Raw genomic sequence first — 144,179 nt, forward strand, 5'->3', positions numbered from 1 at the left:
GTTAAACAGAAAAAAAAAATAAAGCGAATATATGTCAATAAGGTAGAATGGTCTTGTCCTGGGGTTCCACACACAAATGGCCAATATTTAAAACAGACACGACAGTTTTACAAGATTATTATTATATATTTATATATGTGTGCCCTAGAAGGAACTTCTGCTATGCTTTAACTTGTCATCATTATGTTTTATTTTCAATTTTATATGATGAAGTTTTCAAAGTTCTTGTGGTTATTGTAAATATTTTATGCCTATAAGAATAGTTACTAACGTGATCTTGACTAAGTAGGTCCCGTTTCCACTTTTAAAAGAACATTTTCAGATTTTTGGACAGTCATGATTGTGGTTTACATCCTTGTAGTTCTAGCTTCGTCAGCAGAAAAGCAGGTTTGTATTCCTCCGCGATCGATCTTTACATTACCGTTCCGTACCTCAAGGAAGACGCACATACTCTTAGATAAATTCCTTTCTAGAAATGCCATGAGTTTATTTTCTGAAATAAGGTACAATACCTTCATTTCTATTTATTAGAGTTAATACGGTAAGAAATTAGTAAAATGATGGGATCTTTAGCAAATAAAATTGTACAGGTTTATGACATATTGTTTTCTTATATGCTAATATAAGCATTTTTCAAATAAGGTTATGAATATGGAAATAATTACTCAAGTTCTTTACTGTAATCTCTTTTTTTACTTTGCGATTTTAGTTATTTATGTAACATCATACATGTCGTCACGAGATAACTGCTGAAAGTAAAACTGAGCCGCGCCATGGGAAAACCAACATAGTGGCTTTGCGACCAGCATGAATCCAGACCAGCCTGCGCATCCGCGCAGTCTGGTCAGGATCCATGCTGTTCGCAAACGGTTTCTGTAATTGCATTAGGCTTTGAAAGCGAACAGCATTGATCCTGACCAGACTGCGCGGATGCGCAGGCTGGTTTGGATCCATGCTGGTCGCAAAGCCACAATGTTGGTTTTCTCATGGCACGGCTCAGCTGTCGTATATATTCTGTTTCATTGATCATTATCATAATAACAAACGTCCAAATATTTTAAATATCCGTATAATGTAGAAATCATTTATTATAGGTACAAATATAGAGATGAATTCTATTTATACCACCGCATAAAATATTTGATATGTTATTTTATTATCAGGAGGAATGGTTGACCTATTGTATCATTTTCAAAATCGTTTTATTCTTTTTATGCAAGCAGACAGTGTAAAAATGGCCAATATGGTTCATGTAATAGACTTATTGTACATTTTAACAAAGAAATAGATTCATTTATTTATTTCTAAGTGAGATGTTCCATGTCTAAACTCGGCCACAAACACGTGGTGTCGACTTGCTGAACAACCTCTGGTTTCTAACACCAGCTTTTGACCATACGCTGATACAATGATGCCTGCCAGCCCCAAAACTCTACATTTATGACTTGATTAATCGTCAGCAGCTCGACAGGATTGGCCCCTTTTATACATTTCTGATGAAATTTTGTATCAGCTACACGTACATCATATGAGCCGTGCCATGGGAAAACCAACATAGTGGGTATGCGACCAGCATGGATCCAGACCAGCCTGCGCATCCGCGCAGTCTGGTCAGGATCCATGCTGTTCGCTATCAGTTTCTCCAATTCCAATAGGCTTTAAAAGCGAACAGCATGGATCCTGACCAGACTGCGCGGATGCGCAGGCTGGTCTGGATCCATGCTGGTCGCATACCCACTATGTTGGTTTTCTCATGGCACGGCTCATATGACAACTTTCTTAACATTCCTCATTTTCAATTATAAGGTTGGAAAAATGTCCCTTTTGCACTTTGATGATGGCAAATTTTACATGGGTCGTAGTAATTATTACGATACAGGCTATTTCATCATTTCATGTGCACAGTTATTGATAGTGTCACAGTAACATTTTAACAGCGGTATTCATGAAGTGCCAAGATTGACAGGCTAAGATTGTATTGCCCATTAAAGACGCTTAAACTGTCATATTTATGTAAACTCCTCAAAGTTATTCGTCTGAAGATTAAATAAACTTCACCAGTTTATAAATCTATTGTTAATTAATTATGTTAAATGGATTTTACAAAACTGTCGTACGCGTTATGAGAACATATTTTTTCAATAGATTAACAGGACTGGGACAAGATGTTTGGACTATTTCTAAATATTATTCGAACGATTTGATAATAACAAACGTTACTTAAAGTGACAAGATCAACAAATTTAAATCTGAAGAAATCGGTTTACCGCATTATGGCTTTTTGTATGGCTTGGTATTAAAGTATTTGGTATGTTTTTCTCCGGACGATGCACACTGAATTTTAGTTATTCCGAATATTCATCGGTTAACTGGTTTTAGTTCAGTTTTAAGTGAAGTTGAAATACAAATTAAGCATCAAAGCCGTACAAAATTGTTATGAAAGAATAAACTGAATTCTGTCCATAAATCCATAATCTGCCCATTTCTTTTTGCCTTTTAAGTGTCTTAATTACTACATGGCATTAGAAATACATTTTAGTGTTTTATTCGTGAGGTCAGCAAACTTATATTATACTATAGACCAGTCAGTAGCACAAACTATAGACCGTCTACTTATATAAGGAGTTTTGTAATAATTGTATTATTACTACCCACAAATGTTAACATTTCAGCGTGTACAATGATAACTGAAAACGGATATGAACAAAAATGGACAAAAACGTCAAATTTATATCTTTTATTTTAAAAAAAAACATAACTGTAAATAGTATTTAGTGAAGTAGAATAAATATATCATTAAAACTTCGACGAAGTAAGTATAATAAATAGCACATAATACTAACATTTTATACATTACACCCAACCCACACTTAACAAACTTTATATTCAACCCCTGCAATAATAATGACTAAAAATACAGGAATGAACGCTGGACAAAAACAAATAGTGTATAGACACCATCATACATATTTAGATGTTTAATATAAAAAGTGCCACGTTGTTTCCATATAATTGTAACCATTAAAAACTGTAATGTTTTACATAGCGTCACCAAGTACTTAAATTGTTACCTCCAACAGATCTGTTAATACTGGAGTATGGTTTACGTTACATATTCTTTAAGATGCATGCACAGTGCCATATTTACAGTCATATAAACCAGCAATTATACTTTTAAAAGGTTTAAAAGGTCATCCCGGCAGCGACAGTTTCATCAAGACCCGAATAAGAAACCTTTTGGAGCTCCGGACACGACACTCACTAACTCGGAAATACAACTATACGTCCGCTGGTGTCGAAAACCCCGTATGTTCATTTTCGTAACTTTTCATGACAGAATTAAGACTTTTTTTCAGTGCAAAGAAATCAAAAGATTCAAGCTATTTCTTGCACACGTGTTAAGATGAAATAGTATTATCGATTACACTTTTCACATACATCAGATTAAATTTCTAGTTTTTTTTTTAATTATGGCACATATACGAGATGACATAGCCGTAAAAAGTTGCAATTGACGAGAAATATACTTGATGTACGACTGTTTTGAATTAAAAATTGAAGTGACCTTTTAGAAAACTTTGATGTAACAATATTTCAGTAACTACGACGAAAATTGGTTTATTTTTGGGAAATAATTCTTTTCGACTTTAATACCATTTTCTCTCTGTTTTTTTTTTTTTTTTTTTTTTTTTTGGGTGATCTGATTTCTGCCGAAAACTAGAAAGATATTCTAGGTTTTAGAAGTACAAACAAAAATGGTCCAGGGAATTTATACGAATTTGTCACATGACAGTTTTGCAGCTTTCTGATTGGATAGAATATATAGTATCCACAGAGCATGCGGCATTATAACTACATTCTGATTGGCTGAAAACGGCTTATTCGCAAAAATAAATATACGGGGTTTTCCATGCCTGATATACTATAATATTGAAAATGTGCATAAATAACGTGCAAAAGACTGATATTCTAAATGTGTCGTGTAGAGCTGGGTCTAACCTGACCCAGTGCAGTAATAAAACCATAGATACCTGTTCTTGGGCCATGTCTCTTCCTGGTATATATCAATGACTTACCAGATTCCGTCAAATGTAACGCAAGAATGTTTGCAGATGACACCATAATATACCTTACCATCAACTCCATTTCAGATAGTATATCTCTGCAACAAGACCTGATTAGCTTAGAAACCTGGGAGAAGACATGGTCCATGGAGTTCAACCCGGACAAGTGTGAAGTCCTTAGAATTTTTAGAAAGAAAAATCCTGTAGTCTACCCCTACAAACTTCACAACATAGAGTTAAAAACTTGTGAGGCAGCTAAATACTTAGGCATAACCATTTCCAAAGATCTAAACTGGTCCAAACACATTGACAGTATCACTTCCAAAGCAACTTCCACTCTTCGCTTCATACAACGAAATGTCAAAACTGATAATAAAAAGGTCAAAATTGCTGCCTATAACACCTATGTCCGCCCTCAACTTGAATACTGTTCAAGCGTCTGGCATCCTTGGCAAAAAACCCTCACTAGCAAAGTCGAAAATGTCCAAAGGTCAGCTGCTAGGTACGTCATGTATGACTACAGTTACACCAGTAGTGTTACACAAATGCTGAAAACCTTAGAATGGAATACACTCCAATATAGAAGGTTACACAATTCATTAGTAATGTTTTATAAAATAAGGACCCAGACAGTTGCAGTCGACCAATCTCATCTTATTCCAACTAGAAACCTAAATTACTTAATCCCCATGTCTCACACTCAGTACTTTTCTAACTCCTACTTCCCTAGGACCATCCGACTCTGGAACTCCCTACCAACTCATGTTAAATCTAGCCCCAGTCTCAGTATCTTTAGAGACAGGCTGGCGGTGGTCAGTATGTAATTCTGTTGCCTCTGTCCCATTTTAACTGTAGCATACTGTCTTTTTTAGCTTTTATTCTTTTAACATTGTAACATATCAGTTCTATAACAACTGTTTCTCTGACAGCGCCGCCCAGTGATAGTCGGAAATCGACGGTTGGGTGAAAGATGTAGATGTAGATGTAAAAGCAAGATATGACCTTAAAGTTAAAAAATTCATAATACAAAAATGGATTCTGCAAGTGATATAAAAGTATAGCTCAAGAAGTATTTTATAAACATCTCAAAACACAAGTATAGTCATTCATCATTATTTTTAAATGCAACATCGTTTTTAGAGGTCTACAGTTTATGCTGTCTTGTCCATCTCACTTGCAAGGAGTCAGCAATGTTCGTTAGAAACAACGTTAACCCGTACATTTCATCACGAAACAAGTACTTGTCTGTGCGCATGTGCATGCGCATGACCATAGTCTGTATTGATCATTGAATCACGTGACACAGTCGAAACAGGAAATAAGTCTGATGTTGCTTTTTCCTCACCATGTTGGGTTTCGAGATGACGTCTCATGTCGACCTTCCGTTGGAACGCCCGGCCACAAGTTTTACACGTGAAGGGTTTAAAACCAGAGTGTTTGCGGCAGTGAGTTATTAGATTTGAACTCTGGCTAAATGCCTTCCCACAATGGCTGCATTTGTACGGCTTTTCACCTGGAAATATAAAATAAACGACTTATTTAAACGCGAATGTCACAAAAATTCGCATGTAGTATTTTTGTCAAATCGTGACATTTCAGTTGAAGATACTTTTATGTTTCATTCATTGTCATTTCTGGTACTGTCAAAATCTTACTAAATATTGCCATAAAAAGAGTAATTTTCTATACAACAATAGATCTTTTTTGTTTAAAACAATGAAGCTGGCCACTGACATGCTTTCCTTTTCCTGTCAGAGAGATTCCGCAGATCGAATACAGAAAAAAAAAGCACAGAAATACTTGACGGTCAGGAACAAGTAAATTTGACAAATGAATAACAGCCAGTCGAAATTTGTACAAATCACAATGCTTTCGCCTTTCTGGTTTTTATCAAGAATCCCCCTAATAGAAATCAGTGTTGAGAAACCAAGGGTCTTTTAACTAATAACACAAATACGGAAGTAGTTTACACTGTTAAGGGATTTTCTATCATTACTAATTCCGTCTAAATCAAATATCAGACACGACGTAAATTTGTTCTGGGAATGATCCGTCGTGTATTTCTATCAATAAGCATAAGAAATTCAATTTGTCCATCGCAGTCCCCACCGATAATCGTACTGATGCTAGATTCACCATTGTCAAATAAAATGGCACTCCCGATTTCTCCCAAAAGGCCATGACAAATAATTATAAACCTTAAAAGCCTAATTGTGTTACATGTTGACTCGTGCAAACTTCACTTTGGTTTTATAAACATCCCCAAAGCGGCACGATTTCATTACTTCTACCGGAGCTAAACGCGTTGGATTTATGTAAATTTACACAGTTTGGAATCATTTCTATTCCGTTCAGATTGCCGAATGAGCTGATATAGATTCATGAGAGTGCCGGGGTGAGAAAACAATTTACTTTTCGTTCAATCACAATGATTGAATTTCTTCAAATCTGAGTCCTCGGTGAATTGTCTATGGGGTTGTGTTTGATTTTTGGCGGGTTTTCGGAATTGTTAACGACAGTTGTACCTAATCTGTCAACATAATGCTTTCTGTGTTTGCTTTATAGAAATAATTTCAAACTCAGCTCTGTTGTGCATAAAATGGAAAATATTAAACAAGATTTTTTTACATTGTTTTTCTCTGTTAAGTACGTAAATCTTCTTATTCTCCTACTTGAAAGTCGACGTGCCTGGCAATAGGTCCTTTTTATTTTGATTCATTTAGGGATGAAAATGGCGCTTCTGTCCTTGTATAAAAATTGCACTGTCTCTAAATATACACTGAATGATTACTTAAGTTGTCAAGGTGGTTTGGAAAACTTATTCAAATGCCTATGAACAAACTGTTTACCTCGGAAATGTATGTTAGGAGACGAGATTTAACCCTTGACATGTATTAATTTGTATATTTTGATTATTAACTTATTTAAGCTAGCTTTTTCAGTACCATATACTACATCTTTCCGACACTTAAACATATAAAAGTCTGAAAAGTGCATTTTAGTAGGAAGATTTCCTAGTCTTGATTAAATGTGTTTAGGGAGAACTGTTTTGATATGGAAAGGTGAACTGTAATTAACAATTCATGAGGCCTGGTTACTAACTGGACAACATAGTTATCACCAACGGAACGAATAACGACCAAGAGTCAGAAGATCAAACGTTTTTTTAAATGTCAAAAAATAACACAGCTTGTTCTCGTAAATTTTAAAACAGGGAACGAAGATTGAATTTTGTTCATTACTGCAGAAGGGTTCACCGTGATTACGAAGTTTCTCCTAGATTTTCCAATTCCCTCAACGCGAAACTAATTGAAAGTTAGTTCCATACTTTCGCTGCAATCTTTGAATTCTTGCATTTCTGCACATTTAAACTACCATAAAGCGTCTAAATCAGATTTCCGAGATTAATTACCACCGGTAACTATATTAGTAGGAAGTGACGTATTCCGTTTTATTTACACCTACCACGTGCGCTAATTTGGCTGAAAATGGAATTAAAACGCGCACCTTGGCATGATGATGCGAACTTTTCACAATTAGGCGCCATAACTGGGGAAGAAGATTGACTATTAGTGCAAACCGTTTATTAATGAATCAGTAATTGAGTTAGAAAACAGCCCAAGTCTTGGAGACAGCTAACCTTTAAATCACAGAGGCATGGCTATATTTTGCTCCCTGCAGAAGCGACGCATTGTGACGTTTTTGTGGTTTCCAGGGTAATTTAAATGGACAATTTTCTGGGACGGTCTTGAATAATGAAATTCACAGCCATTTGTAGAAGTAATGTCTTTGACCGTTTCTTTATTATTAGACTTAATTGTGAAATTTTGCCCGAAACTCGGGGACATGTGCCGAGAATTATCACATAATGTTGTACTTACTAGTAATATACGTCTGGTCAGTTTATCAGAATTATACTTGTATTGTTCGACTGATCTAATTTTAAACCAGCAAGAAAAGAGGAGATTCGAATGCACGTTAAAAGAGTTTAACCATGGCTGAGGTCTATGAGGCCGAAAATATAGAGTCTTCTGTTGACAAGTCATTACAAATGGTTATAAGCAAATGCCAACAACTTTGTAATAATATAATCACACTACGATTTATTTTAATCTATACTTTAGTCATCATCATTTACTTTAGTCATCATCATTTTAGCATCATTATCTTATCTTCATCCATCATCATCGGCGTCATCATTATCATCACCACCAACGACGTGGTTGGTATCATCATCATAATCTATCATCACCATCATCAACAACGTTATAAATATATTGTAATAAATTAAGGTAATTGGCCCGTCATAACATTCGGCACGTAATCGTCGTAAGCTTATTCGTTATTCTCCGTTATTCTACGGAAACACATGCATTTCGACCGAAGAATGCCGAGACGGCTCATGTAGATACGTTATTGCACGGAAATTACCGAGTTTATCACATGTTTGACGTCGCGGGAGTTTATCACATGTTTGTGAAATAAAGCCATTACATAAAATTGATAATACACAAATGTAAAAGCTAACATGTGATAAAAAGGATATTATATTTGTGACTTTCCACATTGAATTTAATAAACTCGCTGATTAAAACTGATAAGTGGTCGGGAGAGTCTCGCATTTTATTATTTTTTCAACTCATTTAATACTCAATATGAAAAGACACTCATGTAATATCCTCTGTGTTATTACGGAGTCAGTTACCTTAATGTAAGTATGTGGCTGTTGAAGTTAGGAATGCATAAGATTTGAAACCATAAACCTACCTGTATGTATATATGTGTGTTTCTTCATGTCAGATTTCTGGTGGAACCTTTTTCCGCAGTAAGGACAGGGGTAAGGTCGGGTATCGCTGTGGATAAGTAGATGGGTGGACAGCGTGGAGGAACGCTTGAATGATTTACCACACTGCTGACACTGTAAATACAGTGAAACAATACATCATACTACATAAAATCTTAACAAAACAGCAATATTTCACAAGATTTAAGATCAGCCGAAACGATTATATATAAAAACATATTTGTCTTTTTACAGCATTTCTGAGATGCAGACCGGTACATTAAATTTCCTTTTCATCGACATTGTATTTTAATTCAAAAATAAGAAGATGAAAAACAAAGAGGACGAATGGTAAAGACAAAGAAAATATAAATAGGTTCATCATTATCCTTATTTTGACTGAAACCCAGTAAAAGATACATAACTTTTAAAATTTAACTTTCCTTAGAATAAAAAAGAAATGACAAAAATACCTGAAAACTTTTCTCCTGTGTGTGTACTGCCCGGTGTTGCGTGAGGCTAACTGAATGGCCGAATGTTTTGTTACACACGTCACATGCATATGGGCGCCGACCGCTGTGTGACCGTCGCACGTGCACTTCTAACCCGTGCGGTGTACTAAACTGCTTCATACATTTCACACACTCGTATGTTCCCTTCTCGTACGTTCCATATTCAGACAGTGGGTGTGTAAGTTGGGATTCTAGACCATGATTTTCATAATTCATATTGAATCCGACTTGGTTTATACCCATATTTAGACTGAAATTAGCAAGTCCTTTTGCGCACATGTATGGGTACATTCTTGGGTCCGTCCAAAGGTTCGGCATGTTTGTTCGTGCCATAGCAAATAAATTAAAGGGATTTCTATAGATCCCTTGTAGTAAGTTATAACGATAAATTTCAGCGAGGCACATCTTTGGATCCTGCATGCCAGTGCTTGCTTTAGGTTTTGATGCATCATCTACGAATAGAAAATATATTTCAAGTAAATAATAATATACTAGTTGTCAGAAGTACTTGCATTGCAATTTTCATATCAAATTATTAGCTACACAATGATTTTCACATTTACGCTTTGGTCCTGTATTCCAGAGTTCCTAGTGAATTTTATTCAGTCAGAATATGTAGTTTAGCGCATTTGTATGCTATATATTGAATGGAGTAAGATTGAAAATTAACTGCTTATATCGTACACGAAGTTCCTTAATTTATGAAGCGGAAATAGGTGGAATTAGATCTCAATATCAAGTGAGCGGTACATTATCCATGAATGCAAATTATGAAAATTTATGCCTAAAGAACCTGGCCGTAAATGTTGAAAATTATATACACGTTGTTGTTGTTGTTGTTTTTTTTTTTTTTTTTTTTTTGGGGGGGGGGGGGGGGGGGGTGGGTTGGGTTTTTTTTAAATTTGCCTTTTTAGTTTATTTTTGTTTAGCAATTCTTGTTTATTGATAAAATAACGTAACACCATTCCAAAGGTTAGGGATGGTTGATGGCAATAGACTATCTATAACAAATATTGCTATTAAATGACTTGGTAACTGCTTTGCTAAAAGGAGACTTTTCTAAAAATCTAACTAGTGTCAAACTTTCTCCGTCTAAAAATTTAATATTAATTAAAATGCATGTAAGAGTGTATATGTAATGCCTAATATACCAAACAGTTAAGGTATCAAGTACATATTTTTTTAAATCAAATTATACGGTTTATAAGTTTATATTCAAAACACATATTATTGTTAAACCTTACGCAATAATATATATTTAAGGATTTTTTAAAGTTTTTAATTAGTATGAAACCAGAAACACATTAGAGTTTCCCGCCACGCGGTATCTCTGGGTTCCCCTAGTTATGAGCCAAAATCGTTGACACCGAAGAAAAGCGATATGTCAGGAGATATTGTTTACAAATTCGCACAGAAGAAAAACCTTGTATAAATTATATCAGCCTTAGCGTAGTGAAAATAAATTAGTAGAATGGTGTTTTTCAGTTGCGACTAGTTTTCTCACGACGGTAATTTTTATTACCTATGTTTATCTTGTCCTGTTCTTCCTCATTTTCTTCAAGTTCTTTCTTCTCAACTTCATCTTTAACACTCAGCCACGGTCTGAATGGCCTAATTTTTCCTACTTCTCTGTTATGGGGTATGCTTTCCTTCTCCATTTCCGGTGATGGGGATGAGGATGACCTTGAACTTCCGGGACTCGCATGGGCGGCCAGTGAATTTCGCGGTGTTATTGGCGACGTCAGTATAGGTGATGTTGAGGGTGTGACGCGGTGAGGGATAGTCAGGTTCATGGCTGTCTCAAACTCTGTCAAAATAAAGAAAAAGAAGGTTTAACAAGAGATATTTGTATGTAATCCTTTAGTTTTACTACTTCCCGATGTATGATAGAGGTATATATCACACATAAGAACTTAAACACAATATATCTAATACTAAGTAGGTTGGCACTCTAATGACTTTCATGTTAATATAAACAAACAGACAGACACCCGAATAGACATATATATCTTAATATGGAAGGGAGCAAGTTAAAAGAATCAAATGTTGCTATCCATGTTGCTAACACATCTTTGTATTTGTGTAAACATGTTCCTAATGGAGAAGAATCCATAGCTTTTGTAAACTTGTTTTCTTATCTACTCATATATAAAATGCATGTATATTGTTAAAAGTGTAGTTTCCGAGATAAATACTATTTAAACCAAAAGAATATAAAAAAATACGTTGTTTCAAAATATTTTGAATCTTTTCATTAAAAAAAAATATTTTTAAGCAAGCATTGCTTGCAGAAAATGTGTCACAGGGTTTTTCCAAATGGTTAATTAGTTAATAAAAATTATATTGTTTTGAATATTATAATGGTTTGAATGTTAAATGGTGATCCTATTGGTCCTCCTCCACCGCCAAAAACTGGAAAAGTCGCTTTAAACATGAATTGTGTCGTCCAACAAAAATTTAGATGTTTCCTTTCAGAAAATGTAACATAGCCATGGAAAATGCAATGAAAATTTTATATAATTGTTTTAAGAATCAGTTTTACAAAGTTTTTTATATTTGTTTATTTACAGTGGAATTAATAACCGCACCAACACCAGCTCATTTAGCAACTCTAAATCAGTTTAATAAACTTTTATCCCCCTCCCCCTACGAGTCTAGAAATTAACTACTGTTTGACATTAAATGACACTTCAACTGGAAGAACCTCACCATGTAGTATATTGAACATGTCGCTAAAATAAATAATTTACTCACTTTCTTACTAAATACAAATTCATTTTCAGCTGTTTTCTTATGCAAATAGTTTCGAGAAATAATATTTCTAGCTATTTCAAACAAAAAATTTATATGTAAATATTATAATATGAATATATCTGTGTTCGCAATTTATTTAATGCAAGTGTTCATGTGATATGATTATTTTATGTTTCTTATGACTAACGTCTTCGTCATGTATACATGCCATAGCATCATACTTCAGGCATTATAAAGAGACAATCTTTTCAGCAAAATACTAAAGTAATGGTAGGAAACATTAACAGTTAATTCGATACAATTATAGTTATACTATTAATAACCAGAAATGGTACCCGCTGTGAAAATCTAGCGTTATATATAAAAAACAAAACCATACCAAAACACTTGTTTTTTTTTTGTGTTTGTTTTGTTTTTTTTTTCTTCAAAACGAGAGTTATACCTAAAAGAAACTTTATAAGCTGATGTAAAAATAACACATTTTGTTGCGTCAGTGAAATCTTACTGTAACTACGATATTAATACTGAATAGATACGTTTACCTTTATTTTTCGGCGCAACTACCGAGAAAGCACTGTTATGTTCCAGAGAGGGTTCCAATTCCATTTTGATTTCACAGTTTTTCACCAAAAACGATTTTGGTATAGCATGAAAAGTCGCACACTAAGAGCTTTTTTTAAGTTTACTTTCAATACGAGATGATTTTATTGTTTAACTTCGTATCCTATTTATTTATTGTCACAATTACTTTACAAACTGTTCTTCGCCGGCTTTTTCAAACATATTATTTTAACAGGAACAATACGTTGCAGTAAGTATTAGCACAATAAAAGAATTAGTCTTGAATTTTAAATAAAAATCACGCTTGCAAACGCAATGCCACGGTAGCGCATGCGTATATAGAAGAAAATCTACAAGTGACATGTGCCCAGATTATCAATCTTTGCCACGGAAGTTCACTATTGGACGAAATCGGTGTGTCTGATTATCTGTAGCTCCGCCCCATTACAGTTATCGATATCTCTAGCAATACTTTTAGGACTGCAAAAGAAATTATAATACTTTTAAGGGTTAACGAAATGTTTTATTTAAATTTTCGTATACGCTTAGTTAGGATTTTAACAGAACAGTTTCATCATTTTAACTGAAATTTCACTTTTGTATCATCCAAATTAGAATATCGTTGTAGATACACGGAAAACGTAAAAAAAAGCTTTTATTTTTGTCTGTATTCTACTGACACAAACTGAATGGCAAGTGAACTTTTCAGTAAAATTTCAATCAAAAGAAGTCAGTGATTTCGAAAATACAAGAACTTATGCCTTATTTGTAGAATAATCAATCTTAATTATAGCGATATTTAAAGCTAGTTTTCAATGTTCATCTTGTTACCATGCAATAAAAGGCTTTGAAACAATTTAAATTCAAATCAGTTAAAAACCAGAAACCATCTGTTCATAAAAGATTTAAGGACAGCAATATCCCCAATTTCTGTTTAATTAATCTCAAGCCGTCTAAAACCCGATAATCTGTTGAAAATTATTTGAAAGAATCGTCAACAAAGTTGATTTAATCATTTGCCGTAATTTCAGTGAAGTTCACCTCTATTTCACTAATCAGATCAATTAGATTAATTAAATCACTAGAGTCAATCACTCTTAACACTCAAACACGCTCCAGATGTACCCATAATGCACCGGGGTTAAGTTTGATTACAAAATCGCCATTGGCTGCCGAATTCCCGGGAGGATGGTACTCCCATATTGATAGGAACCAGGTACAAGCGTGAATAATGGCTTGTCTTTTTTTCTGTGTTTCCCGACATTTTTGTATTCGGTGTCGCCACATTATTCAATCTGGTTGCATTGATTTAAAAGTGCCGTTAACGGCTAAGAATGGTCGCTGAAATCGCGTAATGTACGAACACATGAAGCTAGATGAGGTAAGAAATTAAATGAAACAAAATCCGTGATAATATGAATATAATTATCATATTGTTCATCGGACAGTGTTGAAGAGACCGTTTAACAGAAACAGCGAAGATTTCGAATGTATGAGGTCATCATCCGGGTGTGTTGAGGATATCGAGTAACATCACCGCTATTCTCATTTATACTATGTCCGGCATAACAGTTTGTTGTTTTTCCGGAAAACCGGACTCAAAAGCGGCGTTACAATCGAATTGAAAGAACTGAGAATTAGTAATGAAACGCAAAATAACATTTATACATTATGATATAAAATATCGCACATATATAATTCTGTAAGTGTAATGGCAATATCCCGAAGTTTACAAGTGTCTATTCACCTACTGCGAAACAAAGTGAGTATTTGATCGCTGACTGATGCTAAAGTACAGCAAGAACATTTTAAGACATCTTATCAAACGCTGATTTCTCACGAACCTGATTTAGGGACCATGTTCCATATTAGATGTTGGACTTTTACTAAAACGGCACGAACAGTGCCTAGATAAGACATGAACTGTGACAGCAACTATACCAATGCCAACAACATTCCATTTTCGGCGACGGAGTGCCGTTAAAATACTGTAAAAAGTAAAAAATTCGTCTAACTGAATAATTTATTTTGGAACGTTTTTGAATAAATTTTGTTTTCCAAGCACAGACCTAACAAAGTTTGGTAAAAAATGTCTGATTTAATTATACCGATTGAACATGGCCAGATACAAAGCCTCTCTCTCAAGGGACCATAACTCTGAATTAAACTCGACCTTAGAGGAACCTTCATTATAATACAGTAGATATTACCATTCACTAAGGCACAAGTCTCGGGTCTGGTTTATATAACTAAAGTTTCACATCTACCAGTGCGAGTTCTCCATTTGTACTCGAAAGAGTCTTATGCAAATTTAATGTTTTTGGAAAGAGCTGCGGGGTTTACATAAAACAATATGTAATACTAAATTGTTGATGAGCAAAAAATAACGATGTATTCAGTCACGACATCTGGACGCTCCTAATTTTTGTTTCTGTCAATGATTTTGTGTGTTTTATAGACGCTCAAAAGCTCTACAGAGCTTATGTTCATTGTTTCACAAAGCGACGATAAATAAAATAACCGCTTCGTTAGCCTAGTGTCGTAAGGCGTCCGGTTCGAGTGCGGGAGATCGTGGGGTGCGGTTTGAGTGCGGGAGATCGTGGGGTCCGGTTCGAGTGCGGGAGATCGTGGGTTCGCTCTCTTGCCGCGTTATAAGAAAGACGTAAAATGGTATTGGTAGCTTCCTCGTTAGGCGCTCAGCATTAAGAGGATAGTGCTGGGACTAGTCATCCCGGTGACTGGTTTGGGTATTATGTCACGTGTCTACGCCGTGATTGGGCATTGTGCTCACTGTTACAAGTACACACTGTCGTTTATATGACAGAAAAATTGTACGCACACACACACACACACACACACATGGTAAATAAAGTTTACTTTTACCTTTACTGTACGTACCAGGGTATGTCATCACAACGATAAATGGAAAAAGTTCGTACATGAAATGCATACATAAAACACTATTAAAGTGATATAGATAAAACGTAAGAATTATACCAGTACCTAGTAAAGAAAATGTATTAGTATATAGACCTGTGTGTAGTTTTCAGACAATTATTTTGTGATAAATATATTCATTTTATCAAGTATTGCCTGCCGAGATAGAAACAACTCATTGTTGTCAAAAGAAAATGAACTGAATATGTCTGTAAATTCATTTGTCCGGCTATTATGATTGCATTTATGCCCGTACCTCTGTGGCAGAGCCAGATCGCTGATTGCTGATCACTTGTCTCTCAACGTTGTTTATTCGAAACCCCACTATATAGATGTAGCATTCTGTCATGCAGCTTGGTTGGGTTGTCGGTGGTTCTACCAAGGTACTCAACTATGTCTGGGATAACGCCTGTAGTGGGGAATCTAGGGTCTGTCTTCACCATTAAAGCTGGAAAGTCACCATATGACCTAAAATGTGTCGATATAACATAGAACCCAACGAAGTATTTCCATTAATTTTAGTACCGTGACGACCGTCGGCACAATATGGCTTCCTTCGTGGGTAAATCCTCTAGTAGAACCTGGGTGAACACTGTGTATGGCTTCCTTCGTGGGTAAATCCTCTAGTAGAACCTGGGTGAACACTGTGTATGGCTTCCTTCGTGGGTAAATCCTCTAGTAGAACCTGGGTGAACACTGTGTATGGTAGACAGTGTACCCATAGGGAGTTGTCATTTACTAGAGAAAAACTATTATACGTTTGTTAGAAATCCAGAAACACGATTATGTAAATTTACCGCCGTTTAATAATTACGTTAATGTTAAGATAGATCAGATAGACAAAATGCATATTTTCTCTTTACAAAACGTAGTACTAGTATATGTGTCACGTATGTGTTAGTAATAGTTACTGTTCAGTTAGTGTGTCAGAATATTCAAGCTGTTTTAACTGTGCATGCGTACTTTATACTTTATAGCAGAAACGTCTCCAACATTTTTTTTTTCTCTTGGAATTTCGCAGTTATTGAAACGGGTTCCTTACTGAGGGTGGAGTAGGGATGCACCTATTATTTGAGTATTTGGCAAAGGGGAATAAAATTCCTAATGTAAAGTCAATTTAATGGGACTGAAACTGCGCAATTTGAATAAAAAATCAGAGGGAAGGACACATATAACGGTCCCTTTTAAGTAAGAAAAAAAACTTGGAAAATATGTTACTGATGCAAAATTCGTAATTCGGGGTGTATGAAAACTTGCTCCACAACACGACAACTACTGTTGTCTGGGCGTATTTTATAGAAATTCATTTCAATGTCTACGACACTAGTCATCAGTGACTGCATTCCTTCATCTCTCTAAATTATAATTTGTATTAATTCTACATTTCTTCAGCCTACAGAAGTGTGAAGGACCTAGCAGTTCAACGACCCTATCATATCAATAATTTATATAGAAATGTCTTGATCTGGAAATCGTAGAAATGGATTTAAACACGGCAACGAATTATTTAATAGTTATCGATGCTGCTGCTTCTGTTACCGCTGCTGCTACTAATGATGATGATGATGATGATATCGACGACGACAGCAACAACAACAACAACAAAGGTAATAATATATAGATAATAATGATAATGCGAATATATTCATCTAAACATATTCAAGGTCATTTCTCCCCTGTAAGATGGTCCAACTTATCGTGACGACTTAAGTTTCTGATTACTACTATAGTTAAAAAGGAAACATGTGATATTTTATTAAAGTCATAATAAAGATTTTATGTGAGATAGTATCTTTTTATTCCCTATAAAAGACAAATACAAAAGGTAATAGTCAGCAACAATAAAGAGCACAATGCAGACAGGACCCACGACGGTAAAAGTGTCATACTGATGCTTTATAGACCTCAAGGGGAATAGCAACAGTGTCAGAACTCTTTTCATATTAAAATTTACAGGTTAGTTAGCTTCCATGTATAGTGAAAAAAGGATTCAACTTGAAAATTCTGCCTGTACAGTAAACATTTTATTCACTTATTGAATAGCCGGTCAATAATCAAAACTATTGCCCGAGCACCGAAACACAGAGTTTTGACTCAGTTGACCGGTAAGTCATTCAATTGTTCTTATTTAGCCTACATGGTGTTAGAAATATATTTTCACAGACTTTTTTCTCCAAATTTTGTCTTCAGCCAAGTGAAATAGGGTCGAATATAGACCGGTCATATAGCACAAACTATGAACCGGCAAACTGAATGAGCAACTGTGTAATAAGATGTATTATTTCAGGACTCATTCTATAAATCATATATACCGGTTAATTTGTTTGTGCCATGTGACCGGTTTATGTTATATTATATGAAACACGTTTACTTGGCTAACAAGTAAAAAATTTGAAAAAATAAAAAAACGGTGAAAATCAAGTTCTGATGTCATGTAATAAAACGATTATTGAATGGCTTGCCGTTTCACAAGACATTCAGTAAATGTATTCTATAGTTACGTCTGTTGTATGAATATCAACAAGAAACCAACATAATGAAATAAATTTGAAATCGAAACAGCTCATAAACTGGCGACACAGATCGTGATTGCTAATTATGGATATGGACATAAATGGCTGTAAATAGCGGCGTACATCACTCAGTTTGGAATAAGTGGACACATAAGTACCAGAAGCTCAACTCTTCAGACATTAAAGGAAACAATGGTAGTAAGGTCACGTGACAACACTTGAAATCCCGCGAGAGTATGACATCTGGCGCGTGCCCTGTACCGTTACAGACAATACAAAAGTGGACAGCGGAGATAAATTATTTGACAATTTTGATAAAAATAACATCTTTAACAATTGTTACAAAATTTTTCGTGTGGCTTTATGTAGATTAAGTGCAATACTTTTCACATGAAAGATTCATTTATCAGTGTTTATTGTCTCTTTAAGTAAAGATTATATATCTCTCAACAAGATTTGAGAAAATTTGCTATCTCAACAGACTGATGCAATAAAACTAAAATCGCAGGTGACTGAATAAACGTCATTGAAAAATGATAAACAATACAATGTGGTATTTTTCCTTTTGTTTGTAAGTGCCAACAGCACACGAAAATACAGATAACTTGGATGGAAATAATGCGATTTAACCTTCCTTATCACGAGATGGTCATGTGTCAAAATAAGAAAGGTGATGATTTTGTAAGGGTTTAATTTATTGGAGTATTGTTTTAAGACCTAAAAGAAATCATCGTGTTTAAGATTTAAAAAGATATATATAAAAATTAAAAAAAAAAACATCCAAAACAACAATATAACAGTATCAAGATGAGTCCGGTTCTTTATGTATCTATAATTAAGAAATAATGTATAGAAAAACCGTGTTTTAACGTTATTGATACACGAAAAGATGTTATACGTCCGCTGAATAGCGGAATAATTTCACAAGAGCACAGCCCGGGTGAATTATTCTGCCGACGTATAACCAAATTTGAGTGTATTATTTTAAGTAAAACACGATTTTCTATACATTATTTCAATTCTCTAATATGCCCTTTATCTCAAACAGTAGAAAAAAACATAGTAGCGCTCTTTCTTGGTCGCAACAAAAACATTGACGTTATCGCACGTTAACGTGACGTCATTGTGACGTCATTTAAGCGGAAGCGTGTTTTAACAGAAACAAGCATATTAGAATAGAAAATTGAAACCATCTTTCAAAAACCGACGTAGATGAATTTATAACAGATAAAATAAAACAATCTGCATTCTTATATCATCAACTTGTTTATGTTGAGCGCGTGCGCTTCTTGTCACCACTTGAAACCTGCCGTTCCACATTCTTTAAAGAACATAATAATTGAAGCCACTCTAATAAAAATCTTAAATCTTGAGAAAACCTGAACTTTCACCAATCTAATCTAATAAAATATTTACAGGAAAATTAAATAAATCCTTCAAATAATGTCCGAAGACGACAAGCAGTGTTTATCTGTCCTGGTCATATTTTATAGACTGGACAATTGTGTATTGAAAAGTTGTTTGGACAGCAACCCATGTTTTTGCATAAACTTAACTACAAGTTGAAGAACATTTTTCTTTGCGACAAAATCGGGCTTAAATCAAAAGAATTACTTTTTATGAAGTTGTCGATCTTCTTTTTATGATTAAGGATTTACCGTCATAAATTAAGCACCCCGGCAAGACACTAAATACTTAAGCTATTGTCATCTGATCACTTAGAAAAACACAGCGATAAATTGACATTTTAAAATGTTAAGAGAGTAAGTATTGTTTTAAGAAAATATTTGTAGGGAAAATATACCCTATATCTGACCTGTGTTAATATAGGATCAACTGTTATCTGTCTGAAAGATAACACATTTAGTAGAATGTATTTAAAATATGTATAATAATTATTATAAGCCTTGAAAATAAATACGTTTGCTCAAATGATTCCATCTTATAGTTTTTATATCTAGATTAATTTCAAATTCAATAAAAGGCATTATGCTATAATCTACGTACACCCTTTGTATAAGAGAGCAACTCCACTCCCAACACCCCCCCCCCCCCCCAACACCCCCCCCCTCCCCCCAACACCCACCCAACTGCTGTAAGTATCATGTGCTAAGGCTTATTTGCCCACTATACCTTCATGATGACATATTTGTCATAAAAGAAATGTCTTTGAACTATCCCTATGCATTCAGCCTATATTTGAACACTATCTGTTCCAAGATATGTATTTTTTTATATCTGTATGTGACAGTAATAATTCATAGTCTTTTGGTCAAGTTCATTAATTTTATATCATTTTTCATTTGGAATTTATAGAGCGCCCCAGCATCTGGGTGTTTAGGATTCCAAGGCTATTGGGGCCGCGTATGGAGACATTGGCATCCACTTCTTGAGTCAATAAATTGACTTTTTAGTCATAAGATTAAAGACACTTCAATCTTCGTATACTTGCTACTTTTATGGAAAAACAACACTCATTGGATACTTGTCCATAAAATATTTAAAACATTTGTATATAGAATTATTTGAAGTTTGCTCATTCATTTGTTAGAAAACTGAATATCTTGTATTGTCTTAAATCAACGACTTCAGTCCCTGTAATAAATCTACTGTCACTCATTTTCGAATTATATGACAAGTGTTTGTAAATCAATGTACTGACGACAACAGAGCAGTGTTCAAATTTCGAAATTCTGGTGCTTTAACTTAGTGTAATTATATACATGTGTTTTCACAGTTCGTCATGTATGACCAATACAGTACTTGGACTTTCTCTTTTTGTTCCATTTAGGGTATAAACATTTGACCTTATTTTTCGATGATTTCGTATAAGGTCTTCCTAAGCTACCTGTTGTTTAATATAAATCTGCTGTAGGATAGCTAGTCTTGTATTTTTATTTTCGACAAGACTTGGCATCCATATTGTAGTACAAAATAGAATGTACTATGTATTTTATGTATTTATATAACTAATGCGGTGTTGTTGTGTTTCTTTCTTTCTTGTTTTTTCTTTTTTGTTGTTGTTGTTGTTTTTTTATTTGGTTGTTGTTGTTTTCGTTTCTGTCTAAATTGCTTTCAAATGTGTTATATAATAAAGACGTAAAATGATTGAGAAACTACTTTCCTGTAATTGATGAACCATTCTCGTTACTATCCTGCTTTCTAGTAAACAATAAACGCAAAGAGGAAAGGAAAATATCCTAAAATCGATGGAAGGTCAATATATTTGAAATGCATTCTTCTATTATTTGGTAACTTTTTGCTTCTTTTTACCGGCCTTCTCCAGGTACATACTTACCTCATCTAATAGGGTATGATTTAAAACGCAATGTCAGTTTTGCTAGTTCTCCTATGTTACATGTGTCATTATATATTTCTTTTGTACACTGTCCGTATTTGTGCCTATGTATTTCATTATGGGCTTTTAGCCTATTTGATTTCAAATAAAAATGTCTGTCTGTCTGACTGTCAGTATGCGTGCGTGCGTGTGTGTATGCGTATGATGCCATGACGGGTGGCTGACATTATGAAATGAACAAATAAACACTACATTCGTCAATATTTTAATTCAAAGAATAAAAAACAAGTACATTTTTTTACTTTTGATTTATATAAAGTTAATATATCATACTATAGTTTTATAATACATTAATATGGTATAAGTGTTCACATATCCCCCAACCCGACCCTCAAAAAAAAAAAAAACGAACATTAATATATGAAATAAATCAAAGTTTCACATTTTTATAATAGTACAAAAGTTTGTTAAAGTAAACAATGTGAATCTAGTCTACAAACAGTGGAGTTATATTTTCACAGTGATAAGATTAAAAGTTTCAAGTCTGTGAGCAATACTTTATGTATTACATATTATGTAATACGTATGGCATAAATTTAGCATACCGCTGCCTAGAATACTGTCAATATAACACTAGCGTAAATTTGGTAAGTCATAATGAGGAAAGCACTAAAAATTGCCAGCAAAATGTAAAATGAGGATAATAATATAATTAAACACGATTGGACATAACAACAAGTATAAAGTACTATATGAAAAGTAAACAAACATTACTAAATAAACGGGGTTATCAAAGGAACCATCTAAAGAATGACATAATAATTAACGTGGTATAGTTTATAGATATACAATTTTGATTGTGATATAAGAATGCGGAACGCATGGTGGCTTACTGTTTCAGTACAAATACTTACACGTCTATATAAGTGGTAAGACATACTTGTTGATCAATAACCTTCAATCCCTAGTTTCTAGGATTGACACCTAAACATCTGACAGAAATCTTTTTCGTCGCATTTGACGGTTTCAGTCAAACAAGCGGAGTATATTACCGTAGACGCTGCTCCTTCCAATTACATGAAAATGAATTTAGACACATGCCCCGGCTGGCCATCTTCAAGAGTAGATTAGTTTTTACACCAGACCAAGACTTTTTCTCACCTTCAATTTTAAAGATCACTTCCGCTGTAATGTCGTCTGGTGATTATCTCTGACGTGCTCATACATTTTGGCGTTAGGACGTCTGCCAGCCATTGGTAATAAATAAAGCACTATTTAGGGACTTCTGTAGACAACAAAACTCGCATATATGACAGATAATCAAAGTTGCGCCGGAATTGGATTCCCATGTTTAGAGACACTCGCACTCGCTTTAACACAAGAACTGACGCTGTGCGGATAATTTCTAGGAAAAGTAAGGTATTGGGTGGGAAATGGGAGAAGAAACACGTTTCTATATTAGGCTTGGCTTATTATGATAATGATGACATATTTGACTTTGTATCCGCGTAAGACTGTATTGAATTTAATTTGCATGCGTATTTTAACATTCCCGAAATGTTTGTGCAGTTGTTTTCTATTTTATTTTGATGTTGTTGTCTCGAGTGTTTGACTTGTTTCTTAATATTCAAATATCAGATGTCAGCATTATTCATTTATTTACCATTTGGCCGAATTCATCGAGATTTTGGCATAAGCAGTTAAAGTAGATTCACACTGTTCAATATACATGTAGTCTGTCCTTGTGTAACAGGTAACATCTACTATCTGCACTTAAAGTCAGGTCTAATGAAAACCTATTTTTGTTTGTTTGTTTGTTTGTTTGTTTTGGGCTTAACGCCGTTTTTCAACAGTATTTCAGTTACGTAACGGCGGGCAGTTAACCTAACCAGTGTTCCTGGATTCTGTACCAGTATAAACCTGTTCTCCGCAAGTAACTGCCCCACATGAATCAGAGGTGAGGACGAATGATTTCAGACACAATGTCTTTTATCAAATCGTCATAGAGGACATGTGCCTCGCCCAAGACTCAAACTCACGACCCCGCGATCCGTAGATCTGCACTCTCCCTATTGAGCTAAGCGGGTGGGCACCTATTTTTGTACAAATGTCATTAAATAACCTAAGAACAAAGCTTAATCGATCCGCTGTCATGCAGTGATCTAAAACATAACATATGTGTTCTCTTTGTATATTAGTGTTTTGTCTTCCTGTGTCAGACATAGGTCAGTTAACTTAAATTTGTCATAGATAAAATACTGAACAAAACAGCCAACCCATCTTTTGCTATTTTGAAAATCTCTTTAATATTTTCGAAAGTAGTTTTTTTTTTTTTAAAGTAAGCGCACACTTAGATCGATATGGTATTAAAATCAAAATTAAAATCGAATCACGCAAAAAGATAATTTTATTCATTGTAGTATTGAAAAGTCACAAACAACACATTTTAGTTGTGCTTTAAGGAAAGAAGCCACTATAGGTGTAGATGTTGAATTTTTGATCTTTTTACTGGCAAAAGTTAAGTTTAAATCGTTATTTTTCGATAGAGCACGACAACGCTGTTATTTTGATTTTATTACCAGTTCCTGCTCTCATAACATTTTTCGATAGTTTGTAAATTCTAAACATCGAAGTGGGGGGGGGGGGGGGGGGGGGGTTTGGTTATCAGAATGGTTTGTGCCGTAGAATGAGTAAATTTATATGATGAAACAGTGATTTCATTACAATTTTGACATGTTATCAACAACATTTTGGTGTTAGAGTGAGCTGAATTCCAAACAGTACTTTCAGTAATTTTAAGATAACATAATAAATGGCCGGTTATCTGTTTTGTTCAGTATGGTTCGGGTTAGAGTTAGTGTTACATCTCTCATATCTGTGTCAACTGCAGCGAAAAGGTGCCGGATTGAGAATATTTACTACAGTTGCACAAAAACGGAATGTGCTATTTCAGAGCTTATAAACCATTGCTTTGTTATAGGCAATTATTGGTTTCGGGCATTTCTAGTCTTAGCGACACCACCATTGTCTTCTGCACGTCCATCACCATCAGTATACAGTAGAAAAAAAAAGAACAAAATTATGAAATCGAATGGCAGCAAGGGAACCATACGACTTACACACGTGATGAGACTTGAACATATATAAAACGTCTAAAGTGATCAGGTTCAAAGTACAAAACCAGAGTTTTCTTTCACAGTTTTATCCGATTTTACAATTCGAGAAAATGGTTTCAAAACTACATTCGAGGTACACCCTGCGAAATACACAATCCTACCAATAAATTTGCAATGGGACTCCAAAACGAAGTTATTGATTTTTTTTCAACCTGAATATTCGATGGTATTATTAAAGAAAAATCATCGAAACCAAGAACTGAGGAACGGCGATTTTTTAACGAACAACACACACAAAGAATTTTAGTGCGTCAATCTGCTAATTTGTCCGATTTTTAGACCATCAGTTTATTTTAGATCCTATGGCAAAATGGTGAAAGTGACTATATTAAGCCTTTGCCCATCATTAGGAATGCTTCCATTATCACTCCTTATAGTTTAAGGTTAGACAAACTTTGCAGTCATGATAAAAGTGTCTAGAAGCCAAACCAATGTTTGGAGTTTCTTTGTATATATCTGAAGTTAAAATGCTGGGTGATCAGTCGCCTTCAAAACAACAGAAATTATTTCAGCCCTTGCTTTCTCTAAGGAACCAAGAAATTCCATTAAGCAATTCGACGCTTTCGCACAGATTGATGGAATCCTTACAAAGTAAAGCCTTTAAAATTCTTATAACTAATATGAATAACGCCATCAAAGCAAGCTCGGCTGAACAATAAAATTTAGGCTTGTAAAAGGGTGTAATTGTTTGCATTAACATAAATTTAAAAGTCATTTTTGATTTTCTTTTCAAAACGTATCTTTAAAAGAACAAGGAATACTTATAAAATTGTTTGGAAGCTGGCCTTTTAGCATTTCTAAATTGATTATATAATTTTGTATAATTAGATCAACCAATGACCCCGTGTTTTTCTCTAACCCGAAATGGCGAGATCTCCCGCCAAAAGTTTTGAAATCCATTATGCTTGAATCTCTTCGTACGTTACCGTTAAGCTCGTTTCTCTGACAAGGCCTCCGGGCCTGCTCTTCGAGCCCGCTTCTCTTATAGGGCCTCCAGGCCTGCTCTTAGAGCTCGCTTCTCTTATAGGGCCTCCGGGCCTGCTCTTCGAGTCCGCTTCTCTAATAGGGCCTCCGGGCCTGCTCTTCGAGCCCGCTTCTCTAATAGGGCCTCCGGGCCTGCTCTTCGAGCTCGCTTCTCTAATAGGGCCTCCGGGCCTGCTCTTGGAACTCGTTTCTCTAATAGGGCCTCCGGGCCTGCTCTTAGAGCTCGCTTCTCTAATAGGGCTTACGGGCCTGCTCTTGGAGCTCGCTTCTCTAATAGGGCCTCTGGGCCTGCTCTTGGAGCTCGTTTCTCTAATAGGGCCTCCGGGCCTGCTCTTCGAGCCCGCTTCTCTGACAAGGCCTTCGGGCCTGCTCTTGGACCTCGTTTCTCTAATAGGTCATCCGGGCCTGCTCTTGGAGCTCGTTTCTCTAATAGGGCCTCCGGGCCTGCTCTTCGAGATCGCTTCTCTAATAGGGCCTCCCGGCCTGCTCTTCGAGCTCGCTTCTCTAATGGGGCCTCCGGGCCTGCTCTTAGAGCTCGCTTCTCTAATAGGGCCTCCGGGCCTGCTCTTCCAGCTAGCTTCTCTAATAGGGCCTCCGGGCCTGCTCTTCGAGCTCGCTTCTCTAATAGGGCCTCCGGGCCTGCTCTTCGAGCTCGCTTCTCTAATAGGGCCTCCGGGCCTGCTCTTCGAGCCCGGTTCTCTAATAGGGCCTCCGGGCCTGCTCTTCAAGCTCGCTTCTCTAATAGGGCCTCCGGGACTGTTCTTCGAGCTCGCTTCTCTAATAGGACCTCCGGACCTTCTCTTCAAGCTCGCTTCTCTTATAGGGCCTCCGAGCCTGCTCTTCGAGCTTGCTTCTTTAATAGGGCCTCCGGACCTGCTCTTCAAGTTCGCTTCTCTATTAGGGTCTCCGGGCCTGCTCTTCGAGCCCGCTTCTCTGACAGGGCCTCCAGGCCTGCTCTTCAAGCTCGCTTCTCTCACAGGGCCTCCGGGCCTGCTCTTCGAGCTCGCTTCTCTTATAGGGTCTCCGGGCCTGCTCTTCAAGCTCGCTTCTCTTATAGGGCCTCCGGGCCTGCTCTTCGAGCTTGCTTCTCTAATAGGGCCTCTGGGCCTGCTCATCGAGCTTGCTTCTTTAATAGGGCATCCGGGCCTGCTCTTCGAGTTCGCTTCTCTCACAGGGCCTCCGGGCCTGCTCTTCAAGTTCGCTTCTCTATTAGGGCATCCGGACCTGCTCTTCGAGCCCGCTTCTCTGACAGGGCCTCCAGGCCTGCTCTTCAAGCTCGCTTCTCTATTAGGGCCTTCGGGCCTGCTCTTCGAGCTCGCTTCTCTTATAGGGCCTCCGGGCCTGCTCTTCAAGCTCGCTTCTCTTATAGGGCCTCCGGGCCTGCTCTTCGAGCTCGCTTCTCTAATAGGGCATCTGGGCATGCTTTTCGAGCTTGCTTCTTTAATAGGGCCTCCGGGCCTGCTCTTCGAGCTCGCTTCTCTTATACGGCCTCCGGGCCTGCTCTTCAAGCTCGCTTCTCTTATAGGGCCTCCCGGCCTGCTCTTGGAGCTCGCTTCTCTAATACGGCCTCCAGGCCTTCTCCTCAAGCTCGCTTCTCTAATAGGGCCTCTGAGCCTATTCTGTGAGCTCGCTTCTCTGACAGGACCTCCGGGCCTGCTCTTCAAGCTCGCTTCTCTAATAGGGTATCCGGGCCTTCTCTTCGAGCTCGCTTCTCTGACAGAGCCCCCGGGCCTGCTCTTCGAGCTCGCTATTGATTTCTGAAAATCAAACGGGACATTTATGTAAAAAAAAAAACTATTTTCTTTTAACATCTATCCAGCAGCCATTCTAAGAAAAGCGTCCCGTGTGTGGGTGCTTCATATTTACCTGGTAAAAATAAAGTAATCTTCTGCGCCTGGGGTGGGGGTACTGTATACTCGTAAACCATAAATCATATACTAGTAATTAAAATATTCTGCTAAAGATGTCGCACAAATGAGTATGGCGGCTTTCTATAATCCGATGATACGTACGTTCAATATTTTATCGAAATAATCTTTCTTTGAAAGGACACTGAGACTAATTAATGTTATGTTCTGTTCTGTTCTTTTCTCATAAAGCATTGTACTGTGGTAATTATATCCAACAAACAGTGTAGGTGATTTTGAGAGTGTTCAACACCAATCACTATTTGAAGTAAAAATGTCAGACAAATACACCCAGCGAGTTTAAAGGAATAATTGAATTAAATGTATACTATCAGAACGATTCAAGTCTGGAATGGCCCTGATTTCATTTTAAGCATGCCATAGTGTGTCAATAAACATACCAATGATCGTATTATCACACTGGTCGTATGTTAGGCCTATTTTTATGTCTATCTCCTGATTCATGCACTAGCAGAAACACCAGAAAAACTAAGCCAAGATCATAGTAAATGCGGACCAGTGGGTTAATTACAACATGATCTGGTTAATATTGATATTAAATATTGAAATGAAATCGTGCTTTTATTGCATGTTTCCATTGCTTTAAGCAAATAGGGAGAAATGTAAGAGAGCAGACCACGGTTTTCAGAAAATTCAATTCATTAGTTGAAGTAATGATTACAAATTGCACCCCATCGCTTGTTCGTGCAGCTTCTCATAATGCTGTAAGGCTATAGTAACAAAGACTTATGAACACGTCAAACAACAAATCAACTTAGCTGCCTCACAATGTTTTATTTCAAACAGAACCACGTATTTGCCATTACATCGTGTCTTTGAGATTTATGACCCCCGTCCGTGAAGCTTTTCCTATGTTGGAATTGTCCCCCTTGGGGAACCAAAATCGCAGGAAATTTTTATTCGCCGACAGAAACGGATTGGGAACTAAGTTTACGAGTTTCTATGTGCGATTTCGCTTGATTATGACAATTGGCAAAGGAATCAATCGACAGGAACAGTTCTGGGTAGATCTGCGTTTGTATGGAAGCTCTCCAGTTTCGGAGGATTTATTGGTCCGATTTAAATGTACCCCAAGGGAAGAAAAGGTGATAAAGAAAACATAAAAACCGAAAGAATGGGAAGATACGGCCAAAATGTGTTATATATCAATTCCAAACATTATTCGTATAGTCAGTATGTTTGGTGAAATGTTATATTAGCCTGGCATGATAATTTATAAGCTCCCGGGCAGCAATAAAGGGACACATTTTCGGTTAATGCACTGGATCGCACCCAAAAAACACAGACTGTTAAACTCCATCACGCAGGATCACGATATGGCTATATCATATTGTTACTGCTAGACATTTTAAAAGGCAAAAGGTAGAGAGAATAATGAACCCCAGACACGTAGGATCACACTTGCCACAACTTTGTCATATTTATAATATATATATCTTGCTTGTAACTATTTTAATAACTATAAAATAACACCGGAGTTGCTTTTGTATACACAGTAATTGGACAACATTATTTTCAGGCTAAACTTAAAAAATAATAGAAATGTCACTGTAAACGTTCCGTTCTATTTTATACCAGCGAAGTATAATACTGTGAAATCATCTATTTTCAAATTATAATAAAATCACATTAAGTTTATAATCATACAACGAGTAAGTAAGCCAAGTATACCCCTTTATTGCATTCTGTCAGAATTATGACCGCTTTTCTACTCAGAAAATTTTAGTTTTTTTTTTTAGTTTTAGTTTCATATGAAAGCTTTTAATGACAACAACATAACATTTAAAAACAAGAATTACATGTGTATATGAGTATAAACTATGAACTATTTGTCAGATAATAAGTGTTGAAGCATCTGTAAATATTATTTTGTTATAGCAGTCGTCAAGGAGGGCAATGTTAAAAAGTGTTTTGTTTGTATTATTTGTGTAACTGAAGTACTTCACAGCAATTTAAGATCAATAGATATATGACCTAGCTACTTCCCGTTGTGGAAGTTATGTTTCCTATTCGGGAATTATTGAAATTAAGAAATTACGACGTTAAATAAAGCTCTTATTAGGATACTAAAAAATTGAACGGTAAAAAAATATGATATACATGGGTTTGTCACGTGTACAATGGTGCACTATATTTAATGATACCATGCATATTGTTATGCACCGGACCTTTTGAATGAAACAAGTAAAAAAAAGGACGATTTTCCTGAACGGGAAACAACTACTATATTTAGTACAGCAAGAGGTTGACTTCCCGAACGGGAAGTTTCCCCTACTGATGATCGCTGGGATTATATTTCGTGGACTGATGCGGTCGTTATCTTTTAAAATAGATCAATGAAATCAAATGAGCAATAAAAACAAATTTTTATGCAAGATTATTATAAATGATCTTCAGAAAAATGCCAAATATTGGCAAAATAACTTTTACACTGGTCAAGCAAAAGTAGATGTAGGAGTTGAAGGAAATTTGCTCTTCATTTATGTCAATTAATTTCTGAGAAAATATTGAAGGATACTGACTGAAAGTTGTCCGGCTACTTGTTCCTAACTGATATAAGTAATAGAAATTTAAAGATGTTTTTCATTGGATTGATAGGGTTGATCAGTGAAACTACCCCATTGTCGGATTGGCAATAAAAAGTGTAGACATCACACCAAAATGGGTCGGACCTCCTATTCTAAGTGTGGAGAAATGAGCGTAATGATCATATTGCCTTCCGTTTTTTTCTTTCTTTCTTTCTTTCTTCTTCTTTTTTTTGACCAACTGGAAGGTTAGATCGGTTAGTAGACAACAAAAGAACTACTACCAGTTACAAAATAACGATTGTAACATGGCAGTTTGCCGGTCAGTTAAACAAAGAAGGAAGTCAGACGTTGTATATTCTGCAGTAAACAACGGTTGACGATAATCGATCATTTACGTTAATTTGGTTGTATACTGTAAATGAATGAGACTGAAATAAACAACAACAAAAAACCAGTCAATGCCTTGATCATTTTAGGATAAAGTTTAAATAGAACTAGATTGATTACAAAATGGTTTATATTCAAACGCCTATCCGTCTGAAATAGAAATGGTTTATTTCAATACGCAACTTGTTGCACTTAAAGTTTGCAATGCTTTTGCTTGTTTTCCGATAAAAGTTTAATGTGTAATATCATAAAGTAAAACTAACTATAACTTGAATAATTCCCTTTTTCTTTGTGACAAGCGGCACCTGGATTAGTTCCACATTTCGGAATGCATAATACTTTGTTAAAACAAAATGCCAGACATTCTGAGACGTTACAGCTGCACTGTATATAAATGTTAAGCCATGCTGACTGAATGTGATTGAACGTACTGAATAATTTATAATTGTGAAAAAATATATGTCTGCGTTAGTCTTTTGGTGCCGGTTGACAAGGTTCAATAAAGCACGATTTTATGTTTATTCTTAAACCATTATGGTGGCTTATTTAGGACATTTCGATCTGTCGCACTGGTGTACACGCGGCTTATATGGTAAATTTCATTTTGTTGTCCCGGCGCGCACGCAAATGCAAGATAACGAAACTTTGACATTAATTTATGTTGTGTTGTCTCGGCGCGCCAGCCCGACAGAACGAAACTGCAAATGCGTCAAAACGAAACATTTAACGTGACATAACATATTATTCTATTCCATGTTGTCGCGTGCGTTATTGGAGAGTTTGGGTGCCTGTCCAAACGAAGTAAATTGTTAGGGCACGTGCGCCATAACAACACACTGAAATTTCGTTCTTAAAATTTTCGGCCTGCATACTCCAAGAGTTCCAACGATTTTTTTAAAGATAGAGAGATCATCGTATTTTCGAGACTCCTTCTGCAGGACAACATTTAACAAACATATTGGTAACTTGTCATTCGGCATTGGTAACTTGTCATTCGGCATTGGTAACTTGTCATTCGGCAGTGGCAACATTTCATTCGGCATTGGTAACTTATCATTCGGCAGTGTTAACTTGTCATTCGGCAGTGATAACTTTTCATTCGGCATTGGAAACTTGTCATTCGGCATTGGTAACTTGTCATTCAGCATTGGTAACTTGTCATTCAGCATTGGTAACTTGTCATTCGGCATTGGTAACTTTCATTCGGCATTGGTAAGTTGTCATTCAGCATTAATAACTTGTCATTCGGCAGTAGCAAGTTGTCATTCGGCATTGGTAACTTGTCATTCGGCAGTGATAAATTGTCATTCGGCAGTGGTAACTTGTCACTCGACAGTGGTAAATTGTCTTTCGGCCTTGGTAACTTGTCATTCGGCATTGGTAACTTGTCATTTGTCAGAAGGATTTGTACTTCTGATATATTGAAAACATTATACATAAGCACAGATAGTGCTTGACTCCCTTTTCATGCTACCATTGCTATAATTATATTTGAATTGCTGTAAATAATAGGATTTGGGTCATTTATGGACGATTTGGGTTAATTACAGTGATAGCTGGATCCCAGCTTCACACATTATGTTGTATACAATAGTTAAAGGGAACCAACTATTTGTTAAAGCAAGTACCCGTTGTGAAATACTATGTACAGATTTGGACCAATCAGAAACAAGTTCTATAAATAGCACCAATCAAAGCTAACATCTGCTAAGGTATAAATGGGTAGATAGATGCCAGGGAGATCATTCTGTATCCAACGATAGAAGAAGACACATCGAGGATTCAACTAATGATTTATCCCAGTACCTTGATAAGGAAGTTATTACAACTACACTGTCAGGGCGGATAAATTATTAAAAAGAAGACGTTTGAAGTTCATAGACTAAAGAAGTGTTGCAGGATTTCACCATGGTTTAGAGCTATAGGGCCAGCGCATAGGAGTAGTTGAATGCTGAGACGACAGCAAATATAGGCTGAGCATCGGAAAGCTGAGACAGAGACCCAGAGTTTTGTAATCTACTGAGATAGTAGGAGAGTTCCAGCTTATAGACGGGGTTCAGCGTTGTTGCCGAAGTACAGCCAAGGCATCGGGATTATATCTATATGATAGTTAAATGCCACATGTGAAAGCATTTTAGCGCTGAACATCCAGGAGTCAGGGCAAACATATAGAGTTGCGGCTTTGATTAAGAGGACATAAGCTGAGCATCTAGCGATAGGACTAGTACGTTGTTGTTCAAAGACATTGTCTGACGGGAACTGCGACAAAAAGACCAGTCAAGTATAGTATCTCTAGCCTGTAGGAGATGGAGGGGATTTTGAGTTGAAGGTTGATTGGAATCATTTACGAATCATGGTACACGAATCATCTAGGCAATGTAGCTAGAGGAAAATTTATACATGAGATATTTGGTCTCACCAGCTATACGTTTTAACAAATGACATTCTGTATCGTTTGTCAGCTAGTCTAAGACATAGTCACTTTGGCGATTGGACCCATTTCATTTTTCAAGATACTAAAGGCGTAGGCACTTCCCTGAGTCATATAACTCGTATCCTGACATCATTCGGCATTGGTAACTTGTCATTCGGCAGTGATAACTTTCATTCGGCATTGGTAACTTGTCATTCGGCATTGGTAACCTGTCATTCGGCAGTGATGACTTTTCATTCGGCAGTGGTAACTTGTCATTCGGCATTGGTAACTTGTCATTCGGCATTGGTAACTTTTCATTCGGAATTAGTAACTTGCCATTCGGCATTGGTAACTTGTCATCCGGTAGAGGTAACTTGCAATTCGGTAGTGATAACTTTTCATTCGGCATTGGTTACTTGTCATTCGGCATTGGTAACTTGTCATTAGGCAGTGGTAACGTCATTCGGCATTGGTAACTTTTCATTCGGAATTGGTAACTTGTCATTCGGCAGTGGTTACTTGTCATTCGGCAGTGGTAACTTGCCATTCGGCAGTAGTAACTCTTCATTCGGCATTGGTTACTGGTCATTCGGCATTGGTAACTTGCCATTCGGCCATGGTAAATTGTCATTCGGCATTGGTAACTTGCCATTCGGCAATGGTAACTTGTCCTTCGGCAGTGGTAACTTTTCATTCGGCAGTGGTAACTTTTCATTCGGCATTGGTTACTTGTCATTCGGCATTGGTAACTTGCCATTCGGTCATGGTAACTTGTCATTCGGCATTGGTAACTTGCCATTCGGCAGTGGTAACTTTTCATTCGGCATTGGTAACCTGTCATTCGGCAGTGGTAACTTTTCATTCGGTAGTGGTTACTTGTCATTCAGTGACGGAAATTTGTCATTCGCAGTGCAATATTGTCATTCGACAGTGGTTACTTTTCATTCGGCATTGGTAACTTGTCACTCGGCAGTGGTAACTTGTCATTCGGCATTGGTAGCTTTTCGTTCGGCAGTGGTAAATTTTCATTCGGCAGTGTTAACTTGTCATTCGGCAATGGTAGCTTGTCATTCGGCATTGGTAACTTGTCATTCGGCAGTGGTAACTTTTCATTCGGCAGCGGTAACTTGTCATTCGGCATTGGTAACTTTTCATTCGGCAGTGGTAACTTGTCATTCGGCAGGGGTAACTTTTCATTCGGCATTGGTAACTTGTCATTCGGCAGTGGTAAGTTTTTTTTCGGCAGTGGTAACTTGTCATTCAGTGACGGAAATTTGTCATTCGCTGTGCTATCTTGTAATTCGGCAGTGGTTACCTGTCATTCTGCAGTTATTCTAAATTTACTAAGGTAGCTCACTCGTTACTTGCTTAACGTTAAGATACCGCGTAACGTGTAACTTTAGAAAACAACTCAGTAATGCTGCTTATTCTATTTTCACCATAAGACGTTTAATAGGCATGTATGCGTTGAAAACTTACTCGTTACCTATTTAAGTACCATGTTTCTACTTTGTAGAGGACAGAAAAATATTTACACTAATGTTCAGCATATAGCGAAAACTCAGTAACCTGGTATTATTGACAAACAATATCTGCCAATATCGTAATAATGGAAGAAAGCTATCTTGCCTTATGTAGAATGCTTACAAAAAGGCAAAACGATTATATCATAGACGTGCAATCACGCACTGTTCTTGGAATTAACATGTCAGGATAAAATCTAGTTATTGTCTTTTGTCTATGCAAAACAGAATCCTGTTACCGTAAACGTTACAGAACTTCAATAAAACAGAATATAGTCATAAAGTGTTAAGCATATGAAAATTTCAACATGTGATTTTGTTTGTGTAGAACAATTTTGGTTTACAATAATTTTAAACACACGAAAAGCTCTTGAATCAACAATAAAGTTTTATATACAATAAAGTCTATATAACAGAAATATATCGTTGAAATTAGAAATATACGTGCAAAAAGTGGGAACTGTGTTAAGGTTTCGATGGAGGCCTTGAGAAACAAAAATCAAACAACACCAAATCATAGAAAGAAAGAGTTGTTTGACATGAAAATTGACAACATGTAAAACATGTATATTACTTTACGAAACAAGTGTCAGTATACTGATATAAACATTGAATTCCGGAAAAGGGCTGCCTAAAGGGGCTCCACTTCCGGACAGTTAAACGCCTTTAAAAACTCACCATTTTCAAAGAACTGTTACACATGTTTGTTTTGATGCATTTGCAATAGCGTGCGAGTGGTGAAATTTCACGTAACAAGGTGGAACATAGTTTTCAGCAATTGTTTATCTTTTTTTCTTTACAAATGGCATTCATTTTCAAAGGGAGACAACATTTTCTCAAAGATTACTTAAAATAATCGGAAAAAGTTGTTTCCCTTTGAAAATGAATGCCATTTGTACTTAAAATAATCGGGAACAGTTGTCTCCCTTTGAAAATGAATGCCATTTGTAAAGAAATAAAGATAAACAATTGCTGAAAACTGTGTTCCACCTTGTTATGCGAAATTTCACCACTCGCACGCTATTGCAAATGCATCAAAACGAACATGTGTAACTGTTCTTTGAAAATGGTGAGTTTTTAAAGGTGTTTAACTGTCCGGATGTGGAGCCCCTTTAGGCAGCCCTTTTCCGGAATTCAATGTTTATATCAGTATACTGACACTTGTTTCGTAAACTAATATACATGTTTTATATGCTGTTCAATTTTCATGTCAAACAACTCTTTCTTTCTATGATTTGGTGTTGTTTGATTTTTGTTTCTCAAGGCCTCCATCGAAACCTTAATCTGAGAACAATAGTAGAACATTAGTTTGGCGATATACGATGTATTGCGTGTAGATTCGTCGTAAAATCAAACATTAGTTAGCAATTTTCTTTGAACATTACACATTTGAACACAGATATTTGGGTTCATGACTCTCCTCTCCTCTGCCCCTGTCAAATGTTTGCCAATATTTTTAGCATAATAAGATGTACTGATCATAGGTAAAAATCATAAGACTGGTTTTGTTACAATTTAGGTATATTTTAATGTTTTCAAAATACACTTTTTTACCTGTTTTATGATTGTCACCTGTCCTCAGTACGTGTTATAGTGCTAAAAATATTGTCTAACAGTTAGCAAGGGTAGAGGAGGGGATCCTGACCCCAAGTTTCTATGCATGTGGCTATTGTTCACAGCGACATGCACGCTACTCAGTGATGAATACTTACAATGTGAACACTATCAACTAAGCAATGATCAACAAACATTCACAGTGCCTTGAACATTTGCAGCTGAGCAATGTTCAACAAGCATTCACAGTGCCTTGAGCACTCGCAGCTGAGCAATGTTCAACAAGCATTCACAGTGCCTTGAACACTCGCAGCTTAGCAATGTTCAACAAGCACTCACAGTGCCTTGAACACTCGCAGCTGAACAATGTTCAACAAGCAACCACAGCGCCTTGAACACTCGCAGCTGAGCAATGTTCAACAAGCAGCTGCAATGTTCAACAAGCATTCACAGTGCCTTGAGCACCCGCAGCTGAGCAATGTTCAACAAGCAGCTGCAATGTTCAACAAGCATTCACAGTGCCTTGAACACTCGCAGCTGAGCAATGTTCAACAAGCATTCACAGTGCCTTGAGTACCCGCAGCTGAGCAATGTTCAACAAGCAGCTGCAATGTTCAACAACCACTCACAGTGCCTTGAACACTCGCAGCTGAACAATGTTCAACAAGCACCCACAGTGCCTTGAACACTCGCAGCTGAGCAATGTTCAACAAGTATTCACAGTGCCTTGAACACTTGTTTGATAAGAATGGAACACTATCAGATGAGCAGTGTTCATTAAGTAGTATTCGTGGTACCACGAGCACTGTATCACGAGCAATGTTGTGAGCACTACCACGTCACGAACGATGTTGTGAACACTACCACGTCACGAACGATGTTGTGAACACTACCACGTCACGAACGATGTTGTGAACACTATTTCACGAGCAATGTAATGAACACTACCACGTCACGAACGATGTTGTGGACACTACCACGTCACGAACGATGTTGTGAACATTACCACGTCACGAATGATGTTGTGAACACTACCACTTCACGAGCAGTGTAATGAACTCACGAACGATGTGGCGAACACTACCACGTCAAAATCGATGTTCCGATCACTACCACGTCACGAACGATGTTGTGAACACTACCAGGTCACGAACGATGTTGTGAACACTACTTCACCAGCAGTGTAATGAACTCACGAACGATATTGTGAACACTACTTCACGAGCAATGTAATGAACACTACCACGTCACGAACGATGTTGTGAACACTACCACGTCACAAACGATGTTGTGAACACTACTTCACGAGAAATGTAATGAACACTACCACGTCACGAACGATGTTGTAAACACTACCACATCACGGAAGATGTTGTGAACACTACCACGTCACGAACGATGCTGTGAATACTACTTCACGAGCAATATAATGAACTCACGAACGATGTTGTGAACACTACTTCACGAGAAATGTAATGAACTCACGAACGATGTTGTGAACACTACTTCACGAGAAATGTAATGAACACTACCACGTCACGAACGATGTTGTGGACACTACCACGACACGAACGATGTTGTGAACACTACCACGTCACGAACGATGTTGTGAACACTACCACGTCACGAACGATGTTATGAACACTACTTCACGAGCAGTGTAATGAACTCACGAACGATGTTGTGAACACTACTTCACGAGCAATGTAATGAACACTGCCACGTCAGGAATGATGTGTGAACACTACCACGTCACGAACGATGTTGTGAACACTACTTCACGAGCAATGTTATGAACACTACCACGTCACGAACGATGTTGTAAACACTACCACGACACGAACGATGTTGTGATCACTACCACGTTACGAACGATGTTATGAACACTACTTCAAGGGCAGTGTAATGAATTCACGAACGATGTTGTGAACACTACTTCACGAGCAATATAATTAACACTACCATGTCACGAACGATGTTGTGAACACTACTTCACGGGCAATGTAATGAACACTACCACGTCACGAACGATGTTGTGAACACTACTTGACGAGCAAAGTAATGAACACTACCACATCACGGACGATGTTGTGAACACTACCACGTCACGAACGATGTTGTGAACACTGCTTCACGAGCAATGTAATGAACACTACCACCTCACGAACGATGTTGTGAACACTACCACGTCACGAACGATGTTGTGAACACTGCTTCACGAGCAATGTAATGAACACTACCACCTCACGAACGATGTTGTGAACACTACTTCATGAGCAGTGTAATGAACTCACGAACGATGTTGTGAACACTACCACGTCACAAACGATATTGTGAACACTACCACGTCACGAACGATGTTGTGAGCACTACCACGTCACGAACGATGTTGTGAACACTTCTTCACGAGCAATGTAATGAACACTACCACGTTACGGGCAATGTTGTGAATGCTATTCAGTGATCAATGGTCCAAGAGTAGTTCTTAGAATTATGAAGTTTTTACACTACACATTTTTGAATGGTCTGTGAAAATTCTCTGCCCAGCACACTACCCACACTGCTAACAATGCATTTCTCACCACTGGGAAGTCCCCTTCTCTAACGAAAAGAGGTGATATTTTTGCCGACCTACCACATACCTTCAAGGATTGGTTAACAGTGAGTCTGGGAATACTTTGTTAGTATCTTTCTTACTTTAAGCAGGAAAGTGCGTCAATTTGTTTTCAGTTTTTGACATAAAACAAAAGTGTATACAGTGAAATAATTTATGTTACTGGAGGGCTTACTGTCAGAATAATTTGTATTCTCGGTATTAATAGACTCTTGATCTTCTGTCATAGTCGGTACATTTGGAGGAAACATTGAGTTTGCTTTTACCCTCACGGCAACAGAAACTTGATGTCTGGGCATATTCAGAAGTCTGTCTGTGATATCCATCTCAGACAGTGTCTGTTGTGATCACCACACAGTCCTGTAGCTTATTATTGCAGCTATCCAACGATTCTGAGTGATAGATCCGTCATTAGGCATATTGGTATTCAAATGCTGTGCACGATAGGATATATAAGCTATGTTGTATACAGGCTCAACATTATTGGCGAAATGTCGCCTCCGTGGCCGAGTGGTTAAGGTCGCTGACTTCAAATCACTTGCCCCTCATCGATGTGGGTTCGAGCCTCACTCGGGGGGTTGATTTCTTCATGTGAGGAAGCCATCCAGCTGGCTTACGGAAGGTCGGTGGTTCTACCCAGGTGCCCGCTTGTGATGAAATAATGCACGGAGGGGCACCACGGGTCTTTCTCCACCATTAAAGCTGGAAAGTCGCCATATGACCTATCATGTGTCGGTGCGACGTTAAATCAAAAAAAAAAAAAAAAAAAAAGGAAAGAAAGGTCGTGGACATACCTTCTTAGTAGTTGAATGCTACAAGAGGTAGCATATATGAACTCAGCATCAATGAGTAAGGGTAAATAATTATATAAATTGCAGCTTTAATTAAGAAGAATTAGCCTCAATATCCAATCCAATCCAGCCTACAGGAGGTCAAGCTGAACATTATTTATTACTTGTTAATGATTTAATAATTTAAATACTTGAGTGTTTTGCCTGAGCCCTAAAATGATTAAGGTCACAATATCAATCAATTGAAAGTCATTGGTATACCAACCCTGATAGTCTTCAACTCCAACTCAATAATCTATTTGAATATTCACGCAAATGGGGGTTGACAATAAATGTAAATAAAACTGAAATTTGTATATTTGAAAAGAGAAGATCTAGAAATAATTATACATGGTTTAAAAAATGGAGAACATAATAGTTGACTCTTTTTGCTATTTTTGTGTGAAATCTACTTACACATGTACTATGTTAAATACTGTGAAAACTCTAAATGACCAGACTCTCAAAGCTTGTAATAACCAGCTGTCTGTATTTAATCGAATAAAGATGGACATTAAAATAAAATTGTCTTTGTTCGATTCTCTTGTAACTCCAATAATTCTACATGGGTCAGAAGTACGGGGGTTCATCTCACGTTCTGTAAAGGAATAAGGTCAGTAATTCGGTCGAAAATGTGCTTCCGTGGTGTAGTCGAAAGAAGTCCATAATAAATAGATCCTAATTTTCCCATTTTTCGCGCAAATTCGTGTAGAACGAGTGCTTTAATCACCATTTTTCACTACTAGAATACATTCTGCATGAAATGAGACGGTTTTCATGTTCATACACCCCACCTGGCATGTTTTGCAGAACGAAACCGAAAGTAGGTGTTTATTGCGCGGACGAGAGCAAATATGCGCCATTTTTAGGGTAGCAGACCACAACTGACTAGCATTTCACTAGGAACTACATAACCCCCTATTTTCTTTTCATTTTTTCGTTAGTTTGTGATAGAACTTTCATGAAAAATAGGTGTAGGAAAATGTGATGTTCTCTAAAGATACGTAAAGGCGATCTGAAATTGTCGTTTTTTATATGAAACAAAGAAGGATTTGAATTACTGACCTTTAACCTATAAGAGCTGATATAAGACTTTTCTCGAAACACATCGCAATTAGACTTAGTAGTCATAGATCGGTTGTGTATGATATAAAAGGGTGTTTTCAATGCAAAATAATAGTGAAATTTGAAAATTTTTGAATTTTGACCATATTTTGAGTAGATGCGCCTATTTCAGCAGCGATTTCGGGGATTAAAAGCCAATATTTTGTCTCCAGAATGTCAGAAAAGGCACAAAATGCATCCTTCTGGGTCTTATTCATGACGGAATGAATGTTATTTCAGAATCCCGGTGAAAAATAATGCAAACACGTGAAACTTTTACCAAAATATACAATAAAAGGACCATAGGGCCAAAATTTAGCCCAGTAAATGGGTAGGGGGTGGCTTCTATTAAATGTCTATATTTCTCTAAATTCTCGAAATTTCACAATGAAACTTGGCAATATGTTTGGTATTACATCTTTCTTGAAAATAGAAATGAAAATGGTGTGAAATTTTATAAGAAACATTTCTTATAAAATTATTCTAGGGTTTCGTCATCAGACTTCCAATGCTGCTGTTCTTGGCGAACTTGGCGTTTCCCTCTTTCTGTTATTTGTAAAGAGCGAGCTCTAAAATATTGGTTAAATATAATGAAAACTCCTAAAACCCCCAGTCACTTGTATGTAAATATTTTATAGAGCAGTGTGATTTGTTGAATAACAAATATTGAATCTACTTGGGCGTCAGCTGTTAAAAGACAACTGGATGTTCTAGGATATGGTTATTTGTGGAATAATCTAATGATAGTAATGATATGCCAATGTTAAAACAAAGATTACGTGATCAGTATGTACAAGACTGGAATGATGTGATAAAAAATTAATCCAAATTGTTTTATTATAGAAAGTTTAAGACGGTGTACAAATATGAACAGTATTTAGATGTAGTAGGTAATGATCTACAGAGAAAAGAAATGTCTCGTTTTAGGCTTTGTTCACATTATCTTGAAATCGAAGAGTTTCTGGAGTTGATAGAAACTTACGTGTTTGTAAACTTTGTACACAAAATGTAGAATCAGAATTTCATTTTCTTTAAACTTTCGTCAAAAGTATGGTATTGATCATTCATTTGCATGTTATACAGTGTGTAAATAAATTTACTAAGATATTATCTTCAAGCAATAATAAAATTATTAGAAATAAAGCCAAATATGCATATTACGTTATGCAATTCAGAAAGGAATAACTTACAAATATTGCTGTTTCGTAATAACATAGATATATTAAGAACTGATATTAGTTTTAAATGTATATTTTGTGATATTTTGGCCATCTTTTTTATATTTGTAAATGGCAAAAGGTATATTGTATTTGCCGACATGCCAATAAATCTGAAACTGAAACTTGTATACGAATCATTAAGGGTAGGTAACAGGTAGTTTACAGTCATATGATAGTTTGTCAGGAAGTCTAAGACATAGTCACCTTAGAGATTGGAACCATGTCATTATTCAGGCTATATTAATAAAATTTAATACCAAAAAAGTTCAACTTCTCATACATTTTCTGTTCAAAAGTTGAAACCTACGAATTCATACCCTGGCGAAATAGTCGTTTTGACCAAAACCACGATTTTTAGCCCAAAGAATCTATCTAAGATTTATTTTTATTTAAATGCACGAAACAATACCATCCTTCCGAGTGAAAAACTGAATAACAGTTCGATATATTTAAAATATATGTAAATCTTTGCACATCCACAACTGTCTTGCTTATAATGAGATACTTCTACCACTGTGCATTGAAAGTGATAATTCGGGATTCATAATGAACAGGCAATAAACTATGTTTCAGCAATATTGATCTTTCATCTCGACAAATTAGGTTAAAGAAAAAATGAGAAATTGATATTTTTCATCAATTTAAAAAGCTTAATGTTTGCATGGGCATTTCTTTACAAGATCTGACAGAACTTACAACCTGTTGCAATTAGCTTACACGAAAATCTCATTACAAGTCGAACTTAAAAATGAAAAGTATAATTAAGAGTAATAGAAGTATTGATTTTAAAAATTCAAAAACTAAAGACTTTTGACGGGGTTACAGATTTATTCCAAATGATGTAGCCCTCCACCCCACCACCCCCACCCCCATACGCACACCCATACAGTTCCCCCTGATAAATTAAACAAAGACAGACACAATCCCTCCTTTGATTTTGTATCCAGTTATACCCAAATAGGGATCAATTGATTCTGTGTTCAAATTGATAATTATCGTCTTAAAATTGTTATTTTTCATTCCTATTGATTCTTTAAATCTTAAAGGTTTTATTTAACAATATCAAATTAAAGTGGTGGGGATGGTGACCGCAGCGGTTAGATTTAACAGGGAGGGGACAGGTAGCGGGGAGAGGGGTTCTACACCCCACTCTTTATCTGATGTTATGCCAGGATTTATTTTGTTTAGTATCATAATTATTCTGTTAATTGAAGGTTAATGATTTCTGCGCATGGTACATTTTCGATTATATTAAGAATATGAAAATGATCCAGAATATAAACATTAGAGATATATTAGGTATTTTCCTTAAGTAAATAAATTCCAGTTATAATCTAAGTCCTTGATTTGATCCAGATCTTACTAATTTAGATTTTTATTTCTGTATGAACATCGTTTGAAAAGAAAACTTCCATCGATTTGAAGTCCTTAACCTATGGCATTGATGACCGAAGGGCATTAGTAAGTAAGTCACATCAAAGATATCTTATATGCTTCAGTAACTTTTATGATCCGGTCTAATAAGGTGACATTCTCGAAATTACAAACAAGTTCAATGTTATGGTCTTGATCACACCAAGGTGACCTATGTTTTGTCATCTCAAGTGCATAATACAAAGGTAACAAATTCCCGTATATAACTTAAAACAGCAACTTAAGTGGCAAAGAGCCGCGCCCCATAAGAATCGGAGACAGAAATGTACAGCAGCTATTTGAATAGCCTGGGAAGCCGTTGATAATAATTGTGCTTTGACAGAAGAAATCATACCTAATATTTGTGCATTAAAGATATCACTTAATTTGCGCTAATTAGTGTTAATTGGCATTCATCGAGTTTCTGATATTATTGTCAATTTGCAGGTAGAAAAAAATGTTAGAAATTGTCAGACTGGATTCCCAGGCTACTATCTGAAGAAAAAAACTCTTTACAGATAAAATGAAAGAAAGACTGACATTTTCAAAATTAAAGTAAGGAACAAGTTTTATGACTGGATCTAGGCTTGGGAATGCCTTGTTCTTTTCTGACGAAAATAGGAATAAAGCCGGCTTCTCGGGCATTATTAAGAACATATCTATCATTCATCAAGGCATTCTGTACAACAAATGTGTGATCAAAATCTTCTTTATTGTGGCAAAACAATTCGTAATATAATGACGATTTTATGTAGGTTCGCTTACTGTTAAGCAGTGTTTCTGTCACACGTAAAGAGCGCATGCGCATTAAAATAAAAGCATCCGGTAAAACATCAGGACAACCATTTGCGTTGTAAATCCGTCTACAGTTGAAATGATTTCCAATGAAACTTTAAACATATGATCATGATGACAAAAAGATGTGCATACATTTCTTTTCTGGGATAAACAGAGGTGCGGTCCACCGGGAGATTTCTTTACATATTTAATTTATTGTAAATGGCAAAGTCGTTTGGGTTAGGCCTACCCCGCTCCCATCTCTGATCGCTCTCCATATTAAAAACATGGTTACATTATTTGATTTCGTCGTCATTTATTTTACATCCTCTGACTTAGTTTTGCTAGGGTGGGCAGAGATGAAGGCACCCAGTTCGTTTTAAAAGGTTTTGAATATGTAAATCACAATCAAGTGTACGTGTCACACGGTGTGACATATTTTTATCCGGAACACCTATACTCTCATCCCCAAGTTTGTATCGCAAACTTCGTCTTCAGATTTGCATAATTATATTCTATTTATTCTTCGTAGACATGACAATTATGAAATGTAAATGTGAGAGACATATTCTATTGGGATGAAAAAGGTTGACGGGGGCGGGGAGGGGGTGGGGGTGTGGAGGAGGAGAGTTTTCCAGACTGAATGTCTTGTTTCCCCTGACAAAGCGGCATTCAGGGGATTATCAATCACATTTGCGACATTATTATGTTTACTTGAAAGAAGAACAGAACAAAACATAACTCTGTTCTTTTTAGTTTCAGTGTTTTTTCATAACGAAAGCTTGCCTTTTGCAATCTATTTAATACATATATTCGAAAATAGTGTCAATATTTTTAAACCTAATATAACCAGCTACTGTACATGCAATTCTTATGTAAAGTACAATGTGTTGTTTGTATCTTTTATGATGAAAGTTTATGTAATGGTTCCTAGATGAGACTGAAGCCAAAAAAAAAATCCTGTGAATAAGTGTTTTATATTTTAAAGTCCTTGTACCGGTCATAATTATAATTTTGATAAAAGTTATTCTAAATGAAAAATGTGTATGCACTTATTCTGTCCTCCACTCATTGAAAAGTTGAATTTCAGTTGTACTTTTTACTTTTTCGCCATGCTGATGAAAAAAGATTGTTATATATTGATACAGTAATGATTTTCAAATTATTTTACATCAGGTTTGTTCATACAAAATGTCTTGTTTAAGAATGGGGATTTTGGAAAGTTACTAAATTAATAAAATTTTATTCAGCATTGTTCCATTAACCTTCACCCTGCAAAATTGCTAAAATGGACTGGTCCATCATTCAGTTTGGACAATACCATTTATTATTCGAATGTTCACTGAAAATTTACTGACTGAATAGCGAACAGTGCAGAGCATGATCAGACTGGACGGATATGCAGACTGATCTTGGTCTGCACTGGTCGCAAAGGCAGAATCACTTGCCGCCAGCAGGCTAAAGGTTAATTTTGAAAAGGCATTTCGAGAAACTAGTAACTGCATTTTTGCAAGAAAATGATTTTTTCCTGATTTGGAATGTATGTATTTTGCGCGTCTTTAGTTAAAATACCGACTGCAACACTCATTTCAATATATTTATTTAGAAAACTCCACATCTTATAGTTTGCATTTATATTCCAGGACAAAATCTATCAGTTTAATTATTGTTTCTATATCCAGAACTTTTCTTACTGGAGTTTCGGTGCCCCAAATTGTGTGTATAGTACATGGACAGCTTTAACCTGGTGTTTCTGAGGTTTGGATAGTGTGGCATAAACTCTACACCAGGGTACCAAAAGACTTCCTGCCTGAACTTTGTTGTGTTTGTTTAAAAGAGATCAGTATCTTTTTTATTGAATATGGCGAGTACGTTTGACAAGAGACAGAAATACTCGAGAGAATTTGTTGTTAACAAGACGTTCGCAAAGAAAGAGTTTATACCGAATATTCTCGGGCTGATAAATTTTGCATTCCTTTTCACAATTTGGATCTATATCGTATGAAATATTCTATTTGATATTATGCGTTTTTAAAGACATTGTTCAAAAATTAGAACTTGCAAGTTTGTTATCCGAATCACTCCAGGAAATTTCTAAACTGATTCTCAACTGGCATATAATACCGTTTAATACTTCAGCTTCATCGAAAATTCTCATATCTGAAATCTTCTATTTAATTACGGCAAGATCATAAAACTATGATGAGCAGTTTTGACAGTTAATTACAACCGCAACATAAACTACGCAGCATGGATAATGTTGCGTTTGTGTCTATTATTCTGAAAGCGCCAATGTAATAATATTCATATTTCTGCCACCTTGCTTCCTGGTATGATCGTGACATTCGAGTACGACATACAGATTTAACGGGTCATTTGAGAGTCAAAAGCCGTGGAACTATAATTACACTAAATTGGCAATTTTCTAAAACGAAGTACAATCGTATTCTATCGGGATTCGAAAAGCGGCGAAATCTCTCCCGCGCGCTAAAGTCTCGCGTATTGTTTCTCGTACGCGTTAACTTAAAGATCGTAAGCGTGCAAACGGGAAATGAATTTTAAAATGCTTAATTATTTGAAACAATCTTTAACACTTCGAGCTATCAAATGATAGGCTGTTGTGGTTCTTAAATCACCCTGATTTACAGAATATGAGGAAATCTGTCATGTATGAATCTTAAAGTTCACGCGACGTACCATGGAGAAGTGGATTTTGCGTGATGGTAAAACATTTCATAAAATGTTTCACACCGCGCAATAATATCTGGGAGTAACACATTTTTTACAACATTAGCTGATAGTTCTAGTAATTCATAAAATATTTTCGACTTAATACCTCCAGTTGTATGATATTCGCCAACTTGGGGAGGTAGAATTCTGCATGTGGGGAAGCCGAGTAAAGGAGGGTCGGTGGTGCCCGCCCGTGCCTGAAGGGCACCTAACAAGAATCTTTCACTGATCTTAGGTGCAGATGAGAATACATTTGTATCTGGTTTGTGGGAAACTGTTTAGTCGGTGAGAAGGTTCTAGTTCTTGCATACCGTGTTATACAAATAATAAATGAAATAAAGAATAAATTACTTTTTGCAGGATTATTTTCTCACAGACGCAAATTTAAACGAAGCGCAGGAAGTATACGTCCGTAAACAGAATGACGTCATGGCGTGCGTCTGAAATAAGAGTTTCGACCGAGTTGAATTACGGTAGTGTAACGTTATGTATTACTCTTATAATAAATGTTTTAAATCGAGAACTTTACTAAAAGTCATCAAGCTATTTGATTTCACCTTCCGATGATTTACATAAAAAGTAATACATGAATCTTCTTCATAAATGTTGTTCGCAGTGACGTCATTTACAGTTTGAGTCATCAAGGCTTACATCCCAGAACGTAAGACAGAGTTTTAACATTGGCGAAACACCGGAAACTTTAGTCCTGTGTGAAAGTCTTCATCTTTAATCAAAAGCTGCAACAATCGACATATACATAAATTATGTAGGAGTAACACTAAACAAAACATAAAAATACATTTCCTATTTAAATATACATAATGGCTGATTCAGAAGTATTGCAACTGGAACATAAAAATAGATATATAATGAAAGGAAAACAATAATTAATATTAAAGTACCTTGCTCTGCTTGGTCTGGAAATATCATGAAACTATATCTGTGATTGTTTAGATATCAAACATGATAACAGCGGATGATGCAGCATTTTTCTTGAGCAGCAAGGAATAGTAAATTTTAACCCGCAATTTCACTAAAGTTTTAACAGTGTAATTTCGTCTAATTTGGGGCTATACTAATTGATACTGATATTAATTGGTGGCTGGATTTGTTCGATTGTGTTGCTATCTTTCATTTATAAAACTTACGTTATTAGCATGCGGTAACTTCGCGTCGTGTTCTGTGTATGGAAAAAACTTCAATTGACAGCAATAGTTTCCAGTTAATCAGAATTGAATTAGTTTGTATCTTGATGACTCTCTTTTTATGATGATAAATAATTTTGCCATGCACGCAGTGACATCATATCAGATAGATAAAAATTATGGCCGACACAATGCTGACTGCTCATTTAGTTATGTTAACACTTCTACTGCGTGTGCATTTGATTAAAAAACAAAGCAGTCGAGCTCATATTTTATGTTCTCGGTATGTTAGCTGTGACACTGTAAAATTGCAAGATTGTAATCAGAAGGAACAGCTAATCAAACAATATGTTATGCAGCTTGCGACAGGAAACTTGAAAGAATATTTCTTGAAGCTATAATTAGCAATATTGAAGACATCCTATAGAGAACGGATACCTTTAGGTTGAATAAAAAACGTAAATAAAATGATATTACGCATGAAGTTCAGACATCCCAATCACGATATATTCCACGGTTTGAAATATTATGTTCGTAGCTGGAATAATGCAATTTGCTCATCTGTCGGTTTCGTTTCTAATCTGTTGTGCGAAGAAACCAGAAACATCCCAAAGAGACTCCATTAATTAATTCTGATTGGTGGCAAACATTACACGGAGGTCCCGCGGGACTTTGCGATGTTTCAGTGATCTAATATGGCTGCTCTTTATGTTTGTCACTTGTTTATGGTTTCAGAAACATATTATTGGATCAAAAAAGCAGGTGAAACGAGAGTAATTAAATAAAGTGGTCTTTCTATAGACCAGTTTCGTGACTACTGATTTCAAATCTCATACAATTCTATTAAGCATGGGTATTGTGCGATTTTTACGACGTGACGAGTTACAGACCAACTTTAATGGCAAAAAGGTGAATCAGTTAGAAAGGGATGCTTTCTAGATTTAATTAATATCCAATTAATGACAGCGCTAAGTCAAGTGAATGCATAATAGGCAGTACGGATTTAAGCAACTGGATCTGGCTGTCACATGCAATAATTACCTTGGAGACTAGCGTTCTCTTGTAAGGTATTTTGCAGCCGATTTGCGTCTGGCGAAGCAAATTAGTCAAACACATTGGCGTACTATTTTAGCTGTGAAGAAATGAAATGTTTTACTGCAGTAATCTACATCATTTTTATGGACAATTTCCTATAAGTTTAACTGTGTGTGAACTAATATCCACTTCATACAGATAGCCAAAAATAAGAAGTAAAGGTAAGAAAGAATACGCTTATACCGACGCAATAGATGGAGACAGTTCATACCTTTTGTACAAATACATTTTTCATATAGCTAATAAGACTGGTGATAATGTTGGTAAACCACTGTTTCGTTTTTGAATGTCAGAGACAACTTATTACAAAATTACAATGAAAAGAATATATATTCCGTATGTTATAATGCATGACTGTATTAAAATGAACTGAAAGACATGAGAAATTAGTTTGTTTTACTTTTTTTCCATTCAGATTTGTAAAGCGTTTGTCATGGGGTACCAAAAATTGCCTTAATTGTAAAGCTTTATATAAAGGGTCCTTTAGAGCGAATTCCTCCGGATTCGATTCCCAACTCGGACATGTTTTTTCTATAAACTAACATTTAAAAAAAAAAATGTTTAGAAACAAATATTCTTGTTCTAACATTCATAACATGACAAAACTTCAGTTTGAAAAAAAAATAAAGATCTCTTTTTTTGCCAAAATCTAGAGTGCGGTCCTTTAAATGTAATTGATGTTTCAGCGCAGGAGTGTTTACACGTTTATTCAGATCAGTCATGTTTTAAAGATAATGTAAATTTAAGCTATTACACTCCCATCCTTGTGAAGGTTATTGCGCTTACTCATATTACGTAACTATTATTTTGTACATACAGTCATTATTTGCTAACTTAGAGAGCATGTGTCGTCGGTTGGCCAATACTGTCACGTTGTAAGTGTAGACATTTTCCAGTATACATCAGAGATGGTTTTTGTAGTCAGTGTTGCAGGCCTTTCACATGCTATCTGTTACGCAGTCTGTTGACTGTATCGAGTGATACCGTTCGAGATCCTTTTTTCCAAAGAAAAGAACGGTGGATCTTCTTTGGTAAACAAGCGGTTTTCTATACACCTTTTCATGTTTTTGCGGATAGTAGTCAGTGTTGTTTTGGTTTTTTCAGTTCTTCTTGGATGGGTCTGTTGAATTTTCCGTCACCATGGTAATTCTGCCCTAGGATATATATCCGTTTTACTCATTAGAAAACAAGAATAATTATTATCATAAAGAAGTTCTTTTATGTATATTGGATATATTCTTAAAACATAAAATGTTTCTATAGAATCAACTTCAAAATAGTTTTGTTGCCGTTACTTTTGTCGGTTATTTGTCAAATGGTAAGTTCCATAAAAATATCAAATGGTCATCGTTTACTAATATATTTTGTCTTTTTGGTATTTATTTCAAATGTAGAAAATCCATATTAAATGTATTAAACTTACCAGAAATATAAATTGATTTTGGTACACATTCACTGAACTGTGCGTTTTAGGTGAGAAATGCACGATTGAAATGGGTTATTGCATTTTCCCGTCCATGCCCGTGGTTCTTATAGTATACCTAGGGCACGGGGAGGAATTGTTACACGAAGGATGGAGTTCTTCTGATAACCTGTCATGTTTTCTTCTGATAACTGTTACGGAGTTTCTGGAAAACGTTACAGAGTTCTTCTGATGTCTGAATGACGAGCCAAGGAATCGGTGGATAAAATGGTAATTATTTATCTTTAAATAGAGAGAATGGGGTGTAAAACTAAAGTTTGATGATCAAGGTTGCCTGATGTATTGTGCTATGCGTCAGAAAAAACTGTTTAGTCTAATAATCAATGCCACTTCTTTGTAATGAAGACATTTTGAGTAAAATATCGAAATCGTTTGCTTTTTCATACATATTATTCTTCGTATTCACGTTCTTCATCCTCACCACATGCAATAGAATAATTTTAGCGCAAAGTTGCAAACATAAACCATTTTCTAACAATTTTATGCCCGATTTTTTAAATGTTACGGAATTCAGGTGATAATTAACTCTGAAGATGTCACAGAGTTCTTATGATAACTTTTATTACTGCGAGGGTGTTTCTTGAGCTATGTTAAGATACTTTTTAGCTAATTTAATTATTTACAAAGGTGTTAATGATGTTCTAACGTAATATATTCATCCAATGCACAATATTGTGGTTATATAATGTACGGTATGAGTCTTTTGTAAAGTTTAAAACTATGTGCAGTATAATGACATATATAGTAAAATACGAATAGACAACAAATGCAGTAAATTGTATTTTTTCGTTCTATCAATGGATGTGCCAATGTTCGTGAACAACGGTTTATTGGTTTCCGTTTTGATTGATCACTGAATTGAAATCAAATCCGTTCATCTATTTGCTGCATTTGCAGAGGCTGTCTTTTTCTGAAGTGGTTTTTCGGATTAATATGTATGACTGCTGTTGTCATCGCATGCAATTCAATTGCTTGTCTAGTTATGCATATTCATATTATGACCTTTACGTTGAGTTAAAATGTGGTAGGTTGAAATGGCCAATATGCTAGGTAAAGCTTTAGATAATTGTCCTTTGTTTCAGGATGCGACAGTCAGATATAAATACTGTCACAAAAGAATCCTGACGTCTGAAGCAGTTGCTCATGTTGTAAATATTCATCCTGAAAGGAAAGTCGCAATTACAACATTGAGGCCATGTAGCAAATTTAAAACAACTGTTTATGCACATTCTTGGTTGGTGTATTTATTCTTTTTAATTTGTGTACAGGACTTTATGTAGTATCTTTCGTCAACACTTGTATCAAACCATCTTTTTGTGAGATGTGAAACCAAAATGTGTAGTCCTGTTTGGCGCCATATAACCTATACTGTGTTGGTGCGCCGTAAAACCCAAATAAATAAATAAACATTTTTCATCACAGGATATTTTTTATTCGTCCTATCCAATGTCTTCCCCCAAGTAAATCAAACGTCCGTGTTTTAAGTTTGCCACAGTCATACATATTAGTCCGATAAACCACTTCAGAAAAAGACAGCATCTGCAAATGCAGCTAATAGATGAACGGATTTGATTTCAATTCAGTGATCAATCAAAATGGAAACCAATAAACCGTTGTTCACAAACATTGGCACATCCATTGATAGAACGAAAAAATACAATTTACTACATTTGTTGTCTGTTCATATTTTACTATATATGTCATTATACTGCACATAGTTTTAAACTTTACAAAAGACTCATACCGTACATTATATAACCACAATATTGTGCATTGGATGAATATATTACGTTAGAACATCATTAACACCTTTGTAAATAATTAAATTAGCTAAAAAGTATCTTAACATAGCTCATGAAACACCCTGGCAGTAATAAAAGTTATCATAAGAACTCTGTGACATCTTCAGAGTTATCACCTGAATTCCGTAACATTTAAAAAGTCGGGCATAAAATTGTTAGAAAGTGGTTTATGTTTGCAACTTTGCGCTAAAAGTATTCTATTGCTTGTGGTGAGGATGAAGAACGTGAATACGAAGAATAATATGTATGAATAAGCAAACGATTTCAATATTTTACTAAAAATTTCCTCATTTCAAAGAAGTGGCACTGATTATTAGACTAAACAGTTTTTTCTGACGCATAGCACAAGACATCAGGCAACCTTGATCATCAAACTTTAGTTTTACACCTCATTCTGTCTATTTAAAGATAAATAATTACCATTTTATCCACCGATTCCTTGGCTCGTCATTCAGACATCAGAAGAACTCTGTAACGATTTCCAGGAACTCCGTAACAGTTATCAGAAGAAAACATGACAGGTTATCAGAAGAACTCCATCCTTCGTGTGACACTTCCTCCCCCGTGAGGGTAGGGTATAACATGTATAGTGGCATTTTCTTTCTGGTCTGGTGCTAGTGGTAAGTGTTGGCAATTTTTATGTAATTATAGCTCGTTAAACAACATAGCCTCAATACCAGTCATCAGTACCTTTTCAGTAGTGAGAAAGTAAAAAAAAACGTTTCATTTGATTTCACCATTAAAACATTTTTGCTTTTTCTCGGAAGCTACAAAATTAGTACTCACAGGATAAGACCATACTACTTGTAAGAGTTACCGCTCATTGTTTTAAAACTGTAAACTAGTCTCTAATTTTACATGTCTGTTGATTGATATTGCATTTTCAGTGATCAATTATTATAAAGGGGAAAAACATAAAGTTCGGTTATTGCATTAAAGGAACATTTTTCTACCGCATTTTGAAGGGTAGAATTTTCAAATGATCTCTCTTATGTATGTAAAAACGTTCGGGTGATGTACTGCCTACACAATTTAATGTGTTACTATCGAAACTAAATCTTTGCTAAAGTAACTTTATTAGTTAATAGTTAAATGATTGTTTAGATTTTATATTCACATTGCTGGGATACGACGAATGCTAGAAATATACAATTAACTTTAATGATAAAAACATTTTGCCGATTTTACTGTTTTAGGCGTCACAGTATCACAGAGAAGATTTAGTACAGTAATTATGTCAATATTACCTATTACGCAGTCAGCTTGTCAGGATACGTTAAAGACAATCGTGCATTGGAAGGTTTAATGATATTCTTTTGATATCTTTAAAAAGTTTAAAAGCTTTGAAAATGCGAGGTTACCAACTAGAAATTTTGCTCTGCATAAAATGTTTCATTAAAAAGTCAAGTTTATCACATACCTTCCTTATTCAATATAGTATTTTTTTATCTTGATATTCCAAAATCTACTTACGTTACACAGTCATCACAGACTTTATATTGCTATCAGCAGCAATGTTTTCATGAATTCTTACAAAAATGCAAAAAGAAAAAGAAAAGAAGAAGTGATAAATTGTACATGTATTAAACTTTTTACATGATCGAGCATAGTCTATAAAGTGCTGTTGTAGTATTAAAATGCTAGTTATCATCAATAAGACTAATGAATTAATCATCTAACGAACTGGTAAAAGAAGAATTGTGATATAAGAAATATATAAAGTAAACAAATAGCAATATCCATAAGTAATCTAATGTGTGACCTATATGAATATTCCTGGTGGTTCAAAAATGATCTAGATTGTTAATCAAAGATCAAATGTGGTAACACTGTTGAAGGATGTGAATGCATCCAATATTAACATGTCTTCCATTTTTTGTTTAGATCACGCATATTTTCCTTTCAGCAAACACTTTTTTTATCAATTTCATGACGGTTGTGACATTTTTCAACAAGATACAGGCAACTTTTTTTTGTTGAATTACTGTTATACCTGTTTATTGTGTGCCACAATGCCATTTCTAAATTTAAATATAATAACATTCAAAGCAAAGATACTGTACTATCAATTACGTAGTTTTCTTCTTGCAAAAAAGTATTATATTCCGCACTGTTTTCGCGTTTGATAAATATATGTGTATACAATGGCTGACAGTTAGTATTTTTCAACAAGGCAATGATGTTTCAATAAAACAAATAAAAGCTAAGCAGAATACAGCTTGAATTTAATGATAGAAATCTGGCTTCAATCTGGTTGAAAATCCTTCCATGCAACTTGTCAGTAATTTGATTTGGTACGAAAGGAAATGAGAACGAACAAGTCCCATGGTACGAATTGTCTGACACGCGCGGCCTCCGAGTTTGAGTTAAATCAATCAACAAAATATCTTGTGCTAATTCTAGTGATTCTGTCGTATGTAATTTATTACATTATGAGGGCTGGTAGGAAACAATGTTTGTTTTATAATCACCAAAGGTATAGATAAAGACAACATGCAAGCAACAAAAACACTGGATGGTATTTCCAGGGAGTATTACGATGTCGGTATATCGAAACTTCTAGCGAACAACAAGCATACTGTTCCTTAAAAGGATCTTAAAAAATTAAAATTTAAAATTTCTGTATAGTCGGCAAATATTATATTTGTAACACAATTACCAAACCTAGAATATAGCTATAGAGTTAGTTAGGTATCTTCTGTGATCTACTGAGGTTTGATATGTAAATACGTTCAGTCATGGGATATTTGCAGTTTTGCTAACTATTCTGGTGTACTCCGGATAGAGAACACTTTTAAAAACACCAATTCAATAGCATTTCATATCTTGTACATTTATTTAAGATTGTCAGACTTATAATTCAAATTAACGGTACTACATTTAGCTTACTAAATACTGATTCACGATGGGCTGAAACTTCACCATAAGACAGAGCTGATGGCATCATTCTTATTGAATCTAGATCGTTACTGGAATATAACATGTACAGAATTTGTTTCGTTTTCAGTTCCAGAGTGTTTTTATTCTCACAAATATACATACCCAGACTTGGACAGTTGTTAGGAAGTGAATTAGAATCCGTTTTTAAAATTAATAAGCAATATATGATGAGTGAACGTTTTGGCCGTCGTGAAAGGTTCACATATTACTGCCTAATCCAGTCAAGTGGCTCATTCTCTCATATGATGTGGTAAACCTACAGATTTCATTCAAGATACAAGTCTCTAGCTCCGCGGGAATAATATTCATGGAACTTTCAACTTTTCCATCGTCAGGCTCAAGCGTCCTTACACGGATTACCAATAAAATCTTAGAAACGACATCTGAGGCAACTCTGGGCATTCAGCCATACGTTTCTTCCGCTGTTAAGACTTTTATTTAGCTAATAACTCTGTCATACATAAAATGTGTAGTAAATGTTACAGAGGAACTGTCGATATACCAGGATATGTCATATTTCTGTTGTATCCTATTAAAAATGTGCCTCTTGCACCTAAACTTTGGACAGAACCTGAAACAGACGCCTTTCTATGTGCATATTTTGTCACAAAGGCCTAATAATATAATAGTATTTAATTACTGTTTTTCATAGTAAACATGAGGGAAATTTGGATTTTTTTTCAAAACTTTTATGACTTACATTTGGTAATTGAATTTTTGCAGACTGAAACAAATATTATCATTCATTCTTCTGTTTGCCGTTTTCAACTAGTTGTTACAATTTTATTGTGCAATAATATGTTATATTAATCAACTTGAATAGAAGTTTATTAGGATAACGTAATGACATTTGGCTTAGCTGGCAATGATAAAATTCAATTTTCTTCACAGCTATCTAACTGAATATGAAATTTGGCAAGTAACCCCAGACTGACAGATAAACAGAAACTTTGCCATCCATATTTCCTATTTCAAAGGAATATGTTTTCAAACAGATGTTAGAATATTAAGTTAATACATTGGCTCAAGAAAACAAATAGTATTTTAATTACAGTTTCTTTTATTTCGCCATTTCCAATTAACTCGGTTACACCACAAAGTGGTAAACTAATATGTTTAGTACCAAAATGCGTACGACACACTGAACACTAGAACAACACAACCAAAATGCGTACGACACACTGAATACTGGAGCAACACTACCAAAATGCGCACGACACACTGAATACTGGAACAACACTACCAAAATGCGCACGACACACTGAATACTAGAACAACATTACCAAAATGCGCACGGCACACTGAATACTGGAACAACACTACCAAAATGCGCACGACACACTGAATACTAGAACAACACTACCAAAATGCGCACGCCACACTGAATACTGGAACAACACTACCAAAATGCGCACGACACACTGAATACTGGAACAACACTACCAAAATGCGCACGACACACTGAATACTAGAACAACACTACCAAAATGCGCAAAATGCGTACGACACACTGAATACTAGAACAACACTACCAAAACTTTGAATTTTCTTGAAAAAAAATGTAGCTTCTACATAATGAAAAAAAATATGAACCCAAAATGAAATCACTGAAAAATTTCTGGTTCCAGGTCAGATTTAAAAGGAAAAAACAAACATTTCTATTACTTTGAAAGCCATATTCTTAACTTTTGATATGCTTTTAGATTTGATATTTTATTATTTCAATGTTAGTATGTCATTACAATGTCATTACATAACACTCGTTCTTCTATAATAAGGAAGAACAGCATTTTTCATCAATGTTTAAAGAAGAAAAATGCTAGATTAATTGAAAGTTTCTAAGCTGTAAGGTGTAGTGTGAACAGTAACCTATACTGTATACATAGTCATAAAAGCAGGGAGATGGGGGAGGGGAGCACCACTTTTTCAGTGCATATATATTTCATCTTTATTGATATGAATAAAGATATGATAATTTTATGCTAAAAGCTCATTAGAATTCGGCATTGACTTTTGAAACAATCCTCTTACTACAAAGATCTAGCACCCTTATAAAAATTCGTATTCAAAAATATATTTAAACCGCCATATTTTCATCGTTGAAATCCTCTTAGAATTCAGGACTTGGCATGCACAAATTTCAAATACAAACTATTCTTCTGGTAAAAAAGTACGCAAACAACTTGATGAAAGACATTTTTATTCTTTTAAAACTAGGCAGATTGCAGGATTTAGCGTTTAAAATGCCAATATTTTGCAGGATGTGGTTCCCACAATCTCCCCTACCCTGGGCCCTAATATTGAAAAATCTCCTAAACCCTGGTAAACTGTGTAAACACTATCTGATTCAGGGGTTCAACCAACGTATATTTTGGAAAGCCCAAGGCAATTTAAAGGAAATTGCCTGCTCGCTATGCTCATACAGCCAGTGTCAGTGCTTTTATATTACGCTGAAGTCCCTACAAGCCCAATTTCACGAAAAAGAAACTTGAGAAATTACTTAGGTATGTCTGTTAGTTTAAAATAGTGCTATTGCTAAAGTTATTGGTATATAAGGTTCTGATATAGATGAAAAAGTCAACATTGAAGAGGCATAAAGGGCAAAAACAAGCATTTAAAATAGCAGACTTAGCTAAGCAATTATTTAAGTTTTTTTGTGAAATTGAGGCCTGGCAGGAAACCCACTGTCTCTTAGTTATACAAGATATTTTGCTTCTTCTGCCTTTCCCTATCCACCAGACTGCTGGTGCCTTGCATTAAGTCTAAAAAGTTATGACCTTTGTTTTACATAAAAACAATCATTAAAAAATATAGATGAACTTAATTAGACAGTTTTGCTTGAATTTACATCAGATAAGCCACACATGTGTGTTTATGGTAGGTATTACCTTATAGGTTCTAATGCCTGGGCCTGCGTATGAATTTCCGGGGCATTATTTATCATATTAAAATTACAGAAGGGGATATATTAATATCTCCAAATGTACATCAAAATGCAACAGAGCTACATGAACAATTATTTTTTCCAGGGGAGCATTCCCTAGAACCCGTCTAACATATCCATCAACATCTACTTACGGCCAGTCAAGCCGTTTATGACTCATTTATCTTTTATATATCAATCATATATATATGCACATAAATAGCAGATTATTTTAACCATTTTGCTTATAGAAGTATATGATTATATAGGAACAATAATTTGAGTCAAACTGCTTCTTATTTAAAAAAAAAATAATAATAAAGGAGACTTGCATTTTAGCTATTTCATGTGTATATGGACTTATTAAAGCGGCATGCCTCCAGATCGTTCGTTTTTTTTTATATTTTTTTTAGATATCTTGAAATAATTGCTATATTTCTTAAGAAGGCTTTAAAACTTAATTACTGACAAACTTTATGTTACGGAAACACATGAGAATTTGCTGTTTTTACTACTTTTTACGATGAAAATCAAAAAGAGTTTGTCACGCTTTTACTCCAGGTAAACTGTCTCAATTATAAATATTTATATTTTGAAGTTATTGTTCAGTACTTCAGCTATAGCGCTATTGGTTACGACGACGGGAAAATGTCTTTATTGCCGCGGCGGTCCGGGGTTCGATTCCCGACGCGGTCATCATTTTTTCTTGATTTGGAATTTTTAACAAATTTTAGAAACAAAAATTCATATTCTAATGTTCATAATATGGCCAAAACTTCAATTTGAAAGAAAGATTATTTTAGCCAAATCTGGAGGCATGCTGCTTTAAAATAAATAACTCAATACAAATCATATTTCTTTATCGTGCTTACTAGTTTTTAAATAACAAAAACGTTTTGAAAAAAAGATTATCTTTGGTTTACCCTGAAAAAATATTCTGACTGTCATAGATAGTGAAATAAAAGTTGTGACTCCCACTAACCCTACCCACCCCCACCCCTAGATGTTCAAATGGCCGACTCCTTAGTTTAAACAAATTTCATTTTAATATATATACACATAAATACATTTCCGTTACAACAATATTATAAATGTTATATATCAACATGATTAAGAAGTAAGTCAAAAGACTCTCCCCTTTTAAACAAAACAAAACATAATATAATATATTAACAACACATTTTTTTAGATTTTTTATACATACATGAAATTATGTATTATATTTTCGGAGAAAATGATTGAGACAAACAAAAACCGAATTCGTACATAACCTAGTATAAAACTGTTAGTTGAGTTAAAAGGATTGGACTGATATTAAAGGTTTAACTAAAGATTAATGGATAATATCAAAATCAAATACTTCGAAGACCCCCAATATTATATGTTTACAGAATATATAATTTGATCAGTAAGATAATAAGAACATTGGTGCTAAGAAAAGAACTAAGAGTGGAAGTAAAAGTTTATTATGGCCGTTGTATTGTTAGAGATGTTAGAGATGCAGCTTGAACTATGTTCGGTTTGGCGAACCACAGGATTGTATTTGTTCAAACCGTATCGTGTTAGATATGAATCCATGCACAGCTTTGAATATGTTGGCATTTGTGTCATCGCTAAGATCGGTTCCCGAAGAGCAATGTTGGCAGAGTAGCTGTTGGATTTGCTGAAGTTGGCGCATGAACTGTAGTCCTTTAGTCAGAAAGATGACAGTTGAAGAAGTGACATGAATCTTCAACATCACTGCACTGACAGAAGGGATCCTCAATAATGTTTTCTGAAAAATGATGTTCCTTGATAACACTACAGTGGGTTATGAGTCGTGTGTGAGAGATTTTACTCATTTGAGTACTATGTATTTGACACATGTTGTGTCATCTGCTATAATCTTTCCAGTACAGTCTCTGCTTGTGGTAGGCCTGCTTCTGGCTGTGTTGCTATGCTCAATGCATCCATAGCCACGACATTCTGCGGGCGAAAATGCGACGGAATATCTCGTCATATTTGCGCATTTGGTGCCCTAGTCATTAAAAAAAACCAGAAAACCCGACACAATTTCCCGAAGTCTATTTTTTGTTAAAATCTGTTATTTTTCCTTGGTTTCTGAAAATTTCATCCACTTGTCACGAATTTTATCAGTAAAAAAATACCAATACGGGCAAAATGTTTTTTCAAATGAACTTAAGACACGTAAATTCCAGCTCGTGAACTACGTTATGTTATCACTTGACGTACAAAATATGCATTTATTTGAAATAAATGACCAATACACAGTGTATTGTTTTATTACTTTTATTGAACTTTATTACAAATTATTTTAACGAAACACATTTTGTCAGAGAAACATTTATTTTGAAGAGCTGTATTTTTGACAAAGATCTTCTATCTAAATATTCTTATTTTTCATATTGTATTTTGAAACAACCTTTTGAATGATGTAGATCATGTCTTTATATTAACCAGTATACTTATTTAGTATCATATTCTACATTGTTTAAAAAATGAACCATGTAACATTTTACATATACATGTATAAACTGCAGCACAGGTATGAAAATGTCACAAGGTATATGGTAACGTAGTTCACAAAAAATAAATATTTCCAGAGAATCAATATGCTGTTGAAGTGTTGCTTTGTTTCCCTCATGGCTTTTCATAGAATTGATTTTATCTAAGTCCAAATACTTGTAGACCGTTTTCACGAAGACAAGCTATAATTCTGATATAAATAAGTTTTAAACAGTTCTTATTTATCAGTTTCTTAGAAAATATAGCTCATTGCTGTGCAGTTTATCATTTGACTACTTGCAATAGATTAATCTCAATTTATAATGCATTCAAAGTAAAAGTTTTGATGATTGATAACTAGATAATACTATAATCCCAGCACACAAGCTTATACGGGGCCCATATGGGCTATATCCGGGCAAATGTGCCATACGGGTCCTATATGGGACCCATATTGTAAGTATTTGCCGACATCGGACCCATATGGACCCATATAAATGTATCATCGATGTGACATACCAATGTATTCATTCTGAGTTTATAAATTGTGACACTATTATAGAAATTCGTTTTTGTATGTTTTCTTCGAATGTTTGTAGTTTTCGTTGGTCTCAAAAGAAACATGTTTCCCATATGGGCTATATCTGGGCAAATGTACCATACGGGTCCTATATGGGACCCATATTGTAAGTATTTGCCCACATCGGACCCATATGGGACCCATATACAATGTCTCAGTGAAGTCATATATTAACGTCTTGATTTCAAGTTAATAAGTGTTGTCACTAGTATAAACAATTTCTTTGGTCTCAAAAAATATGTTTCACAGAAGGCCATATGGGTCCCATATTTCCTTTCATGAATGTTCGGACATTGTTTATATTTATATTTATGTTTTTATTAGTCCCCTACTGTTTGAAAACCAGTTTCGCGGACTATAGGAATGCGCTTTTCCGTCATTCCGTCCGTCCGTCCGCAATTTCGTGTCCGGTCCATAACTCTGTCATCCATGAAGGGATTTTAATATTACTTGGCATAAATGTTCCCCATGATAAGATGACGTGTCGTGCGCAAAACTCGGACCCTCTAGCTTAAAGGTCAAGGTCACAATTGGAGGTCAAAGGTCAACAGGGCTTTTTTCCTGTCCGGTCCATAACTCTCCCATCCATGAAGGGATTTTAATATTGCTTGGCACAAATGTTCCCCATGATAAGACGACGTGTCATGCGCAAAACCCGGACCCCTAGCTCAAAGGTCAAGGACATAATTGGAGGTTAATAGTCAACAGGGCTTTTTTCCTGTTCGGTCCATAACTCTCCCATCCATGAAGGGATTTTAATATTACTTGACAAATGTTCCCCATGATGAGACAATGTGTCATGCACAAAACCTGGACCCCTAGCTTAAAGGTCAAGGTCACAATTGGAGCTCAAAAGTCAACAGGGCTTTTTTCCTGTTCGGTCCATAACTCTGCCATCTATAAAGGGATTTTAATATTGCTTGGCACAAATGTACCTCATAATAAGACGATGTGTCATGCACAACTTTCAGACCCCTAGCTCAAAGGTCAAGGTCACACTTAACAGTCAAATGTTAACATAGCATGAACAGGGTCTGTTTCGTGTCCGGTCCATAACTCTGACATTCATTAAGGGATTTTAATATTATTTGGCACAAGTGTTCCCCATGATGAGACGACGTGTCATGCGCAAATCCCAGACCCTTAGCTCGCTCAAAGGTCAAGGTCACAATTGGAGGTCAAAGGTCAATAAGGTTTTTTTCCTGTCCGATCCAGAACTCTGTCATCTATCAAGGGATTACAATATTACTTGGCATAAATGTTCCCCATGATGAGATGACATGTCATGCGCAACACCCAGTACTCTAGCTTAAAAGTCAAGGTCACACTTTGAGATCAAAGGTCAATAGGATTTTTTCCTGTCCAGTCTATAACCTTGTCATGCAAAACAGGATTTAGATATAGTTGGCACAAATATTCCCCTGGACGAGACAACATGCCATGTGCAAAACCCAGGCCCAAGGTCTAATGTTAAGGTCACACTTAGAGACCAAAGGTCAGACACAAGAATGACTTCTTTTTCATGCATGGAGGGATTTTGATATAACTTGGCATAAATGTTCATCAACATAAGGCGGATTGTCATGTGCAAGAACCAGGTCCCTAGGTGTAGGGTCAAGGTCATATTTAGAGGTCAAAGGTCAAATTCAAGAATGACTTTGTCCGGAGCATTTCTTCTTCATGCATTGGGGGATTTTGATGTAACTTGGAACAAATGTTCACCACCATAAGGCACCCTTGTTTTTAGAATTACGTCCCTTTGTTTTACTATAAATAGATTTTATTGTAGAGAAAAATCGAGACCACTTTTCTGTGGTACAACATGCATGTTACATCCAATTTTTAGGTGTATTTTGACCTATCTCTACCTGGTTAAGAGTTTCTTGTGGACTTATATTATATAGTTTTTTTTAATATTAATTTCCCTTTGTTCGTACTATAAATAACTTATATGATAACTTTTTTTATAATCGGCCAAAACAATTCAATATGAAAAATATATGCACATTTTAATCCAAGTTTGTTGTTGTAACATATTGTATATATAGTACAATATTGTTTATACATCATTGACAGATATCAATTCATTATGTTATACTGCAGTAGAGAAATTTAGGTGCCTTCCAGTAGGGGACTTTGTATTGCATGGCAATACTTCATTCACTTGTTTATATATTTTTTATATGTGCAAGAGTATTGTAATGATTTGACAATCATATGTTAACTTGTTATTGCACTGAACTTAACAAAAAAAAGGAACTTTAAAAAAAAAAAATGAAATCTCGCAAGATTATTTGAATCGGGCGCAATTTTGAATAGCATAACGTCCAATGGCAACATAGTTGTGGTTGTTGAAAGATATATCATTTCAGCAAGAACCTTTCGCAGTTCTAAACAGGTAACAGTTTTAATCATTATAAATAGCTAAATAAAGTGTTTTTGTTTAAATTGTAGGAAACAATTTTGATAAATACACTGAAAAATTGTTTTTTATGCGTTTTCACGACCCTTGTGGACAAGCCTATATGGGACTCTTATGAGCTATATATGGGCTTAGTATGGACAAATGTACCACGTATGTCCAAAGTCTAAAAATGCATTTCATTATACTTTCATGACATGTTAATAACTCTTTCTTGTTCTGTATAAATCTATCTCTCAGATGCGTACTTGGTCATCTTTCAAATCTTGTAGATTTGTCATTTATTTTCTTAAATACATGTAAATGCTTGCAAGTATATCATGATATTTGGCAAATAATCATAATTGTTATGGGCATGTGCTCAGACTGACATTACTTTTTCTACTTTACAGAATGCCTTTACAAAGAATATGTGATGAAGTGTCTTGGAGGTGCAACAGATCAAGAGAATAAAACCGTCCATAATGATACGGAAGCAACAACATGGGCAGCTACAATGTTATGGAACCTACCATTATCGATAGCCCATAAGGGACTCATAAGTAACCCAGTTCCAAACACCACAAGGAACTCATATAGATAGCCCATTATTTATTATGTATGTTATGTATATATGTAGAAATGAAAATAATATGCAATTAAATATGATTAAACTAAACTAACAAATTTTGGATCGACCTGAGCATGTGAAGTGGATGTCTGCTGCACTTGTGGATTTAGTGGTTCCATATTGCCTCGGGCTGTGTTATTCACCTCGGCATATGTCCTATCAGTACTATTATTTCAGGCATTATCAGTCATGACAGCACTTTCAGCCTCCACACACATCTTCTGGAACGAATTTGAAAGTAGGCCATCCAGTTCTCTCTCAACACGCATAAGAACGAAGTCTATTACCTTGTCACGGATCGATTTAACCTGTATCAGAGATATGCGCACTATTAAAATACTACCACTTGGCTGTGAGTTGCAGTTCTTGCCAGTTTCCATTACTTCTATTCGTTGAAATAATGTTTTTAATGTATGTTGAGGTTCACCATTTCTTGATTCAAACTTTTTGATATGTGATTCTAGCTTTACTGTCTCACGACTTTTTCATCCGCTTTCTTTTCACGAAGTTTTACCTCTTCTTCACTCTTATGCAGTTTCTGTTCACGTTCACGGAATTCCTGTAACTTACTTTCACAATCACAAGATGCTATCTCGGTGGAATTTAAAGCATTGATTAATATTTTTATCCGTATCTTTATTCAGTGGTGTACCATCAGGAAGTTCTGACTTAACAACGGTTTCCTCAGGGTTTATATTTAGCTGTTTATCGGATCTCTTCTATTTTTAATGAAGATTATATCCTATCTGTAACCCTCCATGTTGGAAGATGACGGAGTTCACAGGTTTGTATGATTTGTTTTACCTCTTCTGTATAATTGCAAGATCCAAATCAATAAGACAGTTTGCTATTTCCTGATGTTCTGAACAATTCAAGGCTGCTGAATCACAAACAGTTTGGCTAGGCGAAATAATGCCATTCCTAAAGTTTTCAATTTTCTTGATGAAAAAGTCACTTAAAACTTCTGCGCAAGTTCCTTTAGTTGAGGATGACAGTATCATGACTGTCTTCTAGTAGATTTTTGGTTATCTTGGCCAAACCTTTGTTGTCAGTGTGTCACAAATTGACATACGGGCCTTATTTTATCGGTAGTGTAAATGCAGGTATTGCATCATCTTTTTGTAAATTTTTGAGTTATTGAGGTAAATGTCAGATTTCACGCATAAAATACCTCTAATGTTTTTCTGTATTTCATAACTTAAATTTCCATGTAAATTTCATTAAATTCGGTTCAGTAATAAGAAAGTTGATATTTTATAAACTTCAGTAATTTATGTTTTTATTCCCAAAACCATTATAATGGGCCTCAAATTGTCAATTTCAATCCGCGCCAAAGTAGTCAGATTTCCCGGCTATATCGTGAATCCCGTGAAAATAAAATAGTCAAGAGTTCACGCATAGGCCGTGAATCCCATGAAATGTAGTATTTGGCGGGACATTACCCTTTAGGTCAGAGACCACCAATTGTTTTCCCATAGACTTACATTGTAACATTATGGCGTGTACGGCCTTCCATACATCGAAACATGTATATCTAATTACAAGTTTTTCAAGAACAATCTTAGTTCTACCGAAATATCGGACGAAAAACATATGAATAGTGATACTTTATTTAAGTAATTTTCGTGTGAATGAGATGACCCCCTGTTTACATCATTGACATGGCGGGAGAAATTCGTTTGATAAATCTTTTTTTCAATACACATAAAATGTAGCAAATTTTGTCAAAATGTATAATAAAATACTGTAAATGCAGTGAAAAAATATCAATTTTGAAAAAATAATCACTTCCTGGGTTGGTTTACATGACTGACCAATCAGAACGCACTGACGTTACCTTATTCCCAGGTATACATTTACCTCATTCCCAGTAAGTTCCCTGTACTTTTTGAAATTGGTGGTCTCTGACCTATAGATGAATGTTTCGTATCACATTTTCCAATTTTACAGTGATATTGTGAAACATGATCCAATACCAAATGTCTTACAAAGTTTCATCAAGAAATGAACAGTTTTAAGAAAGATATGGACAGTTTACTGAGGTCACCCCCTGTCGATTTATATGACTCGGTCCCTGTCGTCGTGAGATTGCAATTTTTTGTGAAAATTTCAATTGTCTGCTTTTGATTTGACTTGGAAGCTGAAATACGATTCATTCCGTAAAAAATAGAAATAAGGTCTAATAATTTTGATCATTCTCTAACATTACAGAGATAAAAATGATCCTTTTTGTCCAAAAAGCCCAGATAAAAATGGGCACACCTGTTAAAAAAAGAGGCCAAAATTTAAAAAAAAATCAAATTTCACGCGTATTTTTGCACGAAAACGTCTTTCTACATCATTTACAACAGATTTGTGGCCATTTATATTACCTGTGATGACCATGTTTTAGCTCTAATATAGGTCAGAGACCACCAATTGTTTTCCCATAGACTTACATTGTAACATTATGGCGTGTTCGGCCTTCCATACATCGAAACATGTATATCTAATTACAAGTTTTTCAAGAACTATCTTAGTTCTACCAAAATATCGGACGAAAAACATATGAATAGTGATACTTTATTTAAGTAATTTTCGTGTGAATGAGATGACCCCCTGTTTACATCACTGACATGGCGGGAGAAATTCGTTTGATAAAACTTTTTTTCAATACACATGAATGTAGCAAATTTTGTCAAAATGTATAATAAAATACTGTAAATGCAGTGAAAAAATATCAATTTTGAAAAAATAATCACTTCCTGGATTGGTTTACATGACTGACCAATCAGAACGCACAGACGTTACCTTATTCCCAGGTATACACTTACCTCATTCCCAGTAAGTTCCCTGTACTTTTTGGAATTGGTTGTCTCTGACCTTTAAATAGACTGGACTAAATGTGCCTTGCGCACACCACTGGCACCAGATCAGAAAGAAAATGCCTCCGTACGTATTATACCCTACCCCTAGGTATTCTATAAGAACCATGGTCGTGAACGGGAAAATATACTTACCCATTTCAATCGCGTATTTCATACCTAAAACACGCAGTTCAGTAAATGTGTACTATTGATATTAAACAAGCGATAATTTATCTTCCATCGTGCACTAGTCACATTGTCTCAATACTCCATATTGCAGAGATGCTCCATATATTTTATGCATAAGTCAACTTTACAGAAAAAACTTGCGTGAACTCCCCTAATGAACATCCGGTCTAGAGGTCACAGCAGTGTGCACATGTTAAACGAAATGTAAACAAACAAAAACAGAATGCAATATATTCACAGATTTACGATAAGACTCGAAATGATGAATGAAATTCATCTTGTATATGATTTTGAATTTGAGATCATACATTGGTATACATCTATTCTGTTTATTTAATTCATTTTGCACATTTATGCTGCATATAAACATTTTAGCGTTCACGTGTAGTAAAATGACGACTGACATTCATTTCCACATCAGCCAATCAGAGTGTGTCTGTAATCTAGAACGGAACTTCACCAGGGAAGTTCAAGCAAGTTTTTTGTGTACCTTTGAAAAAACTATAAACTACACGTTGTTTTTCTAAGATAAGAAGTATTGAAGAAATGTGACCGGTACACAACGGAAGATAAATTACCGCTTGTTTAATATCAATAGTACACATTTACTGAACTGCGTGTTTTAGGTATGAAATACGCGATTGAAATGGGTTAGTATATTTTCCCGTTCACGACCATGGTTCTTATAGAATACCTAGTCATGCTGCAAATATGGCCAAATAAGTAGCTTAAAACTGGTAGTAGGTGGTCTATGAATGTGCACATCAACTTCTGCATACCAAAATATTCGTTAGAATATGTAGTTTTCAGAACTGCCTGATGCCAGTTTCTAGTCACTGGGCAAAGTCCTAAAATTCAAGATGGCCGCCAACATGGCCGCTGATACATGAAAAAGATACCCAATGCATAAAATTGCAAAATAAAAGCATTTAACTGTTGTAAATTAATTTGAAGTTATTATAAAAATGTGAAAGTTATAAATCTGCAAAATTATATGCATTTATCGATATGAAATACAACTGTTTGACACATTTTATACCAATTTTATATGGACTAAAATGTGATGACTACTATTTTCTTGAACGTACGGTCAATATACTTTGTTTGTATTCCTCTATTTACTGTTGTTCCTTACACAATGCACTCCCATGTTAAATAAGTGATAATAAATTGTAATAACATTATTATTTTGTTAAAGGATTCATTCAAATTATTGATAACATATATATTTAAGAGGGTGGGGTAATTCAATATAGAATATATCTAATAACAGGTAAAATAAAAAATAAATTGATAATCATCTTCAGTTATGTATACATCCTACTATAGTTTCATTATCAAAACAATGTATAAACTACGAAATATATATTTAAATGAAACGTACCAAGTTTTTGTAAAAAATGGCCGCCAAGATGGCTGCCGCAATGTTTTTGCTATGACTTATATTTTATACCGGCAGCAACACCTTTGAAGACTCTGCTATAGCTTGTTGATTTCGTTGCGTTATAACAGTCGTACATTACGTTGATTATTTAATTGCAATGTGATTTATAGAGTAAACTGCAATATTGTTTTTGATATTTATAAAATAAACGAAACAGAACATAGGTATATACATCCATACCAGATATAAGTTATAAATGCAAATATTTAATAAATGGATCTTTGCCCTACATCAAATACACAGTGAATAAACACTGCTTAATTGAATTACCTAGATCAAGGGAAACTTTCCCTTACACCAAAGTTACCAGGAAATAACGAAATTGTCCGCTCTTCTATTGGAAATACAGGGCCCGAGTATTTTTGGCTGTTTGGGTCAAAACACCCGTTGTGCACGTTCCAATAATGTCTGCCACTGTCTGGGCAGTCATGCTCAACAAATGTTGGCTGCCTAATCTGGAAACACCATGGGACAAACTGACCAACAAATGTGGGCTGCCAAATCTGAAAACCCCATGGGACAAAATGCCCACCAATGTGGGCTGCCAAATCGGAAAACCCCATGGACAAAATGCCCAACAAATGTGGACTGCCAAATCTGAAAACCCCGTGGGACAAAATGCCCAACAAATGTGGGCTGCCAAATCTGAAAACCCCGTGGGACAAAATGCCCAACAAATGTGGACTGCCAAATCTGAAAACCCCGTGGGACAAAATGCCCAACAAATGTGGGCTGCCAAATCTGAAAACCCCCATAGGACAAAATAATGAGCATTCGACTCCAGCATTAAGAAACTATCGGAGATTTATTATTTCCAGTCGGTGACCTGGTGAATACTCAAAATGGGCTGGACATTCCCTGCCAACCATGTGGTAAATGCAGGGAAATAGATCCTTGAGAACATACACTATACAAAATGGAAACCTCCCTGGCTTAATATCTTACATCATATAAAATTTACAAGGGCAATCTCCCGTTTGTTAAACATCCTAAACTGACCAATCATAAAATAGGCAATTCATGTACATTATATACAATTACAAGTGTAACCTCCCCTGTTTCACCTACATCATGTAAAATTTACAAGAGTACTCCCCTGTGTAATTCAAAATATAAATATAAAAACTAAGACTCCCACCTTGATCATCACGGAGGACATTCTACCTTATTTGAAATATTGCTTACTCTTGAAAAGCGACCCTCTGGTCAGTCGGAGAATCACTCTGCTCCTTCAGTTCAGGGCAATCTCTTCTCAGGTGATCTCCCTGACAATTAAAGCATCTCCCTGGAGATCTGGGCAAAGTACGATTCTTCAGCCAATGATTTCCCCCATAATTAAAGCAGCCTCCCCCATTCCGACTAGGACTACCTGATCTACCCGGACTGTTTTCCCGATACTTATTTCTTCCGGGCCTATACGGAGAGGGAGACAATGATTGATCAACCTTGGTGGTAAGCTCAGAAATAGCTTTAAACAAATCTGTCTGCTGCTTAGTAGCGTTTTCGTGGAATTTAAGTTGGCTTTTGCTAGCGGTCTCTGGACTTAAATCATACTGTTTAGTAACTCTGAGAGGGTATGTTGCGTTGGGGTTGGAGCGACTTTAGAACTAATAGTCGGACTTGAACTATCTGCGTCTGTACTGGAGGCAAGCTTCTCTGAACGTCTGGGAATTGACTCCCTAGTAGCCTTAATATTTGGACATTCCTTATGCGGAGACAGATTGCTCTGTAATGCATTATGGCACTGTTGAAATTCCTTAGCATGTTCTAAGCACGAGCGTATTTTAGTTTGAGATGGATCACATGTTCAGCTGCACTTACGTCCCGCATTCCATAACAAAAACAGGTTACAGCCTGTGATTCTGTCAATGCCTGGTCAATGGATGGAAATGCCTCAGTAGCCAATTCTAACACCCTATCTGACCAGTCGTAAAAGCTCTCATCCGGGCATTGTGTAGCAGACTAAAGCTGGACTAGATATCTTTCAGTGGGGCGGGGTGGGGGTGGTTAAAGCCTCAAAAATCCGTTCCAATTCTATAATTAGTTCTGTATAGGAGATGTTAGGCCTACGTGTGATTGAGTTTGAGAAGAACTCCCCCGCCTTCCCGGAAAGGTTCAATTCTATATGAAATTTGCTCTGTTCTTCTCCCACTTATTATAACGTGCATATGTTTCAAACTTATGACGGAAGGTTCGCCAACTTGAGGTGCCATCATATGGTGGCAGTTTTGGCAGCTTAAAGTCTCTTCTTGGAATTTTCTTTTGGTCTTGCAGAAAGTTGTGCGAGGGCAACCCCATTTTGGTTCATAAACCGCACACTCGAGCTATTATAGTCTTGCAAACTAGAATTAATGGGGAGCACGTAAAGCGCCTGCTGTTGAGTCCCCAATAGCCGATTGGGGGCCCAGGTTTCATGGTTCAAGATGGAACCATTGGTTGGTAAATTGACTGGAGCCACAGCACTGACTTGATGTTCATAAGGCGTTGTATCTCTTGAATCCGAATATAACAGACCAGAACCTCCCCAAGGGTACATGATCTGAGCCGCAATCGACTCATTTACCCTAGGTAAGATCTGTGCCCTTGTGGCAGGCACTTGGAACGGTGCCCTAGCATGTATATTTGCATAAGCTGGTTGCGGATCATGGGAGTAGCCACGGCATCAGGTGGCATTGAAGCAGCCATAGTGTATGGTGTCGAGGCCACTAAAGATATATTGGCGGGCATTTGCGCGAAGGACGCAGTCGTATGGTAAGATGGCAGTGCAGCAACTGTAGTATTTGGGATTGAGGGAAGACCGGACCAAGCTATACTGGTTGGAATGGATTGAACCCCAGCGAAACCCATTCCGGGTGCCAGGGGTTAACACAAATGACCACCCCTGGGTTGCGCTACGTGAGAAGGAGCTTGTATATTTGTACTAAGTGTGCCACTCATACAGTAGGGTGTTTGTGCAACAACATGGTCACTAGCTCCATGTGGAAAGGTTCGAACCACCGTTTGTTCCACCGGTGAGATGTGGTACAGGAGCCATAGCCGGTACATTTGTACTAATTCTAGGGGCCTGAACCCCTGTGTCAACCATAGGGTAGGGTGGTCGAACCAGAGCGTTTTGATCAGATGGACGGATATAATTCCAAATGCCACTTGTGGGTTTTGGTGCAGAAACTGTTGCGAGTACATTTGTGTCAATAGAAGGGGGTGATCGCCTGTGCTACCCATATGGTAGGGTGGTCTAGCAATAGCATTCTGGCCCCCGTCAGGTGGACGGGATTGATCCCAAGAGCCACCTGTAGGATGTAGTGCGGGCATAGTTCCTGGAACATTTGAACCAGTTGTAGGGCCCTGCAGTTCTGCTTCTCCCTTATAATTGGGCGGTTGTACCAAAGTGGACTGTTTTATGTCGGGCGGACACAGCCTATTCCATATTTCAGCCTGAGATTGTTGTATCGTACCCAAAACTGGTACAGCTGCACCATGATGAGGGTCAAGTACCCCACTCCCACTCATAGGATATAGCGGCATATACTTTGATGATGGTACAATTGTACCCTGTTGCGGGGCACGTTCCCCGGAACCACCCAAAAGATAATTTGACACAAAAGCTGATGAGGGCGTATTAGTACCAGGCGGAGGTACTTGCCCCCCCCCCCCACTACTAAGACACGGATGCGGGCGTATTTGTACCACGTGGAGGTACTTGTCCTCTGGTGCCACTACTAATAATACTTGACACGGAAAGCGATGTGGGCGCATTTGTACCAACGGAGGTACTTGTCCCCCAGTACCTCTTGATGCCATAGTCAGAACTGGTTTATATGCAGCAGGAGTATGGCACACTTTGCCAGCATAGAGGTTTGATGCTGCTTGACCCGTCGGTTCAGACATACGGGAGGCGGGAGCTCGGCCCCTCATAATATTCGCGTGATGCGATACCAAATATGAACTCTTTTCATTTGTATTTGGATAAGGGGAATGATCCCTCGTGCCACCCGTAAGGTTCGAAGATGTATGCATTGCTGGACCAGACATACGGGAGGCGGGGGCTTGGCCCTTCTGAACATTCGCATGACGCGATAACAATGATGAACTCACTTCATTTGTATTCGGGTAATGGGTATGATCCCTCGCGCCACCCATAAGGTTCGAAGATGTACGCATTGCTGGATCAGACATACGGGAGGCGGGGGCTTGGCCCCTCTGAATTTTCGCTTGGTGCGATCCCAAAGATGGACTCATTTCTATAAATATAAGTAAGCATTCATTTCTACAGAAACAACTTACGTCTTACAAGTAAACTTTAAATCGGAAATACATTTCATGTATGAGTTGTGCGTATTTGACGTATACAATGATATCCCATTAAAAAGTACCTAGATAGCTTCATGCATATGTTCTCAAAGACCTTCTTCAATTAAAGGCTTTTCTACATTTTGTTCTGCTATAATTACCTCATACTACGAGGTATGAGAAAACATATGCTTTCTTAAATAACAAATAAATAAAATTAAGATGTTGCTATTTCAAAACCATGACTTACATGTAGATTACTTAAATCATATTGTGTCAGTTTGTATCAATCAATATGTGTTCAATGTATGTTGTATTTTAGAATTTAATAACATTCTAAAGGTTATCTATTCAAATCTTAAAAAGATGTCATTGCAGAGCAGTATTCCATATTTTACTGACATTATCATATCTCACAAGCTTACAAGCTTACAACTGAACATAAAATGTCGAAGACATTATTACATATGTTGTATATTAATCATTTTTACATTCTCTTTTTACAAGAAAATGACTAGCACGCAGTTCATAAGTTTAAATCAGTATTTTATGTAATTGCTAAAGAAATATTCTATTAAATGCTGTTTTAATCTTCGAATTTACATTTCAGCCTGTTCTAATTACTTTTAGCAAACATATGTTTACTTAAAGATCGAACCGTGTCATAATGTGAAAATGATATATTTTCATCATTTACTGATTACCCACACCAATTATGTAACTTAGTCTTATTAATGTCGGTATATATGCCACATTTTATTCATGTAATAGTTCTTTTTCACGTATTTGTTCCGTCAAGAAAAAAAAATGCACGTTAAAAAACCTGCACCTTTACTTAATATGAATTTTAAAGTATTACACATATTATATGTAAGTGTACATAGATCTACCCCACCCACTAAGCGATTTACTTAGCCCTTGATTGTTGGATTAACAGATAATAATTTAATTAAAAGTTGTCATGTCAAATACTTATGATATAGTTTGTGAAATTCTGAACATAATAAAGTATAAAACTTGTAAAATATAACCAAGCAATTAAAAGTAGTAGAATTATTAAAAGAATGTATGTAAAACAACGATTTTTTGTGATCATTTTGCATGCAAAATCCATCATATTTTGTAAGAATATATTTCAATTTACTTAAAGATGAAATAAACTATGTTTTAATCTATTTTGCAACAGAAACTAGTATAAGACTAGGACGATGCCTTTAAATTTGAAACATATTGTCCAGTCAATATGTATAGTATGATTTTTAATTTTCGGCAGCCATATTGGCGGCCATCTTGAATTTGAGCACTTTGCCCACCACTTGCATTCTGGCATCAACTGGTTTTGGAAACTTAAGACTCTTACAAGCATTTTGATATATAGTTTGCGATGTGCACATTCGTAGACCACCTACCCCTAATGAAGGTGAACTCGCTTGCGACAGTATAGGGGTAGGGTATAACACGTAAGGAGGCATTTTCTTTCTAATCTGGTGCCAGTGGCGCACACCACCTTCCGACATTATAGACGAATCTATGTCTGATTAATTTTTCTTGCTAGAAATGTATACTCGATCGAGGTAAGAAATTTATTTGTTAGATTTTTGTATGTTTTTTTGCATTACAATTTTTATTTGGTAAATTTTTGTGCATTCTACAGAATTCTGTAACATTTACTTTTCGGCATGTGATTTTAGCTAGTTTCGGTATGTCAGGATAATTTATTAAATTTTTCAGACTTTTGTAAATTATTTCGAAAGAGGAATCTAAAATGTTCTGTTTATATAAGATATAAAATTTGTACTGAAATTTGTAACATAATATTTATAAAGTACTCTGTTTACTTATGTCAAACTTAACTTATGTCAAACTTAACTTATGTCAAACATTTCGTTGTTATGGAACGTCGATATTGTATTGCACTGTAATGTATAAATCTATATGGCAAGTCTAGTACTGTGTATGTAATATATTATTGTAATTTGAGATGTTATGCCAGTCTATAGCATATAGATACAATGTCCGTTTTGTTGTATGGCATTTGATGCTATATGGATGCCAATTATGATATAACGTTTTATTTACATTGAATTTTGTTGATTTGTAGTTGTAAATAATAGCTGCTGTTTATCATTTCCATTACTATTTTTTTTTCATCATAAACTTTTCATATCTTTTCATACTTTGACTTTAGTCTTTTAAGGGGACGCATATTGCTACATTCACAGTTCATACAGAAATGCGGAAGAGGTGCATATTCAAGAAATCGATGGTGGGAAAATAAAAATATATTCCTAAACTGATATAATACTGATGGACACCTGTAATATTCAGTATTTTGTGGATAAGGATGTGGTACTATGAATGTAATAGGAAAACAGAGGTCTTTGTGGAAGTACATTCAACACAAAATACTAAGCTTTTGTATAAGGAAAAAACAGGTTTTTTACAATAACAGTGTTCCAAATAATGTTGAAGGGATGAGATTTTCTTTCTAACACACCAGGTTTGCTTAAACATGTAAAAATTTAACGCCACGTCATTTCAGCTCGGGATGGACGCCATATTTCTCATTGATAAAAATGTAAACAAAAAAAATCAGAGTGGGATTAGCATTGCAAGGGCATAACATGACATTCTACACAATGAATACCTTAGAACAGATATCTAAGATGCTACACAGGTCAGGCGGGTTAAATGCATAATGGCGATCACTTGAAATTCATCTTGAAAAGGTGGTTAATTTTAGTTTATTTACATGGTTTTTAATTTTCCCACGACTTCTCGGCGATTCACTGCAAACGTATTACTGCGCCGGACGAAAGGCAACTCTTATAAACAACGGGAGACAACTTAGGTGTCAGCACGTGTACGATTTTTAAAAAAAACATGTCGATGGTTATAATTTCTTATCAAATAATGAATCCTATTCAGATATTCGTCTTTAATATTAGGAAATTATTACTTTCTGTGGACATTTGTCAAAAAAATATTACTTACATTGGACTACTTTGCGCATCAAACTGGTTTCCGCTTCAGTTGTGAGGCACTTCCGTTATACTTTTTGACAACAATAACAAAACACAAAATGAATCAATAAAGTCACTTATAAACCGACTGCTACTTAAATCAGTGTAAGTAAAATTTTTGTTACAACATTATACATGTTCGTTACCTTATGAGATAAAGTTTATCTTGAACTGCATACTCCATTAATTACGTTTAGATGATATTGCATTTACAATTTATTTGACCCCATTTTTTTACGTGAATGACAGCATTCTCGTGCAACTCGTGCAAACAGAGTTATGAAAAGTATGGTGGAGAATTCAAGGACAAAATATAAATGACATTAAAGTGAGGATAACTGTATATTCGTCCAGTTTTGATCATTGACATGCCTGCTGTGTATTAGTAACTTTTGTGAACAAGATTAGAATGTTACTTTTGCACATATACACATTGATTGGACCTCTCAACCAAATTTCATACCTTATTTTAGGGATTTTTAAGACAATACATTTTCAAAAGTTTGTTGAATGTGTTTTGATATTTAAGTGCATTGTAGTTCATGAATACCAAGTTAAAATTAATAATGGCAACATTTCTAGACCCTTATTGTAAGCCACTATAAGACTTCTGTAACGATAAATGTTTAATGTATTAAGGGGAATATACTCTTTTAGTTTTGGAATGTGGCATTCCTTGACCACCGTATCTTTTCTTATGCACTACTTTGTAAACAAACTAAATAATGTGTTTTAGCTTACATATGCGAAATGAAAAGCAAGACAGTGACCATATTTCACATTCTTTCTTTAAATTAGAATCTGTAGGACATTGATAAATGTTTGGACAATGTGAAGCACTATTATTTTCGCACCAAAAAGTCTTAATTGTTGACTTTGAATGTACACAATAAGTCTTATGTAACTCAGCAATAACTTTCTTGTTTCAGTTTTCTCATTTTTATTTTAGTGAGCAATCCTGTGTGTACTTATAACAGTTGAAACAGTATCCATTTCATGTACCAAAACCATGTACTTTTTTGCAGGTAAATTTTATCATACCCCACCCACTTTTTTCTAATTTCAAAGTATGCGTCCCCTTAAGTAAGCAATTTTTGTAATAATGGAAGTAATTAGTGACGTATTTTAATCACGTGACGTCTGAACTTAGTAGCACATATATTTTGTATAAGTAGCACGTATTATTTATGGGAGCCTACGGAGGTATGGTGTACCCAAAGGAGCAGTTTTATGCCCTGACTTATTTGTTTTGCTATGGTGCTTACCATATGTTATATATTTTAGCTTCTTCCGCCAGACTATTTTACCTGGTAATGTCATAACCCGGAAGTACAATGCCCGAGGTTCACTTGTCTTCACTCCCCATGGTTGTGCCGTAAACCGCAAAGACGCTGGTTTTTGTTATCCTCTGAAGTCAGATCAGGGATGCAATCACCTACCACCATAGGGAGCCAAAACGGAATCAACGTATTCACGGTGTAGTAAACCCCAGTCCCGGGGTTAAATTGTTCAAGAGGACCTAAAATGTGGTTGTTGGCAATGTTCTTATTGCTCGAGTTTTGGGGGTAAATGTTCAGGATGACCGACACCACTGGCTTAATTAATTTAAGGAAAAGCCAGATTCCTTATAAAGCCACTTTCTGGGCTATTTTAAAGTTAATATAATGCCAAGTGATGTAATAATAAGTTTAATTATTATAACACCACTTAGATTATAAATTGGAGAAAATCAACACATGTAGAATTAAATGAAAACACAAGAGTAAGTCCAATTTTATAAATCTATTAAAATCTAAAGTCCTTTCATATAACCACACATTCACAACTACAAAGATTTAAATTGTGTCTACGAATACGCTCTTCTGCAATTAATATATACACCAATTATGCAATTTAGTTCCTTTAAAAATATGTCAAAATTATCAGAAAAGTCCAAATAAAATTAATGTATGTAAATTCCAGTAATTTTCTTAAGCAAATAAATTAAACTCCAAATTTCTAGTTATTCCCCAATAAAAAATAAAGTCCAAAGTTCCTAAAATTGGCTCCAAATTTCCAATAATTTCCTAACTAAGAGAAGTGTTTAATCCAAAGTGTAAACTAGAAGAGCCAAGAAATAACTGATAAGCCCATATTTATAGAGAAGCACCAAAAATGCTGCAATCTGATTGGTCAATGACATTTTCCCAAATATGTAAAACTTTTCTCACCAAATGCAAGAAACAGAATAAATGTCATCAAAAACCAACTACATAAACACAAACTAGAAGAAAAACTGCACCTTATCAGTATATTTCAAATTACAAATAATGCTTTAAAAGCACTTAAATCAAGTGTCAAAGAGTTGACACACAAATTCTCCCAAAGATATCCAATATGGCTGCCAAAATCAGTCTTCACATCTAAGGGCCATTTTTAAAGGATTACAACAGAACAAGGATTCTAAAAAATCTACAAAATTTCACATAACTAAAAATTAATATCATTGACATGACAGTAAAGTTTCAGACCTGAACAATATCTCTAAATATTGTTAATAAATATTTTCATTGGTCAGCTCTAGTCTGTAAGAAGTGGACTAGCAAAAATGTAAGCAAAGTAGATTTTTCATAATTACTTTAAAGCTACATAATGTCATGTCCTCAAACTTTACATAAATATTAAGACATATATTTACAATATATTGAAAGTGGATATACCATGGCAAAATATAAAATATGTATTTAGGAGCATTTAATGGTTTCTGCTGATAAACTTTCTCGAAGTCGGGAGTTTTTTAGGTATATTTTTGGGAATAACTCGACCAATATTTACTCAATAAGGGTCAAACTTTCAGCAAAGCTCTGTCATAATGTATTCTTTAATGTACGGTAAAAGAACATGGTAACTAAAACTATTTATTTAGATATTTACAAAAAGCAAAATATTTCTGAGCCAAAACCCAGGTTTACCACAACGGTTTAAAGGGACTTGATTTAAATTAGAGATACGTTTATATATTGTTTGTGCTACTTAAAGTTCGCAATTAAATTAAAGAACTGTGTCACGTCACTTTAAAATGGAACTGTAAGAACTTTGTATCTGGTGATACTGAACTTTGATTTTTTTCTTTCTTTCTTATAATCAGTTGTTTTTTTTGTTTTTTTCATATCATCTATTCATTGTTCATAATCATCTTATGTAAATAAATTTGTAAATATTGTAAAGGGTGTTGATTTGTTCTGATGGTTACTGTCGATGGTACGGCCTTTCCTGTCACACAGTGCCACACGACTTTACCTTATCAGAGAAGTAAGCATTCGGGCATGAATTAGGAGTTTATTTACGGTAGCACATTGGTTCTTAGTAAAGTTGATGGTCGATTGTTATATTAGTTTAGATTTGCGCCATTGCCGGTCATGCTTGCGTTTTAAGTGATGAATTGTGCTATAAATTTATTTTTGGGGTTCGCCTAAATAGCGAAAAACACTAAATAAATAGCAGAAAAAGCTCTGCATTTGTTTATTTTTTCATGTATTGAAATTGTTGTTTTTATATCGTAATTAAGGTTAAAAGACTAATAAATACGAAATATGAGCTTGATATATCGAAAAATGGTGTGAAGTTATGAAATGTTTTCAACGCGCACAATGAAAAAGTCATTTTCTGCTATTTTCACATTTGATGTTTAATAGCAAAAAAAAAAAAAAGCTCGGCGTTTGCTTATTATATGATTTATTAAATTTTTTAAAATAGTATCATAAATAATGTTTATAGACCCATATGTACGATACTTGACCATGATATATCGAAAAATGATGATGTTATTAAATGTTTTCACAGCACACCATGAAAAACTTTTTTTCACTTTTTTCGCCTATGATATTAAATATCAAAAAAAGCTCGGCGTTTATTATTTAGTTTATCAACATGTTTTTTTTTTCTTAAATATCGTAAATAATGTTTATAGACTTATATGTACGATACTTGACCATGATATATCGAAAAATGACGAAGATAGTATATGTTAACCTATTGTAGCGCACCATGAAAAAAATCTTTTTACGCTATTTTCGCATATGAGGTACAATAGCAAAAAAAGCTCGGCGTTTGTTTATTATTTATTCTAACATGGCTTGATTTGATTTCCAATAAAACAAAGAAGAAAATCAAGCTCTGTATATTCTGCGATAAACAACAGTTGACGCGTGGACCGGTAAGAGAACATTATGACGTCAATTATGACGTCAAATTGCCGCATGATGTCCGATACATTACTTCTCGCGTAAATGAAGTCCAGTAAAATATTTACTATAATATATCAATGAGCATGTCAGAATGAAAACAATCAAGGCCTTCTTGTGATTTATCGTCTAATTTACCACGGTTCATCGTTCAGATGCTTCAGTATTTAACCACTCGGGCTAACGCCCTCGTGGTTCAATTCCTACCCATCTGAACTCTGTACCGTGGTAAATCAGACGATAAACAACTCGAAGGCCTTGATTATTTGTTAAATAAATCAACATGTTTTATTTAATTATCGTAAATAATATGTTCATAAACTCACATGTATGATATTTAAGCATGTTATATTGAAAACTGATGAAGTTGTTAAATGTTTTAAATGTGCACCATTTTCGCATATGAAATATTATGCGTATAATTTAGCAAAAAAGTCAGCATTTGTTCCAGACAGATATACTGACAGGAAGACAGACAAAAATACAGACGGACAGATTGTTCGGTGGGCTGTGAAATGTTATTTATTCAATTAAAAAATAGTTATGTCAATATGAGGAAGTAACCAGTAGTCTTTTTCATGAGGACTATGTCAAGTACTTTTGCATACAATGTTGGACGAATACAGTAGATCTGCTGACTATGTCTGTGCATGACATTGATCTTTTGTCTTATAAATATCTTTTGTCTTACTACAAGGGCAACACAAAGAAACAGATTGCAGTACGTAATGTTCAGGTGTACGTGTTCTATAGATTGTTACATACTCCTGTCAGTTTGGTATTAGATTGTTCTTGTTTGTGTTTAAATTTACTTTGGGTTAAATTAAACAATTAAACGTTGCGGACATAAAAAAGTTCTCTCCAAAATTTCCGGCAGTGCAATTACAAATTTTCGTAGATTTTGTCACTACTGCGTACTGACACATAATAGAGAAAGCCTCAACTTGAAAACAATCTGTTTTTTTTAACGAAAAAAGAATGTTTTCCTTCGGATCATTTGCGTGGTTCATATGCACAGTGTGGGTGTCCCTTGGAGCTCTGTTTGTCAGTTACCCGTCTTTGACGCCGGCAATAATTCTTCATCTGTATGTCTATGGAAAGATTCGAAAGACTGATGGTATCAGTAAGAACAAAAATACGTTTCTACTCCCAAAAAGGTACAAAAATCCTCCTATGTTTAAAAGTTTAACAAAGTTTGTCTGTCTGTCACAAAGCTTGTCCGCACTCTAAGTCAAACAATTCTCATCCAATTTTCACCAAACTTAAACAATATGTGTTTGACCATAAGACCTCGGCCAAGTTCGATAACTAGCCAAATCTGTCCAGGCGTATTGGAGTCTAATTTTCACGACATGGCCCTTGAATTACCAAAAATCAGCCTTTTTACTCTTATCCGTACTCTACATGTAAGTCGAACATTTCTCATCCGATCTTCACCAAACTAGAACAAAATGTGTTTGACCATGAGACCTTGGCCCATACATGCCATTTTTCAGACGGTCAATAAGGGAGATTTGCCTCAGCAGGGCTTTTTTAACGGGAGATTTGGGTAAAAATAAGGGAGACTTTTATTTGCTCATTTTTACGCGCTAAATAGACGTTTTCATGAAATAATCATCATTTTTTCTATATTGAATTGAGTGGAGCCAACAGTTGTGTAGAGAATGCATGATTATTACTTACAGCACTAATAAATCCAAGGAAATTCAGAATTCCATGAAAGATTGAACTAGGAACTTTGTTTTTGCTTTATGTGTTGATGCTTCTGCATCTGGGGAGAGTGATCTTTTTGACATGTTTAAGCATGCAATACTCAAAAGATTGTGGACATAATCATGTCTAAACAGTCTTTTAAGGGCAGTCATTTCTTTTCAGGAATTGTTGAATCAAAAATGAAAGTCATTCTGATGCTGGATTGTCCATATTAAGATTAAAACTACATGTATTTAAACTGGGAATTCTTTTCCCGTTAACTATTGCAACAAGACAATATCACAAAGGAATGGTAGTAAATTCTTTGGGCAGTATTAATTGCAATTTATTTCATAAAATTCACTTATCCGAATTCATGTTTGTCTGAAATTCTGTGTAGTCTGACATTAACTCGCCAATTAAAATTGTTAAATCATGGTTGATTTTTTGCATGTTGTGCAAGTATTTGAATTGAGAAGCATGAACTTGGTGTTAGCGCTAACCTGTCTCGCATGGGTTAAAGTTTTCCGGAATACTCCGGAAGTTCCGGATTTTCTATCTCGACCGGGATCGTTTTTCCAAATAGTCTAAATACGGGTCAAAAGTCGGGGGGGTGGGGGGGGGGGGGTATAGTGTCGTCATTCCCACAAAGATCGAAAAATCAATTGATCGCCGACAAACACAACCGACTCTATGTTTGCAGCGCATCTCGCATATGACAATTTTGATTGGCCCGCATAGTCGCTGTACTTTAATAAAAACAACTGTTAGTTTTTCATATAAATTTTACATGCGCCGAAAAGTTCCCCCGCGTCAGGATTTGCACGGACTTTTGTCTGCAGCATGCATTTCTCGATTTCTTGCATGCAATTTTATCTTCAAACACTAAGAACATTTAGACGCCTCGTATATTGCGAGTTATGTCTTATGCGAGGATTGGCGAGTTAATGTCTGGATAGGGACGAATGGACCTCTCTGTATGCTCGTCGGATCGGGTGAGTGGATTCTTCTAGTAACTTTACCAAATTCAGAAATTACATCCTTAAAAATAACCTGGATTGACTGGAATTTTCCCGCGAATCGTAAAAATATCAAAACGTCATACCAGTAATTTTCCATTCCACGAACATGAGCGACCTATCGTAATAATAATATCTTTGTTTATCGACACGTACACCAAAAAACGCACGTAATGCATTCATTTTTTAATATAATCGCTTCAAATTTTCAGCACCACTTGAGAAGTAACACAGTTTGAATTCTATAACAATTTTAATAAGATATCGACAGAAATGTAGGCAATATTCTATAAAAACGATCGAATTTTCATACAGTTATTTGTAAAATTTCAAACAGCGCGGTCTTAATTATTTATTTATTTTTAAAAGTAAATAAGTAATACATTCTATGGTCATAAAATTCAGACTTTTGACAAGAAAGTACAAAAAACATAATTAAAAAATCTTAAATAATAAAAACGCGGCAGCTTTTTCAATACATCGAGTAAAACAATTTTGGCAAACATTTCTGTAATGCGGCAGTAACACCTCGTGGACGTAAATAGAAATGTGGTTTTAAAATAAAGCAGTATGATGTTGCTGTGGTTTTAAATAAGTTTGATAAGTAAATGAATCTTTGTAGGTGTATTTTTGACAGGATATGTAAGATATTCTTCTCAAACAAAAATATAAATTCCTTGAGGGCAAATAGGTCACTTGTCGTTTGACACAGTTTACCTGTCAGTTTATACGGAATATTGCTCATTCGCTTTTAAAAAGAAAATAAAGAAGATACTTTTTACTGTTTTAAAGAACCGAGGCGGTACGATTAGACAGTGATGTGTCACATGGCGCGAAAATATGAAGTAATGCCATGACAATCTCGGGCAACTTTGATCTCCACTACAGATGCCATGTTGCCGACACACTTCTTTTAGCTCTTTGAGGGGGTTTTAACTGATGACGAAAACAAGGCCAGTACTTATTTTATCAACAGAATATTTACCGATAATTGTTAAAGTTCTTCCGCTTTGAACAGGGATGGGTTGATGATAATTATTGTGTCCATATTCTTGGACACTTCTCAAAATAATTATTTCCGGGGGTTTCGAATCCAAAGCAATGTAGATCAGATAGGATACAGGAAAAATATATAAACAGCTGCATACTGATAAAAGGAAGCAAGACGACCATTTATATAACTATTCACTCACGTTTTTCATGACTTTCACGTGCGCCTAAAAATTGCCGAGTCAAAGTTTGCACGGACTTTCAAACGCATGTCTTGATTTCTACGCTTTGCAGGCTTTTTATCTCCAAAGTTTTTCCATGAGGAACACGAATAAAATCAAGATTTTTATTGGGGATGAACGCGCCGTAATTAGGGGTCACAGGATAGTGGGTGAAAAATGAAGTTTTTCCCGCCAGCGTACAATACCTAGGACTTAGAAAGCAAACATGGTAACAAATGGAGATTGGTTTGGCTATCTGAATGTGGCACTGATGGTGATCTATGGGGTCTTTTGCTACGAAAACCGGATATTGCAGGGTCTGCATTTAGTGAATGTTGTGCCAAAACTTAAAAAAAAAAAGAAAAAAAAGGGTGGGATGAAAAAACAAAAATGTTGCTAGAATTATCGGGTTGTTTCAGTCTGAACCTTACAAAAACATGTTGAGGGTATATTGTTGAAACAAGTCCTTGACTTAAAAAAGTTACTGTTAACTGATAATCATGCATTTTGTGCAACATAATTAGTAATTTTTTGGCACACATATAAGGCTAGAATAGGGCTGTTCTAAGCATTCAAAATCACTAATTCTCAGTAGCTTCCGGGGGGCTTTGCCCCCCTGGCCCCCTACCAGGGCTTTGCCCTGGACCCCATGGGGGCCCTAGCGGCCCCCATGCCCCCAGCAATTTTTTTTCAGGATTTTCAATATTCCAAACTTTCACCCATGGTCTCGTCTTCTGATTGCTCGTCAGCGAAAACGAAAGTACACTTTGGCAGGTGGTGGTAAAATGACGTAATTTTAAGACTGGTTTACATATTGTGTTGAAAACTACATATCAGCGACTTTGATGTAATTGAATCAGTCTAAAATCTCGAATGCACATGTATGTTTACAATTGCCTACAGGTATGATTAAATGGTTAATTGTTTGCAGATTAAATGGTTAATTGTTTGCAGATGTCGACGGTAGGTGGAAAGATAATTAATGCTTCAGGCGTGTATCTCTCGATAAACAAGCTAGGGATTACAGACAACTATCAAAGTTATCGGAAGAGTATTTCCGGGCTACTCGATATTGAATTTCAAATTTTTTCTAAAGGTCTACATTGAGTCCGAGGTACGATTTTTCGACAGAACTTTTTTTCTGAATTTATTTTTTATGGGAGGTTTTCATGTCCCGGCGGGGGACCGGGAGATATACTGAAAATACGGGAGAAAAAGGCTCCCGGCGGGAGATATGGCATGTATGCCTTGGCCAAGTTTGATAACTAGCCAAATCAGTCCAGACATTTTGGAGTTACGGCCCTTGAATTACCGAAAAATCGGCCTTTTTACTCTTGTCTGCACTCTAAGTCGAACATTTCTGATCGGATCTTCACCAGACTTGAACAAAATGTGTTTGACCATGAGACCTCGGCCAGGTTCGATAACTAGCCAAATCGGTCTAGGCATTTTGGAGTTATGGCCCTTGAATTACCGAAAAATCGGCCTTTTTACTATTGCCTGCTCTCTCAGTCAAACATTTCTCATCCAATCTTCACCAAACTTGAACAAAATGTGTTTGGCCATAAGAACTTAGCCAACTTCGATAACTAGCCAAACCCGCCCAGGCTTTTTTGATTTATGGCCCTTGAATTACTGATTGGATCCACTCATCCAGACCATCTAATTGGATCTACTCGTCTAAACCATCTAGAGAAACTAGACATTTTTCATAGGGGCAGTTGTGGGAGACATGCGCTTTTCTCAAAAGCATCTCTAGTTTGTTACTTATATACTAAAACTAAGCTCTAAAATTGTTCAGATTTCAGTAGAAAATTGTGGTTACTTGAATTAAATTGATGTTACCATGGAAACGAAGCCTGTGACCTATACATCTAAATGTAAAATTCAAAAGCGTTGACACTGGTCTATTTATGTATAACAGCTTCGGTTTTTTATTTGCATTTCAACAATATCCATGAAAATAATAGCAGCATGCATAACGATTTTCCATAAAAATGTCAGACTAAGGGTACTATTTTAAGGATTATGCCCCTCGTTTTAGAATTATACATCTTTAGTATTTTGATACACTTTATCTTTATCTCTCTTATTACTTAATAATATTTTTGACACAGACTCTTTTTGTTGTGCAGTATCTTCATCCACCATTGGAGTCATTACCCAACACTCTAGTGACAGCTGCAGTTACCTCAGATGTGCCCAGTTCACTATCCGGCATCGAAATAGTTGAGCGCGCTGTCTCTTGTGACAGCTTTTGTTGTAGATGCCATAAATTTGATCTATTTTTAGTTTCAAACTAAAAAAAAAATCAGCCAGACCATAGTTTATATTTCATCAGTCAGATATCAACAATTTTTAGCTCATCTGATTTTTTGAAAAAAAATGATGAGTTATTGTCATCACTTGAGCGGTTGTCGGCGTCGGCGTCTGCGTCGGCGTTGCCTGGTTAAGTTTTATGTTTAGGTCAGCTTTTCTCCTAAACTATCAAAGCTATTGCTTTGAAACTTGAAATACTTGTTCACCATCATAAGCTGACCCTGTATAGCAAGAAACATAACTCCATCTTGCTTTTTGCAAGATTTATGGCCCCTTTTGTACTTAGAAAATATCAGATTTCTTGGTTAAGTTTTATGTTTAGGTCAACTTTTCTCCTAAACTATCAAAGCTATTGCTTTGAAACTTGGAATACTCGTTCACCATCATAAGCAGACCCTGTACATCAAGAAACATAACTCCATCTTGCTTTTTGCAAGATTTATTGCCCCTTTTGGACTTAGAAAATCAGTTTTCTTGGTTAAGTTTTATGTTTAGGTCAGCTTTTATCCTAAACTATCAAAGCTATTGCTTTAAAACTTGCAACACTTGTTCACCATCATAAGTTGACCCTGTATAGCAAGAAACATAACTCCGTCCTGCTTTTTGCAAGATTTATGGCCCCTTTTGGACTTAGAAAATATCAGATTTCTTGGTTAAGTTTTATGTTTAGGTCAACTTTTTCTCTTAAACTATCAAAGCTATTGCTTTGAAACTTGCAACACTTGTTCACCATCATAACCTGACCCTGTACAGCAAGCAACATAACTCCATCCTGCTTTTTGCAATAATTATTGCCCCTTTTGGACTTAGAAAATCATTTTCTTGGTTGAGTATTATGTTAAGTCAACTTTCTCATAAACTATCAAAGCTATTGCTTTAAACTTGCAACAGTTTTTTCACCATCATAAGTGACACTGTACATCAAGAAACATAACTCTATCCTGCTTTTTGCAAGAATGATGGCCCTTTTTAGACTTAGAAAATCATGGGTTAGGACAATATTTCTATTACACAAAAAAAAATCAGATGAGCGTCAGCACCCGCAAGGCGGTGCTCTTGTTCAACGTTGAAACAACGTCGTAATTTCGACCATATTTCAACGTTGAAAGATCAACCTTATTTCAACGTTAAAACAACATTAATTTTTAACAACATCTCTTCCTTGACTTCCCAAAGTTGAATCAACGCTGTTTTATGTCATGGCCGAAATACAACCATATATCAACATTGAAATTGTGTCTTGTGCCTGCTGAGGAAAAAAATCCACTTAGCTGAGTTTTAGATAAAAAATTTGTGTTGGCAGCGATTAATGAGAGCATAGGAGCAAGGGCAGTCACTGTGTACAATTTTGGACGGGTAACAGTATACCTAACCTATTATCTAGGGTTTTCCCAGTCTTACTCATTTGACTTATTGGGATGACCTATTTTATGATCTGATATTTTATAGTTGTCATCCCATTAAGCCATACACATATCTGCATCATCATTGATCACCCACATCATATGAAATAAGGTCCATAACTCTGGCGCCAATTTTTCATGAATTATGGTCCACCTTTTACTTGAATTTCAGGATCAAGTTGTGATGCACTTCTGTTCTATCTCACTTATTTGATTCAAACTTAAAATAGTTGCTCCACACTGTTAGCCACATGATATGACACAATGTCATGATGCATTACTTTTGCAGAAATTTTCCATGAACTATGTCCCATTTGTACTTATTTTACTACACATTGGAGTAATTAAACACACCAGTGACAGCTCCTAGCCTCCAGCTTCCTCAGATGTGCCCATTTTCACTATTAAGCATTGAAATAGTCAAGCACGCTGTCACCTGTGACTGCTCTAGTATAGTTACTATTGGAATGCTTCCCCCAACATACTCCACAACCCCCTCTATTAGAACAACCTAGGAACATGAACAAGATCATTCCTAATAGACAGGCCATTGTGACACATTTCATTTCAGACTTCACGCCTTATTCTGACGCTGCTAAGAAACATTAAGGTACCATTTAACCATTTTGGTAACTTGTGTAATAACTAGTAGTAATGTATGCTGAATGTTTTTAAATAAGCCTTTTCTTCATATTACTAGGAAATCATTTTTATTTGCGTAGGACGAATTTTCGCGTATTTCGCGCTAGGACCGATGCGCGAATTTAAGACCGCGCTATTATTTTTTTAGCTCACCTGAGCACGAAGTGCTCAAAGGTGAGCTTTAGTGATCACCCTGTGTCCGTCGTCGTCCGTCGTCCGTCGTCAACAATTTGACTGTTAACACTTAGAGGTCACATTTTGGCCCAATCTTTATGAAACTGGTCAGAATGTTACCCTCCATAAATCTTGGACGAGTTCGATATTGGTCATCTGGTTCAAAAACTAGGTCACCAGGTCAAATCAAAGGAAAAGCTTGTTAACACTCTAGAGGTCACAATTTTGACCCAATCTTAATGAAACTTGGTCAGAATGTTACCCTCCATAAAGTCTTGGACGAGTTCGATATTGGGTCATCTGGGGTTAAAAACTAGGTCACCAGGTCAAATCAAAGGAAAAGCTTGTTAACACTCTAGAGGTCACATTTTTGGCCCAATCTTAATGAAACTTGGTCAGAATGTTACCCTCCATAAAATCTTGGATGAGTTCGATATTGGGTCATCTGGGGTCAAAAACTAGGTCACTGGGTCAAATCAAAGGAAAAGCTTGTTAACACTCTAGAGGTCACAATTTTGGCCCAATCTTAATGAAACATAGTCAGAATGTTATCCTTAAAAAAGTCTTGGACGAGTTTGATATTGGGTCATCTGGGGTCAAAAACTAGGTCACCAGGTCAAATCAAAGGAAAAGCTTGTTAACACTGTAGAGGCCGCATTTATGACTATATCTTCATGAAACTTGGTCAGAATGTTAATATTGATGATCTTAAGGTCCAGTTTGAATCTGGGTCATGTAGGGTTAAAAACTAGGTCACCTGGTCAAATCAAAGGAAAAGCTAGTTAACATTGTAGAGGCCACATTTATGACCATATCTAATGAAACTTGGTCAGAATGCTTATCTTGACGCTCTTTAGGTCAAGTTTAAACCTGGGTCAGCTTCGGTCAAAAACTAGGTCACTAGGTTAAATCAAAGGAAAAGCTTGTTAACAGTGTAGAGGCCACATTTATGACTATATCTTCATGAAACTTAGTCAGAATATTAAACTTGATGATCTTTAGGTCAAGTTCGAATCTGGGTCATGTTGGGTCAAGAATTAGGTCATGGGGGCAAATCAAAGGAAAAGCTTGTTAACACTCTAGAGGCCACATTTATGACTGTATCTTCATGAAACTTAGAATGTTAAACTTGATGATCTTTAGGTCAAGTTCGAATCTGGGTCATGTTGGGTCAAAAACTAGGTCACGGGGTCAAATCAAAAGAAAAGCTAGTTAATACTGTAGAGGCCACATTTATGAACATATCTTGATGAAACTTGGTCAGAATGTTAATCTTGATGATCTTTAGGTCAATAGGTCAGGTGAGCGATACAGGGCCTTCATGGCCCTCTTGTTTATTTTATTTTTCATTTCTAAAATTGAAAATGCGCGAATTAAAGCCTGCGCAAAACAGTCCTCTTTCATGTTTGCGTGAAATTTCATGCCAGCGAATTTAAATGATTTCACAGTATACCACCAGATACAAAAGTATATGGCAGCTATATTGGAGTCACGCATGTCCGTCTGTCGGTACATCTGTTTGTCTGACTGTCATCTTGTCCATGTCATATCTTCTAAACCATTGAGAAGATTTTCATTGAACTAGGATGAGTTGTTAACCTCTTCAAGACAATGTTCAGAGCGCATAACCAAAGGTCACTAGGTCCAAGGATTAAGATCACACTTGGATGTTGACGGTCAAAGCTTAAACTTTTAGACTGTTTCGTATCGTCAATACCACTTGAAAGATTTTCACATTGAAAGATTTTCACAAGGTTCAAGGTTAGTGTCACTCATCAGGATGATATTTGCAGAATGTACAACCTAGGTCATTAGGTTCAAGGTCATGGTCACACTTGAAGGCCAAAGGTCATGATCACAACATTTTACTTTCACTGTCTGTTAGTGTGGGGTATTAATCAGCCTTTAGTGATGGGTCTGTATATCAATGTTACTACCTGTTTTTCTCATTTTCAGTTACTTCAGTCATTTCTACCTGTCTGGTGTGATATGTATCACAGCATCCTTGTGTATGTGTCTGTATGTGACCTGTGCTGGGGGACAGTGGCCCGAGTTTGTACACACAGTTATTGCTGCTATGAGGTACCCAGCCATTGAAAGTAAGTCTCCTGTATGTCTTTAAGATATTATTTACGTATGTATGATTTTTAGGTAAAAGCTTGTAGAACTGATACTAGAGTGATAGCTCAATTATATGTAGTTTTTACTGTTGACATTACATGCTAAAAAGTATACATAACTTAAATCTAAATTTAGATCCTTTCCAAGCATTGTGTTACTTGATTTTAGCATAAATATTTATTTATCAGCTTCTACCCTCGACAGTTGTTTCTTGACACAGATGTAAATATTAACCTTTATCACACAGGTGACTCAGACTCCTGGTTAATGTATTTTTCCTATCATTTTGTGTTCATTTTTTTTGCAGGTTATGGAGACATGTTTTCAAACCTACTGGTTCTGGCATGTGCAAACTGTCAGGTTGTTAGACGATTCCTTGAGTGTCTGTTTATCAGTGTTTACTCTCCAGACAGCAAAATGAGCTTCATCATCTATTTCATTGGTGTTTCATTTTATGCGGCTGTCCCAGTTACCTCGCTTTCAGGGACAAATCTAGATGATCCATTTAGATGTGGAGGTAAGCCATTGTTACTGCTGCTGTGCTCCCCCTCCCCACAAACCAGCCCCAAACACACTCCCCTCATTGTGAAAATGCATAATGTATATTTGCACATGTGCATTTGTACAATCATAAAGAAACCAATTTGTCCCAGAAATTGTATGTGTCAGGCACTTCTGTTTCATATTAATCATTGTCAGGTGCAGGCCTAGATCCAAATTCATTGTCAGATGCAGGTCTGGATCTAGAATTGTTGTCATGGTGCAGGTCTGGATCTCAAAGCATTGTCAGGAGCAGGTCTGGATCTTGAAGCATTGTCAGGTGCAGATCTGGATCCAGAAGCATTGTCAGGTGCACATCTGGATCTGAAAGCATTGTCAGGTGTAGGCCTGGATCCAGAAGCATTGTCAGGTGCAGTTCTGTATCTGGAAGCATTGTCAGGTACAGGTCTGGATCTAGAAGCATTGTTGGGTACAGGTCTGGATCTAGAAGCATTGTCAGGTGCAGATCTGGATCTAAAAGCATTGTCAGGTACAGGTCTGGAACCAGAAGCATTGTCAGGTACAGGTCTGGATCTAGAAACATTGTCAGTGCAGTTCTGGATCTAAAAACATTGTTAGTAGAGGTCTAGATCTAGAAGCATTGTCAGGTATGGATCTAGAAGCATTGTCAGGTGCAGGTCTGAATCTAGAAGCATTGTCAGGTGCACGTCTGGATCTAAAAGCATTGTCAGGTGCATGTCTGGATCTGGAAGCATTGTCAATGCAGTTCTGGATCTTGAAGCATTGTCAGGTACAGGTCTGGATCTAAAAGCATAGTCAGGTGCAGGTCTGGATCCAGGAATTTTAAAGATTCCCTGAAGAGTTTTGATGCTAACAATTAAGTGGTATTACTTTGGTCTTTGTCAAAATAATAGCTGACAAAGAATTTTGAATTCAAAATATTATAATTAATTGTTCTATATATTATATTACTGTAACTTGGATTCAATATTGGTCTGCAGTTTAAATTCATATTGAAATGACTATTTTCAGAATTACTACAGTATGTCTGTTGGAACCATATTGTTGGTGTTGCTATTTTCATTTGGGCTTCTTACCAGCAAAGACAAGTTGCTATCCAGTTTGCTCAACTCCGACAGAACAAATCAGGTAAAATACTTTATCAAGTTTGGTCAACTTCGGCAGAATAAATCAGTTAAAATACTATATCCAATTGGCCCTGACAGAATAAATCAGGTAAAATACTTTTATCAAGTTTGGTCAACTTCGATAGAGTAAATCAGGTAAAATATTATATCCAGTTTGCTCAGCTCTGACAGAATATATCGGGTAAAATACTAAATCCAGTTGGCTCAACTCCAACAAAATAAATCGGGTAAAATACTATATACAGCTGGCTCAACTTCAACACTATAAATCTGGTAAAAAACTATATCCAGTTGGCTCAACTTTGACATAATAAATCAGGTAATATACTATATCCAGTTGGCTCAACTCTGACAGAATAAATCAGGTAAAATACTATATCCAGTTGGCTCAACTCGGACAGAATAAATCAGGTAAAATACTATATCCAGTTGGCTCAACTCTGACAGAATAAATCAGGTAAAATACTAGATCCAGTTGGCTCAACTCGGATAGAATAAATCAGGTAAAATACTATATCCAGTTGGCTCAACTCTGACAGAATAAATCAGGTAAAATACTATATCCAGTTTGCTTGACGCCAACAGAATAAATCAGGTAAAATACTATATCCAGTTGGCTCAACTCTGACAGAATAAATCAGGTAAAATACTATATCCAGTTTGCTTGATGCCAACAGCATAAATCAGGTAAAATACTATATCCAGTTGGCTCAACTCTGACAGAATAAATCAGGTAAAATACTATGTCCAGTTTGCTTGATGCCAACAGAATAAATCAGGTAAGATATATATCCAGTTGGCTGAACTCCAGATAAAATACTATATCCAGTAACAGAATAAATCGGGTAAAATACTATATCCAGTTTGCTCAGCTCCAACAGAATAAATCATGTAAAATACTATATCCAGTTGGCTCAACATCGACAGAATAAATCAGGTAAAATACTATATCCAGTTGGCTCAACTCCGGCAGAATAAATCAAGTAATTTAGTCCCCTACTGGTTGAAAACCAGTTTCGGGGACTATAGGAATGCACGTTTACGTCATTCTGTCCGTCCGTCTGTCCGTCCGTCTGTCTCTCCGTCCGTCCGTCTGTCCGTCCGTCCGTCCGTCCGCAATTTCGTGTCCGGTCCATAACTCTGTCATCCATGAAGGGATTTTAATATTGCTTGGCACAAATGTTCCCCATGATGAGACGACGTGTCATGCGCAAAACCCGGACCCCTAGCTCAAAGGTCAAGGTCACAATTTGAGGTCAAAGGTCAACAGGGCTTTTTTCCTGTCCGGTCCATAACTCTCCCATCCATGAAGGGATTTTAATATTACTTGGCATAAATGTTCCCCATGATGAGACGACGTGTCATGCGCAAAACCCGGACCCCTAGCTCAAAGGTCAAGGTCACAGTTGGAGGTCAAAGGTCAACAGGGCTTTTTTCCTGTCCGGTCCATAACTCTCCCATCCATGAAGAGATTTTAATATTACTTGGCACAAATGTTCCCCATGAGAAGACGACGTGTCATGCGCAAAACCTAGACACCTAGCTTAAAGGTCAAGGTCACAATTTGAGGTCAAAGGTCAACAAGGCTTTTTTCCTGTCCGGTCCATAACTCTCCCATCTATGAAGGGATTTTAATATTACTTGGCACAAATGTACCTCATAATAAGTTGTGTGTCATGCACAACTTTCAAACCCCTAGCTCAAAGGTCAAGGTCACACTTAGCAGTCAAATGTTAACATAGCATGAACAGGGTCTGTTTCGTGTCCGGTCCATAACTCTGACATTCATTAAGGAATTTTAATATCACTTAGCACAAGTGTTCCCCATGATGAGATGACGTGTCGTGCGCAAATCCCAGACCCCTAGCTCAAAGGTCAAGGTCACAATTGGGGGTCAAAGGTCAATAAGGTTTTTTCCCTGTCCGATCCAGAACTCTGTCATCCATCAAGGGATTACAATATTACTTGGCATAAATGTTTCCCATGATGAGACGACGTGTCATGCGCAACTCCCAGTACCCTAGCTTAAAGGTCAAGGTCACACTTTGAGATCAAAGGTCAAGAGGATTTTTTTCCTGTCCGGTCTATAACTTTGTCATGCAAAGCAGGATTTAGATATCAGTTGGCACAAATATTCCCCTGGATGAGACAACATGTCATGTGCAAGAACCAGGTCCCTAGGTCTAAGGTCAAGGTCATATTTAGAGGTCAAAGGTCAAATTCAAGAATGACTTTGTACGGAACATTTCTTCTTCATGCATGGAGGGATTTTGATGTAACTTGGACCAAATGTTCACCACCATGAGGCACCCTTGTTTTTAGAATTACGTCCCTTTGTTGTTACTATAAATAGATTTTATTGTAACTTTTTTATTACTGGCGGTAGAGAAAAATCGAGACCACTTTTCTGTGGTACAGCATGCATGTTACATCCAATTTTTAGGTGTATTTTGACCTATCTCTACCTGGTAAAGAGTTTCTTGTGGACTTATATTATAGAGATTTTTTTTTTTTTTTTTTTTTTTTTTTTTTTTTTTTTTTTTTTTTAAGATTAATTTCCCTTTGTTGTTACTATAAATAACTTACATATGATAACATTTTTATAATCAGCCAAAAAAATTCAATATGAAAACAACTATAGGTTTTTATATATATAAATTTTAATCCAAGTGTTTTGTTATAGCATATTGTATATATAGTACAATATTGTTTATACAACATTGACAGATATCAGTTCATTATGTTATACTGCAGTAGAGAAAATTAGGTGCCTTCCAGTAGGGGACTTTGTATTGCATGGCAATACTTCATTCACTTGTTTGAAAATACTATATCCAGTTGGCTCAACTTCAACAGAATAAATCAGGTAAAATGTCATGTCAAGAAATATTTTTGATTCACTTAGTATAAATTAGTTCTTGTACTTAAACTTTCTTATAAGAGTCACTTAGAATAAATTAGTTCTGGTACTTAAACTTTTTAGTAAGAGTCAGTAAAAGACAACTTCTCTGTATTAACAATTTGTCTCAATACCCTCAGTACTAGGCAGCCAGATAGCATAGTAATATTTACTTCACAAGAGGTGACATGAAAAAAATAAGTGCTGTTGATGACAGTGCACCAGTACAACATTATCACACTCTTCTATATAAGCAGGGTCCACACAGTTCTTAACTCCTTGGTGAAGCCAAAAACTTGCAAGGAGTTTGAAAGCATTTGGTAGAAAAGAATGGTTGTTGATAAACCATCTGACATGAAATACTTTTCACTAAATATTAAAATGGCAGTTTAGTCAAATGGAACATGGCTCTGTGCAGCCGTTTCATGATGTTGAAGACTTGCTTAGAGTTTGAAAGCACTTTGCTCATAATCAGTAAGAACTCTGCTGACATGAAGGACTCAAATTACAACAGTTTTATCTTAAAGTTAAAAATTTTGTTACTTTTGTAAGTGATAGCTGTTTGATCTGTTCTTTGAGACCTTTATTTTGCTAAAGACTTGTGTGGAGTTAGATAGCATTTAGTCCTGCAGTTGGAGAAATAGAGTCTGAATGGACATCAAACTGATGGCATTAAATTTTGTAAAGTTGCCTCAGGATAACTTAATCATATATAATGAAATGGGTAGAATTACAAGGTTTTTTATCAGTATTTAATTTTATCAGTACTGATTTATGTCTTTTAGGTTGTGTAATATATTATTATATTTGTTTTTTATATATAAATCTTAAGAAGGCTTTTCTCACCTGTATCATTGATTGATTAATGTAGGCTAGTGTTTACTAAATTTCTACATTATATTTCAGGTCGAGTACATAACACGAAGCATCACATACCATATGGAGGACTATTTGAGTATGTGTCATGTCCACATTACTTCACGGAAATACTCATTTACCTGTCTATGAACATAATGTTTTCCTTCAGAAACACTATGATGTTCTGGTTGTTTGTGTTTGTGCTGTTTAATCAGGTCATCACTGGATACTTCAGTCACAAATGGTACAAAGAGACATTCCGCAATTATCCAAAAAACAGAAAATCAACAATACCTTTTCTTATATGAGAGTGGTGTTTTAAAGCTTTGACATACAGTATTTGCTTGATTATATGCCAGTATTCATGACAACACAATTATGAGACAAAGTAATTATGCTACTAAATTGTTTCGTTCAAGGGTCCTGTAAATTTTCATTTTTTATGCTCTCGGTAGAGGGGGAGCATATAGTCTCCACCTTGTCTGTCCAAGCTTACATTTACATACTTAGGTGGCAATAGGAACAATAGGTAACTGTACTTTTTCTTTGATGCCATTTATTCCATTCGCTTTTATGTTGCTGTTTTTCTTTTACATGGCTAAGCGAGTTGGGTTTTACGGTGAATCAACACAAAAAGGTCATACATCGATTACATGGCTGAAGGAACAACAGAGTGAACAAAAGAGTAGCTACATAAATATGTAGAGACTTCTGTTTGTCTGTCCGTTTCACTTCTTGTCTGGAGGATAACTAAAAAAGTATTTAAGATACCAAGTTGAAACATTAAACAATATATAGACCTCTTTGTGAGGAAGTGCAGTGACAAGGAACCATAACTCTAGGTGGTCCCATTTTTGAATTATTTCTCTTTTTTTTAAAAAACCTTGTACGGGGTTTAACTTGAATACTGTGTGAGGTATTGACTTCATACTTTGCATATTCAGGGATCAGTGAGAGGGAGTGTAATGTTAAAGAACCTCAACTCTTTGCTGACCACATTTCTCCTTAACATAACGTCCGTGACTGAAAAGCTCCTCAAGCTACGGTAATTTTCGGAAGCATCCGTCGGTCTTACCGATTGCCTTGTTGAGTGTTATACTCCATGGATCAACTGCCATTGCCTTGTTGAGCATTATACTTCATGGACCAACCGCCATCGGTCTAACCCATTGCCTTGTTGAGTATTATACTTCATGGACCAACCGCCATCGGTCTAACCGGTTGCCTTGTTGAGTATTATACTTCATAGACCAACTGCCATCGGTCTAACCGGTTGCCTTGTTGAGTATTATACTTCATGGACCAACCGCCATCGGTCTAACCGGTTGCCTTGTTGAGTATTATACTTCATGGACCAACCGCCATCGGTCTAACTGATTGCCTTGATGAGTATTTTACCTCATGGACCGCTTGTTTTGTGATTGTCATAGCAAAATTTCTCAGGCTTTCTACATTACAATGCTTTTAGAAATATGTATTTTTCTTGTATAATGAATATATTGCTATTTCTTAGCATTTTGTTGTTTATATCAGTTTTTTTTTCCATAAGCGATATCATTAGTTACTGTAGGTGACTAATACATACAATGTGGCCTTTTAAATAGCATAGTAACTCGAACCAAAGTGCCCTTACCTGTGACCTTGTCCTGATAGGTGCGGCCATGTCTCATGCATGATACAGCATCCGGTCATGCCCCTAACATTTGTGTAAAGTTCCATTGCGATCCTTTGAATAGCCCAGACATTCGTATGCTAACCCTTATCAAAGTGCCCTTACATGTGACTGTAAGTTTGGACACATCGTGCTAAACATTAAAGCTGACTCAGTAACTTTAACCGAAATGCCTTTACCTGTGACTTTAGATATGACTGTAGTCATTCACTGGCCACACCTCATATGACTTTGTGTAAAGATTCAGTGTATCTTGATTCTTTTGAAAGTTGTAATTTTGACACAGAAGTGTTTGGAAGGACAGAGGAAGGATGAAGAAGTTCTCACAAATGGATGCTCGATGTTGATAGTAACTATGATCTTTACAACAAAGTTTAACAAAATCTGTGTGAACATTGTTTGGGAGCATAGAATGTAAACAAGCTAAATAACAGGAAACTTAGTTCCAGGAGTGGCAATGAAATATGCACCTCCCAAACACCCAACACCAGCTTATGTGGAACTCTGTTGTACATGATGTTGAATGGACCAGAAAATATAACAACACTTTCGCAAGGTAAAAGTTACTAAATGAGTTCTGACAGGCAGACAAATGGGTATGGTATTAAAAAGATAACTTGTTACTGTTATCACCTAGAAAAAAAGAAACTACCTCTTCCATCAGATTCTGAATCTTTAAATGAATAGTCACACTTAGTTGATATTTCATACAAGTGTTTCATATTTACTATAGCTGCTTCCCTGCAAATGTTGGAAACCAATCTTATTGTAACAGGGTTCTTACCCCAGATTTGGGTAAAAATTATTTTTCCTGCTTTTGTTGTAATTGTATACCAGTTTTATAATATGAAATCTTGCAGTACTTCCAACGTTAAGTGAGAATGGCTATAGACAAAAATGAACTTGTCGACCAATCGGTCATTGAAAATATTTGCCAGACCTAATAATGCTGTTCTTGGGCAACTATGAAAGTACAGTAATATATAGTCAAGTTTGCATTAATTGGAGAATTCTATACAGCAGATCTAGGCTGAATCTACACATAAAAGCAAGAGGGCCATGATTTCTAGCTTGCATGAAGAAGGTCTGGCCTGCAGTTTGAGAGGAAATTCCATGGCTTAAAACAATATAGAGAAAACTAGCCCATCCTCAGGCAGTCATGTTTTTTGTCAACAGTGAAGAAATCCTTTAGAAGTATAGAACGCAACTAAGTAACATAATAACAGACAGTTTGATTGAGCCGTTTCATGAGAGGTTAGCAACATACACCCTCTAGCAACAACTTGAGTGGAATTCTATTACAGTAAAAATGATTGTATTCCATGATCCCAAAGCACCTGAAAATCTAACACACTGAGATGACCTGAATGAATTTTGTAGATGGTCACAAAAGGAACATTGCTGTGAAATTATTTTTAAATTGGTTCAGCCAATTTAGATGAGAAGATTTTCAGAGTTTTTGATAAAGCAATATAGAGAAAACTAGCCCTGTCCTCAGGTGGCCATGTTTTTTAACAAAACAAAGATCTGAAGGAATTTGGTAGAGGGTCACCAAAGGCACATTGCTGTCAAATTATTTTGAAAATGGACCTGTGGTTTCAGAGATGATTTTCAAAGTTTTCTGCCATATAGGGATAACTAGCTCTATTTATTTTTAATGTTGAAGACATTTGGTAGATGGTAACCAAAGGGACATTGGTGTCGAAGAATTTTGAAATCAGACCAAGGATTTTTTTAAATCTTTCATTATACATGCAGTAATAATTACAGGGAAAATTACCGCCAATCCAGGGGCCATGCTTTTTTAACTAAACAGAATGATTAGAATTAGAGGGTAACCTAAAAACATTGCTGTCAAAGAACTTTTAAATCAGACAAGATTTTCAAAGGTTTCCTTAATTGTCCTTAAAGGAAGACGAGCCCCACCCCTAGTAGCAATGTTTTTTAACAAAACAGAATTTCAAGAAATTCTTTAGAGGGAAAGTCTGGTTGAATAAACATGGTGGTTTAGGAGGAGATAACCTTTAAAGAACTTAGGGAAGACGGTCATTCAACAATCTTAAAAGCTCACCATGAGCACTTTGTAGGAGTTTGGGAGTAATGTGTGGAGGCTTGAAGGAATTAGGTACAGGGTCACCCAAGAAACAACTGTGGGAAATTATTTTACAATCAAGTGATCTATATTGGAAGAAAACATTTTCAAACTTCAATAAAGCCATATAGGGAAAACTAGCCCAGCCACAGCAAGACCATACTTTTAAACTGAATAGAATGATGTGGAGGAAATTGGTAGTGGGTCCTCTAAGGTACATAGCTGTAGAATTTTTTTGAAGTAGGAGCCAGCAATTTTTTAAGTTTTCCATATAGCCATACAGGGAATAATAGCCTGCGCCCAGGTGCCCATGGTTTTTAACAAACAGAATGATTTGAAGCAGTTTGGAAGAGTATCAGTTTAAAGGAACAATTGTATCAAACTATTTTTAACAATGGCCAGCAGTTTCTGAGAAGATGATTTTCAAAAGTTTGTTTTTTTCCCCATTTCGTGGCCATAGCAACCAGAATTCAACATGATAACTTAAATCTGAAGGAATGTGAAAGGTGACCATCCAAGGAACTACTTTGAAGTTTGGTTGAACTTTTACTTGGCTAGGTGCTTTAGAAGATGTTCTTAAAGATATTGTGGAAAATGGATGACGGACATACATTATAAGAAAAATAACCACTTTATTCCTGCTTTAATATTAAAAAGTTTAATCTTGATCATTTGGTTGTTGGATTTTCGTACATAATTATGTTAAAAAAAAATTCGCAAGTAAGTATATAATTAAAATTCTGAACTGTCACAAGTGTTTACAAAATAATCTGCTGCTGATGATGTAGATAGCATCGAGCATGTGCAACAATTTTAATTTGTTCGGGTAACTTCGGTAGAAATTTTTCTTCTTATTTATCACCAAAAATTTTTAAATGCAGGTCCGATCATGGGCAATCTCAATAAAATATCAAATGTTTCTCAAAGAAAAAATTCAAGTTACAGGGTGTTGGTTTCCACTTCTTTCATTGATGCATTCAACAGCTGGGTTACCAGTTATATTAATTGCTGGAAGGGGTTTGGAAAATGGTTACCTTATTCTGATTCAAATAAGATCCAGATATTTGTTTACCGTATGGAGAAATTTACCACTTTAAACGACCCTACTGGAGCCCCTAGGAAGAATCACTAGGTCAGAGTGGTGATAGTTTTGATTATAACAGGAGCTAAAGTTTACACAGTTTTAAAGTTTCAATTTATTCTTAAGATGATTAATGCAGGCCTCCTAGCAGGCCTGAACAAAAATAAAGGTTTTTATAAAGGCTCCAATCTATGGAAATAAAGGCCTTTTAGTGTAAAATATTAAAAAATAAAGAGTAAATAAAGGCTATTTTTGTCGGAATTCTCGTTGAAAAGACATAATATATATAGGTATTTACTACATGTATGTGCTCTGGTGAACACAACAGCATTCTGAAAAACTCAAGATGAAAGATACACAAGCAGTATCCTAATAACAACACTTAAAAGGGGGGAAGAAATACAATAGTATAACCATTACTTGCTTTAAACTGGCACGGCAAGCAGTCTGAACAAAAATATAGGTTTTGAGTGAAAATTACAGGCTATTTGGCCGTTTTAAAGGTTTTTTCAGAAGATTTAAAGGTTTTAAAGGTTTGCTCTGAAATTAAAGGTTTTTAAAGGTTTTAAAGGTTTCACTAGGAGGCCTGTTAATGAACAAAAAAACAGTTTTGTTTGGAAACTTGTTCCCAACCAGTACTCTTTCTTCTGAAAATTTACTTGGACTTCCATGTCTTGTAGATATGAATGCCTCAACAGGTGCATAACCCTTGTGGGAAGTTTTTTTAATTGGACTTGCTGGAATTTACTATATAAACAACATTTTTCAACAGTGCTGCCTTACATGGCCAGTTAATGCCTGTTTCTAGATTTAGATTTGGTACTAGAGTGTAACTTCCGAAAACCGAACGACCTCCGGACCAGCCTAAAAGTTCAGTATTTGGAAGTTTCCGGAATTCAGAAGTTTGGAAGTTTATAGGCAAAGTGGACATGGTGCACTAGAGTTATGTTTTCTTACACATAGGATGAAGGAGATTATTATCCCTTATAATTGTACAAGTTTGTATAAAGTAATTAATTAATTGATTAATAATTCATGAACTGATAGATTACAAACATTCGGGATAATCAAGTATAAATGATAAATTTCCATTTTTATACGCTCGAAAGGACGTATTATGTTATGACGCTGGTGTCCGTCCGTCCGTCTGTCCGTTAGCAATTTCGTGTCCGCTCTGTAACTCATGAACCCCTTGAAGGATTTCAAGGAAACTTTACACAAATGTTCACCACACCGAGACAATGTGCAGAGCGCATGTTTTGGATGTATCGCTTCAAGGTCAAGGTCACACTTAGGAGTCAAAGGTCATATCAGTTTGTTTCATGTCCGCTCTGTAACTCTTGAACCCCTTGAAAGATTTCAAAGAAACTTGACACAAATGTTCACCACACCAAGACGAAGTGCAGAGCGCATGTTCCGGATGACAAGCTTCAAGGTCAAGGTCACACTTAGGGGTCAAAAGTCATATCAGTTTGTTTCGTGTCCGCTCTGTAACTCTTGAACTGCTGGAAGGATTTCAAAGAAACTTGGCAGAAATGTTCACCACATTGTAACGATGTGCAGAGCACATGTTCCGGATGACTCGCTTCAAGGTCAAGGTCACACTTAAGGGTCAAAGGTCATATATGACTGCTTTGTGTATATTGCTCTGCATTGCAGTGCTCTTGTTTTTATTTGGCAGATCTCGTTTTTTGTACTTACAATAATTTTTTTTTGAATTACTTCCCTTTTATGTTACTATAAATAGCTTATTTTGAAACTTTTTTATTATTGGCCGTAGGGAAAAACCAAGACTACTTTTCTGTGGTACAACATGGATGGTACCTCCAATTTTAAGGTGTACTTTTACATACCTGTACCTGACAAGGATTTTTTTGTGGACTTAGATTTGTTTTCTGAAGTTTTCCTTTTGTTGTTCCAGTCCTTTGGGGCTACAACAGTCAAGTTCTTAAAATTTTGCTCCCATCCTATGATGTAAGCATTCGGGTGTTTATTGCCCCGCTTGGCGGCGCTCTTGTTATATATATAAAATAATAATAGCATTTGCTCAAACATTTTCCACTTACATTTTACCATCTTTGAAGTCCTTGGTTTGGTAATATTAAATTGATGTTGATAATGTATAGTTTAACTTAATCAATTAAACATCAATCTTTAATTCTTTCATTCAAACATGTAGCCGAAACATTGGTTAAAAATAAAGTGACTTGTTTTTAAAAAGTTTTTGTAGTTTTGACTACTTTTAATACTTATATTCTGAATCAACCAGTAGTCATTGGCATCATTTAATGATCCTGCAAAATGAGTAACGAGGAAACAGAAGAATATTACACAAAGAAAATTGACAAAATGGCGGACTTTCAAATGAGAAAGGCAACACATTTACACTTTCTAGAAAGCTGTATAGCAGATGGAGTTGTACCTTATGGCTTAAAACTAAAGTTACAAGTGCAAGTTGGTGAAAATAAACGTTTGCAAAAATCGGTTGATAATATTCTATGGAAAACATCAATGGAAATTACAAGAATGGTGGCCGAGGAACATTATCTACAACTTCAAGAATCCAAACCAAAGATGGCAGAGTTAGAAGAAAAACTCAAAGCAAAAGTGAAAGATGAAGGTAAACTTAACATTATTTCACAAGACATATTCTGTAAAACTGAAACAAAGAAGAATCAAATCATACAGAAACAAAACAAGAAGTTAGAGAAACTTAAAGATTCTAGAGACTGTTTTATTGTTGAGGAAAGCAGTAAGCGCCCAAGCACTTCCGTAAGAGATGGAAAACGTAAACATTTACAGAAGAATAAGATTAACAGTGCAGAAACGAAACCTAGATCAAAAGAAAATATGCAACAAAATCAACAATCAAAAAAGTTTCAAAAAAACTTCCAGAACAACAGAAAGTCTAAAACAAAATGGAGACAAACTCAAAGAAAAACAGGCAAAAAAGATAAACCTAGCTCTTACTAATGTTTCAAAAAACGAGACATCCCCAGGCAACCAAAAGATAATGTATTCGGAGGCCGTCAAAATGGGGGAACAGAAACAACAGAACAAACAACAACAACAACAAAATCAACTGACAGAAACTTTGCAACAGCTGACAAAAGTTCTTCTAAAACTTCAAAGAACAGAAGATTCATTAGAATTACTAACAAACGGAAATGGAGACAACAAAAGAAAATTCAGAAGGAAATTGAATGGGGTAAGAAAACAGTAATTAACCTTTCGAACAGAAAATTAACCGGCACAGAATATAGACTGCTAGGTAAAGGTTTAAAATATTGTCTGAAACCAAAACATCATAATGTTATTCAGCTGAAGCAAGATGTTTTTGAATTCACAAGAAAATTACGCCTTAAAGAATACTTTGCCTCTTTTACTGACTCCCAAATTATAAATAACTCTGCAGATAATAACCTTAATAAGAGAGATAATTCTAAATCTACTTTTATACCCCAGTCTGGTAGAGATTCAACCCTTGATTTTTATATAGAGGCAGTTACTAATGAAATTTTACTTTGTGACAAAAAGTACAAATACAGATCAAATTTATCAAAAGAAGAACAAGAGGCATTAAAACATCTGAGTCAAGATGAAACTTTTGTCGTGAAGAAAGCAGACAAAGGTTCCAGTGTTGTTATAATGAACAGAAAGGATTATATTTCTGAGGTTTATAGACAGCTAGAAAACAACAAATATTACAAGAGACTTGATGAAAACCCCCAGAAAGTGTTCAGTAAAGACATACATGATAGTCTTAACAATTTAGAAAATATTAGAGAATCAACTTTAGAAAATCTATACCCCTCAAACGTAGACAGAGTCCCACAATTTTATATATTACCTAAAATTCATAAAACGTTTGACCCAGATTTACCCCTAGGTTACCCAGGGAGACCTATTATTTCAGGTTGTGGAGCTTTAACTGAAAATATGTCTGCATATGTTGATACAATCTTGAAACCATACATGGAATCTTTACCTTCCTATGTAAAAGACACTACAGATTTCATCAAAAAGTTACAAAACCTCTCTAGCATAGATAAAGATGCATATCTTGTAACACTAGATGTAACATCTGTATACAGTAATATTCCTCATGGTGAGGGCATAGATGCTTGCAAATATTTTATGGAAAATGGTAGTAGATCACAGGATTCTATTAACTCCATTTCTAAAATCATAGAATTAATACTTACAAAAAAACACTTCCAGTTCAATGAAATTAATTACATTCAAAGATTTGGAACTGCTATGGGAACAAAAATGGCTCCTTGTTTTGCCTCTCTATTTATGGGTAAACTTGAAAAAGAATTTATAGACTCCTGTGATAAGAAACCACTTATCTGGTTACGTTTTTTAGATGATATTTTTTTCATCTGGAATCATTCAGAAGAGGACTTATTAGACTTTTTTGACAGATTGAACAGTTTTCATGATACTATAAAATTTACATATTGTTACACTAAAGATACTGCTACTTTTTTAGATGTTAACATAGAAAAAGATGAAAATGGTATCCTGCACACTAGTGTACATGAAAAAGACACTAACAGTCATCAGTATATAGAATTTTCATCATGTCACCCAGTTTCATGTAAAAAGGGTATTCCCTTTAGCCAGGCTAAGCGCTTTAGGCGTATTACTTCGGATAATACCATTTTTGACAAGGAGATGGACAAGCTCAGAGAATACTTTCAAGCACGTAACTACCCTGAATGTGTTATAAATGAGGCATTAAAGAAGGCCTCTTCTCTATCAATGCAAGATGCTCTTAATTCGTGCAGTAGCAAAAATACGGATAAAGTCATTCCTTTTGTATGTACCTACAATCCATCTTTGCCCAATATTGGTAAAATAATAAACCAATATTGGAATCTTTTAAAGTATTCTCAACAAGAGAGTGTTAGACAATTATATGACTATAAACCTATTGTTGCTTACAAAAGACCCAAGAATATTCAAGATGTTTTAGTTCATTCTAGGCTGAGTAAGAAAGACAAAAATTGTAGTGTAAGTAAATGTTATAGACGTCGCTGTACACACTGCTTAAATATTAATGAAGATAATTCATTTTCTAGTTCCACCAATTCATCTTGTTATAATGTTAGACATGATCTGTCATGCAATTCAACTGATGTTATTTACTTAATAACATGTAATAAATGTTTTAAACAGTATGTTGGACAAACCCACCAGCAATGTTCACAAAGAATGAATAGTCATAGATTTGATATCAATCATTATCCAGAAACTACTACTAATGTTTCTGAACATTTTAATTCTCAAGGACATACTATCCAGGATTTCTCTTTTATGCCCATTGATAAAGTAACTAATCCTTGGAAAAGGCTTTTAAAAGAGACTTCCTGGATGTACCGTTTGGGCACTGTGTCTCCACAAGGAATGAATTCAAAAATTCTGTATTAATGCCTTTCTGAAATACTTGTTATATATGTATATTTTATTACTTGTATGTATTCCATAATCAGTTTTTACTGGTGCCATTCCTTAATCATTGCACTTATACTGCATTTTTTCACCAGTTTTTATGTATCATACTATGATCCTGTTTATGATTTTTACGCCAAACTCTTTGTTTAATTTTGACGTTGTCGTCATCGACGTCGTTTGACGTTGACGTCACTTCCTTTGTTATGTTTATTTTGAACCCTGAAGAAGGCTGATGTAGCCGAAACGTTGGTTAAAAATAAAGTGACTTGTTTTTAAAAAGTTTTTGTAGTTTTGACTACTTTTAATACTTATATTCAAACATTAAGAAAGTTTTCAACACGCAAGATATTTAGTACATCACTTTTCATTAATTGGAAACAAATTAAAGTAATCTCTGATTATTCTTATACTTTTGCATCAAATGATCATTGTGATTATAATGCATGTGGAAATAAATGTGCACCACTAATTAATAAACGAAAGAACATGTTGACAACTTGCCATGAGCATTTTTGGATTAACAACATGTTAAAGACAGGGGCGCACTTTTAATCCGGCAAATTTTGCTGTTCGGTTTTTGGAAGTCAATTTTAGTGTTAAAATATAAACAGTCTTAAAAATCATCCGGTTTTCAGAATTTGGAAGTTCCAGTTTTCAGAAGTTAAAAATAATAGAAATAAGAAAGAAAAAAAAACGGGACTGAGTTTAGTGCGGATTTCAAAAGTTTCCGGTTTTTAGCTCGACTTTTCGAAGACTAGAGGAGGTATCCTAGCCCCGGCGTTGTCGTGAGCGTCACACAAATGTTAAAGTTTGCGTACCATCCCAAATATTTTCAAAGTCCATTGAGATATTGCTTTGATATTTTGCATACTTGTTTACCATCATGACCCCAGTCTGTAAAAAGGAGGAGGCAACTTTATCAAGCATTTTGACTGAATTATGGCCCCTTTTCGACTTGGAATAAATGTTAAAGTTTGCATACCACCCTAAATATTTTCAAAGTCCATTGAGATATTGCTCTGATATTTTGCATACTTGTTTACCATCATGACCCCAGTCTGTAAAAAGGAGAAGGTAACTCTATCAAGCATTTTGACTGAATTATGGCCCCTTTTCGACTTAGAATAAATGTTATAGTTTGCGTACCACCCCAAATATTTTCAAAGTCCATTGAGATTTTGCTTTGATATTTTGCATACTTGTTTACCATCATGACCCCAGTCTGTAAAAAGGAGGAGGCAACTCTGTCAAGGATTTTGACTGAATTATGGCCCCTTTTCGACTTAGAATATGCTTATTGTAATGTTAAAGTTTTACTCATAGCTTATATTATACTATCAAGCACTGAGAATAGTCGAGCGCGCTGTCCACTGACAGCTCTTGTTAGAAGGTCCGGTTTTCGGAAGTTCCACTGTATCTTATTCTCACTAAGGAAGTATAAGCTTGTCTATAAGAATCAGAGATGGAGGATAGTCAAGTTCAAATGTAATTTCTGCTTACATGGGCAGGAGGACTAAATTCCTTCAGCGTAATGTCTAAATTGGTTTGTTTTTAAAAGGAAGATGAAGTCTTTAAGGATAGGGATACAGGTGACAAGAGGAAGAATGACAAAACCATGTTTATGGGAGATGGATTGGGCAATTATCCCCAGTGACATTGAGACTTTTGGAGTCCCTAAACAACAGACTGTTGAGACATTTAAGTCCCAGTGTGAATTTAAATGATAATAGGGCCAGCAATAAGGAAGACACAGCTATAAAACAAACACTGTCCGTATCTGACCCCCAGGAACCTCGACCATTGGCATACCTGATCCTAAAACAAACTAGAGTTATCACTGAAGGTGATGAATGTACCCCCCTGCATGCACTGACACTACATTGCAATTTGACAAACACAAGATTGCATAATTATGTGCACTGTATGTGTATAGACTATGTATATAGTATAGTAACAAAAATTAAAGTCCAATAACTCTGCAGCATATGTATCTAAAAGAATGTAACATGCACCATGTACAACTAGGGTTGGTACTGTGTTAAGTTTCATTAAATTGTATGCAAGGGTTCAGGAGATTAGGCGTGCACAAGATTGCATATGCAGACTGTATGTATATAGTATATTGACAAAACACAAAGTCCCTTAAGTGTGCAAATTTTTTTTCTGAAAGAACCTTACATGCACCATTTACAACTAGAGTTATTATTGATCACTTGTGTGAAGTTACATTAAATTGTTCACATGGGTTCAGGACATTTAGTGTGCATAAGATTGCATATGTATATAGTAAAGTAACAAAAAACAAAGTCCCGTAACTCTGCAATTTTTTATGCCCCCGAAGGGAGGCATATAGTTTTTGAACCGTCTGTCTGTCTGTCGGTCGGTCTGTCAGTCTGTCAGTCTGTCCGCATTTTTCGTGTCCGGTCCATATCTTTGTCATCGATGGATGGATTTTCAAATAACTTGGCATGAATGTGTACCACAGTAAGACGACGTGTCGCGCGCAAGACCCAGGTCCGTAGCTCAAAGGTCAAGGTCACACTTAGACATTAAAGGATAGTGCATTGATGGGCGTGTCCGGTCCATATCTTTGTCATCGATGGATGGATTTTCAAATAACTTGGCATGAATGTGTACCACAGTAAGACGACGTGTCGCGCGCAAGACCCAGGTCCGTAGCTCAAAGGTCAAGGTCACACTTAGACATTAAAGGTTATTGCATTGATGGGCGTGTCCGGTCCATATCTTTGTCATCGATGGATGGATTTTCAAATAACTTGGCATGAATGTGTACCACAGTAAGACGATGTGTCGCGCGCAAGACCCAGGTCCGTACCTCAAAGGTCAAGGTCACACTTAGACATTAAGGGATAGTGCATTGATGGGCGTGTCCAGTCCATATCTTTGTCATCGATGGATTGATTTTCAAATAACTTGGCATGAATGTGTACCACAATAAGACGACGTGTCGTGCGCAAGACCCAGGTCCGTATCTCAAAGGTCAAGGTCACACTTAGACATTAAGGGATAGTGCATTGATGGGCGTGTCCGGTCCATATCTTTGTCATCGATGGATGGATTTTCAAATAACTTGGCATGAATGTGTACCACAGTAAGACGACGTGTCATGCGCAAGAACCAGATCCGTAGCTCAAAGGTCAAGGTCACACTTAGATGTTAAAGGTCTTTTTTCATGATAGTGCATTGATGGGCGTGTCCGGTCCATATCTTTGTCATTCATGCATGCATTTTAAAATAACTATGCATAAATGTGTGACACAGTAAGACGACGTGTCACGCGCAAGACCCAGCTCTGTAGGTCAAAGGTCCTAAACTCGAACATCGGCCATAACTATTCATTTAAAGTGCCATCGGGGGCATGTGTCATCCTATGGAGACAGCTCTTGTTTTTTCTGAAAGAACCTAACATGCACCATTTACAACTAGGGTTATTACTGATCACTTGTGTGAAGTTTCATTAAATTGTGTCGAGGGGATAAGGAGATGGTGCACACAAGATTGCGTCTACAGACAGACGGACAACCTGAAACCAGTATACAACGATGTTTGTTGATCATAGAGGCATCAGTTACAAACAAAGTGTAATTGAGAAGCTTGTGGTAAGACTTGAGAGCAAAGGTAACAGCAACACTAATATCTATGTTAATGCGAATACAATAGCCCTCCTTATTCTTTATATAGTCCCAGCTTTAAACTTAAAATTAGTACCAGTATACATGTATATTATCTGGGATTATACCTTATATACTAATCTGAAATTTGAATTAACTAATGTTATCTGGCAATGCTCTATGACTTCTAACAACCAAAACAGCCACTCATATTTAAAAATATGCATCAGTTTCTTTCATGAAATCAATCTTTAGTTACAAACAAAAGTACAGTGGAAGAAACATGTGACAACAAGTTTTAATTCATTTTTTATGTTTATTTTGTAAACAAGTTAAAACTTATTACCTTTTAACAACAAGCAAGACCATTTAAAAACATGCAGCAATTATGATACTACACAGAACCAGATAGTCAAATAATTCAAATATAAAGCTGACACAAATTTAAATTAAAACCATGGCAGCATATCCTTGAATACATAATATGATCATAATTATTGGAGAAAATGGAATTCCTAGAAAAACAATAACATAAAATGGACCTTTCCAGAAAAATTGAAAAAGAATAGGCAATTCCTTAAATTCCCATTCATACAACACTACAGCCAATAATCTAAAGCTAAAGAAACATTCAAAATTATTGCAATAAGCATTTCTGTTGCTGTTAAAAATTTTTCCTATAAGCCATTTCCAGCATCTCTCTGAAACAAAGGTGCACTTTCTAATTTTCTATCATGGTACTACTTTGTATTGCAGTAACTGGTGCACAGGCCTTATCATAATATTCATTCATACTTATCCTTAATTAAAGTCGTGATACATAACAAAAATCTTGACAAAATAACATACACACAAGATATGAACAAAAAATGAAATGTTTAAAGATCAACTTGACACAGATACTGCTGCACAAGGCAATTGATTTGCAGCACAGAAATACCTCACAGTGCACCAACAGCAGCCCTTCAATAATATGTGTATCCTTTCAAAAGAAATTCTGTTCTGGAATGCATTGGTAAATCATACCATGGGAGGAGAGTCCTTTCGAACACTGTTTTCCCCAATTTATGTCAAAACTTCTATGAGACTTTAAAAGTCTGATATGCCTGTATCTGTCTACAACAGCCGAAGAGGTGAAATAAAATTTTCCCAAATGGATTAAAAAGAAGATTTCCTTAACTGTTCATCACAGCAATTTTCACTTCAGAAGTTCAACCACCATCAAGATGTTTTCATTTGAACAAGAAGCTGGAAAATAATAAATATATATTAAACAGAGAAGAAGTATCTAGCAACTACGCTCACAATTTTTACTGAAATCTTATTACATTCTGGTATACTGTCAGTAGAAATAACCTACAAAGACAGTTGTTCAAAACTGCAGTTCTCTTACAAGTAATTGCCTTGCAACGCTTCCTTTCATTTGTTAAATATATAGTTCATGTAACAATAAATTTGAGGGCTGAGTGAAAACTGATGTAAGATTCCTGTAGTATAGTTCATGTTACTATAAAGAAACATAACTAACAAAAACATTATTATCAATGACGGCATCTGAAGTCGAAATAATGTAGTCGGAAAAAAACTATTACACTAGTGAAGCTAAAGTAATAACATCAATATATGACCAAGCACAGTGTGATCTCCCTAGCTCTTGCTAGTTTATACAGCTGTGGTGTTTTAACAGTATTTCAGCCTAATGTCAGACAATTTGGCTACTAGTGTTACTGTTGCACTTGTAAATGTTACCGACATAGTGACAGAATACATAACATCTTGAGTAAATTGTCAGGGAGAACATTTCCCTTACCCAGAGTTCAAATCATGACTTCCGTAATTTTCTGTTCTCTACTTAACTATAGATATTCCACCATGTGTTAGGAGAAAGATATTCTATGAAACAGAACATGTATGTTACCTGTAGGGATATCCCTGATATTCTATGAAACAGAACATGTATGTTACCTGTAGGGATATCCCTGGTATTCTATGAAACAGAACATGTATGTTACCTGTAGGGATATCCCTGGTATTCTATGAAACAGAACATGTATGTTACCTGTAGGGATACCCCTGGTATTCTATGAAACAGAACATGTATGTTACCTGTAGGGATACCCCTGGTATTCTATGAAACAGAACATGTATGTTACCTGTAGGGATACCCCTGGTATTCTATGAAACAGAACATGTATGTTACCTGTAGGGATACCCCTGGTATTCTATGAAACAGAACATGTATGTTACCTGTAGGGATATCCCTGGTATTTGGATCTAAATATAGACAGAAGTAGACTGAAAAATACTGCAACACATCCCAGGCCTACCAGGGCAAACACTGAAAGTAAAGATAAAATCATGTAAACAGATAAGAATCTTTCAGCTTTTCATTGTTAGATAATCTGATAGGTGCTTATGATGACTGACTGCTGCCACCAACACAACATTCTCCAGGCCCCACAAATTTGCTATAACTGAGTTTTACTGTATTTTAGGTTTGAAGCAAAATTACTTAGTAATAACAGAGACAAAGTGCAAGTGCATCAAAACTGAGCTAAACTTTAGACATCAAGGCATGTAGGATAGCTCTCAATGTACTTTTTATAGTGATGCTAAAAATAAACCAAGCAATCCTAATTTTCTACGTATGAAAAGGGATATAATTCTAACTAAATGCATTGGAGATTTACAGTTATCAACCGGCTTACTCAGCTCATGACGATAAACAAGTGTACAAGATTTCAAGGCTATAAAGATTACCTAAATAAAATTTTAACCAAGAAATACTTTTTTTCTTGTAAAAATATGGCCATAATTATATATAATATAATTATAAGCTACCTTTAAGAAAAGTATCATTCCAACTCAACCTTAACTGAAACTAATGAACAAATGCGTCGTGTATGAATATGCTCATCCATTCATCCACCCAACAACATCACCAGTATTATTACTGATTTTTAAACTTTGAAAAACCTGGTTTATACTGAAGTGTCTTAACTTTCATTTCTTCTTCATTCTTTTAAAAACATTCAGTGTTTCCCAGACATGTAATACACATAAAGCATGCTGGTAACATGCTCTTTATTTTTGGCAGAATACTCAAATTACAAATTTTCTTAGTATATCCTATCTCTTAGCAATTCATGAAATACAGAGCAGTTGCCAAGGTTAAGCAAAATAATAAATATGCAATGTATCTGCATATTAAAGTACTTTTTCCTGATAAATTTCTTCTTGAACAATACTAACTGAAAACAGAGCTTACCTCTTTTTTTACCAGGATCACCTTTTAAAGTGTTTGCTTCACTCATCAAAATAAACCCACCAACTATTGCAGCATCTAAACATTCAGTTAAGGAACATACACGAGTACACTAAAACGAAAGCTTGAAAAGGTTACAAAATGTACCGTAGATACCCATGTATAATGCGCAGTTTTTTGACCCCCGGGACCACCCCCGAATCGTGGGTGCGCATAATACACAGGTATAGACAATTTTCCAACTTCAAAACAAGTTTGTTACCGATGTTTGCCATTTTGGTAAAGGGAAACTACCCCCCGCGCTTACTGTCTCCGCTAAAATCTAAGATTGCCGTTACGTTCCGTAAAAGATCGAATTGTTTATTTTTCTTTCAAACAAAATTAATTTCATATAAATTTAAAAGTATTTTGACGAAAGAAATGTTTATAATTCACAAAAATTATGTTACTAATTAAAGATCGAGAATTATCTTTAACCGAGATCAAACTGTGAACAACATAATTGACACGAGGTGACACGTTGATTGCCGGTAATTACTGGCTTTATGATCGTGACAAAAAGACTATCACACCTCTTGTTACCAGTTTAAATTGAGAAGCTCATGTCATTTTGAAAGATACCATTCCGAAATATTGAATCAGCTGCTATTTATTTATTCAAAATAGTGAATTAAAAAAGGTAAAACAACAAATATAACAATAATTTACTGGTTTTATTTTCGAGAAAACAAAAATCGATAGTACCGTGAGACCGATGCTGCTCTCCGCCGTGGAGATAAAATTTATTACCGGTGTCGATGTAAACTCTACTTTCGTTTTCCATCCACCTCAAAATTGACCAAAATTTTTTTTTTTTTTTTTTTTCCCAGGATTTTGGACTAAGATCGGGGGTGCGCATTATACACGGGTGCGCATTATACACGGGTATCTACGGTACTTTAAAGGTCTTTCCAATTACTTAACATTTTGACCGACTTGACAACAAAGATATTTTGTATCAATCAAACCTATAATACTATAATACTGGTATTTGATTTATACTGAGAAAATTGGTATATACCTTTAATAGATAACATGTCAATTTACTAGTACAACAAGTTTCATTAAAATTAACATCAAAGGACCTTTGCTATACATCATCAAACTTAAGTCCTTGGTTGTGCAGTTTAGAAAGGATACTCAGCAACATGACCATGTAGGTTTCAGCAACAAACTGTCCTTGACTAGATCCATGAATATAATGCTGAAAACAAAAAATAAGTAAACTGCAAGACCAATGCTTACTAGTCAAAGTTTATACTTCATCTAACTGACTTAAAAACCATTCTTACTAAATGCATTCATTTAGATATTTTGGAGAAAAGAAAACAGTAAACAATGACTGGACATTTATAATAAATTCTAGGAATGACCACAGTGAAAAGTGTTGACTAGAAATAAATCTTAAATTAATCGCATATTTACAAGTCATTGTAGTATTTGACAATGAACTGCACTAAAAATAAATAAGACTTGAATTATAAAGGTATATCTTTCTAAAGACAATAAATATTTTCTTACAATAGCTCCTGTGCTTGGGTTTTTGTGCATTACTGGGGGACTACGGATGTGGTTCCACATTTGTCCAGAGGTCATTGCAAATATCACTGACTGTTGCAAAAAGAAAATATATACCATTAAACTGATCATATGTAACACCACACAATTCATTATCAGGCAAGTGAAGTTGTAGAGGACATCTCAATTGAAACTTACATAAATGTGTACAAGTCTAAATGCTTTATATACAGCTATTCTTTACTAAAGGTATATTACCTCTTTAAACATTCAAATTTCAATCCAGTGTAATTTTTTTGTTATTTGCCTTGAAAAAGTTACTAGATTGTGCTGCCTCATTGTTAGATTTTCCTGAGAACTCTGTTAAATGGTTGCATACTTTGACACTATGCAGGGAACCAGTCTTACCAAAGCTGCTATTCCCCAGAATGTTTTGTTGTAGAGAAATTCCAAGTTGTTTCTCTTCAGGTACAGTAAACCTCCAACCAGAGAGAACAGTAGAGCAAGTGCTAGGGTACCAGAGTAGTTTGGTGGACGGAAAATTCTGATCTGAAGAAAGAAAACATACCGCATTGAGATACTGTTAAATCATTTTAATTCCGTGGGGATGAAATTTCGTGGTTTTGGTCAAAATGTCAATTTCGTGGGGATAGGAATTCGTGGATTTCAGCTTTTGAACATAAAATTAATGGGAATTTTACTTGTTCATTGGGATTAAATTTCGTGGATTGACTCAACCACAAAATCCACGAAAATTACTCCTCCACGAATATTAATGATTTCAAAGTAAGCACTCACTTTGTCTATACTCCAAACAATGCTTAAAGCAGATTTATTTATATCATTGTACTGGTAGCTGCAAATTCAAAGTATTTCGCTTACCACTGTTGGGGGCCAAAATTTGTCAAGTATTAGGGGCCAAAATTTGTCAAGTAATAGGGGCTTTACTTTGTCAAGTAATAGAGGCATGAAACAACTTGCCAGAATCAACTTTTTTTTCTGGGTATAATAGTTTTAATACAATGTCAGTACAGTAATGAAGTTGCAGTCTGTCAAATGTACTAAAACATCTAAGTTGTGTACCTGGACCTAAGTATCAAAGCTTTTAAACAATTTTCTTCAGAATATCATGAAGAGATCTACTGAATGCTGCAGACCAAATACTTTTGTTTGATATCCAACTTTAGCCTGGTTTTTCACAGTTGTTCACTTATTTTATTGCAGCAAGTTAACCAAATCAAAGTTCCTGGACCAGTTCAAATTTGTTTTCAACAAGTAAATGGAAATTTCCAAATATGAATATGAGAATCAGTTGTGGAGACTGATCTCAAACACAATGTCTTCTCTTAAATTGTCCTGGAAAATACTTAACTCAATTGCAGATCAAACTTATGACCAATTTGATTCATAGTCAAGTGCTTTATTTATTAAAATAACCAGTCAGGAGACCAAATATTAAGTCATTAAGAAAATAAATACAATTTAGTCAGCTTGCTTTGTTGTGATGTATGTCCAGTAACAAACATTACACACAAGTGGTAACTCATTAAATATCTGACGAACACTTCACTTGAATGATAACCATGGTGTATGCAACAAACATTACACTGGTATAGTAACGACTGCGAGTCTAACAAACTCTACACTCACAAGGTAACTATGGTGTAAGTAACAAACATTACACTTAAAGGGTAACTATGGTAACTAGTACAGTAACATTTACCTGAATATCTGTCCTTTCTTGAACCCATCTAGATACCTGCTCTGCTGCAAACCCAACCCTGAAATATCAACATAGTTTTCCCTTATTATCAACTTGCCAACAACTGTTTTTCAAAAACTATGTATTCAATGTAAGCAAAGAGTAAAAAAGCAAGTATTGTTATATATTTCAAAATGAAGCTCTATCAGATATGATTACACTGAGTAAATAAAGGAATATTAACATGCAACATCAAACCTTTCTTGCAAAAATATACAACAACAAGAGCTGTCACAGGAGACAGCGCGCTCGACTATTTCGATGCTGGATAGTGAAACTAGGCACATCTGAGGAAGCTGGAGCCGTTACTGTGTCAAAAGTATTAAGTAATAAGAGAGATACAGATAAAGTGTATTAAAACATTAAATAAGTATAATTTTAAGCATTAAAACTTTAACCTGAAGTTCTAAGTAAAAAGGGGGATAATTCATGAAATATTGGTGTGAGAGTTATGGCCCTTGTGCCATATGATGTGGGTGATGATGAGGAATACCTCTTTTTAAGTTTGAAACAAATCTATGAAGTAATTACAGAGACAAAGAGGAAGTGCATCAAATATGGTTGAATAGTGTTATAATTCAGGTTATCATTCCACATGCACCTATAATATAACAGCCTGCCAGTAAAATATGTAATTAATTATTCAAAAAACAGCTGGTAGTTTAATTGTTCACCTACTATTCTAAGGGAATCTCCTGTCATATTACTATGAACAAATCAAAAACGACTTAGTCTTAAAGCCACACTTAATTCCATACTCTACCATAATCAACTGGTAATTACTTTATCAAGTAAATGTAACTGAATCTGATGTACTTAATGTTTGAACTGGATTTTTCATCCTTCATACAACCATTACTTCAAGGGCTTAAAACATAGTTGAACAGTTTTCTATTTCAAATATCCTAAAGGTTAAACAGTTGCTTTACTTTGCTGAGGGAGATAAAAGATAAAATTACAAACATGCAAAAACCAGTGACTCCTGTGCAACCTTTCAAAAGATGTGTAATAGGGCAACTGTGACATTGGGAGACAGGCTGAATGCATTGTACAATGCTGATTTGCTGTGTAAAGACAAAAATATCTGGGGCAGTTTCTGTATACAAAACAAGAGCTGTCCGTAAGCCAGCACGCTCAACTTTTCTCAGTGCTTGACTCTGAATTAGAGCTTTGCCAGTAAAAGGGGCATAAATCTGTCAAAATTCTAATCAGAGTTATGGGGATTGTTTTTTATGGTGAAGCCTTTGATAGTAAATAACTATTTTAAGGTTCAAGTCAATAGCTTTGACAGTAACAGAGATATTGGACGTTATATAAAAATTCAACCAAAAAATCTAAGTTAAAAAGGGGCGTAACTCTGTCTAAATTCAAATCTGAGTTATGGGGATTGTTTCTCCTGGTGTAGACTTTGATAGTAAACAACTATTTTAAGTTTCAAGTCAAAAGCTTTGATAGTAACAGAGATGTTTGACTTTATCAAAAACTTTAACCAAAACATTCTAAGTTAAAAAGGGGCATAAATCTGTTAAAATTCAAATCAGAGTTATGGGGATTGTTTCTCCTGGTGTAGACTGTGACAGTAAACAATGTTTCCAAGTCGCAAGTCAAAAGCTTTAATAGTAACAGATATTTGACTTTATCAAAAACTTTAACAAAAAAAAATCTAAGTTAAAAAGAGGCATAAATCTGTCAAAATTTAATCAGAGTTATGGGGATTGTTTCTCCTGGTGTAGACTGTGATAGTAAATATAAATCTCAAGTCCCAAGTCAAAAGCTTTGATAGTAACAGAGATATTTGACTTTATCAAAAACTTTAACCAAAAAATTCTATGTTAAAAAGGGGCATAAATCTGTCAAAATTCAAATCAGAGTTATGGGGATTGCTTCTCCTGGTGTAGACTGTGATAGTTAATACCAATCTCAAGTCAAAAGCTTTAATAGTAACAGAGACATTTGACTTTATCAAAAACTTTAACCAACGGCAACAATGACACCGACGCTGGGGCGAGTGCAATAGCTCTACATTTTCTTCAAAAAGTGGAGCTAAAAATGACAAGACTAGCTTAAACTTTTGTCTAAAATAAAGAAAATGGCCTAGACTGTAGATCAAAAACAGAGAAAGACCATTTTTCATGAAAATAAAACTCCAAGACAAAGTCTGGAAAATATCACCTAACGCAACAGACAACCTCTCAAAGCCTAACTACCCTCAACCTCAAGATACAAACTGACAAAACTTCACTACCAATATTTCCAGGATACAAACTTACAAAGCCTAACTTCCCTCAACTTCAGGATACAAATTTACAAAGCCTAACTTCCTTTAACTCCAGGATACAAATTTACAAAGCTTAACTTCCCTTAACTTCAGGATACAAATTTACAAAGCCTAACTACCTAAAACTCCAGGATACAAATTTACCAAGCCTAACTACCTTAAACTTCAGGATACAAATTTACAAAGCTTAACTACCTTAAACTTCAGGATACAAATTTACAAAGCCTAACTTCCCTAAACTTCAGGATACAAATTTACAAAGCCTAACTACCTTAAACTTCAGGATACAAATTTACAAAGCCTAACTTCCCTTAACTTCAGGATACAAAGCCTAACTTCCCTAAACTTCAGGATACACAGCCTAACTTCCCTAAAATCCAGGATACAAATTTACCAAGCCTAACTACCTGCCTAATTACCTTAAACTTCAGGATACAAATTTACAAAGCCTAACTTCCCTAAACTTCAGGATACAAATTTACAAAGCCTAACTTCCCTCAACTTCAGGATACAAAGCCTAACTACCTTAAACTTCAGGATACAAATTTACAAAGCCTAACTACCTAAACTTCAGAATACAAAATTACAAAGCCTAACTACCTTAAACTTCAGGATACAAATTTACAAAGCCTAACTACCTTAAACTTCAGGATACAAATTTACAAAGCCTAACTACCCTTAATTTCAGGATACAAATTTACAAAGCCTAACTACAAATTTACAAAACCTAACTACCCTAACTTCAGGATACAAAGCCTAAATACCCGAAACTTCAGGATACAAATTTACAAAGACTAACTACAAATTTACAAAGCCTTACTACCCTAAGCTTCAGGATACAAATTTAAAAAAAATTGAAGTTGCTACTAATATCAAAGGAATTTCAGAGATGTGACACCAGTAGGTAGAGATGTGACACCAGCAGGCAGAGATGTGACATCAGTAGGACATACCTTTAAAGAAACTAGATAATAAGGTAGAGAGGTCTAAATAAAACTTGCAACATACAAAACAAGAGCTGTCGGATGACAGCGCGCTTGACTATTCGAAGAATTGATTGAAGAATGGGGTCAAAATATTTCCGTAGATTTTCAGACAAAAGAAAAAAAGGGATTAAACATAACATGTTCCTGTATTTGTGGATTTCGATTAGTCTTGCACTAAATGGCAATGTGTGACCATGATGGCAAATATGTTAAGTTATATGTTAGGCAAAATATGGACTTGTATGAAAAATTTAACTAATTTTCAAGTCCAAAAAGGGTCATAATTCAATCAAAATAGTTGACAGAGTTATGTACACTTGCCTATAGATGGAAATCATGTTGATATACTAGTGTTAAAAGTTTCAAAGCCACAGTTCAAACAGTTTTGACAAAAATTTCAAAGTCCAAAAAGAGCCATAATTCAGCCAAAATAGTTGTCAGAGTTATGTACTCTTGCCTACAGATGGAAATCATAATGATAAACAAGTGTCTAAAGTTTCAAAGCCATATGTCAAATAGTCTTGACAAAACATGGATATATACGAAAACAGAACCAATTTCCAAGTTCAAAAAGGGCCATAATTCAGCCAAAAAAAATGACAGAGTTATGTACTCTTGCCTATTGATAGAGACTATAATACTGAACAAGATATAAAAGTTTCAAAGCCATATGTCAAACACTTCACACAAAATATAAACTGGTATGAAAAAATTAACCAAGATTTCTAAGTCAGAAGGGGCCATAATTCAGCCAAAATGCTTGATGGAGTTATGTACTCTTGCCTACAACTGGACATGGTGATGGTAAACAAGTGTTGAAAGTTTCAAAGCTATATCTCAAAAGACTTTGTCAAAATGTAGACTGGTACGAAAAACTTAACCAAGATTTCTAAGTCAAAAAGGGGCGATAATTCAACCAAAATGCTTGATGGAGTTATGTACTCTTGCCTACAACTGGACATGGTGATGGTAAACAAGTGTTGAAAGTTTCAAAGCTTTATCTCAGAAGACTTTGTCAAAATATGAACTGGTACGAAAAACTTAACCAAGATTTCTAAGTCAAAAGGTGCCATAATTCAGTCAAAATGCTTGACAGAGTTATGTACTCTTGCCTATAACTGGACATGGTGATGGTAAACAAGTGTTGAAAGTTTCAAAGCTTTATCTCAAAAGACTTTGTCAAAATGTGGACTGGTACGAAAAACTTAACCAGGGTGTGACGCCGACGCCGTGGTGAGTAGGATAGCTCTACTTATTCTTCGAATAGTCGAGCTAAAAATCGGAGTTCAGTAGAAACAAAGAAAACAGCACCCATGCACTCTCAGATAGTAAAATAGTGTTAGATGAGACATATCACTGTGTTTCAACAATAAAATGTAGTAAATTCTGTGGTGCAGAAACTTTATTTTTGAACAAACAAATCTGAAAATGTCTTTATATAAGTCTATAGAATTGTCTAATTAAGTAATTTGAAATCATCACTACTCTAGGTGGATTATTTTGTAAAGTTGTTGGTTGTGTCAGTCCACTAAAAGTAAAGACTAACAAACAAAGGAATGAAAGTTTGAAACTGCAATTTTAAGCCTCCAAGTCATGAAATACATTTTTTGTCCAAACACGAAAACTTCATGCCAACTAAACTTAATGATTTCATTGTAGTTAGAAATGAAACGCAGCTTTCTAAAAAATTTTGTTAGTGCAACTAATTTATTTTTTATTACTGAAACACAGTGTCTTCATAAATGTTATAATAATCTTAAAAATAGATAGCCCACGTTTATATGCTTACTTTCTTGATCTGTTTAAATGGTAGCAAATCCATAAAAATACTTCAAACTGTCTCAGCAAAAAGCAGATTTAACAAAGTACAAACAAGTTAAATTTAATGCCTGATTTTGAACAAGCACCAAAAGAGTTTTTTTCAGTTCCCTGGGGAAAGGTGGAGGCCCCATTAGACAGCAAAGTTTATCATAAAGTCTAAAGTAGCAAATAACAAGGCAGTCTGAAAGACAGCTAAATCCCCCGCCACTGCTATGGATAGTGAAAGGGTAAACCTTTGATTTTAGCTGTGACCTTGACCTTGAACTGACATGGCTGACTCATGAATTCTGCACAACGTCTTGATGAGGTGATCATTTGACCCAAGTTTCATGAAAATCCTTCAAGGTGTTTAGGAGATACAGAGCTGAAACCTTTGACCTTCAGTTGTGACCTTGACCTTGAGTTGACATGGCTGACTCATGAGTTCTTGATGAGGTGATCATCTGACCAAAGTTTGATGAAAATCCTTCAAGGGGTTTAGGAGATACAGAGTGGACACCAAATGGAAGGCTCAAACCTTCGACCCTTAGTTGTGACCTTGACCTTGAGCTTGCATGGTTGACTCATAATTTCTGCGCATCGTTCTGATGAGGTAATCATTTGACCCAAGTTTTATAAAATTCCTTCAAGGGGTTTAGGAGATATAGAGCGGACACGAAATGGAAGGCTCAAACCTTTGACCTTCAGTTGTGACCTTGACCTTGAGCCGACATGGCTGACTCATAAGTTCTGCACATCGCCTTGATGAGGTGATCGTTTGACCCAAGTTTGATGAAAATCCTTCAAGGGATTTAGGAGATATAGAGCAGACACAAAATGGAAGGCTCAAACCTTTGACCCTAAGTTGTGACCTTGACCTTGAGCCGGCATGACTGACTCATGGGTTCTGCACATCGTCTTTATGAGGTGATCATTTGACCCAAGTTTTATAAAATTCCTTCAAGGGGTTTAAGAGATATAGAGCAGACACAAAATGGAAGGCTCAAACCTTTGACCTCGAGTTGTGACCTTGACCTTGAGCTGGCATGGCTGACTCATGGGTTCTGCATATCGTCTTGATGAGGTGATCATTTGACCCAAGTTTTATAAAATTCCTTCAAGGGGTTTAGGAGATATTGAGCGGACACAAAATGGCAGGCTCAAACCTTTGACCTTGAGTTGTGACCTTGACCTTGAACCGACAAGGCTGACTCATGGGTTCTGCACATCGTCTTGATGAGGTGATCATTTGACCCAAGTTTGATGAAAATCCTTCAAGGGGTTTAGGAGATATGGAGCGGACACAAAAGTGTTACGGACGGAAGAACGGACACAGACCATTCCTATAATCCCTCCGCCACGGCCGGGGATTAATAAACAAACTAGAATTGTGCCCATTGGACACCAATGCCCCCACATACTGTGTCATCCTCTAAATAGCAAAGATTTTAGTGCAGACTATCTTCACAAAAAGGATGTTCAACAAAAAGTTTGAAGCAAATTGTATACAGATAAGGTTGTGCATCTGAGCAAGGTTGAATCTATTCCTTTATCAAGTGTATGAGGAGTTCAACACAGCAAGTTTCTTCACAATGGCCTACTTTGTGAAATTAAAAAAGGGCCATAATTCTAGAAAAAATAGCAACAGTCAAAAGTCCATTATTTATGGTCATCTTCACATCAAGGTCCTTCATCTGTAAAGCTTTCAAGTATATCCTTTCAATAGTGTTTGAGGAGTGGACTTACAAGATTTTTCTCTATATTCGATACAGCAAAACTACTGAAGGACCAGAACTGTGGTTAAAATAGCCACAGCAGAAGTATCTTTCTTTATGGTCATCTGTGCATCAAGCTTGTTCATCTGTGAAAGTTTGAAGCCAATAAGGCTAGTTGGACACACAAGGTTTTTCTCTATATTCTATAAAGCAAAACTATCAAAGGGCAGTAACTGCAGTAAAAATAACCACAGAAAAAAATCCTTCCTTTAAGGCTATCTGCAAATCAAGCTTGTTTATCTGTGAAAATTTGAAGCATGTTGGGATAATAGTGTGGGAGGAGCTGGATGCAAGATACTGGGATGTACATACAGACAGAAGCAACGCTATATGTCCCCCCATTAAAATGCATCTCATGTAGTACCTGTTATAGATATGTTACATTGCAGTAGAAAATGACTTGAATGCTAATTTTGTCTGGTGTTTCAGCTATATGGGTTACACAAAATTTTTAGTTTTGAAACAATCCAGAACTTTTGTGTGTGTGTGTGGCGGGGTGGGGGGTGGGGGGGAGGAGGGTTGGGGGGGACTTATTTTGAGAGTGGAACGGGGGAAAGAAAGAGCCTAGAAAAAACACTGACTGGATTTAATGAATCTAGTTTTGAACCTTGTGAAGCAGTTTGAATGAGCATCATTTAATATCTATTGCACACACAAATGATAAATTGGGCCACAACTTCTTAAGTGTAAACATCCATTTCTTCATTTGAAACATAATTTAAAACTGTCAAAAGGTGTTGTATTGCTTATCATTCTTTGAACAAATCAGAAAAAAACATGAATGTTTTTATTGTATTTTGTTTTGTTCAGCACTAAGGAAAAGTATAAATATCAACAGGGGAAGCAGCAATACATCTATGGTTTTAAAAGGGACAAAAGAGTGTGTGTGGTGCACACGAGAACATTACACAGCTATTACATCAAGCCTTACATTGTTATCATTATACAACATTTATATAGCACACTTTTCATGCACATGTACACGTTCAGAAGTGCTTACAGTACCTGTGAATGTCCATAGTATCAGCCTTCTTTGGCTTTCCCTTTGGTGGGAAATGCATGAAAACAGGGGCTGTGTTTAGCTTCAACTGAAACAAAAAAACAACACATTTACATGCACATGCAACCTTACTATGAAATCAGGAAATTTTTCAGACTTTGCAATTTACTTCATTTTCAATTATCACAGGTTTGTTGTCAATAATGTTTGGCAAAAGAAAGATGTGTAGTTTGTTGTGAGTACTTAAGGTCATTAAAGATTCATACCAGTCAGTTTCTCATCTCATTTACCATGTTTACTTTAAAATTTTCAGGAAGTATTTCAAATAATAGTGTGACTAGTTTGTACCTGCACTATGGCATTATTACAGTTAAAGGCTAGTTAGGCTACAGCTTTTATTACATTCCACCTTAAAATGAAAGGATACAATTTTACAGAAAATTGAATGCCATTAGGATTATTATCTCCTATGAATAAAACATAAGGTCTGAATACAAAAATGAACAAGAATGATGTCAACATTGTATGACACATGCCTTCTGAAAATGTCTGATAGAATAATTATTAAAATCCACAACAGGGCCTTTTATATCTCAAGAAAAAATAATCTGACATGGAAATCCATAAAAATATGTGTATGTCCACTTCATGCAGATAATGTGTCAAATAAATGGAAACTGTAGGAGGATTTGGATACACAATGTTCAGATATACATGTAGTTGTAATAGTCCAAAAATGGCCAAACTCAAAAAAACTTTTACATGAAAGTCCTGAAAATATGCATAAGTCTGCTTGATGTTGACGATGTATACCAAGTTTCATTTCAATTTGATGAAAACTGTAGGAGGAGTTGAGTTCAAATGTCATTATGTGGCTGTAATATTTCAAATACCAAAAAAGTTCCGTAACTACAAAACTAACTAGAGCTATCACTAAAGATGATGAATGTACCCCCCCCGCATGCACTGACACAGTACATTGCAATTTGACGCACACAAGATTGCATAATTATGTGGACTGTATGTATATATAGACTGTATGTATACAGTATAGTAACAAAAAACAAAGTTCCATAACTATGCAGAATATATATCTAAAAGAAAGTAACACGCACCATGCACAACTAGGGTTGGTACTGATCACTTGTGTGAAGTTTCATTAAATTGTGTGCAAGGGTTTGGTAGATTAGGCACGTACAAAATTGCATATGCAGACTGTATGTACATAGTATGTTAACAAGAAACAAAGTCCCATAACTCTGCAATTTTCGTCGCTGAAAGAACCTAACATGCCCCATGCACAACTACTGTGTTACTGATCACTTGTGTGAAGTTTCATTAAATTGTGTCAAGAGGATGAGGAGAGATGGTGCGCACAAGATTGTGTCTATGTATATAGTATAGTAACAAAAAAACAAAGTCCCATAACTCTGCAAATTTTTTTTTCTGAAAGAACCTAACATGCCCCATGCACAACTACTGTTGTTACTGATCACTTGTGTGAAGTTTCATTAAATTGTGTCAAGGGGATGAGGAGAGATGGTGCGCACAAGATTGTGTCTATGTATAGTAACAAAAAAAACAAAGTCCCATAACTCTGGAATTTTTTTTTTCTAAAAGAACCTAACATGCCCAAAGCACAACTACTGTTGGTACTGATCACTTGTGTGAAGTTTCATTAAATTGTGTCATGGGGATGAGGAGAGATGGTGCGCACAAGATTGTGTATGTATATACTATAGTATAGTAACAAAAAAACAAAGTCCCATAACTCTGCAATTTTTTTTTCTAAAAGAACCTAACGTGCCCTATGCACAACTACTGTTGTTACTGATCACTTGTGTGAAGTTTCATTAAATTCTGTCAAGGGGATAAGGAGAGATGGTGCGCACAAGATTGCGTCTACGGACAGACAGACGGACAGACAGACAGACAACCTGAAACCAGTATACCCCCCCTTACAACTTTGTTGTCGGGGGGTACAATAACTGGACATGATAGTCCCAATAACAGACAGACTGACGGATAGACTAACAGTTCAGACACTTTAATCCTCAAAAAGTTCAATAATGGGGACATAAAAACAGACCTTTAACATGAATCAAACACTGCAATGTTCCTGTTTTGCATTTCACTCGCAACAGTATGCCAGCTGACACAAAACCCATTTTACAAGACAGCAGAATAAACTGAAGAAATATCTAATAGTTCCATAAAATAAGCTACTGTGTATAAATTACCTGTTGGAAAACATCAGATCCTTCATCAAAGTCAACCATGGCAAAGAAAAGTTTGTTTGAGAACTGATTTGAATACCTCCAGGAGTTGGCCACGATTGTAAACTCATCGTTAGCTTGTCTGTATGAACAGAAATAGAAACTGCTTTAAAAACATTTCCACTTGGAGTATGGACTATTACATATTAGGGTATGGATTTATTCAGCTTGATACATTTTTCTGTTATTTAATGCTGTACTGAAGTTTGTAACAAATGAACTGTGTTGTCAAAAAGGGTAAGTTCTCTGTAACTTAAACAACTGTCAACAGGGTTTCAGTAGTATGCCTTAAGAGAAGAATTTTTAGAAATATTGTTAAATTTAGTTAATTATAGTATATCTGTACATCAAAATCACACTTGTACTATTAAAATACTAGTTTTTATTAATGATTTGTGTGAATACTTCCAAGACAGCATTTATGATTAATATGAACTTGACCAAAAAATCAATGTGTTTCAATTTGACAAACATCAAATAAATATTTGAAAAAAAAAACAAACTCAGCTTATGGCTGTATGCTAGGAATACCATAGTATGATACAGAACAATGGAAGACTGAGACATACTTGCATACAGAGCATTGACGCTGTGGTTGCAGTGCTGTCAACATGACAATGACTGAGTAATTACGAGGCACACCCCTCACATACTGCTTGAACTTGTCACCATTCATCCTTATCACCGACTTCTTACTGTTCCATTCAACCATCTGCTGGACCCGATCAGCAAGGGGATCCTACAATAATTTGAATAAACTTTGTCTAAGGAACATTTCATTTCAATTGAATGTGTGTTATTAATTCCTAAAGCCAGTAAGAAAAAACGCGGTGAATAGGATATAAATGATGTCACCTGGTAATTTTCAAAGTATGATATTCACTGTAACAAGTATGATGACAATAATAAATTTGTGTAAACTATTTTCAAGTGAATAGGTTCTTGGGTATTTTCTATTCTTTTGAAGGCAGTGGCTAGGGGTCCGGTAGTTCTGGCTACCATAACTTAACTGACGCTGTTTTTATTTCCCGATGGTTGCGTCCATTAAGTTATGGCGAAACCCCATTTGGTTAACTAACCAGTATCAAACCGCAACATCTCGCACAGTCTCTTGTGAGAAACTGATGACATCATGCAATATTTCAGTGCACGTGGTAATTTCTGAAAATCAAGATCAAAATTTCACCTGTTTATGAATTTATTTTAATCATAAACATAACCATTTTCGATAAAATTCATAAAAAAAACATACCTTAGAAGGTTTAAGTTCTCAGAAAAGGTCAATAAATAACGGTTCTATACCACCTATTGGTTTTCAAATGAAGAGTACCATGATCAGGTGACAACTGCAATGGCGGACAAAATATTGCAGATAGGGATACTAATTTGAAACTTGTGTGTATAACTTGTGATCAAATTAGGTTGCATGGATTATTTTATGCCAGATCAAAAGAAAAATGGATTTGAAACATTTTAAAGTAAAAGGTGAGTTCATTGCATTTCATTTGATGACATATTATAGCGTTACAGACTTTTGGCATGATTCCTAATTCCCTGATTAGGTTTCAGTAGGGGATTCGTTTCAGCTCAGAGATCCGTATATAACAGCATATAAACATCTCTGAGCTGAAAGTTTTAAGGTAGGGGTCAGGTAACTGGCATATTATGCCGACATACATGGAATTTAAAAGTGTTTTGCCTACAAATCAAAGGTTTTCTCATTAATTAGGACATGTAATGATTGTATTTGGAATGAGCTTTCCAGACATGTAATTTTTAGTGTGAAAAATTGGGTTTAAATACAGCATCTATTTGAAGCCTTCAAAGTGAGCGATGTGATTTTCATCGCTGGCTATATACACAGAAGGAAAACGTTCTCCATTGTTTAGAATGTTATGTGGGTTGTGTGAAGAGGGTGTTATAATCTCTGTATTTTAACTTTGCACAGAATATTTTTACTAAAACACTGTTTCCTGACAGCACCTGCCAGTCATAATCCCTAGACAATTGTTCGGCAGTAGACAGCTGAAATATATCAAGGAGCCCTTTGCGCACAATTAGTTGGGCTAACCAGTCTTGTACTACTACTAGTCACATTCTTTGAAAAAGTTCAACCCGATTTATTTGAGATGGCTTTGCCTTATTTCATATTTATTTTTACAGTTAGAAAAAGTGAGTGACAGTGCCTCTCCTGGATACTTTACATTTGCAGCCGTGTGTAAGATGTTACCCCACCCACAACAGGTTAAACAATGTTGAGAACATTTTTTCAGAAGATAACAAATGCATAACAATGAAACTCAGTTTATTGCAACTGAAACTTATAAAAGAATAAAATGCAACCTCTTTCTTTTTCTGCACTGCATATGTGATGCTGCAAATGGCAAAAACAACGCACAATACGGCAATTTTTGTCATTTTTGCTTCCATCTTGCAAGGAACACTTCCGGCTACGTGTGTTGAAATATGATTGGTCGCGATCTCCTTAGATAAGCCAATGGGAAGAAAGAATAGTGCCTTTTTGCCGTACCGTAACGTATGGTAATTGACCGTCTTTGTACGAAACGTGCCGGTAGTAATAAAAACTCACAAAGGATATTACACGAGTGTCTTTTCATATTGAATTTATTAAACGAGTTGAATAAGTTAATAAAATGCGAGGCTCTGCATCTCTAGATTTTATTCAACTCGTTTAATAAATTCAATGTGGAAAGTCACAAATTTATTGTAATATTCTTTTTATCACATGTTAGTTTTTCCTATCGAAACATCGAAAATTCTACTTTCTTTTATAAATAAACAAGTCAATTTGACCAACGTCTCCTATACTATAAGAGATGTCGACGTCAAAGCTTTATTACACTAGCGTTCGTATTATCGTTTTTAAGTAATGGATTTAATATTACACTCCCGCGACGTCAAACATGTGATAAATTGTTTTTTGTTTAATCATATTTTATTGAATATAAATTTCATTTCTGCACATATACATAACATACAAAATAGATAATCATATACTGAAATGAAGAAAACAGCAAATGGGTTGGACTTAAAGTTATGCCAACATTATAAACAGTTCTCCCCACTTCGTCAGCATGATGTAGATTAAACCGATGACGAAATATATCTTCATTGTTCAAGTGAAAGATAGATGTAAAGAAACAAAAAGGAAAAAAACACGATTGAATAATGGATGAAAAGGAAAATATTGTTATGTGTTGCTCTGTTCTAAACAAAGTTCTACCGACAGACCTCAACCACTTGATTTCAAATGCGTTTTCTCTTTAATAGGAGGGATCGAACACATAAAACAAATAAATATTAGGTTGGTTTAAATCGACCTGTTTTCTTTGTGTATGTTTGTATTTCATTAAATATGGTTTGATTTTCTGCGTCGTTCAAGTTAGCTGCACCAAAAAGAAGTTTTTCAGAACCTAGGCCTAGTCGATGGAAAGGCCAACACAACTGATAAAGGATATGTGTTTATAATTAGATGGCAATGTTTTTCGCCCTTTTTGAAAATTGGCATGACATTTGTCTTCTCCTGTAAACTATGATATCTTTTTTCCGATAGAGAGTGATTAAGACTTTTAATGGTAAGCAGATAGTTTTCGATGTTTCTCTCAGCATTTTGTGACTTATTTCATCTTGTCCACTCGCTTTATTTTTAACTAGATTAGTTAAGATGTCTGTTACTTCTTGTTGTGAAATAATTACGTTGTTTAAAGATGTGTCTGATTTTAAGTTAAAATCTGGAAGACAAGTCTGCAAATCATCAAGTGTCGAGATAGAAACAAAATGATCGTTTAAAACGTTCGCTTTATCTTCATCTGAGACGATGTACTCGTTTTGATCATTTAATAATGGTGGTATAGTCAGTATTGTTAGAACTTCCTTTTACCAGCATCCTGACCAATTTCCAATATTGTCTAGGGTTTGATGAACTAACTACACTCATAGAAAATTCTAAAGTGTTAAAAATAGTTCTTTTGATAGTTTTGTCATGTTATTTATTTTATTTCCTAACTTTTTGTAATTTGTCCAGTCCGAACTTCCGCCAGTTCTTAGTGCCGTTTGTTTTAGGCGGTCGCGTTGTCTCGATATTCTACGTATCATTCGGGCGTATAGTAACAATAGTTGAAGGAACACAGGAATCAATAAGTTGAATAATTTTTTCGCGGAAAAGATTAACTGCATCATCAACCGATTCAATATATAAAAATGACCAGTTTGTTGATAGTATCAAATTATTTAGAGCCTGATGGTCGCCGCGATTATAGTTCCACACTTTTCGTTTGTTTTTGATGATATAAAATCACTTTTAATGAATGCAAATGTTCCCTAATGATTACTTAGTTTGCGGGGCGTATAAAAAATTCCAGAGTATATTATGAGATAATATTGCTCGAAATAGCTATTGGATCTGTCTGGATTCTTGGTGATTTTAATTATCCTAAATTCTCCTGGAATTCAGACTATACAGGCTCTATAAAACAGGGTTGTAGTAATCTTACCCTTTACGATGATTTTCTTAATCTTTTAGCTGATTTTAATCTTACCCAAATGGTCACAGAAAATACTAGGAAAGAAAACATCCTTGACCTATTTCTTACCTCAAACCCCACCCTTGTAGAAAAGATTACTGTTTTCCCAGGTATCTCTGACCATGACATTTTTGTAGCTGACTCCAACGTTAGACCCAAATTGACAAAACGACCCCCACGTACCTCGGTCTTATATAGGAAAGCAAACTGGCCTGAATTTCACAAATACATGGGTTTAGAGGGTGAAAGAATAAGCAGCCTATTTTATAGTAAAAACCTGTCAGTCGAAGAGTTATGGGGTGAAATAAAAACTGCCATCAATAAAGGCATTTCCAAATTCATCCCCTCTAAAACCATCAGGTCCAGTTATTCTGTCCCTTGGATTACGCAAGAAATTAAAAGGCTTATGCGTAAGCGTGACAGTCTGTATATTAAAATGAAGAAAAATAAGAATCAAGGTCATAAAATTTCTACCCAGTTTCACAAGTTAAAAGGTCAAATAAAAAAGAAAATCAAAATAGCCCATGAGAACTATATCCAACATGTACTAGGTTTGGATGACACAGACTGTGAAAAGGGTCATAACTCTACATATTCCACTAAGAAGCTATATAGTCTACTTAAGGCGTCTAAACAGGATGCACAGGGTATCCCCCCTTTAAATGATAACACAACAGGAGCAACTTTAGACCAAAGTACAGATAAAGCCACTCTACTTAATAAACAGTTCCAATCGGTATTTACTAAAGTGTCTCCCTTTTCATTCCCTCAAACCTCAGAGAGTAAATACCCAAATATGACTGATATAACGATAACTGTAAATGGCGTCAAAAAGCTCCTGTGTAATTTAAACCCCCACAAGGCTGCAGGTCCTGATAATATCAAACCACTTGTCTTAAATAAACTGCATCCTGAATTAGCGCCACTGATACAACTCCTTTTCCAAAAATCCCTTGACACTGGAACTTTACCGAAGGACTGGACGACGGCGAACGTGACTCCACTGTACAAGAAAGGACTGAAAAGTGATCCTGCCAACTACAGACCTATCTCACTAACATGCATTCTATGTAAATCACTGGAACACATCATAGCATCAAATCTCTCAATCCACTTTAACAAGAATGACATCTTGTATGATCTGCAACATGGATTCAGAGAAAAAAGGTCATGTGAAACACAATTAATACAACTAATTGATGACCTAGCACAAAATTTAAGTCGAGGTAAACAAACAGATCTCATTTTACTTGATTTCAGTAAAGCATTTGACAAGGTCAGTCACCTAAAGTTACTTTATAAACTACAAGAGTGCGGCGTTAACAAACAGGTTATCACATGGATAAGGTCCTTCCTGATTGGCAGAACGCAGTCAGTACTCGTGGACGGAATGAAATCCGATGAAGTACCTGTCACATCAGGTGTCCCTCAAGGCTCAGTCCTTGGCCCCTCTTATTCCTATTATACATAAATGATCTACCTCAGTCCTTACAATCACAAGTCAGGTTATTTGCAGATGACACGGCAGTTTACCTCACAATCTCTAAAGAACAAGACTGCGTCACACTACAGCAGGACCTCCAGAAACTAGAAACTTGGGAGCACGTCTGGGAGATGGAGTTCAATCCCAGCAAATGTCAGGTCATGAACATAACAAAAAACAGAAAGAAATTTACACATAACTACATTTTACACGGTCAAATCCTGGAAGTGGTCTCCAGTGCAAAGTATCTAGGGGTAGATATAGCAAATGATCTCTCCTGGAACACACATGTAGATAGAATCACAAACAATGCAAACAAATCACTGGGTTTTCTACGCAGAAACCTCCCGGTCAAAAACCAAAATATTAAAGAAACCTCCTACAAGACTCTAGTTAGGCCACAACTAGAGTATGCCTCTACGGTATGGTCACCACACACACAAAGAAACATACATAAAATAGAAATGGTGCAAAGAAGAGCTGCCAGGTGGGTAAAGGGTCAATATTCATATTATGATAGTGTAACAAACATGTTAAATGATCTCAGTTGGCAGACACTCGAGGACAGACGGACAATTGCTAGACTTTTCATGTTTTACAAAATCGTTCATGGTTACGTAGCTATTCCAGTCCCTCCGTATCTAGTACAGCCATTGAGACGAACACGTCATATGCACGAACACTCCCTTAGGCAGATCCATACAAACATTAATGTTTTTAAGTTCTCTTTCTTTCCATACACCGTTACCCTATGGAATCAGCTGCCACCCCTGATCGTTAATCAGCCTGATCCTGAACATTTCAGACATGCTGTTAACGCATCCCACTACTATTAAGTGACTACACCCTGTTTTATCCTGATTTTACTCTTGTTAATACAGTTTTATCTTGCACTATCTTCCTTTTGACATCTTACTGTCATTCTTTTAACTTTATTCTGGCACAGACGCGCACCTGCTAGTTATACCCGAAAGGGGCGTCAAGCAGTATACATACATACATACATCTAATAATGTGCTTGAATTATTTGTTACTCGGGTTGGCTCACTTATCAAATTAATCATACTTTTTAAAGTAAGAATGTCTTGAAATTTATATTTTTATAAATTGTTTAAGAAATGAAAAAGAAAGAAAAGAAAAAGTGGTATATTCAGTACAAAAACAACTATATTTGCATTGCACTGCGACGCAATTCGTCGACAATGTTAAGACGCTGTGTCACGCATCGGTCGAGAGGGCTAAGACGCTTTCCTACGGAGGTGAAGGCACTGGTTCCGATTCCTGGCTACTCCCATTGCGGTGTGTCCTTAAGCAAGGCACTTTACCACGATTGTCTCAGTCGACCCAGCTGTGAATGGATACCAGCAAATTGCTGGGGGTAAGGTATAATTTGTTTAAACTTTTCTTAAAATAGGGTCGCTTTAAAGCTCTACAGAGATTATGTTCATTGTTTCACAAAGCGACGGTAGATAAAATTTACCTTTACTTTTACCTTAACCTCACAGATCTTTGGCGAAGACATAGAATGATTTGTTAATTTACGTCCTTGCAAAATAGTCTTCAGACTATTTAATAAAAGTATACCTTTAAAATTACGTACAGATAAAATATTTAACATTTATCTAAAGACATATTGGGCAGTTTTCTATATGTATATAGGCAAAAATGTTCCAACGGAATGAATTTCTTTTAACTTTGTGTACTGAATGAGAATATTTACAAAAAAAAAAAAAAACCGTAATAACGGCAACTTAGGACTTTAAAGGACCGCCTCGATAGCCTAGTGGAAGAGGGTCCGCTTCAAGAGAGTTACAATAATCTAAACGTGATGTAACAAGAGAGTTAATTAGATATTTGGTTGCGTGTGTGGTTATATATATTGTCTGATGTGACTAATTTGCCGCAACTGTGCATAGGAATTCCCCCACACACTATTCACATGTTGCTCCATCCTCATGTTCGAGACTAGGAAAGCACCGAGGTTCCTGACACTTCCTGATTGTTTGATTTCAGAGCCGTCCACTGTCACAGATATGTTTGTGTTTTGTGTTCAGATGAAAATATGATTAATTACCTGCGGCCTGAAGGCCGCAGGTATATTGGAATGCAACAAGTAGTGTAGCACATGGGGACTGGGTGATTTCACGTGACTTTTTACCGATATGCGATTGGCTTATCGCATTTATGGAACGCCGTTTTTGCAATATAGCTGGCACTCTATATGATATATAGAGAAATGTTTGTGACCTGATTTCCTTTCATTATTTTATATATTTTTCTCAAATTTTCAGCAATGATCAATATTGATACCTTGTTGTGCATAAGGGTTTCTGTATTAATTGCTCTTCAGTTTCCTGGATTATGGTCCTGTGTTGTCAAATATAGTTATTTTTGTTCAAAACAATAACTTTCAGACTTAAGAAATACGTAGTTTATAGATCTACTTGTAAATCATGTTGAATGGAGTAATATTTCCTATATCAAAGCGTAATGGTATTTAAAAAAAAACAAGTGCGTTATTCTACCATAAGTTACCGTAAACAATTTCTAGTCTGTATAACTTCTGGCCGCAGGAAATCTTTCGACTTGTTCTTGTTTTTTTTCCAGCATTGAGTTTCAACATGTTAGTATTCATTCAACTTACTATATCTTTGAGACAACTTTCAACGCGATGGATGGTCTCTTCGATAGACATTCTGTTTATCGGTTTGAAGGATTGATATAACTGCGAATCGTCCGCATAGAAATGATTGTTCAGTCCGCGCTTTCTGCAGATAGCTCCAACTGGTTTTGTGTACATTGCGTAGTTCTTAGGCCCCAGGACAGACCCTTGGGGTACACTGTACTGCATGAGCACTGGTTGTGATAGCTCACCGTCTATGCATACGGTCTGGTAGCGGTCACTAAGGTATGACATCATCCATGCGAGTGACTTGCCTGTAATACCAAAATCACGTTCCAGGCGATGAATCAACGTCACATGGTCAATAGTGTCAAATGGTGCAGAGAGATCGAGCATCTCAATTCGAACATCTACCACTTTTTCTAAGATTTTAGACAGAAAAGGCAGATTTGACACAGATCTATAGTTTTTAGGACATTAGCATCTAGGCTTGGCTTTTTTAGAAGAGTCTTATTCGTGAATGTTTGAACGCTTTGGGCACATACGCAGCGTCTAGAGATGCATTTATAATTTTTGTTATCATTGGTGCTAGTTCGTCAAGACATTCTTTTAATAACCATGTTGGGATAGGATCTAATTCACAAGATTTGTTTGATGACTTTTTAATTATTGATTTCACTTCGTCTTCTGAGGTTGCACCATAAACCGGTTTAAGCTCCCCAGTGGTGTTTTTGCCACTGACCGTTCCAAGGCGGTGCCCCACTGTGTTCCTTTGTTTGTTCGTTTTGTCCTAATGTGTTGGCTTCGTGTGTGTGCGCGCGTGTATGTGTGTGTGTGTTTGTGGTGTACGCGTCTGCGTGCTGTGGGTTTCGTTTTGGGGAGGCTGCGTTTTTGGTACGTGGCATTCCCTGTTTGATATTTGTCTTTGTTTTTTGAGTAAACTCAACGTAACTGACACCTGTGTATTCAGTTTCTATGTCATCTAAATCAGATACAGAGTGTGTTTGCGATGTTATATTGTTTCCGATTGTTTCAATCTTTCCAATAAAGAAGTCACTGAAATCTTGTGCGAGATGCTGTGGAGATGAATGTGATGGTAAAATCACATCATTTGTATCGCCAAGAATTTTTTTTGTAATCTTAGATAAACTCTTATGGTCACTCCCACATTAGTCAATTTTGCTTGTATAATATTCAACACGAGCTTGTTTTAGCATCTTATTCACTTCGGTAAATTTGCTGATCGATTGTGAGTTTACTTTCACGCCATTTGCGCTCTAATTTCGTTTCTGATGTTTCGCTTCGTGGAGTTGCTCGGTATACCAAGGACATGAAGATCTTAACACAATAGTCTTGGCAGTCAAAGGGGCGTGTTTGGCTACTATAATAAATTAACTGATTTGAATATTCCTCCACAAATTCATCCATATCAGATGGAGTGCATTGAGTGTTAAAGAAATCTATTCCTTGTACCGGTATATCTTCTCGGAATGAATCAATGTCGATGGAACGTAATTTCCTGTATGACACAGTTTTTCGTACTGGGGGTGGTTTGGAAGCTTTAGTGTCGAATACCACAGCAAAATGGTCACGCGACACCTTTCCATTGGAATCAGAGAGTCCAGGATCTATGACCTCGATATTCGAAAGCGTGTTATCATTATCTCTGGATATCACTACATCCGAGGTATGCCCAGCGACATGTGTTGGTTCTAGTACATGTTGACGCATTTGTGTCACTATTTTCCGGTAAATCAAAATGGAAGTTAAGGTCTCCCACAATGATGGTGGTGTTGTCAATTGTAGCATATTTAGTTAAGAAATAGGGTCATTCTTGCTCTAGGAAAATGTTTGTGTTCAAACCGTTTTCTTTGGACGAGGGTGGCCTGTATATAATGGCAAGCCGTAGGCCTATGGAGTGTCCGCCTGTAACTACATTGCAATCTATAAAATTCGTTGTCTTTGCTTGATGTGACAATGTTCACTTGTATGGCTATCTTGTGAATGATCGCTACGCCCCCATCGCGCCTACCATTACGAGGGACATGTTTCATTTTGTAACCTTCGGGCACGAGTTCGCCGATGCACGATTTGTCAATAGAGCTACCGAGCCAGAAGCTCGAGTCACGAGAAGAAGCTGACAGTTACATGCGTAGGAAAACTTACGCTTCGATTAAAGTACATAGAGTAACAGCTGTAACCTTTAAAATGCATATAACAAAATCAAACATTCTCATCATTTAAACAACTTCCAAAGCAAGTGCGAAACTAAAATTGATACAATGTTCAAATTTCTTTGCCATGTTTAACATACGAAAACTTAATAAAAACAGTTCACACATACATGATTCAAAATATTAGCCTTCCCACAATCCAGTTAAAAAGTTAATTCTATTACAAATACATACACACGTACGCATGCACATAGTTTTTAATTTAATCTCGGGTAAAAAATTATTATAAGTAATATTTAAGTTGTAAAGACAGTTGAAATTACCTATGTCTTGTTGTGTGCGACATTTAGCGTTGGTGTAGAGACATATAACAATGGTTCAAGTTCCTTTAGTAAGATATAGACCGTCACATTCATTTCCATTAGAATAGTCTAAATGCAATGGAAAGTTACACAATACTGAACGTGCTATAGTTCGGTTACAGAATGAAAATTACTTATGTTTAAAGTAAAGTTAATATCGCCATTGTCTACATTCAAGGATAATTGAAGGGTAGCATCGGCTGAAGAATTAATATTTTTATAAAGTTTGATAATTGCAATATCATTTTTTTTTAGAAATATTTCACCATATAATTCAGGTTCATCTAAAACACCGGATATTTGAATATTACTCGAGCTCTCTCCAATCAGTCAGTCAATTAGTCAGTCAGCCAGTCAGTCAGTCACTCATTCGATCGACCGATTGATAGATCAATTAGAGGCACATAATCGGCCGGATTTATCCTTGGAAGAAGCACCCACTGGAAACCTCTCAGAGAGAAAGTTCACTGTGGCAGCTGTAGAGGTCAGGTTACAAGAACAGCTTGTAATAATTCATACAACTTTCGCTAACGTACTCTTGAAGAACTACAGGCAGTCATTAATGTAGCGTTACCCTAGGAAAATCAAGCACCGTTTGCCTGCAAAACTCTTCACACATATCTGCTATAAATATCTTTGCAACATTGCAGATACAGACTGCAGGAAAACTAATGTTTTGTTGTTATATGTGGAGATAATGTATATAACGTTTGTGTTCTGTGTATTGTTTGATGTAAAGATTAGCAAGAGGTAATGGAAGCGTTTTCATAGTTTACAGGTAAGACCCCTCTTTGTTTTCTTTATACTTCTTACCTTTCTGCAACAATAGCGTTTACTACCGGTATATTATGCACATTATTTTCCCATTTTGTCAAACTGTGTCTGTTATTACTTCTGGTCCATCTTAACATTTTTGTACTTTGAACAATAAAATATAAAACTAAACTTATTTAGCAAAAACTCAAAATTATTTTTTTTACGAATTAAAAAAAATAAAACAACGTTGGTAACGTAACAATATGTTGCTATATGTTCACGAGGGAAAAGTTATTCAACATTTTTTTTACGTGAGACAATAGATTCAGGTACTAATAGCTCCATATTTATTGTATATGCACGAGAAAACAATTATTGACACTTGTGAGAGGAGAATCCAGTCGAGTAACATTCCTATTTTTATTGTCAGTAATTTTGCATAAATAAATGTTCTAACTGATGTAATTATTTAGTATGTAATACTAGGTTTCTTTTAAGTATTATGTTACATTTCTACTGTTTTCTTTGTTGTTATAATCCACTGAAATGGCCAACACAGCTGGACGACAAATATGCATGCATGCTGTTGAGTGCCGTATAGTAATCATTTATGTCATATAGATCCATGGTTTATTTATAAACCTATTTTAATGTTGATCAACCAAAGGAAGTAACAAGTACCTCTTGAAAGAGTACACAAATGATTTAACTTTGCAATAAAACCGTTTACAATTTTCTGCAAAATCTGATACCTTAAAATTCTTACCCCGTACTAACTACCAAATTGTGTAACAATGATCTGAGACAGGGATTATCAATTACAAAAAAAAAACGTTCAAGAAAACAGAGGAGAAATTACGACAGGTATGTTCAAGAGGTTTATGATGGGAAATCATAACTTGGCTCTTACTCAAAGAAACAACGATAATAATAGAAATATTATTAGCTCACAAAAATAATTTTAACGTAAAAAATGCATGTACGGAAACTTTAAAATAACGAAGTAATTTTGTGGAGGAGAGCCGTTTATGATGTATTGCAGTTTAATGATGTGATAAGTATTACTTAATCTTCATTTTTCATTTTCTTGAGAAATGAAAGTTTTTGGATAGGCAAGGATCAAAATATGCTGGGAATATATATTATGCATTATACGTCTTTTGCTAGATGGGGTATATCGGGCACGCAAAAAGGGATGTTTGTCTATAGTATGCAATAATGTACAGGTATAATATTATAAAGGTGTTCTTTACAAGAAAACAAAATGCTTCACGGTGAGAAAATATTTTTATGGAATAGCTTCTTTTAAACTGGACAGCAGTTTTGAATTCAGACATTGCCATACTTTTAGTAAAAAATATGGTCTTTTCATTATAACAGGAATAACTAAAGGCATTTTACCATGGGTAGAGGGAAATCTACCGATTTTACTGAATCCGGGTACCAGCCAGCTGGGATCTATGGATGGAGGAAACAATGTTTATACGCTACCATACTGTTTATACTGGTCATAGTTATAATGAACCTTGCACTGACAGTGTGGATATTAAGAGTACTTAACTTTAATATTGTAAGTATGTTTTAATCATAATTGTACTTCTTTGCTAATCTATGTTAATTTGTTATTTTGGTAATAATTTTATTTGGCAGACATAGCTTTCTTGCATTATAAGGGATATCATGTATTATGTAATGTAATAAGATGATACTTAAAAGATGTATTTTTGTAGGTACTTAAATTTATTTGCATTTTATGGACATTCTCTTCTTATATCTAAAAGCAGGAGATCATTACAGCTTACGTAGATTAACTGATCAAAATCTAATTGAAGTTCTCTTTATATTGTTAAGTTCATGTCCGTTATCTAAGTTTGTTGTTACCACAATTAAAGATTCAGTTTTGCACAATGCAAAAGTTTCGTATAAAAATAGACATAATACAAAAGAAAGGTTAAGGGAATTTCCTAACGTATTTAAACATCTCAGAGAATGTAAGCTAATTACAAGAAGTAATGCGGAGAACAAAATGTACAGGAAACTTTCTCTAGGAAAATGTGATCAAAGGAAAGGTAGATTATTATCCGGAAGCCAGTATGAGGAAATACAAACAGACAAAAGTGTGATCACCTTACAGATCTTGGAGATAATCTTGTATATCTTGTATAAATCTCAGACTGATTGTCAATGATACTGCCAAATATATTACCATAGGCACTAATTTACACCTTTAGGCAAATCTATGCATGTCTACACAATAGTTTTATTGTTTTATCTATATCTGTATAGTCAGATCAGGAAACTTCCATGTATTTGTATTCATTCATATTGGCATTAACTTGCTATCTTCACCAAGAGTTAGAATCAAAAGTTGACCGATACCTGAAATACGCATGAAGTACTGCTATTCATGCAATTTCCATGTGTAGATCTATAAAATAACTTTGCTTCAGACAATTCTAGACATAATTCCAGAGCAATGTATGAAATTAAACAGCGAGTGAGGTATATGTATTTGACTGTAATTTTCAGTATTTCACTAATCAGCATGAAATAAATGTATTTTATTACGTATTGTTTCTGCACGAGCTCTGCCACTATTCTATATACTTTTATATGATATGTCCTCTAACACTATTCAATGTATATTTTATACATTATAAAGTCTGACACTAGTTTAGGCACTTTTATACATTCTGTTATCCCGTCTCTACGGCCACTATTTCATATTACCTCTGTCACTGTTTTACGTACTTTTATACATTCTGACACCAATCTCCATTTTAGGTACTTTTGTACGTTTTGACCTCTGCCAGTAGTTTAGGTACTTTGTATACATATTAATTGGCGATATTGAAAGATTTTATTGTTTTTCATTTGCAGGAAGGTTTACACATGGGCACAATAAGGATCACGAGTGAAGGAATAACTATTGATGGACGTACGGACGTGGTCAAAACATTATATGCCTCTAGTATTGCATCAAAACCGGTTTGTATACAACATTCTACATAAACCCACGCTAAGCTGTGATCTCATTTTTTAATGTATATATTAATTTATTTGAAGAAAAAATATATTTCCTCATTCGGGATACATCGCAAAAGCTGAACAGCTAATTGGTTCTTGAGTTACTACTGTATTTCCTGCAAGTGTGTTATACGTCTGTATTCTCCTGAATTGACAGGGACAATACAGATTATTTTCTTATATACAATATGTTAATTTTAACAGGGTGTACATATTTGCTCATGTAATGGAAATCTGTTGTAGTAGATGATAAGTGATATCTTGTATAAAAATGATAGAAATGGCAATTTCACATTTGTTTAGTATCATTAAGTATGTCGTATTGGCCCGAGGCCTGCGGCATTGAACCAGTACGGGAGATTGCGGACCTATTTTAGGACCATAACAAAATACATGTTTACTAACATCATGATGATAAGATACAAATATCTTTTGAAATATTTAAAGAAAACATGTCCATCCATTACAAAATATATGTTCAAAGAGTTATAGCCCCTTTGCAATATTCAACCCACTAATCAGAATACGTTTTCAAAGTAGACGTGACCTAAAATTTTAATGAAATGACCGGTTCATTCCCTTTCCCGAGAGGAAATCTTTCTATGAAGTTTCATACTGTCGTGATGTAACAGTTCTTCAGTTTTCACCGACGCCATTTTAAAAGCAAATCCCAGTGGTGACCTTGTTCTACCACTTGCAGACACACCATGGTGTCATGGTTATTAACGCAGTGGAAATCATACACACTGACTGACCGACAGTATGTCCTCTTAGTTTCAATGTTGACATCATACTCTTTCATGAGAACTTGTGTCATACAATACAACAGAAATTTGGAGTCTCGTGGTAATTCCTGAATGGTCTGGTGAAGACCATCGAGTGTGTGTGTTATGGACATTACTATCTACCTGAACATAGTAATTGTCAGTGAAATTGTGAGAAAATCTTATTGTTACATTTGTTACTGTGTGGTTTTATAGATGTATTGATTCTAGTGCTGTGATAATTGTAATCATTATTTTCTTTGTTTTCCAGAACAAAGTTTTAAATATAGCATCTGAAAGGGACATACTGCTAAAATCAAGATATTCCGAAGACACTAATACTTTCCATATAGGTAAAATATTGTACAGATTGAATTTGTAACAATAACATCTCCGTGATTATAATTAAAACTAACATTACTTTTTAAAGGGTCATAGTGCCTACTGTCACAGTTTGTTACAAATGAAATGTATTTATATCTAGTTAAATCCTATTTTCTGTTATTGGTTTACCCAATATTTGTCAAAGGTTTAAATATTGATTAACACCATATATAGTAAGTTGTGTTGAATCCATTGTTTTTATAAGCTCCCTTTATGGATTTAACTGTACGAGTTCATGTGCAGTATTGAAAGTTTTACTTTCTTAACCATGTAATTATACATGAATTATACATAACATCTATTTAGACAACAGTTTTATCTGTTTTTAATATGAAATTTAAAGCATTATGGAACTTTAACATGACCGCTGGAACATTACTGTTCAACGTATTCAAGAAAACATAACAGTAGTCTTCGCAGAAATAAAATAAATTCTGAAATATTATGAAGTTTGCGTATGGTTATGATTGATTTGTTACGCATTACAGCAATTCCGAATAATTTGTCACAATTTCTTCACCACATCAAAATGTAATCTGTCCCGTTCATACTATAGAACTACTTTTTCTTTGCAGGTAAAAATAAAATAGAAGCATCGTGTGACAGTTTTGAAGTTCGTGATCCCAAAGGGAAAAGTCGTTTTAAAGTCACAGAGAAAGGGGTGACGTATGGGAGTGACGAAGTAACGTACAGTGGTAATGGCACTTCTTATAGATAACTTTTATTCATTCTGTCATGAATATGTTTAATCTTCAGCCTGCTAAATTTCTAAAATGGACTGGTCCATCATTCAGTTTTGGCAGTACCGTTTATTATTTGAAGGGGAGTTCACTGAAAATTTACAGACTGAATAGCGAACAGTGCCGACCACAGAGGCAGAATTATCACTTGCTGCCAGCAGGCTAAAGGCACAGGAGTCTGAAATTCTATCAATAAGACCAAAGAAGTCTATCTTTATAAAAAAAATAAGGGTATTTTTTTTATAAAGATAGACTTCTATGGTCTTATTGATAGAATTTCAGACTCCTGTGCTAAAGGTTAAGCAAGTCCAGAGACAATGCCGGTTTAGAAAAATGCGTCGTTACTGATAGGTCATAATATTTTAAAAATCAAAACTCTATCTCATATAATTGTAATCATTTTACAATCTCTACCCATTTCCAAAAGGTCAGGAAAGAAGTATTAATTTGTTCGCATATTTTAACGAGTAAATGTTTAGTAAAACAAAATCAGAAACACATCGTTATTCTACCGAATAATTTCATGGCATTTGTAGCGAAAATGCTAGTATGTACGGCCTGGGCAGCGAGAAA

At 35.7% G+C, this 144,179-nt stretch overlaps 6 protein-coding genes across 10 annotated transcripts in view; 3 read left to right on the forward strand and 3 right to left on the reverse strand.

The window, feature by feature from the left end:
* Positions 1–5,053: 5,053 nt before the first annotated feature.
* Positions 5,054–13,008, reverse strand: LOC123558722 (zinc finger protein 729-like). The gene is made up of 5 exons (XM_045350601.2): positions 12,656–13,008; positions 10,882–11,166; positions 9,321–9,811; positions 8,832–8,982; positions 5,054–5,577 (listed from the first exon to the last, which is right to left on the reverse strand). Exons 1-5 carry the CDS (start codon positions 12,717–12,719, stop codon positions 5,291–5,293), a joined length of 1,278 nt encoding a protein of 425 aa, XP_045206536.2. The 5' UTR covers positions 12,720–13,008; the 3' UTR covers positions 5,054–5,290.
* Positions 13,009–25,823: 12,815 nt separating this feature from the next.
* On the reverse strand, positions 25,824–72,115 carry LOC128557002 (translation initiation factor IF-2-like). The gene is made up of 4 exons (XM_053543368.1): positions 71,486–72,115; positions 70,145–70,316; positions 26,331–27,329; positions 25,824–26,299 (listed from the first exon to the last, which is right to left on the reverse strand). The coding sequence occupies exons 1-4, from the start codon at positions 72,113–72,115 to the stop codon at positions 25,824–25,826; spliced, it is 2,277 nt and encodes a 758-aa protein (XP_053399343.1).
* An 8,839-nt stretch (positions 72,116–80,954) lies between these two features.
* On the forward strand, positions 80,955–97,628 carry LOC123556234 (polyprenol reductase-like). The gene is made up of 5 exons (XM_045346834.2): positions 80,955–81,283; positions 90,543–90,685; positions 91,015–91,224; positions 92,241–92,357; positions 96,162–97,628. Exons 1-5 carry the CDS (start codon positions 81,105–81,107, stop codon positions 96,419–96,421), a joined length of 909 nt encoding a protein of 302 aa, XP_045202769.1. The 5' UTR covers positions 80,955–81,104; the 3' UTR covers positions 96,422–97,628.
* Positions 97,629–103,259: 5,631 nt separating this feature from the next.
* Positions 103,260–108,072, forward strand: LOC128557007 (uncharacterized). The gene is made up of 3 exons (XM_053543381.1): positions 103,260–103,730; positions 104,280–105,782; positions 107,977–108,072. Exons 1-3 carry the CDS (start codon positions 103,260–103,262, stop codon positions 108,070–108,072), a joined length of 2,070 nt encoding a protein of 689 aa, XP_053399356.1.
* Positions 108,073–110,346: 2,274 nt separating this feature from the next.
* On the reverse strand, positions 110,347–129,249 carry LOC123556233 (tumor suppressor candidate 3-like). Its single transcript, XM_045346833.2, has 11 exons — positions 129,093–129,249; positions 127,319–127,488; positions 126,714–126,831; positions 124,479–124,561; positions 116,596–116,653; positions 115,281–115,421; positions 114,876–114,965; positions 114,495–114,558; positions 113,319–113,393; positions 112,298–112,388; positions 110,347–111,298 (listed from the first exon to the last, which is right to left on the reverse strand). Exons 1-11 carry the CDS (start codon positions 129,177–129,179, stop codon positions 111,283–111,285), a joined length of 993 nt encoding a protein of 330 aa, XP_045202768.2. The 5' UTR covers positions 129,180–129,249; the 3' UTR covers positions 110,347–111,282.
* A 9,205-nt stretch (positions 129,250–138,454) lies between these two features.
* Positions 138,455–144,179, forward strand: part of LOC123558720 (gamma-sarcoglycan-like) — an 8,785-nt gene continuing 3,060 nt past the window's right edge. Inside the window, exons 1-5 of one of the 5 annotated variants that reach the window (XM_045350600.2) lie at positions 138,455–138,713; positions 140,072–140,261; positions 141,572–141,679; positions 142,754–142,835; positions 143,442–143,561. In XM_045350600.2, coding sequence (XP_045206535.1) covers positions 140,094–140,261; positions 141,572–141,679; positions 142,754–142,835; positions 143,442–143,561 — 478 coding nt within the window. In that variant the 5' untranslated portion in view covers positions 138,455–138,713; positions 140,072–140,093. Of the gene's footprint in view, positions 138,714–139,441; positions 139,556–139,585; positions 139,746–139,784; positions 139,918–140,068; positions 140,262–141,571; positions 141,680–142,753; positions 142,836–143,441; positions 143,562–144,179 lie in introns of those variants that run through there. The other 4 variants (XM_045350593.2, XM_045350598.2, XM_045350594.2 and 1 more) reach the window with 4 other exon arrangements.

This window comes from Mercenaria mercenaria, chromosome 5 (genome assembly GCF_021730395.1).
Source record: "Mercenaria mercenaria strain notata chromosome 5, MADL_Memer_1, whole genome shotgun sequence".
In the NCBI taxonomy this organism is placed as follows: domain Eukaryota; kingdom Metazoa; phylum Mollusca; class Bivalvia; order Venerida; family Veneridae; genus Mercenaria; species Mercenaria mercenaria.

What these genes read in the sequence shown, in the direction of transcription:
- LOC123558722 (XM_045350601.2), bottom strand. Translation starts at nt 12,719, where the DNA reads ATGGAATTGGAACCCTCTCTGGAACATAACAGTGCTTTCTCGGTAGTT. An exon ending in AGTTGCGCCGAAAAATAAAG is followed by an intron (nt 11,167 to 12,655) that starts GTAAACGTATCT and finishes TTATTTTGACAG; the next exon opens with AGTTTGAGACAGCCATGAAC. An exon ending in CACAGGAGAAAAGTTTTCAG is followed by an intron (nt 8,983 to 9,320) that starts GTATTTTTGTCA and finishes CTGTATTTACAG; the next exon opens with TGTCAGCAGTGTGGTAAATC.
- LOC128557002 (XM_053543368.1), bottom strand. Translation starts at nt 72,115, where the DNA reads ATGCCGCTATATCCTATGAGTGGGAGTGGGGTACTTGACCCTCATCAT. An exon ending in ATATACAAGCTCCTTCTCAC is followed by an intron (nt 70,317 to 71,485) that starts GTAGCGCAACCC and finishes AATGCATTACAG; the next exon opens with AGCAATCTGTCTCCGCATAA. An exon ending in CCTCTCAGAGTTACTAAACA is followed by an intron (nt 27,330 to 70,144) that starts GTATGATTTAAG and finishes AGAAATCAATAG; the next exon opens with CGAGCTCGAAGAGCAGGCCC.
- LOC123556234 (XM_045346834.2), top strand. Translation starts at nt 81,105, where the DNA reads ATGTTTTCCTTCGGATCATTTGCGTGGTTCATATGCACAGTGTGGGTG. An exon ending in ACGTTTCTACTCCCAAAAAG is followed by an intron (nt 81,284 to 90,542) that starts GTACAAAAATCC and finishes TCTCATTTTCAG; the next exon opens with TTACTTCAGTCATTTCTACC. An exon ending in GAGGTACCCAGCCATTGAAA is followed by an intron (nt 90,686 to 91,014) that starts GTAAGTCTCCTG and finishes TTTTTTTTGCAG; the next exon opens with GTTATGGAGACATGTTTTCA.
- LOC128557007 (XM_053543381.1), top strand. Translation starts at nt 103,260, where the DNA reads ATGAGTAACGAGGAAACAGAAGAATATTACACAAAGAAAATTGACAAA. An exon ending in GTAAGCGCCCAAGCACTTCC is followed by an intron (nt 103,731 to 104,279) that starts GTAAGAGATGGA and finishes AATGTTATTCAG; the next exon opens with CTGAAGCAAGATGTTTTTGA. An exon ending in CGGATAAAGTCATTCCTTTT is followed by an intron (nt 105,783 to 107,976) that starts GTATGTACCTAC and finishes TGTTTTTAAAAG; the next exon opens with GAAGATGAAGTCTTTAAGGA.
- LOC123556233 (XM_045346833.2), bottom strand. Translation starts at nt 129,179, where the DNA reads ATGGAAGCAAAAATGACAAAAATTGCCGTATTGTGCGTTGTTTTTGCC. An exon ending in AAGAAAGGACAGATATTCAG is followed by an intron (nt 115,422 to 116,595) that starts GTAAATGTTACT and finishes TTCTTTCTTCAG; the next exon opens with ATCAGAATTTTCCGTCCACC. An exon ending in TCTGGGGAATAGCAGCTTTG is followed by an intron (nt 114,966 to 115,280) that starts GTAAGACTGGTT and finishes TTTTTGCAACAG; the next exon opens with TCAGTGATATTTGCAATGAC.